At 43.0% G+C, this 110,089-nt stretch overlaps 5 protein-coding genes across 7 annotated transcripts; 1 reads left to right on the plus strand and 4 right to left on the minus strand.

Annotated features, from left to right (window-relative positions):
• Positions 1-2,650: 2,650 nt before the first annotated feature.
• Positions 2,651-32,707, plus strand: LOC130294269 (phospholipase A2 inhibitor and Ly6/PLAUR domain-containing protein-like). The gene is made up of 8 exons (XM_056543881.1): positions 2,651-2,696; positions 3,328-3,454; positions 6,796-6,904; positions 8,673-8,757; positions 15,549-15,665; positions 25,550-25,696; positions 27,567-27,707; positions 29,445-32,707. Exons 1-8 carry the CDS (start codon positions 2,651-2,653, stop codon positions 29,636-29,638), a joined length of 966 nt encoding a protein of 321 aa, XP_056399856.1. The 3' UTR covers positions 29,639-32,707.
• A 306-nt stretch (positions 32,708-33,013) lies between these two features.
• LOC130293622 (phospholipase A2 inhibitor gamma subunit B-like) lies at positions 33,014-42,434 on the minus strand. Of its 2 annotated transcripts, none has more exons than XM_056542517.1 (5): positions 42,083-42,434; positions 36,836-36,952; positions 35,935-36,072; positions 35,057-35,197; positions 33,014-34,184 (listed from the first exon to the last, which is right to left on the minus strand). In XM_056542517.1, the coding sequence occupies exons 1-5, from the start codon at positions 42,138-42,140 to the stop codon at positions 33,985-33,987; spliced, it is 654 nt and encodes a 217-aa protein (XP_056398492.1). In that variant the 5' UTR covers positions 42,141-42,434; the 3' UTR covers positions 33,014-33,984. The 2 variants fall into 2 exon arrangements, with proteins under 2 accessions (XP_056398492.1, XP_056398495.1); XM_056542520.1 differs by lacking the exon at positions 42,083-42,434 and adding an exon at positions 37,804-38,178.
• Positions 42,435-45,899: 3,465 nt separating this feature from the next.
• Positions 45,900-54,957, minus strand: LOC130294078 (phospholipase A2 inhibitor gamma subunit B-like). 2 transcript variants are annotated; one of them, XM_056543491.1, is made up of 5 exons: positions 54,881-54,957; positions 50,679-50,795; positions 49,022-49,171; positions 48,783-48,923; positions 45,900-47,026 (listed from the first exon to the last, which is right to left on the minus strand). In XM_056543491.1, exons 1-5 carry the CDS (start codon positions 54,930-54,932, stop codon positions 46,830-46,832), a joined length of 657 nt encoding a protein of 218 aa, XP_056399466.1. In that variant the 5' UTR covers positions 54,933-54,957; the 3' UTR covers positions 45,900-46,829. The 2 variants fall into 2 exon arrangements, with proteins under 2 accessions (XP_056399466.1, XP_056399467.1); XM_056543492.1 differs by lacking the exon at positions 54,881-54,957 and adding an exon at positions 54,089-54,174.
• Positions 54,958-61,370: 6,413 nt separating this feature from the next.
• Positions 61,371-83,917, minus strand: LOC130294270 (uncharacterized). Its single transcript, XM_056543882.1, has 6 exons — positions 83,828-83,917; positions 82,664-82,792; positions 80,381-80,527; positions 78,852-78,992; positions 62,250-62,375; positions 61,371-61,525 (listed from the first exon to the last, which is right to left on the minus strand). Exons 1-6 carry the CDS (start codon positions 83,877-83,879, stop codon positions 61,371-61,373), a joined length of 750 nt encoding a protein of 249 aa, XP_056399857.1. The 5' UTR covers positions 83,880-83,917.
• An 8,062-nt stretch (positions 83,918-91,979) lies between these two features.
• On the minus strand, positions 91,980-97,186 carry LOC130294271 (phospholipase A2 inhibitor and Ly6/PLAUR domain-containing protein-like). The gene is made up of 5 exons (XM_056543883.1): positions 97,135-97,186; positions 95,878-95,994; positions 94,698-94,847; positions 93,296-93,436; positions 91,980-92,176 (listed from the first exon to the last, which is right to left on the minus strand). The coding sequence occupies exons 1-5, from the start codon at positions 97,184-97,186 to the stop codon at positions 91,980-91,982; spliced, it is 657 nt and encodes a 218-aa protein (XP_056399858.1).
• Between the last annotated feature and the right edge of the window lie 12,903 nt (positions 97,187-110,089).

Below are 110,089 nucleotides of genomic sequence, written 5' to 3' on the forward strand. Positions count from 1 at the left end.
GTGTGTGCAGTGTTATAGGTCCCTATGGGACCTATAACACTGCAAAAAAAAAGTAAAAAAAAAGTGTTAATAAAGGTCATTTAACCCCTTCCCTAATAAAAGTTTGAATCACCCCCCTTTTCCCATAAAAAAAATAAAACAGTGTAAAAAAAATAAAAATAAACATATGTGGTATTGCCGCGTGCGTAAATGTCCGAACTATAAAAATATATCATTAATTAGGCCGTACGGTAAATGGCGTACGCGCAAAAAAATTCCAAAGTCCAAAAAAGCGTATTTTGGTCACTTTTTATACCATTAAAAAATGAATAAAAAGTGATCAAAAAGTCCGATCAAAACAAAAATCATACCGATAAAAACGTCAGATCACGGCGCAAAAAATGAGTCCTCATACTGCCCTGTACGAGGAAAAATAAAAAAGTTATAGGGGTCAGAAGATTACATTTTTAAACGTATAAATTTTCCTGCATGTAGTTATGATTTTTTCCAGAAGTGCGACAAAATCAAACCTATATAAGTAGGGTATCATTTTAACCGTATGGACCTACAGAATAATGATAAGGTGTAATTTTTACCGAAATATGCACTGCATAGAAACGGAAGCCCCCAAAAGTTACAAAATGGCATTTTTTTTTTCGATTTTGTCGCACAATGATTTTTTTTCCCGTTTCGCCGTGCATTTTTGGGTAAAATGACTAATGTCACTGCAAAGTAGAATTGGCGATGCAAAAAATAAGCCATAATATGGATTTTTAGGTGGAAAATTGAAAGGGTTATGATTTTTAAAAGGTAAGGAGAAAAAAACGAAAGTGCAAAAACGGAAAAACCCTGAGTCCTTAAGGGGTTAATAACTCTATTGAAAATCCTCATCTCACTGAGTGATCAAGTTACAGATGCCCTTAAAAATCTATGTAAAGAAAAGGGAGAGGAGGAGTTAGTTGCAGTGTGTCAGAGTGTATCAGAGACAGAAACACCACTATAGAGATGGGTGAGGGTCCTAGAGCTGGGACCTGTCTCTATCAGGCATATCCTTAGGATGGAAATACCCTTTTAACCTGTTGGGGACGAAGGGCGTATGCATACGCCCTTGCGTCCTGGTACTTAAGGACGAAGGGCGTATCCATACGCCCGTGGGAATTTCGGTCCCCGCCGCGCGCCGGGCGGGGACCGGGCCGGGGTGACTGCTGATATCTATCACCAGGCACCCCGTGCAAATGCCCAGGGGGGTCATTAGACCCCCCATGTCGGCGATCGGCGCAAATCGCAAGTGAATTCACTCTTGCGATTTGCGCCAATTCTGGGTCATTACGGGTCTATGGTGACCCGGTGACCCGGAATAGAAGGGGGATCGCGGGAAAATTTACCACTAACGTAAAGTAGAATATGTCACGAAAAAACTATCTCGGAATCAAATTTATAAGTAAAAGCATCAGAGTTATTAATGCTTAAAGTGACAGTGGTCAGATTTGCAAAAAATGCTCCCGTCCTTAGGGTCATAATGGGCTCTGTCCCCAAGGGGTTAAACATGCTGCATTTTGTAGCAACTGGAGGCCTCCTGGTTGGGAAACACTTCATCAGTGCTTTGCCTTGAACTACATCGAATCTCATAACTGGGTCAAGGGTAAAAAATGTGGCCAAGAGCCATGTCTGAATAGAGGTAAAGAACTCCAGCCTCCTCCTGTACGCCAAAAACATCTCGCATTTTATCTAGCATTAAGATTAAATTTAAGGAAAAGGGCCTCTTGCCGTGTTGGGGGAATATTTGCAAATATATATATACCGTATTTTTCGTCCTATAGGACGCACCGGCGTATAAGACGCACCCAACTTTTAGGGGCAAAATCTAAAAAAATAAAGATTTTGAACCCAATAGTGGTCTTCAACCTGCGAACCTCCAGATGTTGCAAAACTACAACTCCCAGCATGCCCGGACAGCCGTTGGCTGTCCGGGCATGCTGGAAGTTGTAGTTTTGCAACATCGGGAGGTCCGCAGATTGAAGACCACTGTATAGGAGGTAATACTCACGTGTCCCCGCCGCTCCGGACCCGTCACCGCTGCCCTGAATGTCGCTCCATCGCTGTCGCCGTGTCCCCGTCGCTCCGGAACATCTCTGCTGCCGGCCGGGTATCCTCGCTCTCCGTCGCCGCCATCACGTCGTTAAGCACGCAGACGCACGTACGCAATGACGAGGAAGGAGAGCGCCGGCCATACAGGGGATCCCTGAACGGAGAAGACACCGAGGAGGCAGGTAAGGTCCCTCCCGGTGTCCTGTAACCACTAACCCGGCTATTCAGTCGGGCTGTTCGGGACCGCCGCGGTGAAATCGCGGCGGTCCCGAACAGCCTGACTGAACAGCCGGGTTAGTGTCACTTTCCCTTCAGACGCGGCGGTCAGCTTTGATCGCTGCATCTGAAGGGTTAATAGAGGGCATCACCGCGATCGGTGATGTCCTGTATTAGCCGCGGGTCCCGGCCGTTGATGGCCGCAGGGACCGCCGCGATAGGGGTGTATTCGCCGTATAAGACGCACCGAGTTTTTCCCCCCAGTTTTGGGGAAGAAAAAGTGCGTCTTATACGGCGAAAAATACGGTATATATATATATATATATATATATATATATATATATATATATATATGCCCATAATCAGGATGACAAGTCATGGGCTAATTTACAACCCTGTTTTCCTGATGACAGGTCTGTTTTAAAGGGGTACTCCACTTCTGCAGGAAAAGTGACCAATTGGTGGGGGTTCTACTGTGAAAAACCGGCGCAAGTCCCTCAAAAAAAAAAAAAATCTGACATTTAGAATGTGTGCTTGAGCTAACTTAAAAAAAAATTTTGGTACGGTAGTATTACTTTAGCACTATATGGCGATATTATGTGAAGGCTGTATAGCAGTGGTCTTCAACCTGCGGACCTCCAGATGTTGCAAAACTACATCTCCCAGCATGCCCGGACAGCCAACGGCTGTCCGGGCATGCTGGGAGTTGTAGTTTTGCAACATCTGGAGGTTGGTTGGTTGAAGACCACTGCTGTATAGTGTTATTTGGGTAGTGTCAGGTAGTAATAGCTCAGCACTTAATGGCAGTATATACACTCCACTACTTTAAAACCTATCCCCAGGGTATTGCAGGGGTCCGACCTCTCCAAAATGGGGCCCCCGCCTCTCCCTGTGCTGGAGGGGCAAGCTGTGCATAACTAGCTTGCCCCCTGACTGGTGAGCAGTTAAGGGGTTAAGAAATATACAGGCAAGGTTTTTAGCCCCCTCCCCCGCCTGTAAAAACTTGTTGGTAACTATAGTGGTATGTCCCATGGGTGGGGGGAAGGAGTGCACCAATCAGGGGTTTAATAGTTTCCCGGGCTTTCAGGAGCCCTCCCCTGGGTATTTATAGCTGTGGTGCCTCCCTTCCCCCCTCAATCTGCCCAGGACCCGGAGTTTTGGCTGCTGGTTGGTGAGTGTCTGCCCCTTATTTATGGCCCGGATGGAGCAGGAGGGTGGGGGCTGGCATGCTCCCTTATGGCTGAGCTGCCTCCCCTCCTGTTGCACCTGAGGCGGGTTCGGGAGGCTGGCGGACCTCTCACCCTCTCACAGTCCCGCTCTCCTTTCCCACTATGGTCCCTGTGAGCACTGTCCCGCCCGTTCCTTTTGCTCTCTTCCCTGCCCGGGGCCAAAGCCCTCTCCCCTGCCTGTGCCTGTATCCCTCTCCCGGGCGTGCTCCTTATGAGCATGCTCTGCTGTTTTTCCTTGTCCCCCCCCCCCTATCCCCCTCCTTGTCCCCCCCCCCCTGTCCTCCTTCTTGTCCCCCTCCCTGTCCCCCTCCTTGTCCGTTCCGTCTCCTTTTCCTTTTTGCGGTCCCCTCCGTCTCCCCCCTCCTGTTCCCCTCCGTCTCCTCCCCCCCCCCTGTTCCCCTCCGTCCGCCCCCCCCTCCCCCTGTTCCCCCCTGGCTCTGGAGGCAGCGGCCCCTGGGGGGCTGCTGCTGTTTTAACCCCCTATGCGCAAATGGACGCTTATTAACGTCCATTTGCGCGCCTTCAGATATAATGCGCGCTCACAAGGTGAGCGCGCATTATATCCGTGGGGTCCCGGTTGCTCTTAGCAACCAGGACCCATGCTACGCCGGACATCGCCGATCGGGTAGATGTCCGGCTTTACATCTTTAGACGCGGCGATCAAAGTTCATCACCGCTTCTGAAGGTGTCATTCCAAGCATCCCGGCTGCTCAGTCGGGCTGACCGGGACCATCGCGATCTAATCGCGATGTCCCGATCAGCTGGGACGCAGCAGGAGGGTCACTTACCTGCCTCCTGCGCGTCCGCTCGTTGATTGATTGCTCCAAGCCTGACATTCAGGCTTGAGCAATCAATCGTTGATAGCACCGATCATTGCCATGTTAATACATGGCAAGTGATCAGTGTTAGGAGCAGTGTGTGCAGGGTTAGGGATCCTATGGAGCTATAACATTGCAAAAAAAAAAAGTTAAGTCAATAAAGGTCATTTAACCCTTCAATAATAAAAGTTTGGTTTGCCCCCTTTTCCCCATCCAAAAAAAATAAAAAATTATAAAAAAAATTATATAAAAAAATTAAATAAAATAAAAAAAATAATAAATAAAAGTGTGTATGTCTGTATGTTTGTGTGTATGTGTGTATATATATGTATAACTGAACAAACAAACAAAAAAATTCTGTATTGCAGACATGCACGTATGTGGTATCTCCGCATGCGTGCATGTCTGGGGTATAACAATATGTCGTCGTTTGAAGTGTTCCGTCTATGGCGTACACGCAAATATAAATAAATGAATAAATAAAATAAAATAAATTTAAATTAAAAGAAGTAAATAAATATAAAATTTCACTATACACGTGAAATACATAATAAATAATATTGGTATAATTTAATACACATATGACAGTTCTGTTTAGCATATTCGATCAATTTTTCTACCGTATATATGAATAAACGGCGTTCAAAAAAAATATCTGAAAAAACGGCAAGGGTACTGCGGACTACTTCGGATTACGGTGCAAACTATTTGAGCTCTCATATCGTCCCCTCTCATTTACCCAGCTCCTCACCCCGCCCACACTGGCACCTCCCCTCTTACCCCCCCTGCCCACTGCGTCCGCCCCCCCCATCACCTCTCCGCCCCGTGTTCCAAACCCCCCCCCCTGCTGCCGCTGCTGTCCTTCTTCCTCCTGCCTCTCCAATGCCCCCCGTGGAGGGGTAGTGAGTGTGGTGGCGGAGTGCCCACGACCCGGCGGTCTCCAGCGTGCCTTGTCCCACTCCTGCGGCGGTGGTGAAGTGGTTCTTCCAGCTGTTGGCTTCTCCATCTTCTGGAATTGGTGAGTGTTCTGATGCGGGGCTTGGCCCCTTCCCCGGTTAGTGTGCTTATGGCTGCGTTCTGTGCAGTGTTCGTCCTTTTGTTTCTGTGTGTACTGGTTGGTCACTGGTTGGGAGTTGGGGAGGAAATGTGTTGGTTGGATTTCCTGGAGAGGAAATGTGTTGGTTGGATTTCCTGGAGAGGAAATGTGTTGGGTGTGTTCGGGGGGCTGAGGTGGCCCCAGGTGTTGGCTATCCAGTATCTCTTGGGTGGGGGTCGGAGCCCAGTGTAGGGCTAACTGGTCTCCTCCGTGTCGGTAAGAAGACAGTGAAAGCGGGGACAACCCGGGGTAGACCTCCACACAGGACGGTGTGGCAGCACCTCTCGGGTTGGCAAGAAGCCAATCGGTGTCTTTGTTACAGTTAAATTGTTATTTATATAAGTAATTTTATAAATAAAGCTGTGGCCGATCCCCACCCACGAAAAAGTTGAATTGTTGTTGTGTCAGTTATTATTTAATTAATTATTGTAATAAGGGGGAGGGGTAGTTATAGCCTGCTAGGAGCTAATTGGGTCTCAACAGTCATGGAGCAGCATGTCGGCACGCACTGGAGAGGTAGGGCCTCCTCAGTAGCAATACTGGGGATAAGTTTTAAAGTAGCACAGTGCCCCTTTAAGTGCCGTACCTAAGTATACTACCATAAAGTGCTCAGCTATTACTACCTCATGCTGACCAAATAATAATATACAGCCCTCAGATAATACCGTCATATAGTGCTACTAACGTTATATAGTAATACTACCGTACCAAATGAAGAAGAAAAAAAGTTTGCTCTACACACATTCTTAATCAGAGTTCTTTCTTCTTATGTACTTGAGCCATTTATTTATTTTTTAATATTAGACCCCCTCCCAGTTGTGCACATTTTGGTGGTATGATATATAGACGACATTTTTTGAAGATATTGTACTGATAACCGTCCTATTATTTGCAATGTCCTCCGCCACCCCTTCCTGATCGCTAAGACAAAGCTCAAAGCTGTCTGGGCATGCTGGGAGTTGTGGTTTTGCAAAAGCTGGAAACTTTAAAGCCCAACCACCCCCCACCCCCATCCCCCCCCCCTTGTCCCTATAAGATCTGCAATTCTGCTCATGTCTATCAGCGCAGTTACATGATACAAAGCATCAGGTTTATTTTTGGAAATGCCGACATGCCTCCGAGGACTCCCACCCCCACCTGTGCCCGCCGCCATCTTCCTGACAATTCTATGTTATAACTCTGTATATATATATTCCTATTCACCCCGTGTGTTGTTGTAACTCCATCCCCCTGCTGGCTCTCCGGTCCCTATGGGATATTCCAGGACTTCCCCGGATCATATCTGAGACCTCATCTCGCCGGTGAGTATTATGTGTAGAAGGGATTTCCTATTTATAACCTGCTGCGTTCTTCATGCTTTGTGTTAAAGGGGAACTCCAACTTTATTTGCCTCTAATGCATTGTTTCCTAACCGGAGAGACCAGATTGGACCCAGCAAACATGCCGCGGAGGTCCTGATCAGCCCCACCAAAAAAACGGCAAGTGCATTTTAACCATTTCAGGTGCCATGGTCAACTTTGATAGCAGTCACTGATGCCTGAAATTTCTGTATGTCAACTGGAACTAACAGGATATGAAGCTCATACACCCTGACCTTGACCAGGGCGTACATGTATGCCCTGTGCCCTCTAAGGGTTCACTTTTTGTAAATATTATGTTGATGATTTTTAAATAAAAGACTGACACCCGACATTCCCAACAATCATCTGTTTGCCACACCCTATGCTCCAGCAAACACAGAAAAACAGAGCTGGAAGCAGACAGCGCCATACATTGAGTAGTGGCTATGTTGGGTTACTGCAGCTCAGTGCTCATTCATTCATTGAAAGCCCAACATACAGTCAATACAAAATGTTCACAGCCAGAGGTGTAACTATAGGGAGTGCAGAGGGTTGCATCTAGGCCCAGGAGCCTGCGGTGGCCCTGTAATAGTTTTTGCATTGGGGCCCAAAAACTTCAAGCTACTGAACAGTACAGAGCTGTCTGCTTCTGGTCCTGTTCACTGTATATGTCAGGGGTTGCCCACTTGTTCATCATAAGAGCCACATTTGATAGACTTCATATATAGCAGTAGGTCCCCATATAGCAGAAGGCCCCCATACTACTTCCATATAGTAGTATACCCCACCCCATATAGCCCCCCATACTGCAGTAGGCCCCCTATAGCAGTAGGCCACCACTCCTATTTAGCAGTAGGCTATCACCCCATACAGCCCACATTTAGCAGAATGCCCCCTATATAGCAGTATGCCCCCTATAATACAGTAGCCCCCCTATACTTCCTCCATATAGCAGTAGGCCCCCATATGACAGAAGGCCCCCATACTGCCCCTCATATAGCAGGAGACCCCATACTGCTCCCATATAGCATTAGGCTCCACCTCATATAGCTTCCATATAGCAGTATGCCCCTATATAGCAGTAGGACCCTATACTGCCTCCATGTAGCAGTAGGCCCCCATATAGCAGAAGGACCCCTATACTGCCCCCCCTCCATATAGCAGTAGGTCCAACCCTAAACAGTCCCCATCTCATACAGCCCCTATATAGCAGTAGGCCCCCATACAGCAGAAGGCCCCCGATACAGTCCTCATATAGCAGTAGGCCCACACATCCAAACAGCAGTAGGTCCCACTCCATACAGCCCCCATATAGCAGTGGGCCCCCACCAAAAGTAATCAGTTACCATCACCAATCTCGACTCCACGGACTGTTCAGTGGCGTTGCGTCCTCCACTTCCCCAACTCAGTGACAGGGTGGCTGCGATGTCTCTAGAGCGTCTCGAAGCAACCTCTACTTTCATAAAGTGACGGAGGCCGACGGATGCCGCCAAAGAGCCGCATGCGGCACGCTTACCACAGTTTAGCCGCCACCGGTATATGTAAACCAATCTACATAGGTCATTCAGAAGTCTGGAAAAGCTGGATGAAAGACATACTGCAACATTCTACTACCAACATACCGAGGGTCACCCAGAAACAGATATACCTAAAAATCACATGAAAATGACTCGAGATTTATTTGTTTATTGTTTTTGCTGGGGCTCTTTAAATTCTGTAAAAAAAAAAATTCTTTTAATTTTTTTTAGGTAGGTAGGGACCCTTTAAAGGATTTAATTGGATTCTGGGTAGGGCAGGTTTTGGCTTCATAGTCTTAAAGTTCTTACATCTTTATGTGTCCCGATTGTTCGAAGATCCTCCCTCCCTTCCTGGTAACATTACTCAGTCCTCCTCTTCTGTCCCACAGGCTGCACTGCACCGCAGCTTCCGAAGACTCAACATGGGCTCCCTGATCCTGACCACCTACCTCCTGTCCACCCTCGTGTCTGCGGGTAAGGGCACACTTATGGGATCTTTTAAATATATAGAATTTTTTTTTTTTTTTTTGGGAATGTGTGCAAAATCTATTATCATCGCTATTATCGTCACCACCTGCATCATCGTCACCACCTGCATCATCATCACCACCTGCATCATCGTCACCACCTGCATCATCGTCACCACCTGCATCATCGTCACTTATGATAAATATTGATACTTTGTACACGATTTGTTTATACAGTTGAATCTCCCATTGTATCACTTATGATCATTGAGTATATAATGTGTATCTCTTTGGGTGCCTCCCCTCCCTCTGTATACATTGTATCTCCCGTCGCCGGATATATTTTTAGATCTGCTGTGTGCTCAGAATTCCCGTCCGCCTTCGCCGCTGTTGTTGCTGCAGATGCTCGGTGCAGTGATCCCCGTAGATCTGCAGTATTCTGCAAAACCCAGACTGCACCAAGTGGCCGAGCAGGAAAGGGGTGTGAGCTGTATTGTGCAATATTAATTCTATGGTGATGAATTCATTTCGGAATTTGTGGGATATAAATGTTTTATGGTCAGAAGATTGCAGATGTAGCAGAACTGAGTATAGTTAATAAATCTTCTACGCATTTTTATCCCAACTAGGGTTGCAAAACTACAACTCCCAGCATGCCCGGACAGCCGAAGGCTGTCCGGGCATGCTGGGAGTTGTAGTTTTGCACTAGCCTAGAACAGTGTTCTATGCTATCTTAGCTCTGCTACATCAAATGTCAATAATTAAAGGGATACATGCATCAAGCTATTGTATTACGTTCTAGCCCTTATCTTAAGTCTTATTGAAATGATCAGGTTTATCTATCCAGAATCGGATTTAAAATCAAATTCCAAGGCACAAAGTTGCAGCTACCTATGACTAACTATAGGCCACACCTATGCTATGATTAAATACACACATTCTCCTAGTGGACACTAGCGGTATTGCATGCAGTAGACGTCATTCTGCTTCACTGCATCAATATATAGTTACAAAAAAACTGACTGATATAGATAATCAAAGGTAGTTTAGTTTATTTTTTATTTTTTTTAAGCCATAGCACCATTCAAAAGCCAACACTATGCTGCTACTTATACTACTACTACTGCTACTAATAATAATAAAATGTGCGCTGCAGGGAAAAAGTTCTCTGACAGATCACACCCAATCATTGGGATTCCTACCATATAAAAAAAAGTGTGACACTCACCTATGAATAATAATAATATTAATAATAATAATAAGGATGATGATTATTATTATTCATGTGCAATACTACATTTCACCTGAAATGGCGCTGCAGGGGAATTGTTCTCTGACAGATCACACCCAGTCATTGGGATTCCTACCATATAAAAAAAAGTATGACTCTCACCTATGAATGATAATAATAATAATAATATTAATAATAATAATTATTATTATTTTTCATGTGCAATACTACATTTCACCTGAAATGGCGCTGCAGGGGAATTGTTCTCTGAAAGATCACACCCAATCATTGGGATTCCTACCATCCAAGAAATGTATGATCCATCTATGAATAATAATAATAAAAAATTATATTCATAATAATAAAACAAACAAAGTATGATCCTTCTATGTATGATAATAATAATAATAATAATAATATAATATGTGTAATACTTCATTTCACCTGTGATGGCGCTGCAGAGGAATTGTTCTCTCTTAGATCTAATCATTGGGATTCCTTTCATCCAAACAATGTATTATCTACCTATGTATAATAATAATAATTATAATAATAATAAAAAAACATGTGCAATACTACATTTCACCTGAAATGGCGCTGCAGAGGAACTGTTTTCTGACAGATCACAGCCAGTCATTGGGATTCCTACCATCCAAACAATGTATGATCCATCTATGAATAATAATAATTATAATAATAATAATCATAATAATACAAAGTATGATCCTCCTATGTATGATGATAATAATATTAATATGTGTAATACTTCCTTTCACCTGTGATGGCGCTGCAGAGAAATTGTTCTCTCTTAGATCTAATCATTGGGATTCCTATCATCCAAACAATGTATTATCTACCTATGTATGATGATAATAATAATAATAAAACACGTACAATACTTCATTTCACCTGTGATGGCGCTGCAGAGGAACTGTTTTCTGACAGATCGCAGCCAGTCATTGGGATTCCTACCGTATAAACAATGTATGACCCACCTAACTTTTGGGTCTCTTTGAGTGTTGTGGATGAGATCAGTGATATCTTCTGCTCATCAATCCCCCCCATTGTCATCACTGGACATTGACCCCCTTATTCTGTTCTCATTTGATATGACATCTGCTTGAATTTTGAGGGAATTAATAAATTACAGTCTATTGTTCTGGTCCTGGCCCTGCAGATGTGTGGCCATGAGAATATATAAACAATGATGCTAATGTATGCAGATCTGTGGTACATTTAACCCATTGGGGCTGTGCATCACTGTTTTTTTTGGGCACTGATTGGGTTAATATACAATGCAGACAATCTTAGATATACTTGTAAGATTTAAATGGTCAAAATCTCCCCTTGTGCCCCCACTTAGTAATTAGGTTCCCCTTATTTTTTTACATAATGTAGTCCCTCTTGTGCCCCCAAATTTTGTAGTAGTTAAAATTCCCTGGTGCCCCCACATAGTAGTTAGGTCCCTTAGTGATCCATATATACGGTAGTAATAAAGTCCCCCTTCATGGTTTCACAGATTTGTTAGGGCCCTTGTGGACCCATAGAGCAGTAAGGTCCCCATGGTGGCCTCACATGGTAATCAGGTCCTTTGGTGGCCTTGCATGGTAGTTAGGTCCTTTTGGTGGCCTCAGATAGTAGTCACATAGTAGTTAGGTCCATTGGTGGTCTTGCATAGTAGTTAGGTCCTTTGATGACCTCACATAGTAGTTAGGTCCTTTGGTGGTCTTGCATAGTAGTTAGGTTCCTTTGGTGGCCTTGCATAGTAATCAGGTCCTTTGGTGGCCTTGCATAGTAGTTAGGTCTTTTGGTGGCCTCACATAGTAGTTAGGTCCTTTGGTGGTCTTGCATAGCAGCTAGGTTCCTTTGGTGGCCTTGCATAGTAATCAGGTCCTTTGGTGGCCTCGCATAGTAGTTAGTTCTTTTGGTGGCCTCACATAATAGTTAGGTCCTTTGGTGGTCTTGCATAGTAGTTAGGTTCCTTGGTGGCCTCACATAGTAATCAGGTCCTTTGGTGGCCTTGCATAGTAGTTAGGTCCTTTGGTAGCCTCACATAGTAGTTAGGTCCTTTGGTGGCCTCGCATAGTAGTTAGGTCCTTTGGTGGCCTCGCACAGTAATTAGGTCCTTTGGTGGCCCCGCACAGTAGTTAGGTCCTTTGGTTGCCTCGCATAGTAGTTAGGTCCTTTGGTGGCCTCACATAGTAGTTAGGTCCTTTGGTGGCCTCGCATAGTAGTTAGGTCCTTTGGAGGCCTCACACATTAGTTAGGTCCTTTGGCGGCCTCGCACAGTAGTTAGGTCCTTTGGTGGCCTTGCATAGTAGTTAGGTCCTTTGGTGGCCTCGCACAGTAGTTAGGTCCTTTGGTGGCCTCGCATAGTAGTTAGGTCCTTTGGTGGCCTCGCACAGTAGTTAGGTCCTTTGTTGGCCTCGCACAGTAGTTAGGTCCTTTGGTGGCCTTGCATAGTAGTTAGGTCCTTTGGTGGCCTCGCACAGTAGTTAGGTCCTTTGGTGGCCTCGCACAGTAGTTAGGTCCTTTGGTGGCCTCGCATAGTAGTTAGGTTCCTTGGTGGCCTCACATAGTAGTTAGGTTCCTTGGTGGCCTCGCATAGTAATCAGGTCCTTTGGTGGCCTCACGTAGTAGTTAGGTCATTTGGTGGCCTCACATAGTAGTTAGGTCCCCTTGGTGGCCTCACGTAGTAGTTGGGTCATTTGGTGGCCTCACGTAGTAGTTGGGTCATTTGGTGGCCTCACATAGTAGTTAGGTTCCTTGGTGGCCTCGCATAGTAGTTAGGTTCCTTGGTGGCCTCGCATAGTAATCAGGTCCTCTGGTGGCCTCACATAGTAGCTAGGTGCCCTTGGTGGCCTCACATAGTAGTTAGGTCCCTTGATGACCCTTATAGCAGTAGTAAGGTCCCCCTGCTGGCCTCACATAGTAGTTAAAAAATAAATTTTCTGGAGCAAATAGTGGTTGCCTGACACTCCTCTGTGGGTGAGCAAAGAAGCACGCCAGGCTGTGGCACTTGAGCAGTTTGGCACCACCTCATTGACACTTGGCTGAGAAATAAACATCCATCCAACAGTGTCTGCAGCTCTTAGAAGCAAATACAGCTAAAAGATTTCCTATAAGCTTCCCTTATGCTCTTGCATAGTAGGTTGGCTACTTCTTTGGCCCCCACATAGTAGTTAGGGCTCCTTTTCCCTTTTGCCTCCTTCTTATATTAGTTATATCCCACTAGTGCTTCATCATAGTAGTTAGGCCTCCCGGGTGTTCCCGTATAGTAGATAGATCCTCGTGTCCCCCCCCCCCCCCCCCCCCCCAAAGTAGTTAAAGGGATACTCCGGTGAAAACCTTTTTTCTTTTAAATCAACTGGTGCCAGAAAGTTAAACAGATTTGTAAATTACTTCTATTAAAAAAAATCTTAATCCTTCCTGTACTTATTAGCTGCTGAATACTACAGAGGAAATTCTTTTCTTTTTGGAATTCTCTCTGATGACATCACGAGCACAGTGCTCTTTGCTGACGTCATTATAATAATATTAACTCTTTATTTATTGTTGTCCTTAGTGGGATTTGAACCCGAGGCCCCAGCACTGCAAGGCAGCAGTGCTAACCACTGAGCCACCATGCTGCCCTTAGCATACATCTGCTATGCACGGTTGCTAAAATGGACAGAGATGTCAGCAGAGAGCACTGTGCTCGTGATGTCATCAGTGTTCCAAAAAGAAAGGAATTTCCTCTGTAGCATTCAGCAGCTAATAAGTACTGGAAGGATTACGATTTTTTAATAGAAGTCATTTACAAATATGTTTAACTTTCTGGCACCAGTTGATTTAAAAGAAAAAAGGTTTTCACCGGAGTACCCCTTTAAGTCCCCCTGGTGCTCTTTAATAGTATTTAGGTAGTTAGGTCCTCCTTGTGCCCACACATAGTATTTAGGTAGTATTTGTGGCCCCACATATTAGTCAGGTCCCCCTTGTACCCCCTGCCTAGTAGTTAGTCCCTCTTGTGCTGCTGCATGGTAGTTAGGTCCCCCCTGGTGTCCCCACATAGTAGGTAGGCAGCATTCCTGGCCATCGCAGCACTGTGGCCCTTATGGTGTCACTCAGTTGCCATGGTGGTCAGCCCCAGCTATGGTTACCAGACAATGCAGATGCCAGATGGCCACAGTCGCCCATGATTGGAGTTGGGTGCCATCACCAGCATTTCTGTATACCCCCTGTGTAGACTCTGACTTCTGCCTGTTTCCCGGCCTCCACCTTTGGATTCTGATTTGGAGTAGAAGAGTCCCTCCCGTTCTGACCCGGCTTGGTTTCCGGTATTGTTTTTAGATACTGACTTTGTTCTGATGCTGCGCTCTTGTTCTCACGCCAGGCTGGTTCCTGAGTTATGACCCAAATGAGTAAGGGACAAAACAATTGTTAAAAGTTTACTGATACTGCCAAAGGGCAGAACAATGTTACCCACTCTACCCACACACTATAAAGAATAAATAACACTTAACTTTTGATAAATTGAGCCTGTGCGCTAAAAACCCAACATTGCCCTATATTGGGTAATAATAAGCTATTTGTTGCCAACGGGCACTCACTAACTATGCAGACCACAATAAAGCTTAAAGGGGGGGTAAGATGTCTGATCGTGGGGGGATCCCGCCACTGGGGACCCCCGCGATCTCCATGCTGTACCCGTTGTTTGTTTAAAGCGTCGGGTTCAGTGCCGAAGGCTCATGACATCAAGGCCGCTCCCCGCTTGTGATGTCATGGCCACTTCCCCTCAATGCAAGTCTATGGGAGGGGGCATGACGGAAGTCACGCCCCCTCCCATAGACTTGCATTGAGGGGGCATGGCGGGGCATGACCTTGACGTCGCAAGCCTCTTTCCCGCATCGCCAGTCATCCGGCATGGTGCAAAGTTTGCTCCATGCACCGGATGTCTGGGGTGCCGCAGCCGAGATTGCAGGTGTCCCCAGCCGCGAGACCCCCGCGATCAGACAGCTTATCCCCTATCCTTTGGATAGGGGATAAAATGTCTAGGGGCAGAGTACCCCTTTAAGTGCACCTGCAATATGCACTCAGGAACTAATAACAGGATCTTAAATGACAAATAAAACATTTGAAATAGCCTCTTGCCCCCAACATGTTTCACCACATCAAGTGGTGTCCTCAGAGGCAATAGGGCAACTCACTCTCCCGCTTGGAATGGAAGGCCTCAAAGACTTATAATAGGCAGCAAAATGAAGGTTGCTGTGAGCTGGGGAGTGAAGTGCGTCTCCCTGCTCGATCTCCTGATTAGTGTTGGCAGAAGGATCCTTGCTCAGCTAGTTTTTCAGTTCTTGCTAGTAGATTCTCCATCTTGGAGCTGGGAACAGGATACTGGAAGAAAGAAACCCTCACAATGTGAACTGTAATGTCTATGAGGTATTACAATTATACAATCTATACTAGGGAATAGCTAGAGGGTCCGAAGGAGATACTAAGACATTAGGTAGGTGGGAGCCTTATGACAGATTATACATTGGGCCCAAGAGCTTTAAGTTACATAAAATCTTCATCCTTGTGTTTTACAGGTCATTCCCTGACTTGTTTTGTCTGTAGACAGGAAGGAGAACTCTCGTGCAGCGGAGAAGAAAGAGCTTGTCCTAAGGACTATGTGTGTGCGTCCACCGCCACCATCACTATTATGGGTACGTTGCTTCTCCTCTTTGTTTCTTGTAAAAATTATGTCCGTACAAATAGTCAAATTGTAGAAGAAATTTACTTGTAAACACATTCCATAAAAAAGTTTAGTCACTTATTTTCCATTGCTGTCACGTACCAACAACCCATAAAGAGAAGACGTCGGCCGTCACACTCTCCGGCACCACACTCAGAGCACATAGAGCCTGGTCAGCGGATCAGATACTGGGTGCTCAACTTCTTTGAAAAAGTAGAAATACGGAAAGTAAGATGGAGCACTCACCATTCTGTCCAAATCTTCTTAATTTCGTATAAAACTTTAAATGAAGACAATGCGGGGAGACATTACAGAAGGACGGGGATCGTGGTCAAACAACAGTTTCGCACCAGCCGATGCTTTGTGTGGAGGCCGGACGAAGCACCTGCTGTTGCGAAAGTCACACTCACAGAATGATGAGTCCGCCATCTTACTTTTCTTTTTTGATTATGAATTCTCCTGTACTGATCCTGAGTTAGGCTGGGTTCACACTACGTTTTCTCCCATACGGGAGCGCATACGGCAGGGGGAGCTAAAACCTCGCGCTCCCGTATGCCTTCGTATGGGCTCCCGTATGTAATTCATTTCAATGAGCCGGCCGGAGTGAAACGTTCGGTCGGCTCATTTTTGCGCCGTATGCGCTTTTACAACCGGACCTAAAACTGTGGTCAACCACGGTTTGAGGTCCGGTCGTAAAAGCGCATACGGCGCAAAAATGAGCCGACCGGACCGAACGTTTCACTCCGGTCGGCTCATTGAAATGAATGACATACGGGAGCGCATACGAAGGCATACGGGAGCGCGAGGTTTTAGCTCCCCCCTGCCGTATGCGCTCCCGTATGGGAGAAAACGTAGTGTGAACCCACCCTTATATGCTGAATTGTACTCCAGAGCTGCACTTACTATTCTGCTGGTGGGGTCACTGTGTACATACATTACATTACTTATCCTGTACTGATCCTGAGTTATATCCTGTATTATACTCCAGAGCTGTACTCACTATTCTGCTGGTGAGATCACTGTGTACATACATTACATTACTTATCCTGTACTGATCCTGAGTTATATCCTGTATTATACTCCAGAGCTGTACTCACTATTCTGCTGGTGAGGTCACTGTGTACATACATTACATTACTTATCCTGTACTGATCCTGAGTTATATCCTATATTATACTCCAGAGCTGTACTCACTATTCTGCTGGTGAGGTCACTGTGTACATACATTACATTACTTATCCTGTACTGATCCTGAGTTATATCCTGTATTATACTCCAGAGCTGTACTCACTATTCTGCTGGTGAGGTCACTGTGTACATACATTACATTACTTATCCTGTACTGATCCTGAGTTATATCCTGTATTATACTCCAGAGCTGTACTCTCTATTCTGCTGGTGAGATCACTGTGTACATACATTACATTACTTATCCTGTACTGATCCTGAGTTATATCCTGTAGATCTTTTATTAAAAAATATAAAACATTACAAAAAGAATAAACATCACCATAACAATAATACAAACAACATACACCTGTATAATATATACAAAAATGAGTCCATATTAGTCCAAAAATGTCCAACCAAGTGTCTTCTGGTCCAGCCTCATTCTCACCAAACACACCGCTATAATAACAACAACTACTAAACACTCTACAATAATAATAATACTTACAGTAATAATAATAACAATAATAACTAAAAACTGGTCCGGTTGCATTTCCCCACCCAAAATAATAAATATAATAAATATGTGTCAAACCACCAACAAACACCACAATAAGAAAAACCGAATATACAATGTTTTTTATATATAATTTTTTTTTTTTTTTTTTTTTTTTGGCCCTGAGCTGGTCCCGCATCCCATGCCCCCAGTACATGATAACAGACGTCCATGAACCAGTCCAGGATTTTTTTTTTTTTTTTTTAAATAAAAAGTCCCACACAGAATCCCCCCTCCCCCCATCTACCCACCACCCAACCTAACACTAAACCCCAACACGACACAACCCCTAGAAAAAAATACAATATATATATACATATATACACATATACATAAATGTACAAACAAAACAAATATATACAAAATAATACAAACCAAACAACAAACATCAATAAGGCTTTTCAATCACACAAACCCCTAAAGCTCAAGTTCAGTGCCTGCAAGCCCTATATCACCATATATCTACAGCACAAAACAAAAAGACTAATGTGCCAGCATCAGCCCACCACCAGGGGGAGACAACAGGCTAAGGCACTTTAAAGGCAGAGCCCCTCCACAGACGAGAGGCCCTGCCAGCACCCAGCCTCTCGTACTCCAGAGAACGCACCTTCACCAGGTCACCAAGAATGTTCCTAACCACCTCACCCACAGGGAGGATTTTACGCTGCGTCGACACTAAACACCGTGCGTTCCACGTGTAATACCTGACCACTGAGCTGACTAGGAATAAAGTGCACCGGTCCCAGCCTCCAAGGTTTCTGAATGCCCCATAGGCCCATTCCGCATAGGAGAGACTGGCCAGCCGAGGCCAACCAATGGAAGCGCCCACCCTGTTGTAAACCTCTGTGTTAAAGGGACAATGAAGCAGAAAATGCTCCATGCTTTCCAGCATGCCTCCACACTCTTCGCGGGGACATCCCCGGTCATCAGAGCTCCTGCACTTCAGATTGTCCCTCACACACAGTTTCCCATGGAAGCAGCGCCAAGTCAAGTCCCAAAACTTCAAGGGGATCCTGATAGAATTCAAAAGCTCTAATCCCACCTCCAGATCCCAACTTGGGCAGTCCTTGAGTGCCAATGGCCTCTGGAAATGAGAAGACAGGACCCTCTTGTCAAGGAATTTCCTCGACAGAGTCCTAATCTCCCACATCCCCAGACCCCACCGACGAATAACCTTCAGAACCGGGGTAGCATAAGCCGGGAGATGCCCGTGTGGTGTGCGAAGATCCTTCACTTGCCCTCCTGTCTCCCATTCCTGGAAGAAAGGCTGAAACCATCCCCTACAGGAGGATACCCACGGAGGAGCCCTCTCTGACCAGAGGTTTGCTATATTGGTCTTAAGAAAGGTATTCACTAGGAACACCACAGGGTTGACCATACACAACCCCCCTAGTCTCCTCGTACGGTACGTAACCTCCCTCTTCACTAGGTTCAGTCTATTCCCCCATAACATTTGGAAGAACACACTGTAGACCCGGGTCCAGAGAGGTTCTGGCAACATGCATACACTGCCCAGATATATCAGCAAAGGGAGCAGGAAAGTTTTCATCAGGTTAACCCTTTCCCGGAGGGTCAAAGACCAACCCTTCCACTGATCTACCTTCTGAGCGGCGATCTTAAGCCTGCTGTCCCAGTTTTGTTTGGGGTAATCCCCTTGACCAAATTCGATGCCGAGGACTTTTGCGGATTCCTGGGGCTCTGGAAGGGCGTCCGGGAGATCAAAATCAGGATCTCCCCCTCCCAGCCAGAGACTCTCACACTTATCCTGATTGATCTTTGACCCGGATGCCTCCAAGTAGCGGTCCACCTCTGACATCACCCATCTGCCCTCCTCTTGTGAGGAGACAAACACGGTGACATCATCAGCGTACGCTACCGCCCTCAGAGCCGAATCCGGCACCTCCAGGTCCATTCTCACCCCCGCCAACGGTCCACAATCAATCCCTCTAAGGAAAGGATCGATTGCAAACACGTACAGCAAAGGGCTCAAAGGACAACCCTGACGGACACCAGACCCAACCTCAAAAGAGCGGCCAATCCAACCATTCACAAGCGGGAAACTCTCTGCCCCTACATACAAGGTCTTAAGCCAATCAACAAAACCCCCTGGCAGGCCATATCTCAGAAGGACAGACCAGAGGTACTCATGGTTAACCCGATCAAACGCTTTTGCCTGATCCAAGGAAAGCAAGTACCCCTTCCAGTGGCCAGCCCTACCCTGCTCCACAGCCTCTCGGACACTGAGCACAGCACTGAATGTACTGCGGCCTGGAACAGAGCAATGCTGAGCCCCCGAAAGGAGCCGGGGTGCAAACTCCACCAGCCGATTAAACAGCACTTTTGCCAGAATCTTTCTGTCCGCATTGAGAAGCGCTATGGGACGCCAATTCTCAATGTGGGACGGGTCTTTACCCTTTGACAGGATGATCAGCGCTGACCTCCTCATTGACTTTGGCAGAGTGCCCGAGGATAGACACTCATTAAAAACCGCGGTCAAGAGGGGAACCAAAGTGTCCTTAAAGGTCTTATAGAACTCAGATGTTAAGCCATCCGGCCCGGGTGACTTCTTGAGGGCAAGCCCATCAATAGCCATCCTGACTTCCTCTTCCCGGATCATCTCTGTCAAAACGTCAAGAGAGGGGTCTACTCCTGGTTCAGGGACGGTTTCAGCCAAGAAAGCTGATACCTTATCTCGATCTAGATCCTTCCTTCCCAAGAGGTGCGAGTAGAAGGATCTGACGACCTCCAGGATCCCTGATCTGGACCTTTTCAAGGATCCCGTACTATCAATCAGTCCTGAGACTACTTTACTATTCACTGACATCTTGCAGTTTCTGTAAGGGTCGGGCGAGCGGTACTTCCCGTAATCCCTCTCAAAAACCAAAGATGCGTGCCTATCGTACTGGCACTTCATCAGCAAGGACTTCACTCTGGAGATATCATCACGACTACCTCCAGTCGAGACAAGGTTCTCAAGTTTCTTCCTCAGGCCCTGGTACAAACGGTACCTGTTTAGGCTTCTGAGGCCCGAGAGCTGGCGGAAGAATCTCGCAACCCTTTCCTTGAAGATCTCCCACCACTCTGACTTACTGCTACAAAGGCCCAGCAATGGTACCTGGCTCTGAAGAAAATCCTCAAAGGACTGTCTTATCTCCGCTTCTTCCAAGAGAGACGAATTCAGCTTCCAATAGCCTCTGCCCATCCGGGGGGTCTCTGTGACATTCAGAGAAAACAAAATTAAACAGTGATCGGAGAACTCCACCTCAACAACAGACACTGCTGAAGAGACGGCTTCCTCCTTTAAATAAAACCTGTCTATTCTAGACCTACAACTACCCCTATGATAGGTGAATTCCGCGTGGCCTGGGGTGTGCCGGATGTGGACATCCACCAGGCGAGCCTCACTCGCTATGCTATTAAGGGCGACGCTATCATAAGTCAGCTTGTCTCTGGCACCTCCCCTGTCTTGGGGCCTCGTGACAGCATTAAAGTCCCCTCCAAAGACCACCTGCTGACTTGTAAAAAGATAGGGCTTGATCCTCATAAAGAGACACTTCCGGTCCCACTTAGACTGTGGGCCGTAGATGTTAATAAGGCGAAGTTCTTGTCCCCTCATGAGGACATCTAAGATCAGGCACCTCCCCATTTCTAACTCGATAACCCGTCGGCATTCTACCGCTGCGGTAAAAAGGACCGCCACTCCGCTATACGGCTCGGCCCCAAGAGACCAGTAGGAGGGCCCATTCCTCCACTCTCTTTTAGCCTTGTAGATAGATGACATGTCTGTTAGCCTGGTCTCCTGCAAAAATAAAATATCAGCATTAATATGGGCAAAAAAATCATAGGCAGCAAATCGAGCCGTATCTGACTTAATGCTGGCGACATTAATGGACGCCAGCGTCAATGGAGAGGGTGCCGCCATCAAGGGTGATTGAGTTAAACAGCTTTCTTTTTCCCACTCCCCTTCTCACCCTCCACATCAGAAGAACTCTTCACCCTCTTTAGAGAAATAGAAGTGTCCATCTCACCAGACGTCGTTTTACTTTCCTCGTTTCCGGATTCCAGGCCAGTCCCTTCCCCCGAGGACATAACCTCCCCAGGGGAAGAGGACTCGGCGCCCCCTGGAAGCTCCTCTGCCACCTCCCCCTCATCCTCCCCTTCCGAAGAAGAGGAGGAGATGTCCCTGAGGGGTCGGAATCGATTGGAAAGGCCAACCAGAGGGGAGTCAGTTTTGCCTTCCTGTGGCACCTGGACCAGGGTGGGAGAAGATCTTAAATCTCCCTTTTTTTTCCTACTTGTACCCCGCTTTCGTGTCTCCTTCTGCCATCCCCCATCATCCTCCTCCACGCTATCTGAGGAGATGGCACCTTCCTCATTCTGGATCCTCCTGACCTCCTCATTCAGCTCGCCATCCCTCAGGGTCTCAGCAGCAAGGTTGGCCTCTGGGACAGAATGAGAGGTTGTCCCGGTAACCCGGGCTTTCCCCATCACCCTATCCCTTTGGCGTTTATCAAGACGTCTTAGTTGGGCTGGTGTCTTTTTCTTGCTGTTCCTCACTGACCCCTCAGTTCCTCCACCCCTGCTAGTCCCCCCCCCAGCAGATTCCGGCTCGTGATCTTCACCCGCTGGGGACAAGACTGCATTAGCGAAAGAACGAGGACAACGACTGAATGGGTGACCTAAGTCACCACACAGGTGACACCTAATCTCTGCACAAGATGCGGCAAGATGGCCTACACCCCCACACAAGGCACATTTCTGCACCGTACAGTTTGCACTGAAGTGTGTGGGGTCACCACATCTGTGACAGAGCTTCGGCTGACCCCGGTAGAAAATCTGGATACGATCCCTACCGAGAAAGGCAGAGGATGGAATATGGGTAACTGTATTTCCTGAACGTTTAAGTTTTACCAAAAACGTCCAGGCTCCTGACCAGATGCCAAACTCGTCCCTGTTCTTCTGTGGGACCCCCATTACCTCGCCATACCGTCCTAACCAGGTGATGATGTCAACACAAGAGAGTGATTCGTTACGGGTCAAAACGGTCACTCTCTTGATTTCGTTTTGGCGAGACAATGCCTGTATGGCAAAGTCTCGCCAGCCGGGCTCATTCTTTACCAATTCATAATTCGACCAGAAAAGCTCAAGCCCCTCCGACCGAACAAAACTGATATCGAATTCAGGAGTACCGTAGGGATGTATCAAGGCGAAGATATCAACTGCCTTGAAGCCCATCTTTAGCAAGAGCTCAACCACTTTCGTCCTTGAAGGACACATATCTTCGCCCTGCCACCGAAGACGGACTACATTCCTACGGTTACTACCTGCCCCGGCTGTTGGGAGGGACCACACAGTATCGCCCCCTCTTTCCTCTCGGAAGGCAGAGAGACCGTGTCTCTCTATCCAGAAGGACAGATCAACTGCTCTACCCTCTACATTAATCGACCTTTCCCCCTTTTTCAGAGCCTCCAGGAGACGTCGCTGCAATAAACCGTCCCTAGAGTCAGGAGATGAGGAAAGTATTCTACTTCCCCCAGCAGTGACATTGGCATAACTCCTATGGTCTGTCACCACTGGGGGGGCAACCGGACCAGACCCTGCACCTACACCACTGCCGATGACAACATCCCCACCACCCCCAATGACAACATTAGCACCAACTCCAATAACATGGTCACCACCTCCCCCAAAAACACCTTCCCCAGTAACATCAATCTCCATCCTCTCCCCAGTCATACATCCCCCAACCCCATTTACCCCATCACTCACACTGGCTGGACCAGCAACAGGTAAACCGGCAAATGATGATGGTGATGTTGATACATTTTCATTCCGTTTTGCCTCGGCATCACGGGGCACTAGAGCTGGGACAACCTCCGCTGGCCCTTTAAGGGACCGGGCAGCATGCTTACCCAGTCTAGAGGAGGTCCCAGCCCTGTTCTTATTAGTGCCCTCCGCCTCATCAGCAATTTCTCCAGTCTTATCAGGGCGCCGCTGATCAATGGGATCAGCGGCGCCAATACAAAATAAGATTTGTTCTTTTCTTTTGGGAGCGTCTGCTACATCTGTAGTCACCGCGACTACCTCAGGCACTGAATCACCCCCCCCTCCCACAGGGGAGCGAACTACAGCCCCGGAGTCTGCCTCTATGCCCACTGCTGGGCTGCCCTCACTGTCCGGCCTTGCGGCCAGTGCCTTCTCTACTCCATCCCTGCTACTACAAACAGGCATGGAGTTTTGCGCCCTTTTAGTACCTGTACTCTCCCCGCTCCTTTGCACCGAGTCCACCACAGAACACGGGCTGGGCTGGGTAATGGGGCTTGCACAATGAGCTGACCCTGCGGCCGACTCAGGGTTTACAGGGAGGGGGGTGTAGATGTAACTCACCACTTCTTGCTGCTTTGGCTTGGTCTTCTTTTTCTTACCCCCAGGTGCCTCATCTGGCAGCTCATCTCCGAACACCAGATTCTGAGGACACACTGGGGATTCCAGCATACGTATCTGGGCCATTAGCACCCCTCCCTGGTAGCTGTTGTCACTGTCCTCCCCTGAGTCGGCAGGTGATACTGCTGGCTGCTGTGCAGGGGGCCCACTGTACGGGGCCTGCTGCTGTTGCGACAGGCCACCAGGTGGATCTGGCTGTTGTTCTCCCTCTATCTCCTCCTCATCATCCACCTGGCTCTCAGGTTGCAGCCCCATCAACCTTCTCTGTTTCTTTTCATCCATATCTCTGAAACGCTCTTGATTTTTCAGCTTTTCTTTAAATGGTCCACTCATCTCCAGCAATTCCTCCTTTCTTTCCTCCAAAGCATTTATTTCAGCCATCAGACCTTTTATCTGTGCCTGGACTTCAGGCTTCTTCTTCTTTGGGGTAACCTCCAGCCTAGAACGGACATGGCGAAGTTCCTCCTGAAGCCTCCTCACAGCTTTCCTGGCGTCTTCATACTCACGGAGGTGAGTTATGACCCGGGTAGTATAGGTGGAAATAGACTCCCGGGTCCTCAACATTCCCCAGCCTTCCTCACTGAGGTCGGCTTCACCTCCGTGAGTACTCTGCCTTCCTCCAGATGACCTTGGCTTTCTGCTGGCAGCACCCAGCTTTCCCAAATTGTGATCCTCGTTTCCAGAAACCTTTCGGCCTCTTGCCTCTGTGGGGGGTGTTGGAGTGACATTGCTGCGACTCCGGGTGGATCGCCTAACCCCCAGATCTTCTGATGTACAGGCCGCTTGCTGGCCTCTCCTGCCTCCCTGCGGCCTACTCCGGGAGGCAGAAGCCTGGGCCTCGCCTCCCTCACTCATCCCTGGAAACCCACTCCCTCCCTGGGGAGGAGAAAGCAGGTCCCAGGTGGAACAGGTGGTAATTCCCTGGAGCTCAGGAGGCACAGCAGACACACACAGCTGAACTGAAGCAGAACCACACCCACAACTGATTGGCTCCCACTCCAGAGCTGTACTCACTATTCTGCTGGTGAGGTCACTGTGTACATACATTACATTACTTATCTTGTACTGATCCTGAGTTATATCCTGTATTATACCCCAGAGCTGTACTCACTATTCTGCTGGTGAGATCCCTGTGTACATACATTACATTACTTATCCTGTACTGACCCTGAGTTATATCTTGTATTATACTCCAGAGCTGTACTCACTATTCTGCTGGTGAGGTCACTGTGTACATACATTACATTACTTATCCTGTACTGATCCTGAGTTATATCCTGTATTATACTCCAGAGCTGTACTCACTATTCTGCTGGTGAGGTCACTGTGTACATACATTACATTACTTATCCTGTACTGATCCTGAGTTATATCCTGTATTATACTCCAGAGCTGTACTCACTATTCTGCTGGTGAGGTCACTGTGTACATATATTACATTACTTATCTTGTACTGATCCTGAGTTATATCCTGTATTATACCCCAGAGCTGTACTCACTATTCTGCTGGTGAGATCCCTGTGTACATACATTACATTACTTATCCTGTACTGACCCTGAGTTATATCTTGTATTATACTCCAGAGCTGTACTCACTATTCTGCTGGTGAGGTCACTGTGTACATACATTACATTACTTATCCTGTACTGATCCTGAGTTCCATCTTGTATTATACGTTTCTCAGATGGGATGCAAACAAAAACATTTACCAAGTCCTGTGAAAGAAGAAACGCATGTGGAGTAGCTGGGACCATCGCCTACCAAAGAGGACAAGTCAAAATGGCAACATCTTGTTGTTATACCGATTCCTGCTATCCTTCTACCCCCGCATGTAAGTTCTAAAAGAAAGCCCCATAATCCCTGGGGGGTATTGTATAATGGGACCTGCTGTAACTTCTAGATCTTTACAGTATTGGGGAAATCTCCTAATTCTGAGATGGTTTAGGATCTAGGTGGTGAACACCTTTGCAGGACCTTTTTGTCTAGAGAAGTGATCTCCAAATTTTGGACCCCTAGAAGTTGCGAAACTACCACTCCAAGCATGCACGGACAGCCAACGGCTGTCCGGGCATGCTAGGAGTGGTAGTTTCGCAACATCTTGAGGTCCAAAGTTTGGAGACCACTGGTGTAGGGGAACTTCTCTGTTGGCAAAGGAGTGGAGAATTGGCCCAAAGGTGTTGAGGTGAAACTATGGTGCCCCTCTCTTCTGTGTATGATGCCTACAGTGCATTCTAGAACCTGACGAATGTAAAGCCCAATGTAACAGCACACCAAGTGGTCATTCACAGTATTGCAAGTCTTATATTAATTACTGCTACTAAAAAAGTATGAAAGTTCTTAAACAGTACCTGTCTTAGTGCCAAAAAAAGTGATATGTTACTCAGTACCTAATCCTGATAATGTACATATACCTGTAATTTTTATGGGTCTATGACCTATATTTCCCTAACAAATAGCATTTCTATCTTGCTCACTTGCTTTGTCTTCTTGCCTTGTGGAGGGGGCGTGTCCATCTCTCTCCCTCATTATGGATGACTCATCTGCTCTGAGTCTGGGAGCAGCCTGGCAGTCTGCAAATCACTGCACAGTAGTTTGTATGCCTATATTTTTTTATCTGTTCCTAGTAAAGCTGGATCCTAATCAACATAGCTTTCACTATGTGTGTCATTCAGCTGTCACAGACTCCTGAATGTCTGATCAGCTTTGTCATTTAGGAGTCAGAGAACTCTTCGGCTGTTCAAGCATGCTGGGAGTTGTAGTTTTGCAAGAGCTGGAGCTGCAGTGTTTGTAAAACACTGTGTTAGAGCAGTGTTGTCTTTAGCTGTTGCAAAACTACAACTCCCAGCATGACCACACATCCTTTGCCTGTAGTTTTGCAAGAGCCGGAGGCTACACAGCGGGAAAATACACAGCTCTGAAAGAGTTTTACAAAGATCGTACCCCCAGCTGTTGTAAAACTACAACTCCCATCAGCTTAAGGCTGTAGTGGTGCAATGGTAATACCTATACTGGATACCAACTCACTTTACGGACGGTATCCAGTATGCTGCAAAATACAGAGTAGTCTGTCTGCATAAAGATAGATGACCCCTAGTGGCGGCTATTTTCATTTTTTTTTTTTAGTAAAATTGACTTTTTTTTTTTTTAAATAAAGGTATATTTAAAAAAGTAATCTTATCAGTAGTACTACAAAATATAAAAAGTTTTTTATAATGACAGTGCCACAAATTAAAGGAGTACTCAACAAATGTTTTCAAATTTACTTGAGCCAGAATATTATACAGATTTGTAAATTACTTCTATATTAAAATCTTAACCCTTCCAGTACTTATCTGCTGCTGTATGCTCCACAGGAAGTTGTGTAGTTCTTTCCAGTCTGACAACAGTGCTCTCTGCTGCCACCTCTGTCCATGTCAGGAACTGTCCAGAGCAGGACAAGTTTGCTATGATGATTCGCTCCTACTCTGGACAGTTTCTGGCATGGACAGAGGTGGCAGCAGAGAGCACTGTGGTCAGACTGAAAGGAAATTCAAAAAGAAAAGAACTTCCTCTGCAGTATACAGCAGCTTATAAGTACTGGAAGGGTTAAGATTTTTATAAATATTTGTAACTTTCTGGCCCCAGTTGATTTGACAACATTTTTTTCCCCACCGGAGTACCTAGCTATAGGGCTGTGATTATGTTGCTGTCTCCATTTCCAGTACCCATGGATGAACATCGCAGAAACGGACTGACGTGTTCCAGCTGCACGGCCCACGATTCAGCATGGTGTTATGGGAAAGAAAAAATTGACTGCACCGGAACTGAAAACAAGTGTATTTTCATGAGTCACGTGTACACAGGTAAGTTATGATCAATAGGCAATGCAGACTGTTCTTCTCATATGTGCAAAATGTTGCGTATTTATTTCCATTTCATGCCTGTAGTTACCATCATACCAATCATTCTATCGGGATATCAGGATTTTTCTATGAATAACAGTGTTAGGAACCACCCGTATGATTTTTAATCGAAGAAGTTCCTTTTTCAATATTGCCCTGTGGCCATCTGGTTAGAAAGCATTACATATGGTAGTATAACTACTATATATCCTGATCCCACAAAGATAGCAGTATACAGATAGAGCTGGAGGAGGGGTGTATAACTACTATATATCCTGATCCCACAAAGATAGCAGTATACAGATAGAGCTGTAGGGGAGGTGTATAACTACTATATATCCTGATCCCACAGATATAGCAGTATACAGATAGAGCTGTAGGGGAGGTGTATAACTACTATATATCCTGATCCCGCAGAGATAGCAGCAGTATACAGGTAGAGCTGGAGATGAGGTGTATAACTACTATATATCCTGATCCCATAGAGATAGCAGCAGTATACAGATAGAGCTGGAGGGGAGGTGTATAACTACTATATATCCTGATCCCACAGAGATAGCAGTATACAGATAGAGCTGTATAACTACTATATATCCTGATCCCATAGATATAGCAGCAGTATACAGATAGAGCTGGAGGAGGGGTGTATAACTACTATATATCCTGATCCCACAGAGATAGCAGTATACAGATAGAGCTGTAGGGGAGGTGTATAACTACTATATATCCTGATCCCACAGAGATAGCAGTATACAGATAGAGCTGTATAACTACTATATATCCTGATCCCACAGAGATAGCAGCAGTATACAGGTAGAGCTGGAGATGAGGTGTATAACTACTATATATCCTGATCCCATAGAGATAGCAGCAGTTTACAGATAGAGCTGGAGGGGAGGTGTATAACTACTATATATCCTGATACCATAGAGATAGCAGCAGTTTACAGATAGAGCTGGAGGGGAGGTGTATAACTACTATATATCCTGATCCCATAGAGATAGCAGCAGTTTACAGATAGAGCTGGAGTGGAGGTGTATAACTACTATATATCCTGATCCCATAGAGATAGCAGCAGTTTACAGATAGAGCTGGAGGGGAGGTGTATAACTACTATATATCCTGATCCCACAGAAATAGCAGCAGTATACAGATAGAGCTGGAGGAGAGGTGTATAACTACTATATATCCTGATCTCATAGAGATAGCAGCAGTATACAGATAGAGCTGGAGGGGAGGTGTATAACTACTATAAATTCTGATCTCATAGAGATAGCAGCAGTATACAGATAGAGTTGGAAGGGAAGTGTATAATTACTATATATCCTGATCTCATACATATATCAGCAGCTGTATAAAGGAGAGGTGTTTGTAAGACTTATGATCACATGATCAGTTTCCAGTAATGAAACACATGGATGCAGCTGTGCTGGAATAAAACAGATGGTGCTGTAGGAGTAGTGATGGTGAAGTGGGCCAGTCCATCCAGTTATAGCATACTTTGTTGATACAGAAGAAGGCAAAAATATCCAGTGTGAAAAAAATCAGCTATTTGTTTTGCAGCCTTATATAAAAAATCTTACCCTGCTTACACAAGTGCACCATGGTGTGACTTCCCTTATAAATGTGGCCTAACTTGTTTTTATGTTTTTACTATGTTATTACACATGTGGGATATAACACATTTGTGTCTCGCAGGAGCGAAGTACAGCAAAAATGCCTTCCGGGGGTGCGGAACTAAAGACATCTGTGACCTCGGAAGCCAAAGTCATAACTACGGGTCCGTCAACCTCCAAACAGACATCCGGTGCACGAACCACGGCCCCGCCATTTACTCCAGTTTCTTCGTTCTGCTGGCCGCCGTTGCAATCTCATCCAGGCTTGTCTTGTAGGCGGCTCCTCGTGGGCGGGGCTCTAGGAGTAACACTTACACTGTGCCGCTGTTATCTGAGCGCATTCGACTTCGGCAGGTCGGGGCAGTGGGAGCACAACACTTACTGGCAGTATTATTATTATCATTTGTATTGTTTTTTGTTTTTTAACCTCAAGCACTTTACTGTGTGTGTGCATTGATATGAATATGCTGTGCATGAGACCGTATACATGTCTGCTATCACCCCACTGGGCCCTCAGCCTCCGATATTTGTTAATACCGTGAGTATCATATTGGCCTATGTGCATGCAATTTAAAGATATAGCACATCAAGTACTACACTCACCTACTTAGATACAGTTCAGAAGTTTTGTTATCCATATAACCTTACCCTGTGACCTGTATGGCAAAACAGGTAACTTATATTCAATACTAACCCTGTACTACAGCAAGGGTTAACACTCATACTTACCCTATGCCCCATAACTCTATAGTTATAGTAGGGTTGGCCTTAAAGGGGTATTCCAGCTTTATCATCTTATCCCCAATCCAAAGGATAGGGGATAAGATGTATAAAGCTGGAGCTGTAGTTTTGCCACAACTAGGGGCATATTGGTTGTGAAACACTGTCCTATACTTACCAAAAATCCTATCCTGTCCTATACTACATCATCTATATCCTATATTGTAAACCCTACATTTCATATACAGCTAATATACAGCAAAAAACAAACAAAAAAGCAACAACAACCTAATCTTAAAGAAAGGATACAGTCAGGGATGCCCTGAAACAGGTAGTCCAGGTTAAAAAATAACATGGTTGCTTTTTTCTAGAAACAGCACCACACCTGTCCTCTGGTGGTTGTGATTGGTATTGCACCAAAATCTTTGGTCAACAGACCTTTAAATTGTTACCCACCTCAAAAGACACCATATGCTTTATTGTATTGATTATTAAAGCAAATGCTTGACTATTATAATGACTATTCATTAGAGCCTTGCGATCCCTGATGATGCAGTTGGTACTGTAAAAACATGTCAGATAGGCATCTTTAAAGTGCTTTTGATACAGTCTGAGGAGTGTTTACAAATAGCGCACTACAGATGCTGATTGACTGTGTATTGGAAGAGTCTATCCATCACATACACTGCCGTACTGGCCTTTAGAAATGTTTTTGAAAAGCATTTGTTTTAATAACTGATACAATAAGGCATATCATGTTTTTAGGGGTTGGGTCACAATTTAAAGGGGAAGTTAAGAAACATAAAAATGCCCCAAAGCTACCACAATACCTGTTCTGTGTCCCCTGTAGTTATCCTTGTGATTTTTCCAGCTCCTGTGGCCCCTGTTGTCTCCTGAATATTCTTTTTCCTTGCTTGCAGCCCAGACTACAACTCCCAGCAGTCATTGCATCTCTGTGTAACGGCTGCTAGGCAATTGCTTTTACTATCTGTGTGCATGCTGTGTTGTTGTAAACACAGTTAGCAACACACACTGTACAGGTCTTTTCTTTCAAACTATCCTTTCCCTCAGCAATAAATCATGCTATGCTCTGAATGGCAGCAGTCAGTAATAAGATCTACAGCAGGTATAGAGCAGCGTTATGTGCTGAGTTGTGTCTGAGAGTCTTCACAGCAGACACTGGGCTTCTCTGCCAGCAAGATCCTCACACAGGGAGGGGAGGGGGAGGGGAGGTGTGGTTGTGAAGCCAGAGCCCTAGACAAAACAGAAATCACATGGTGTTTGTCTTCCAGGAGGGTGGGGGCCAGCCTCAGTGAGCGGTTTGCACAAAGACAAGGTGGATCTGATTATGACGTCTTTCTCTCACTCCCTGCATGTAAGTGACAGCTGAAAGAGGGAAACTGCTCTATATAGATAATGAATGATATTTAGACAAATAAATAGGTTGGTGAGAGGGAAAGGATCAGCTATGGATTTAGTTCTCCGGAGTCCCCTTTAAGGGGGTCTGTTGATGTAAGGGTATGGTATATTAATGTAGTTTTACCCTGGATTTGGGCATTTTGTTTGTATTTGGTTGGTATTGCATTTTAGTTCCACAGAACTAAAAAGGACGACGTTGCAGACAGGTGTGGCAGTGGTTTTTGGAGAAAAAAGCTAAATTGTTACCCACTCCTAAAAACACTATATGCTTCATTGTATTAACTATTAAAACAAGTGGTTGACTATTATAATGACTAATAATGATTAAAATCATTAGAGCCTCACGATCCCTGTTGATGCAGTTGGTCCTGTGAAACATGTCGGGGAGGCTTCTTTAAAGTGTTTTTAGTTCAGTCTGAGAAGTGTTTATAAATAACTCACTGCAGATGCTGATTGGCTGTGTAGAGAGGTTCTAAACATTACATACAGGACTGGTCGTTTTAGATATCTTTTGGAAAACCATTTATTTTTATATACAACATAATAAAGCATACCGTGTTTTTAAGGTTTAGGCAGGTGTGGTGGTGTTTTTGGAAAACAAAAAAAGTAATAGTTTTTCTTGGAACCTATGACAACCCATTTTATCCAAACTCTAATCCTAAATTCCATGCTTTTGGCGAACCATTTCACATGATATTTTCCCCTTTTTGACACGCTTTGTGCCTTTTTCGCAAATTCCGCATTTGCTGCTGACAGTTCGAGATGATGTGAATTTTTATTATGTGTTTAGGGGACATTTTTATACTTAAAATAAGAAGTTTTCATCGTAGTCATTATTGGGGGGGAGGGGGAGGTATGAGACAAGAACGACTCCACTTTGGGCGACCCTCAATTCAAATGGCAAATTACAGAAAGTGGAGTTATTTAGACCCAGAATTTTTTGATGGGAAGTTTTTGGCTTCCATCCACCACTTCTATGGATTCCGGCCGCTTCAAAGACTACAACTGATGACTTCATTGGATCATTGATGGGGGGGGGTCCCCAAGCTTCTGTTGTCCCGAGTGTATGCTGTCCTACAGTATTAGGCTCCATCTCACAATGGTCGTTCATCTTTGCTTGTATTAAGCTGCCAAATAACTTCATCCTATGACTTGTCTATGATGTTTAGCACATACATTCTCTTATTAAAAGCCTAAAAATCTAAATTATGTTGCAGTGAGTTATCCTCGTGAAAGGGACAGGACGGTGGAGAAGTTGTACTGTAACGTAAATGCCAAGGGTATACCATTTTTTGTCGTCCGATCACGAAAAACCATGGGAAAGCCAAGGGTACTCTGATTTTTTGTCTTCCATTCATGGAAAGCCATGGTTCCAAAACAGGGCTGAATTGGCCCAAAAATATACTAGAGCAGTGGTCTATAAACTATGGACCTCCACACAGTTTAGAGACCACTGTACTAGGGGATCGGCCTCTCAGGCTCTGACACAATAATGGGCCGCCAGAAGTCAACTCCATTTGGAGGGTTTATTTACACAGATAAGTCACAAATAACCCATGAGATCTTATCGATGACCTTAAAAAATTCTCCTCTGGTGGTCTCAGATATCCAAGACATCTCCAAAAGTTCTGGTAGAGGAGACAAGGACTGGGTCACCATTAGAGATAAGCCAAATGTACAAAAGTTTGGTTCAGCCAATTCCTCGAACTCTGGCAAAAAGTTCAATTTGGACTTCATTAGTACTGTCCGAACCTGTACTTCACCAATAGTCCAAAAACATGTGTTTAAGGGGTACTCCGGTGGAAAACATTTTTTTTTCTCTTCAAATCAACTGGTGCCAAATAGTTAAACTTAATTTGTAAATTACTTCTATAAAAAAATCTTAAAGGAGTACTCTGCCCCTAGACATATTATCCCCTAGCCAAAGAAATATAATGAGTGAACAAAGCATCGGGGGAGGTGTATAACTACTATATATCCTGATCCCATAGAGATAGCAGCGGTATACAAATAGAGCTGGGAGGGGAGGTGTAAAACTACTATATACCCTGATTGCATAGATATAGCAGCAGCGGTATACAGATAGAGCTGAAGGGGAGGCGTATAACTACTATATACCCTGAACCCATAGAGATAGCAGCAGTATACAGATAGAGCTGGAGGGAAGGTGTATAACTACTATACATCCAAATCTCATATAGATAGAGCTGGAGGGGGAGGTGTATGATTACTATATATCCTGATCCCATAGAGACAGCAGCAGTATACAGATTGAGCTGGAATCATGCCCATCAACAGAATGGTCTGAACACTGGGGGCACCGGGGGTACCCCTTTAATGACATGGGAAATGTATGGCATTTGCATCTACAATAGAGGGTGATCTTATATTATTATTATTATATATTAGAATATTTCATATATTCTCTGGCCTTACTTTTACTTTATACATTTTTGAATCCTAATTCAGGTTCATTTTTGTGACTAAAAATTGAAACATTTGACTACAGCAAGTGCAACGGTAATAGGAGCGATGAGCCTGTGTTGTAGACCCGACGTTCCACTTAATACACACGAATACTTGAACTTCATTTTTAGGATTCCAAATTCGATCCACTGGGTGCCGAGAGAGCAGATACTTTTAGTGGCGCATCCACGAACCGCTACGGATCTCCTAATGGGAGCTGAAAAACAACCCCCAAAAAACTGCAGTAAATACTTAAAGTCTAATAAGGCATAATCAATCTTCTATGTATCTATACCATACTAAATAAAATGTAAAGGGGTACTCTAATGTAAAAAGGGGTACTCCGTCCCTAGGCATCTTATCCCCAATCTAAAGGATAGAGGATAAGATGTCTGATCGCGGGAATTCTGCCGCTGGGACCCCCCTGCAATCTTGTCTGCGGCACCCCAGACATCCGTATGATCGGCGATGAGGGGTGGAGGCTCGTGATGTCACGGTCACGCCCGCTCGTGACATGACAGCCACGCCTCCTCAAAGCATGTCTGACTGCGGGGGTCCTGCCGTCAGATGCCCCCTCCCATAGACTTGCATAGTGGGGGCGGGGCGTGACTCACATGGGGGCGGAGTCATGAGATAACGATACTCCGGCCCCGTGGTCGTCACCCGACAGATTCTGAGCTGGCAGCGCAGCGTGCAGCTCCCAGAGGTGGGTGCTTAATGCAAGATTGCAGGGGTCCCTTGCGGTCAGACATCTTATCCCCTATCCTTTGGATAGGGGATAAGATGTCTTAGGGCCGGAGTACCCCTTTAAATACCAGCTGCCTTAAAACCTACAGACAGGAGAAGACAAAATAGTGGGATAATTCCTGCTGTTTATAACAATAACAGACCATCGATTTCAATATAAACGGTGTAATACTTCATGTCTCCTCAGGGAGTGCTGCAGGAAAACTACAATCGTTTAGATAAAAAGTTTGGACAAAGAAAAAATAAACGTGGGAAAATAAAGGTAAATGTTATATAACATTTACCTATATTTTTCCATATTTTCTTATATATTTTTATTTTTTATTTATTTATTCCATTTACCATAATATTCGCTGGTTTGGAGCAGACAGGCATCCTCATCTCCAGTACAGTCTATGGTATGCTTGGAGTAACACCACTTTGAGCGAACAGATAAGCACGTCTGGCAGGTCAGCCCATTTGGCTGGAAGTTTTTATCGGGTACTTAAAGAAAAAATCAAGAAATAAATAAAAGCAAACAAATAAATAAAAAAAATTAAAAATAAACTAATAAAAATAAACTAACAAATAAATAAAAATAAACACATAAGTAAAAATAAACAAATAAATAAATAAAAATTAACAAATAAAAATGAACATGATTAAATAAATAAATAAAAATAAACTAATAAATAAAAACAAAACAAATAAAAATAAACAAACAAAAAAAAGAATAAATAAATAAAAATAAACTAACTAATAAATAAAAACAAATAAAAATGAACATGAACAAATAAATAAATAAAAATAAACTAACAAATAAATAAAAATAGACAACTAAATAAAAATAAATACAGGTAAAAATAAATAAATAAAAATTATTTAATAAATTAAAATAAACTAATAAATAAATCATTAAACAAATAAATAAATAAAAATTAACACATAAGTAAAAATAAATAAATAAATAAAAATAAACAAACAAATAAAAATGAACAAATAAATAAATAAAAATAAACTAATAAATAAATAGATAGATAAAAAAAAATGTAAATAAATTATATAAATACCTGTTGGTGAAAAATGATTTCGGAGCATTCCGTTATTATCAGATACATTGTAAAACAATAAATAAACACCAGAGGATACTATATTACATAGAGATAATACATATGACAGGGAGGGAGCGTAGAATGTAGTAGGGATGATAGGGACGATATAGGGAGGTAAGTGGTACTTACACATAGGGGGCGGTGGAGTGCAGTTATCAGTGTAACAACAGGTGGTGCTCCTCCGGATTCTACCATTAGAGGCGCTGATGCTGCCGGGGGAGTCGCAGTGATCTCTGGGGGCGCAGGACATGACGAATATCGCCCCATCTATAATAAAGGGTGCGAGAATAAACACATAAATAAAACTCTAATGGTACAAATAGCCTGTAAAAGAGAAAAAAGAAGAGGCCGGAGGGAGGTGCCTCGAGTGATACCGTATTGGTAAGTAACATAAAAGATCGGGGGTCGGTTAAGACACACCCCTAGGTAGTGGCTGCTCACCTGAGAGCAAGTGAAAACTTGCGTGTCAACCCACAGTGGGGTTACCAGAAGTTGCAGAGATGGTAGGACTGCTGCCAAGCCGGAGGTCACAGGGGAGGAAAGACAACCAATCCTGATGAAACTTTGGCATATAGAACAACAAGACCCCAATAGGCGCTGCAGATTCCCAAAAAGTAAACCAAACCGGAGATGTAGTGATAGTACAAAACACTGGGAGGTTTATTGTAATAAAAAACAATAAAATACAGATTACGCGTTTCGGGGGAGCCACCCCCTTCTTCAGATCAGAGTATCTGATCTGAAGAAGGGGGTGGCTCCCCCGAAACGCGTAATCTGTATTTTATTGTTTTTTATTACATTAAACCTCCCAGTGTTTTGCACTATCACTACATCTCTGGTTTGGTTTACTTCGTGGGAATCTGCAGCGCCTATTGGGGTCTTGTTGTTCTATATGCTAATGGTACAAATAGAATTTTAGAACTACAGTGAAGACTGACACAGAGATAGAAGAGTAAAAGTGATGGGAATGAATCTAATTTGTTAGTCAAGTTCCCTCGACACTTTAATTATGAATACGAAAAACTCCTACGTGTATTGGTCAGGGTATACGAGGAGGCGCAGACGTGATTTTCGGGGCAGACCATGCTGGAGGCGTTGCAGAATTTGGCGTGTGAAGTCGTACACACTTTGCAAGACAGAGCGTCACCTGTGAAGACACACGGAACGTCTCGGTGACACTTGATACTTTTTGCGATACATTGCAAAACAATAAATAAACACCTGCTTATTTAATATACCGGTGCTTCGCAACCAGTGTGCCTCCAGCTGTTGCAAAACTATAACTCCCAGCATGCCCGGACAGCCGAAGGCTGTCCGGGCATGCTGGGAGTTGTAGTTTTGCAACAGCTGAGGGCACACTGGATAGGAAACACTGTAATTTACATTTTAGAAAATGTCTACACAATAGCATAAAACACATCTCACACTGCATTAATTGTTTACATTTAAAACACTGGAGAAAAAAAAAGGAGAAAAGTATATACTTTAACGGGTGCAAAATAATGGATATTCTACTCTATTTCCCATAGACTTTTTTTACTCTATAAAAGAAAAAAAAAAAGAAAAAAGAAAAAAAAAAGGAAAAAAAGACATTGCAATGCACACTTTTTTTTTTTTTTTTGCTGTATACATTAAAGGAGTACTCCGATGGTAACCTATTAGGGGGGGAAATGAAGCATAAATCAAAGTTATATAACATTGTAATATACTCACTAGAGATGAGCGAACTTACAGTAAATTCGATTCGTCACGAACTTCTCGGCTCGGCAGTTGATGACTTTTCCTGCATAAATTAGTTCAGCTTTCCGGTGCTCCGGTGGGCTGGAAAAGGTGGATACAGTCCTAGGAGACTCTTTCCTAGGAATGTATCCACCTTTTCCAGCCCACCGGAGCACCTGAAGGCTGAACTAATTTACGCCGGAAAAGTCATCAACTGCTGAGCCGAGAAGTTCGTGACGAATCGAATTTACTGTAAGTTCGCTCATCTCTAATACTCACGTTGTCCATGTCGGCTTCTTCCCGGACTTCTCCTCGCTTTTCCATCTGGCCGGAAGCTGGGTCCTCTGATGACGCTCGACCGCGTCTTCCTTACGATCCGGCGCCATCTTCGCCCGGTGACTCATCGCTCCCATGAGTCACTGCGGGCTGTGCCGGCCTCCCCGCCCGGAGTCGGCTACTCCCCCAAAGTTAATTTATTCTGCGCAGGCGCAGTACTCCTATCGCTGCCTACGTTAGCCCTACGCTATTTGCGTAGTGCTGCGCCTGTGCAGTACTACGTTAACCGCGCGCGAGGCTCGTACCCTGAGAGCTGACAGGGAACAGAGCCGCGCTCGGCATTCTTGTGACACCGCTAGTGCAGTGTTTCCCAACCAGGGTGCCTCCAGCTGTTGCGAAATTACAACTCCCAGCATGCCCGGACAGCCTTCGGCTGTCCGGGCATGCTGGGAGTTGTAGTTTTGCAACAGCTGGGGGCACCCTGGTTGGGAAACACTGCGCTAGTGGGCACATGGAAGGAGGAGGAAGGAGGGAAGGAGCTGTGGGCGTCACTTTATTATAATTTATTATAATTTCCTAGGGGAGGGGGAGAGCAGCAGCTCACAGGAAGCTGGTGCAGGGAGTCATGGGAAATGTAGTCTTTATGACATGGCTGCTTACTGCTACAGGTGGCAATTACAAGAGAACGGCTCGGCCAAATTTGACAAATGAGGTATCGTTGGAAAGGTCTTTGAAAGATCAGATGAGGTCAACTTTTTTTTTTTTTTAAGTACCAGCGCTCCGGAGTACTCCTTTAACGTTGCCAAATACATTTTTGTATACAGCTAAATCTCATATTTATCTGATCATTTTATTTATTTGTTTATTTTAATTTATTAATAATTTATCAGTGCATTTATTTATTTATCCATCCCTCATACCTGAACTGATGAAGATTGACAAAACAATGATAATATCTATTCCGCCCCTTGATCTTTGACACATTGCAGTAAGTAATTCTGCCAGCAGGTGGCGATCATTAACAATACAGAAGAGAAATCCCTGCGGCTGCTGCTCCTCCTGTTATGGAACCTCATCACACTGGAGGGATACAGATCCTTCTAGGAACCAACAATCTCTGCGGGTGTATGTATATAGCCTGTATATAATATATTTTAGGGATCGACCGATATCGTTTTTTTTAGGGCCAATACAGATACCGATAATCGGTGGAGGTTAGGGCCGATAGCCGATAACTTATACCGATATTCTGGTATAAGTTATCGGCTATTTATCCCCCCGCGACACCGCTGCAGATCATTGATTTAAAGCGGGCGCTTTAAATCAATGCACTGCAGTGTCTTTTGCGGTGCCATAGGCCGCCGCCGCCGCCACCACCACCCCCCGCTTCTCTCCCCCTACCTGTCAGGGTGGTCCGGGCCATCCATCCTTCCTGTAGTGTCCGGCGGCATTCCGGGTGGAGGGTGAACCGGTCCGGGCTGTCCTTCTTCTCCGGGGGTCCTCTTCTCCACTCCGGGCAGGCTCCGGCCTAGTAACGCAGCATAGACGCCGCTGCGCAGTGACGCCCCTATATAGTATATATCTTGTATACAGTGTCAGGGCGTGCTGTAACATCACGTATATAGCCTGTATATATCATGTATATAGTATATAGCCTGTATATTTCATGTATATAGTATATAGCCTGTATATATCATGTATATAGTATATAGCCTGTATATATCATGTATATAGCCTGTATATTTCATGTATATAGTATATAGCCTGTATATATCATGTATATAGAGTGTGTGTGTGTGTGTGTGTATATATATATATATATATATATATATATATATCCCCTATATAGTATATATCTTGTATACAGTGTCAGGGTGTGCTGTCACATCATGTATATAGTATATAGCCTGTATATATATATATATCCCCTATATAGTATATATCTTGTATACAGTGTCAGGGTGTGCTGTCACATCATGTATATAGTATATAGCCTGTATATATCATGTGTATATAGTATATAGCCTGTATATATCCCCTATATAGTATATATCTTGTATACAGTGTCGGGGCGTGCTGTCACATCATGTATATAGTATATAGCCTGTATATATCTTGTATACAGTGTCAGGGCGTGCTGTCACATCATGTATATAGCCTGTATATATCTTGTATACAGTGTCGGGGCATGCTGTCACATCATGTATATAGTATATAGCCTGTATATATATATCCCCTATATAGTATATATCTTGTATACAGTGTCAGGGCGTGCTGTCACATCATGTCTATAGTATATAGCCTGTATATATCCCCTATATAGTATATATCTTGTATACAGTGTCAGGGCGTGCTGTCACATCATGTCTATAGTATATAGCCTGTATATATATCCCCTATATAGTATATATCTTGTATACAGTGTCAGGGCGTGCTGTCACATCATGTATATAGTATATAGCCTGTATATAACTTGTATACAGTGTCGGGGCGTGCTGTCACATCATGTATATAGTATATAGCCTGTGTATATATATCCCCTATATAGTATATATCTTGTATACAGTGTCAGGGCGTGCTGTCACATCATGTATATAGTATATAGCCTGTATATATATATCCCCTATATAGTATATATCTTGTATACAGTGTCAGGGCGTGCTGTCACATCATGTATATAGTATATAGCCTGTGTATATATATCCCCTATATAGTATATATCTTGTATACAGTGTCAGGGCGTGCTGTCACATCATGTATATAGTATATAGCCTGTATATATATCCCCTATATAGTATATATCTTGTATACAGTGTCAGGGCGTGCTGTCACATCATGTATATAGTATATAGCCTGTGTATATATATCCCCTATATAGTATATATCTTGTATACAGTGTCGGGGCGTGCTGTCACATCATGTATATAGTATATAGCCTGTGTATATATCCCCTATATAGTATATATCTTGTATACAGTGTCGGGGCGTGCTGTCACATCATGTATATAGTATATAGCCTGTATATATATATCCCCTATATAGTATATATCTTGTATACAGTGTCGGGGCGTGCTGTCACATCATGTATATAGTATATAACCTGTATATATCCCCTATATAGTATATATCTTGTATACAGTGTCGGGGCGTGCTGTCACATCATGTGACTCCTATCAAGAGACGGAAACATCTGTTCAGATCATATTTCCCCCCCGGATTGTTATGAAGTCCAGGACATCAGGGGCCGGAGGGCGAGGTCCGGAGGAATCCACAGATACAATCACAGCACTACAACACCCATCATGTCATGGCCCCCTGCAGCACTGCTACATTGAGAAAAAAAAGTGTTTCCCAACTAGTGAACCTCGGCTGTCCGGGCATGCTGAGAGTTGTAGTTTTTCAATAACACGAGAGCCAAAGTGGTACAGATCATTGGTTTACAGCAGTGTTTCCCAACTAGGGTGCCTCCAGCTGTTGCAAAACTTCAACTGCCAGCATGCTTTCACAAAGCCACAGGTTGGAGATCATTGCTTTATAGCAGTGTTTCCCAACCTGTCGCCCTCCAGCTGTTGCAAAACAACAACTACCAGCATGCCTGGACAGCTGTTAGCCTGCTGAGAGTTGTAGCTTTGCAACAGCTGGAGGCACATTGGTGGGAATCTAAAAATATTTCTACTTCTTGTTGGGTCCTTCTTTAAAGGGGCACTCCGGTGGAAAACATTTTCCTCAAATCAACTGGTGCCAGAAAGTTAAACAGATTTTTACATTTACTTCTATCAAAAACATTAATCCTTCCAGTACTTATAAGCTGCTGTATGCTCCACAGAAAGTTGTGTAGTTCTTTCCAGTCTGACCCCAGTGCTCTCTGCTGCCACCTCTGTCCATGTCAGGAACTGTCCAGAGCAGGAGAGGTTTGCTATAGGTATTTGCTTCTACTCTGGACAATTCCTGACATGGACAGAGGTGTCAGCAGAGAGCACTGGGGTCAGACTAGAAAGAACTGCACAACTTCCTGTGGAGCAGAAAGCAGCTGATAAGTCCTGGAAGGGTTAAGATTTTTAAGTAGAAGTAACTTACAAATCTGTTTAACTTTCTGGAACCAGTTGATTTGGGGAAAAAAAAAAAAAAAAAGTTTTTCCACCAGAGTACCCCTTTAAGGAATCCTATAAACAAGACACTACAGATTGTCTTAAAGGGACAGTACCGTATGTCCGACCGTAGTGCTGGTGACTGGATACACAGCGCGTTAGTTACACATCAGATGGACGTGAAGAAGACTTACCGGGAGTCACCAGAGCCCATAGGACCCATAAAAGTCCATGGAGAAGTTCCGTCCCCATCCTTAGAATCCAGAGCGAAAACAAGGAGGACAGAAAGTCCTGGGAATGTTCATGTGAGCGGAGCGGGGCTCGGGTGGGGTGGAACGACCGGAACGTCACATTTGGCAGAGGATCTCACAATAAACAATGAGGTCAGAGCTAAAGGAGTTTTAAAGGGCTTCTTCTCTGTAGATACATCACAAGGACCTGATGGGACCCGGTGATCGGCTCTAATCTGCAGGGACTACAGTGTTTCCCCACAGCGCCACCACAGGAGAAATCAAGCATTGCATAGTTCTCTTTATTGTGTAATGCCAGGTCCTCCAGGGCAAGAGACGCTCTTTGCCCCCCCCCCCTACTTGCTTTACTGTGTAAGGGTACGTTCACACGTGCGGATTACCTGCGGAATTTCTGCAGCGTATTTACTGCAGAAAATCCGCAGGGGATTTTGCTACCAGTGACTTCAATGGGTCAGCATAGAATCCGCAATAGAGGCAGATTTGCGGATTTTCCTTCGGACCCATTGAAGTCAATGGTAGCAAAATCTGCTGTGGATTTTCTGCAGTAAATACGCTGCAGAGATTCCGCAAGTAATCCGCCCGTGTGAACATACCCTTACACAGTGTTTTCCTACCAGGGTGCCACTAGCTTTTGCAAAACTACAACTCCCAGCATGCCCGGACAGCCGTTGGCTGTCCGGGCATGCTGGGAGATGTAGTTTTGAAACAACATGAGAGCCACAGGCTAGAGATCATTGGTTTACAGCAGTGTTTCCAGACTAGGGTGCCTCCAGCTGTTGCGAAACTACAACTCCCAGCAGGCCAACGACTGTCCGGGCATGCTGGGAGTTGTTGTTTGCAACAGCTGGAGTGCGACAGGTTGGGAAACACTGCTGTAAAGCAATGATCTCCAAACTGTGGCTTTGTGAAGGCATGCTGGGAGTTGTAGTTTTGCAACAGCCAGAGGTACACTGATTGGGAAACACTGCTGAGGATAATCTGAAAATATTCCTACTACTTGTTGGGGTTCTTATTTAAAGGGGTACTCCAGTGGAAAACGTTTTTTTTAAAAAACAGATTTGTACATGACTTCTATTTAAAAATCTTAATCCTTCCAGTACTTATCAGCTGCTGTATGATCCACAGGAAGTTCTTTTCTTTTTGTATTTTCTTTGTGCCTGGCCACAGTGCTCTCTGCTGACACCTCTGTCCATTTTAGGAACTGTCTGGAGCAGGAAAGGTTTGCTATGTTGATTTGCTCCTACTCTGGACAGTTCAAAAAGAAAAGAACTTCCTGTGGAGCATACAGCAGCTATTAATTACTGGAAGGGTTAAGATTTTTACATAGAAGTAATTTACAAATCTGTTTAACTTTCTGGCACCAGTTGATAGACAAAAAAAATGTTTTCCAGTGGCCGTACCCCTTTAAGCTTTTCATCTTCAATGTCAGCAGCAGTAATTCAATGCTTAGACCTGGGCTGCTTTTATGCTGTAACCTCAGCCATCTATAGTGGTGAACAGTAAATCACCCCCAAGCATAGTACCATCCAGTTCTGTCCAGTGCACTTTCGATGATACTATACAATAACATAGCAGAAAGGAGAAGGTGGTGCCTTGAGACTTGCCAGACAAGTAAGGTAAAGGAAGCCTTGTGTGGGTACTGCTGAAAAAAATGGCTTTATAACCACCTTCTGATATGTAGGGAATGAGAAATGGCACTATTTACTATTATAATTTGTTAGTATTATAAATATTATTATTTCTTCATAATAAATATTGACATTTAGTTTAGTTATTTATTTTTATTTTCACTCTCTTTGGTTTTATTTGCACATTGTATCATTGTATATATATACAAAGTCTGTGAAGTTCTGTTTTGTAACATTAAAATTTATTGAGTGGATAAAAACAAAGTAAACAAAGTAAAAATTCCTTTCAAGGATAAAGAATGAGAAACACGGACTCCAGGGAGTAAAGAGGGAAGAGAGGATTGTGACGTCGTTCCTTGCAGCTGAATCTTGATAAAAGGAGGACAAACCGCGGTGGGGGGAGAGAATCCTTATGGGTGCAGAATGGGGCGTTGTAGCCCTTGTTTAAATTGGAAGGGAGTTTTTATCCACTTTATAGGACAAAATACAGTGTTCCCTGAACATATGATGGTAATCTGTTCCAAACGGACCATCGTTTGTTGAAACCATCGCATATTGAGGGATCTGTGTAATGTAAAGTATAGGACAGTGGTCTACAACCTGCGGACCTCCAGATGTTGCAAAACTACAACACCCAGCATGCCCGGACAGCCGTTGGCTGTCCGGGCATGCTGGGTGTTGTAGTTTTGCAACATCTGGAGGTCCGTAGGTTGAAGACCACTGTTAGAGGAAGTTGTACTCACCTGTCCCCGCGCTCCGGATCGTCACCGCTGCCGTGGAGGTCGCCGTCCATCGCTGTCGTCGCGTCCCCGAGGTGTCCCCGACGCTCCGACAAAGCCTCTACTTCCCCGGCATCCGCGCGCTCCGTCCCCCGCCATCACGTCACTACGCACGCCGCTCCTATTGGATGACGGGACGGCGTGCGCAGCGACGTGATGACGATGATGGAGAGCACCGACGATGCAGGGGATCCTGAAGAGGACGCGCCGGAGCCCCGAGGACAGGTAAGTGATCGTCAGCGGACCACACGGGGCACCGTAAACGGCTATCCGGGGGCAGCTGAAGCAGTCTGCGCTGCCAGATAGTCGTTTATGCGATGGCCCCGACATACAAATGCATCGTATGTTGATGCTGCCTCTGAGAGACCATCGTATGTTGAAATTATCGTAGGTCGAGGGGTCACTGTAAGATCAATTCTCACTATCTGTAAAGGGGTACTCTGGTGGAAAACAATTTTTTTCAAATCAACTAGTGCCAGGAAGTTAAACAGATTTGTAAATGACTTCTTTTAAAAAAAAAATCTTAATCTTAATTTCAGTATTTATCAGCTGCTGTATGCTCCACATGAAGTTGTGTAGTTCTTTCCAGTCTGACCACAAGTGCTCTCTGCTGACACCTCTGTCCATATCAGGAACTGTACAGAGCAGGAGAGGTTTGCTATGTGGATTTTCTCCTGCTCTGGACAGTTCCTGACATGAACAGAGGTGTCAGCAGAGAGCACTGTGGTCAGAGAGAAAAGAACTACACAACTTCCTCTGGAGCATACAGCAGCTGATAAGTACAGGAAGGATTAAGATTTTTATATAGAAGTAATTTACAAATCTGTATAACTTTCTGGAGCCAGTTGATATAAAAAAAAAAATTCCCCCTCCGGAGTACCCCTTTTAGCCATCTCAGGCCATTCTCACATTACAGTCACATAACATAATGTTTATTGAGTCAGGTAGTGTGGGGGTACTGGAGAGCAGGAAGTCAATGTGAGAATTACTGGGATGACCCAATGGTGGTGCTCCTCTGAGGAATGGAGGTACAGAGGTCCAATGGTGGTGCTCCTATGAGGAATGGAGGTACAGAGGTCCAATGGTGGTGCTCCTCTGAGGAATGGAGGTACAGAGGTCCAATGGTGGTGCTCCTATGAGGAATGGAGGTATAGAGGTCCAATGGTGGTGCTCCTATGAGGAATGGAGGTATAGAGGTAAAGAGGTCCAATGGTGGTGCTCCTATGAGGAATGGAGGTATAGAGGTAAAGAGGTCCAATGGTGGTGCTCCTATGAGGAATGGAGGTACAGAGGTCCAATGGTGGTGCTCCTATGAAGAATGGAGGTATAGAGGTCCAATGGTGGTGCTCCTATGAGGAATGGAGGTATAGAGGTCCAATGGTGGTGCTCCTATGAAGAATGGAGGTATAGAGGTCCAATGGTGGTGCTCCTATGAGGAATGGAGGTATAGAGGTCCAATGGTGGTGCTCCTATGAGGAATGGAGGTATAGAGGTCCAATGGTGGTGCTCCTATGAAGAATAGAGGTATAGAGGTCCAATGGTGGTGCTCCTATGAAGGATGGAGGTATAGAGGTCTAATGGTGGTGCTCCTATGAGGGATGGAGGTATAGAGGACCAATGGTTGTGCTCCTATGAAGAATAGAGGTATAGAGGTCCAATGGTGGTGCTCCTATGAGGGATGGAGGTATAGAGGTCTAATGGTGGTGCTCCTATGAGGGATGGAGGTATAGAGGTCTAATGGTGGTGCTCCTATGAGGGATGGAGGTATAGAGGTCTAATGGTGGTGCTCCTATGAGGAATGGAGGTATAGAAGTCCAACAGTGGTGCTCCTGTGAGGGATGGAGGTATAGAGGTTTAATGGTGGTGCTCTAATGAGAAATAGAGGTATAGAGCTAACACCCGAAGTAACCGCACTATATAGCGCCGTATTCTGCCTTTTTTTTCCTCTCCTCTCTAAGAGGAATGGAGGTATAGAGGTCTATTGGTGGTACTCCTATGACGGATGGAGGTATAGAGGTCTCTTGGTGGTACTCCTATGAGGGATGGAGGTATAGAGGTCCAGTGGTGGTGCTCCTATGCAGCATGCTAATGGCGAGGTCTACTGGTGGTGCCCCTGAGAGGAATCATTATGAAGAGGTCCATTCCAGTGCTAGGGATAATATCTTTGGGGTTGTTATAATGGTACTTCAAATAAGTTACTATTTACTCTGAATGCAAATAGTAAAAAAACACAATACAAAAAGACCATAATAAACAAAAATTTTCCATCTGTTGTTCAAGAAATCAATAAATCCCATAAGACACATAAATGAATCCTACAAGGATATATAAGACATAATGACAGTGAAGACCACCACATCCTCCGGTACAAGAAATCTGAACCTCAACGCTTATGCCATCAGTGACCAATGTCTGGTTACCAATATTGCAAATGGTCGGAGTGGCACAACCGCGAAGGACCGAGTCTCGAGACAGTGTACCTGTTAATGACAAGAAAGACCAAGAATGAGTTAACTGGAGCCAACACTTGACATCCTTGGGTCACCACTGTATCCTACTTCTATATGAGATCGGATTCAACATAGTTTGCCCTTCATTCACAGACAAGTCTATGGTATTATCTGGTAATTAATGTGTACCAAGGTTTTGAAGGTCAAGTCATGACTAGATAAACTTAAAGGGTTATTCCAAGAATTTATTTTATTGGACTTTGCCACGGAGGCTGTAAAGTTAATGTAGTTCTTAATATAGTGCCTGTACCTGTGTGTGATCGATGGCCTTGCAATTCTTATGTGATCTTTGCCCCGATGTAAATTTTTAACAGCATAAAAAATGAGTGTCGTCTCGGTTTTTCTCAGGTTGCAGTGAGACCCAAGACATTACATCTTTAGTCAGGTGCGCAAAGGGAGCCTATCTGTGCTTTAATGGGTGGAGCGATCACTGGGTGTGAGGTAGATCATTCTCCACAGGGCTGCAGGGAATTGTAGTTTCATAAACTGCTGCAAAGGGTGGAGTGGCTGATGTGTGGGAGGGAGAAAAAGTGACCTCACACTTACAAACGAGGGATCCTGGGACTTGTAGTTGAAGGGAGGGAACTTCAACAGGAAATAGCCATTTCCCAGAAAGCAGCAGCATTATGGTGGACTCACAAGTACTAAAATTACCGCATGGTGGAGAACCCCTTTAAGCTGCCCTGGACCATAGGGCAGGGACATCATCAAACTGGGCAACATTAATGGTCTGCATGGGACAGAAAAAAAGACCTGGTGGTGTTCCCAAATTCCCAACAAATCAATAATATCTAGTGCCTAGAGACTATCTTAAAGGGGTACTCCGGTGGAAAACTTTTTTATTTATTAATTTTTAATTGGTACTAGAAAGTTAAACATTCATAAAAATTACTTCCATTAAAAAATATGAATCCTTCCAGAACTTATTAGCTGCTGAATACTACAGCGGAAATTCTTTTTGGAACACAGAGCTCTCTGCTGACATCACGAGCACAGTGCTCTCTGCTGACACCTCTTTCCATTTTAGGAACTGTCCAGAGCAGCATATGTTTTCTATGGGCATTTTCTCCTACTCTGGACAGTTCTTAAAATGGACAGAGATGTCAGCAGAGAGCACTGTGGTCATGATGTCAGAGCTATGTGTTCCAAAAACAAAAGAATTTCCTCTGTAGTATTCAGCAGCTAATAAGTACTGGAAGGATTAAGATTTTTTTTAAATAGAAGTAATTTACAAATCTGATTAACTTTATGGCACCAGTTGATTTAAAAATAAAAATAATTTTTTTTTCCCACCGGAGTACCCCCTTAAGGACCCAAGTGGAGAGAGGAGGCCACCACGTTCCTATTGAATTCAATGTACATTAGACAATAGATGTTATATTGTGTTGTTCTCATTGAGGTTCACCGGTAGAGATGAGTGAACTTACAGTAAATTCGATTCAACACGAACTTCTCGGCTCGGCAGTTGATGACTTATCCTGCATAAATGAATTCAGCTTTCAGGTGCTCCCGTGGGCTGGAAAAGGTGGATACAGTCCTAGGAGACTCTTTCTTAGGACTGTATCCACCTTTTCCAGCCCACCGGAGCACCTGAAAGCTGAACTAACTTATGCAGGCAAAAGTCAGCAACTGCTGAGCCGAGAGGTTCGTGACGAATCGAATTTACTGTAAGTTCGCTCATCTCTATTCCCCAGCATAGAATGAATTCATGGTAGTCATCTTGTACCTGACATTTTTGAATACTGTAGAATACACATGGTCTCGTCCCCAGTACATCCCATGGTCCTCCCAGTGTCACACCAGTCTACACCATCTGCAGTACAGGTTGGACAGGTCAGGCCATTCGGTGTAGTGTTGTCTGGCGGCACTGTAAGGAAAGACCATAAAAATACCATAAATGATGTTGCGTATTCCTACCCCCCTATAGGGATATAAGTAAATGAAGGTGTTCTGGACGTCACTCACATACGGGTGGAGGCGGCGTACAGTTATCTGTGTTACAACATGAAAAGCCCTTTTTAGACTGACTGTTGTGGGTGCTGAAACTCCCAGGGCCCTGACATTGGTCTTCAGGGACACAGGATCGCCCGGAAAATTCGTTTTTCTTTATTCCGTCTATGAGGGATGTAAAAAAGGGTAAATGGGTTACTGAATATACTGATAAGTCAATGTTTCCCAACCAGGGTGCTTCCAGCTGTTGCAAAACTACAACTCCCAGCATGCCCGGACAGCCGTTGGCTGTCCGGGCATGCTGGGAGTTGTAGTTTTGCAACAGCTGGAGGCACACTGGTTGGGATACACGGGCCTATGGTGTCTGCTATACACTGCACACACAAAAGACAAAATATCATCCACTACTGTGTCTCCATACAAAGCTGCAGCAGCATGGAGGGCATTATAGAGCAGTACCAAGCTAAGTTGTAAATGAAGCCCTGGCATTTTGGAAGTTGTAGTTTTGCAACAGCTGGAGGCACACTGGTTGGAAAACACTGGTCTCTGGTGTCTGCTATACATTGCACACACAAAAGACAAAATATCATCCACTACTAGTGTCTCTATACCAAGCTGCAGCAGCATGAAGGGCATTATAGAGCAGTACTAAGCTAAGTTATAAATGAAGCCCAGGCATTTTGGAAGTTGTAGTTTTGCAACAGCTGGAGGCACACTGGTTGGAAAACACTGGTCTCTGGTGTCTGCAATATATTGCACACACAAAAGACAAGAGATCCTCCACTGTTGTGTCTCCATACGAACCCTAAGAAACTGCAGCAGCATGGAGGACATTATAGAGCAGTACTAAGCTAAGTTGTGAATAAAGCCAGCTGTTGCTAAACTAAAACTCCCAGCATGCCTGGACAGCTGGGAGTTGTAGTTTTGCAACAGCTGGAGGCACACTGGTTGGGATACACTGGCCTATGGTGTCTGCTATACACTGCACACACAAAAGACAAAATATCATCCACTATTGTGTCTCTATACAAAGCTGCAGCAGCATGGAGGGCACATTTTGCACGAAATTTGCTTGAAAATCATGCAGAATTAACGCGCAATTTCGCACGGATTTTCCGCACGGAATATAGGACCAAACTGTTTATTATTATTATTATTTTTTTTTTTTTGCTGGACTACAACCACCAATTGGAATTTCCCTTTTTATTTATTTTATTTTATTTTTTTTAAATCAATTGGTGCCAGAAAGTTAAACAGACTTGTAAATTACTTCTATTAAAAAATCTTAATCCTTCCAGTACTTTGTAGCGACAGTATACTACAGAGAAAATGCTTTTCCTTTTTTGGATTTCTCTTCTGTCACGGGCACAGTGCTCTCTGCTGACCTCTGCTGTCCATTTTAGGAACTGTCCAGAGCAGCATATGTTTGCTATGGGGATTTTCTCCTGCTCTGGACAGTTCCTAAAATGGACAGCAGAGGTCAGCAGAGCGCACTTTGCCCGTGACATCAGATAAGAAAAGCATTTCCTCTGTCATATACAGCCCCTAAAAAGTACTGGAAGGATTAAGATTTTTTTTTAATAGAAGTAATTTACACCTCTGTTTAACTTTCTGGGACCAGTTGATTTAAAAAAAATAAAATAAAAATAAAGTTTTCCATGACCCAACCTACCTTCCATATTGACTGTACGTGAGGAGCCGCAGACTCTCCCGGGAGGGCAGGTGACATTGTTTCCAGTGCAGAACGTCGCATTCTGAGCCAGGCAGACAGTGCAGGAGAGCGAAGAGCCTGAGCAAGAGATAAAGCACAAGTGTAGGGTCTAGAGATGCTGACGTTACTGTTTCCTATAATTCCAATGGCTTCCCCGCTCTTTTCTTCAAACTTTCAACAACTGTCAGCATGCCCAAACAGCTGGAGGCACACTGTTTGGGAAACACTGTTCTAGACAGACAGAAAAGAAATTAAAAAAAGAAAAGAACTTCCTGTGGAGCACACAGCAGCTGATAAGTACTGGAAGGATTAAGATTTTTTAATAGAAGTAATTTGCAAATCTGTTTATCTTTCTGGCACCAGTTGATTAGAGAAAAAATTGTTTTCCACCGGAGTACCCCTTTAAGCCATTTACACAGGAGCTGAGATCTAGGCTGCTGTATGCCGGATCTTTCCACTGAAGTTCTTTTGATGCCACATTTCATTTGATTTTGTTGACTCTCAGTGTTTTCCAAAGGGTGTTTCTCCAGCTGTTGCAAAACTACAACTCCCAGCATACCCGGACAGCCGTTGGCTGTCCGGGCATGCTGGGGGTTGTAGTTTTGCAACAGCTGGAGGCACTCTGGTTGGGAAACACTGCTCTAGAATCTGTTAAACAGATCTGTAAATTATTTTTTATTAGAAAATCTTAATTCTTCCAGTAGTTATCAGCTGCTGTATACTACAGAGGAAGTTGAGTTATTCTTTTCTGTCTGACCACAGTGCTCTCTGCTGACACCTCTGTCCATGTCAGGAACTGTCCAGAGCAGGAACAAACCCCCCATAGCAATCCTCTTCTGCTCTGGACAGTTCCGGACATGGACAGAGGGGTCAGCAGAGAGCACTGTGGTCAGACAGAAAATAAATTCAAAAAGAAAAGAACTTCCTGTGGAGCATACAGCAGCTGATAAGTACTGGAAGGATTAAGATTTTTTAACTGGCACCAGTTGATTAGAAATTTTTTTTTTCCACCGGAGTACCCCTTTAAGCCATTTACACAGGAACCCAGGAAGCTGAGATCTAGGCTGCTGTATGCCGGATCTTTCCACTGAAGTTCTTTTGATACCACATATCATTTGATTTTGTTGACTCTCTAGAGCAGTGTTTTCCAGTGTTTCTCCAGCTGTAGCAAAACTACAACTCCCAGCATGCCCGGACAGCCGTTGGCTGTCCGGGCATGCTGGGAGTTGTAGTTTTGCAACAGCTGGAGGCACCCTGGTTGGGAAACACTGCTCTAGACAGAGGAAGTTCTAATGAGGTGGTCTCAACCCCAGGGCACTATATTGGGGAATGATCTAGACCAGAGGAACGCTTCAATGAAGACCCTTGCCACAAACCCAGATTCGATTTAATAAAACGGGGCCCTAGTGTAAAAGAGGATTATAGGTGCCATTGTGGTGTCCCGGTACAGGACCTATCCTGTACAACCTTAAGTCCCCTCAGGTAGAGTCCCTTAGGTCCATAGGGCTCTCCTGCAGGGCTACTCCCTTGTTGTCTCATGTCACTGCAATGTATATTCATTATGCGTATCTATTGTTCATATGTATAAAGTTGAACAGTTTGTATAAAATGTATAGTACCTTCCTTGGTCATGTGACCTACTGTCATGTGATATACCCAGAGTTCCATGGGCACAGGAACCACAGGCAATAGCAACCAATGGGCTTTAGTCCAGCCCCCTAGTATATAAGGGGCTGCAGTCCCTCACTTAGGTCTCTTTTTCCTGCTTCTCATCCTGTACACTAAGGGAGCATCAATTCCTGCACAATTGCATCTAGGCGAAAGCCTAAGGACCAGCAGCCACTTCTAAAACGTGAGTTACAATTCTCTCTACAAATCCAGTGACTACTACTCAGCTGAGGAATATATTAGTAGCACAGTGGCCTGCCTAAATATCTCAATAACTACAAGTCCAAGCAAGCCTGCGAGGTATCCTGTGTCCCGGTTGCCTCTGTGGAAACTGCATAATTGTAAAGACTGTTCCCTGAATATTCCAAGTAAAAGTTCCAGTTAATGCAAAAACCCTTGCCGTGGACAATCCTTAATTGCATGCCGTTTCTGGGCTGGTTGTCGGTGGTTATTATATCGAAACAACCGCATCCTGGCGTCACGAACACTAAGGGGTTAACAACATCTTGCCCCCCCAGGGTTAATACCACCAGACCCTGCTACATACTGCAACACCCTGTAGTCACCACACCATACTACCCCCCAAAGTAATTTATAAGTCCAAGGCGGTCTAGGTGGTGTGGTGTCCCGGTACCGTATTACATACAGTACCTAGTGTAGAGGTCCCCAAAGTCAGAGTAACTACGCTCAGGTAGGGTTCCTCAGGTGGGACAGCCCCTGGTCGCCTCTCTTAGAGTCTAATTCTCTAATGTTAATACGTGTATATATTTAATAATAATATATTTTATAATAATGTATAGTACTTACCTTGTTTGGCGTCGCAGGACCTTCAGTCATGTGACCATGTTAATAACCTCTTTGGTATGTTGGAGGACCTTTGGAGGTCCTTGGGTCACGTGTTACCCACAAGCCTTTGTAATGGTGATTGACATCAGTACGGACCAATTAGCACTAGTCCAGCCCCTGTCCATATAAGGGAGCTGAAGCCAATGATCGATCTCTTGGGTTGCTGCTCTTGTAGATGCCGGACTACCAGGATGGATCTGCACAACTTTCAAAGACACGCTAGGCCAGAAAACTTACCGGCCTCAGCTGAACCAAAACTGTGAGTTATAAACTGCTCCCGCTAAAGCTAGCGTGACTACTGGACCGCAACTAAATCCCCTAAATCCAGTGGAACAGCGCATAATACTTAAAGACTCTAAATGCTAAAGTCCCAACCATTGTCAATCTCCAAGGAAAGCCGTTGTTATGCATAGAGACTGTTCTGTTATTGAAGCTTGCAGAAAATCTTCAGTAAAAGTTAATCCTGTTTCAGAAAACTCTCTGGTTGTGGACAATCTATTATTATCTACCTCCCTATCGCCCTTGGGAAGGGTGGCGGTAGGACAAGCATTACCGAGGAGCCCTCACCCTGGTGTCACGAATTGCAAGGGTTAACAAACACCCTTTAAATACTGCACAGCTTCACTCCCCATACCCTACATCCCCCCAGGCTATCACAGTGGCAAACCACTGTAGAGATTGGTGAGGGTCCTAGAGGTGGGACCTGTCTCTATTAGGCATATCCTTAGTATGGAAATAGCCCTTTAACCCTACTGCTTCTGGTGGTCTGGGGCACTAAAGGGGTCAATGAATAATGTGCATTTACCCTGTTTGCCCCCCTCCCCTATGACCATCTTCCATTTTACCTTTGCACTCACCTTGCCCCCAAAAAAGAGAGAGAACCCACAGGAACCCGATCAATTTCATGTCGTCTGCTCTTAGTCACGGGAGACGTGCTGGACTTCTCTTCTTTATACAGCTGCTGCACCCTCCAGTATGTTGTATTGTAACCACAATGTTGCAGCTCACAGCAGAATCCTAATACTGACGTAACATCCCACCCATAGGGTCAATGACCCAACGGACCTTTCATATTGACTGTACGTGAGGAGCCGCAGACTCTCCCGGGAGGGCAGGTGACATTGTTTCCAGTGCAGAACGTTGCATTCTGAGCCAGGCAGACAGTGCAGGAGAGCGAAGAGCCTGAGCAAGAGATAAAACACAAGTGTAGGGTCTAGAGATGCTGACGGTACTGTTTCCTATAATTCCAATGGCTTCCCCACTCTTTTCTTGAACAAAACACAATAAAGAGCGCCCCCTTGTGTGAAGCCTTCTCACGCAACACAGGTGAGGGTTCCGTCTAAGGCTGCATTCACACCACGTTTTTACAATACAGTTCCCGTATCCGGTTTTTGATGAAAAACGGATTCCTCAAAACCGGACTAAACTGTATCAAAACGTGTGTACAAATTTCAACCCGTATACAGTTTGAAAAATGATGTCCGGTTGCATCCGTTTTTAAAGAAAAAAGCGTATACGTTTTTAACTTTTCACTCCATTTTGAATAAAGTTTCACTTGTTTGATTGAAATTCCAAGAAAAAATAAACTGTGCAAAGTAAAAAACCATATGGTGAAAACCGTATGGAACCGTACGCACATCTGCACTCACCTCGCGCCCCCCAAAAAAGAGAAAGAACCCACAGGAAGCCGATCAATTTCATGGCGTCTGCTCTCAGTCTCGGGAGTTTGAGCGCAGTCTTGTTGTTTTCCCCAGGTTGGTAAACATTAGCCAGTCTTGTCATTGGTTATATATTCATCAGTGGTGTAAATGGGATTATAGGCAAATAAAATATGAACTTTAAAACTTTGAACAATCTGGTTGTGTTGGTTTTTGTTTCACTGACTCCGAAAAACTGAGTTTGTTACTTAGGGTATATACAGTATATGTCACATTTTATCCTTTGGTGCATTGGCTTAAAGGGGTACTCCACTGGAAAAAAAAATGTTTTAAATCAACTGGTGCTATAAAGTTAAACAGATTTGTAAATTACTTCTATTTAAAAATCTTAATCCTTCCAGTACTTATCAGCTGCTGTATGCTCCACAGGAAGTTCTTTTCTTTTTAAAATTTCCTTTCTGTCTGACCACAATGCTCTCTGCTGACACCTCTGTCCATTTTAGAAACTGTCCAGAGCAGGAGAGGATTGTTATGGGGATTTTCTCCTGCTCTGGACACTTCATGACATGGACAGAGATGTCAGCAGAGAGCACTGTGGTCAGACAGAAAGGAAATTCAAAAAGAAAAGAACTTCCTCTGTAGTATACAGCAGCTGATAAGTACTGGAAGGATTAAGATTTTTAAATAGAGGTAATTTACAAATCTGTTTTACCTTTCAGGCACCAGTATTTTGGAGATCACTTTAGTTTTAAACTACTTTCCTTCATGTGATAGGCTATGTGATCTGTAACATATTTGTAAATCACTTCACTTACCAAAAATAACCCATAAATCAGCTCTTATATATTTTGCCCACTAGGTGTCTCCCTTCCTTGTAATCTCCTGTCAACTGCTTCTTGTTAGGAACAGTCAACCTCTAGCAGAAGAGAAACCAGGGTGAAACACAGGGGGTAAAAATACTTGTGTTCTCACTATGTACACAGTGAGGCCTCCTGAATGTTATCCCCTTTTTTCCTCTTTCTTTAGTAATCATCCTTATCAGCAGATAACTGCTTAGACCAGGGCTGCTTTTGTAACCAGGTCCTTGCTTTCCTGTTTATTTCCTTTCTGCTCACATTGCACCTTGCACATACACTGCATCCAGAACCCTCTTTTCCCTCCACATGCCACTTACAGTAGTGAACTGTGAAACTCATCCACAAGCACAGTGCCAACCTATTCAGTGTTTAGTGCCTCCTCTTCAGCACTATGTCTTGGCAAAGCAGGGAGGAGTAGGATCTGTGCTCTGATTAGCTAGACAAGTAGAGGAGGAAGTAACTATGTATTCCTTCATGTGATAGACTATGTGATGTTTAACATATTTGTAAATAACTTCACTTACCAAAAATAACCCATTATCCCATAAATCAACTCTAACATATTTTGGCCACTAGGTGTGTCCCTTCCTTGTAATCTCCTGTCAACTGCTTCTTGTTAGGACCAGTCAACCTCTAGCAGAAGAGAAACCAGGGTGAAACACAGGGGGTAAAAATACTTGTGTTCTCACTATGTACACAGTGAAGCCTCCTGAATGTTATCCCCTTTTTCCTCTTTCTTTAGTAATCATCCTTATCAGCAGACAACTGCTTAGACCAGGGCTGCTTTTGTAACCCGTTCCTTGTTTTCCTATTTATTTCCTTTCTGCTCACATTGCACCTTGCAAATACACTGCATCCAGAACCCTCTTTTCTCTCCACATGCCACTTACAGTAGTGAACTGTGTAACTCATCCACAAGCACAGTACCAGCCGGTTCAGGGTTTAGTGCCTCCTCTCAAGCATTATGTCTTGGCAAAGCAGAGAGGAGTAGGTGCTGTACTCTGATTAGCTAGACAAGTAAGAGAGGAAGTAACTATGTGTGTACCACCAGTAAACAGTACAGCTCTGGCCCTGCTCCCTGAAATGGAGAGAATGATCCACCCAGTGAGACCTCACACGCTAGAGAACATACATAGTTTTATTGGAGATTTCTTTACATTGAACGATTCATCAGAATAACACAGATCAGAGCTGTAAGAATAAATCCAGGAGCGAGGCCGCCGCTGGCTACACCGTTGATGGGGCACATGAAGCGGTGCTCGGCTGTAACCCCGAATGCTTTTGCAGTGTAATGCTGGATGTCACATAGGGAGGGGGTCCCGCAGCCTTGGTAGACTGAAGCCTCTCCTGGTTAAAAAAAAAAAAAAAAAAGAGTCATGTGACACAAAGATGGTACAAATGGCAATTCAAATAGTGGTCTCCAAACTGCGGGCCAGTGGTTGACCGGGCATGCTGGGAGATGTTGTTTTTTTTCCCAGCTGGAGGTCCACAGTTCAGAGACCACCAATCTAAACTTACCACCAGAGACTTTTATAGTACAATGCATTGCAAAAATATTCAACCCCCTAAAAAGTTCAATTTGGTCTGCAATGAACATGCTGGCTAAAATATCATTGTGGCCACCCAGAGGAGTATAAACTGGGACTAGGACTTCTACATTGATGTCATTGGTGGTGCCAGTGGTGCCCCATGTACCTCTACCAGATGCCGACAAGCTTGGTGGTAATATGGCGGGATCCTCCTAGTGTACTGTGGAGAGGGAAGTTGGGATGTCCTTGGTGTTTGTGGGTGCAGATAAACCAGACACAGGGAAACAAATAGACAACGCAACACAATTTTACTTATAGTAACTTCAGCCCTTTCATGACATCGCACCCCGATGCAAGTCTATGGGAGGGGGCGGATGTGACATCATGAGGGGCGGGGCTATGACATCACGAGCTCCCGGTGCCTGCTCCAGCATTCGGAACAGTTTGCTCCAAACGCTGAGCAGAGGAGTACCCCTTTAAACCTTTCCCCTCACCCATCTTTGGACTTAATCCGCTGGTCTGTTGCTAGGGACTCATGCCTAACAACTATAGTCTTCAGTGAGGTTGTCAAGGAAAATGTCCCTGGCAACCAGATCAGTCACAGATCTTAGGCTCAATTTAGATCAGGCTCCTAGGACAGAGAAGGAGCAAAGATTGGAATAAGACATCTTGGCCTAGAGGTGATATATGGGGAAGATGGGGGGACATGTTTTCTCCTCACGTTCTTACCTGATATAGTCTGAGAGTAGGCGACGCAGCGAGACTCCTGTCCGGTACACGTCATATTCCCTGTTGTCTGACAGATCGTGGACTGGGAGGAGGAGCAGGAGCCACAATGGACATTACTGGAGGCAGAAGTGTCCTGTGTCACTGTATAGTCACATAGAATAGAATATATCTGTATTACATTTTATAATCTTTATTATTATTGACAAATATTATATCTTATTTTAGTTGATAAATTGTCCAGCAGATTTTAGGAAAGGAAAATGTATTGACTTTAGGAACTCACCTCAGCCCCCCAAACACACAAGTAGCATAAATAATACAAGTAGGAATATTTTCATCACCTTACAACCATATTGCCACTGGTACGGACTAAATCCTGTATCTCTAGAGCAATATTACCAATAATACCAGTATACAAGGAGGAATATTATCATCACACATATTACCATCATACTGTTACTGACCAAATCCTGTATACTGAGACCAATATTACCAATAATACCAGTATACAAGGAGGAACATCATCACCATACACATTACCATCATACTGTTACTGACCAAATCCTATATACTGAGACCAATATTACCAATAATACCAGTATACAAGGAGGAATATTATCACCATACACATTACCATCATACTGTTACTGACCAAATCCTATATACTGAGACCAATATTACCAATAATACCAGTATACAAGGAGGAATATTATCCCCATACACATTACCATCATACTGTTACTGACCAAATCCTGTATACTGGGACCAATATTCCCAATAATACCAGTATACAAGGAGGAATAAACACAATATCTCATATCTATCTATCTATCTATCTATCTATCTCATATCTATCTATCTATCTATCTATCTATCTATCTATCTATCTATCTCATATCTATCTATCTATCTATCTCATATCTATCTATCTATCTCATATCTATCTATCTCATATCTATCTCATATCTATCTATCTCATATCTATCTATCTCATATCCATCTATCTATCTCATATCTATCTATCTCATATCTATCTATCTATCTCATATCCATCTATCTATCTCATATCTATCTATCTCATATCTATCATATATCTATCTATCTCATATCTATCTATCTCATATCTATCATATATCTATCTATCTCATATCTATCTATCTCATATCTATCTATCTCATATCTATCTATCTATCTATCTCATATCTATCTCATATCTATTTATCTATCTGTCTAGCTATCTTTTACTTACATCAGTAAACATTATTCAATAGACTGGAGTCCACAATTCCTTTTTTATTATTTTGTTCTCCTCTTAAAATAAAACATGACATAATTATTTATACAGTGATCCCTCAACTTACAATGACCTAAACATACAATAGTTTCAACATACAATGGTCTTTTCTGGACCATTGTAACTTGAAACCAGACTCAACATACATTGCTCCGGACAATCCAGATCTGTGAAAGGTGTCAATGGCCGGAAGAACCGACCAATCAGAATGGGCATTCACTGGTAAAACACCTGTATTACTGAAGTGCATGCACTGACTGGTGTCTGGTAGCGCCCCCCTAGAGTACAGGGAGGTATTACATGTTCTGTACTCTTTACCTGTATTACTGAAGTGCATGCACTGACTGGTGTCTGGTAGCGCCCCCCTAGAGTACAGGGAGGTATTACATGTTCTGTACTCTTTACCTGTATTACTGAAGTGTATGCACTGACTGGTGTCTGGTAGCGCCGCCTACAGTACAGGGAGGTATTACATGTTCTGTACTATTTACCTGTATTACTGAAGTGTATGCACTGACTGGTGTCTGGTAGCGCCCCCTACAGTACAGGGAGGTATTACATGTTCTGTACTCTTTACCTGTATTACTGAAGTGTATGTACTGACTGGTGTCTGGTAGTGCCCCCTACAGTACAGGGAGGTATTACATGTTCTGTACTCTTTACCTGTACCAGGGTTAGCTGCTCCTTTGGACACCAGGTGAGGGTGGCTCCATTTTACATTTTTAGGACATTGCGTGTTCTGTACAGGACCCTGAAGAAGCTCCTGTCCTCTACAAAGACCAGTGTTTCCCAACCAGGGTGCCTCCAGCTGTTGCAAAACTACAACTCCCAGCATGCCCGGACAGCCTTTGGCTGTCCGGGCATGCTGGGAGTTGTAGTTTTGCAACAGCTGGAGGCACCCTAGTTGGGAAACACTGACATAGACAGAGATTTACAGCTCCCAGCAGATCTTTCTTACTTTTATATGTAAGGATTTGCTTTATCTATATTAGTTATCTACTTATTTTTGTTTAATCCTGACTTTTTCCTATTTTCAGATGACATTTTGTTGACTTCAGAACCAATTACCAGGTTTCCATAGAGTTCTGGTCTCAACATACAATGGTTTCAACATACAATGGTCGTCCCAGAACCAATTAATATTGTAACTTGAGGGACCTCTGTACTATTATTGTTACAGGGGCCAAAGGAACAACACAAAAGCTGTAAAGTATTGGCGAGCAAAAAGTGTTAACACAGCGCCATCTGCTGGTAGATAACGGAACAGCAAACGCTACATTATCTAGTACTTGAAGTATTAACCGTGACAGCCTGTTATTTTAATACAAAGACAGAACGCTTATAAGTAATTTACTCATTATTTTAAATTTAAAAAACATTTTTTTTTTATTGCTGTCAAAATATAGTTTTTTATTCAAATCCTACAAACCATGCAGACCCAATAGCTGTCGCTGCTGAGGGTTTGTTAAACAATATGCAGTCTATAGAATTCTCTGTGAGCTAAACAACCTGGGTGATACATGTATCAAAATACATTATAGCAAAGATAACACAATTATTAAGGTATTTAGCGTACTGAGATATTCACCTAGACTGACACACTGTAACATACCCTCAGCTCAGTTTTCTACCTCTGGATGTTGCCACTCGCTGACAGCATGCAGGGACTGAAAAACCAACCGTGTCCCCATCACTAGTGATGAGCGGCGGGGGCCATATTCGAATTCGCGATATTTCGCGAATATATTGACGAATATTCAACCTATGTTCGCAAAATTGGTATATTCTCTATGTTCATTCTCTTTTTTTTTATGCAAAAATTTGTAATGAAATTTGCATAATACGCATGCGCGATTATATATTTTGCCTAAAAGAAGGGAGGGATCAGTGTCCTCTTACTGGAAGTGCCGATATTCGTGAATATTCGCATATTTGCAAAAAACAAACAAAAAAAAAGGAATATTTGTCATTACGAATATATATCACTATATTCTAAATATTCGTCAAATCGCGAAGTGCCGATATTCGTGGCAAAAATTAGCATTTTGAATATTCGCACTCAACACTACCCCTCACTCACACTGCGGCAGAACCGGGGCACATCTGTCGGTGGAGCAGCATCCTATGCCCATAGTCATCTTGACATTAGAAGAGGAGAGGCCTCCAACCTTATCGCACTTGTCTTTTGGTGCGCAGGCTCTGATGATGTCATAGGTTATTTTTCCATCTGGGAAGAGTAAAGGGGAAAAACACCTTGTTAGATCCTTCATGATGAATCATTGATTAGCTGTACAAGTGCTCTTCTGCTTTTAATGGACTCTGTGTAACCTTCCTGTTCATTGTATTTCATACAAGCCATGACATTTTCACCTTACACCCCGCTATATGGAATTGAAACACAACCAATAGCCAAGCTGTAAAAAATCCCTCTCGGTAGAGTTAAAGCAGAACTCAGGGATATTAAATGTATCCCCTATCCTAAGGATAAATTTTAGATCACGATGGGTCCGACCACGAGGAATATTATTCCCATACTTATTACCATCATACTGTTACTGACCAAATCCTGTATACTGAGACCAATATTACCAATAATACCAGTACAAAAGGAGGAATATTATCCCAATACTTATTACCATCATACTGTCACTGACCAAATTCTGTATACTGAGACCAATATTACCAGTATACAAGGAGGAATATTATCACCTTACATATTACCATCATACTGATACTGACCAAATCCTATATACTGAGACCAATATTACCAATAATACCAGTACACAAGGAGGAATATTATCACCATCTTGCCCTGCACGATTATTCCCTTCCTACTGGTGGGCATCACAAGATAGAGTAACAAAGAAACTTATGGTCTACGCCCTACTCCTGGACACCAAGGATGCCTCCGTACGTTCCGCGTTGTTCAGTTTGTCTGTGTCAGGACTTACTGTGAGATTTTTTCCGGTATGCGGTGGCGCAGAGCTCAGAGGAAGAACATTGCACGGTTGAATCACTAGTACAGTTCAGCTCACACGCGTTCAGAGACACACAGGATGTGCACATAAGAGCGTGTCCTAGGAGACAAAAAACAAAAAAACATTCATTGAGTTCAAAGGATCTAAGGATCTGGCGTTTTCACCCCATACGATGGCGCTACAGAGGTTGAGGCTATCATATAGTTACAGAGTCACCCGGGCTCCATAGATTTGCATTGCTCCGGTTCTCTTTAGCCATAATGGTTGTCTAAAGCTGGGCTTCGGTCATGTGATTGCTTTAGGGCCCCAAACACACTGCGGGCTCAATAAATGTCTATATCCATGGCCCCAGTTGACAAGTAGTGTTGAGCGGCATAGGCCATATTCGAATACGCGATATTTCGCGAATATATGGACGAATATTCATTATATTTTCGCTAAATTCGCATATTCGTAATATTTCGCGATTTATTTTCGCATACGAAAAATTCACGTATGCGAAAATTCGCATATGCTAAAATTAGCATATGCGAAAATTAGTATATATATATATATAAAAAATCGCATATGCGAAAATATGCATATGTGAATTTTCGTATATGCGAAAGTTCGCATATGCTGATTTTCGCATATGCGAAAATTCGCCCGGCGGTCTCACACAGTAGTATTAGAGCCTTCTTTACACACACAAGCTGAAAGCAGAGAGGGATGATCACTGTGATGTGTACTGTGAAGAAAAAAAAAACGAATATTCGTAATTGCGAATATATAGTGATATATTCGGGAATGTTCGCGAATTCGTGAATATGCGATATTTGCGAATAAAATTTGCATTGCGAATATTCGCGAGCAACACTATTGACAAGTTTATCATGAAAGGTCCTGAATCTCCTGGACCATTTTCCATTATGGAGGGTTGACTTAAAGGGGTACTCCGGTGGAAAACCTTTTTTTTTTTTTTTTTTTTTTTTTTAAACAACTGGTGCCAGAAAGTTAAACAGATTTGTAAATTACTTCTAGTAAAAAATCTTAATCCTTCCAGTACTTATCAGCTACTGTATGCTGTAGAGGAAGTTGTGTGGTTCTTTCCAGTCTGACCACAGTGCTCTCTGCTGACACCTCTGTCCATATTAGGAACTGTCCAGAGCAGGAGAGGTTTGCTATGGGGATTTGCTCCAGCTCTGGACAGTTTCTGACTTGAACAGAGGTGTCAGCAGAGAGCACTGGGGTCAGACTGGAAAGAACTACGCAACTTCCTGTGGAGCATACAGCAGCTGATAAGTACTGGAAGGATTAAGATTTTTTAATAGAAGTAATTTACAAATCTGTTTAACTTTCTGGCACCAGTTGATTAGAATACATTTTTTTTCCCACCGGAGTACCCCTTTAAGCCATTTATACAGGAGTCCAGGAAGCTGAGATCTCGGCTGCTGTATGCCGAGTCTTTCCACTGAAGTTCTTTTGATACCACATATCAATTGATTTTGTTGACTGTCTAGAGCTGTGTTTCTCCAGCTGTTGCAAAACTACAACTCCCAGCATGCCCGGACAGCCGTCGGCTGTCCGGGCATGCTGGGAGTTGTAGTTTTGCAACAGCTGGAGGCACACTGTTTGGGAAACCCTGCTCTAGAGGAAGTTCTAATGACTAGTGATGAGCAGCAGGGGCCATATTCGAATTCACGATATTTTGCGAATATATGGACGAATATTCATCCTATGTTCGCGAAATTCGCATATTCGCTATGTTTGTTTGTTTTGTCATGCGAAAATTCGTAATGAAATTCACATAGTGCGCGTGCGCAATTATATCTTTCACCTAAAAGAAGGGAGGAATCAGTGTCCTGTTTGGAAGTGCCGATATTTGCAAAAATTCTCATAAAAATTCTCAAAAAAAAAAAAGAAACGAATATTCGTCATTACAAATATATATCACGATATGCCGATATTCGCGGTGGAAAATTCGCATATGGAATAATAAAAATTTTAAAAAAGTTTTCCACCGGAGGGGTACTCCCGTGGAAATTATTATTATTTTTTTTTTAAATCAACTGGTGCCAGAATGTTAAACAGATTTGTAAATTATTTCTATTAAAAAATCTTAATCCTTCCAGTACTTATTAGCGGCTGTATACTACAGAGGGAATGCTTTTCTTTTTAGATTTCTCTGATGTCACGACCACAGTGCTCTCTGCTGACCTCTGCTGTCCATTTTAGGAACTGTCCAGAGCAGCATATGTTTGCTATGGGGATTTTCTCCTGCTCTGGACAGTTCCTAAAATGGACAGCAGAGGTCAGCAGAGAGCACTGTGGTCGTGACATCAGAGAAATCTAAAAAGAAAAGCATTTCCTCTGTAGTATACAGCCGCTAATAAGTATTGGAAGGATTAAGATTTTTTAATAGAAGTAATTTACAAATCTGTTTAACATTCTGGCACCAGTTGATAAAAAAAATAATAATAATAATAAATAAATAAATAAAAAAGTTTTCCACCGGAGTACTCCCGTGGAATTGTTTTATTTATTTATTTTTTTTTTTTTTTAATGAACTGGTGCCAGAAAGTTAGACAGATTTGTAAATTACTTCTATTAAAAATTTTTCCTCCTTCCAGTACTTAATAGCGGCTGTATACTACAGAGGAAATGCTTTTCTTTTTGGATTTCTCTCCTGTCACGAGCACAGTGACCTCTGCTGTCCATTTTAGGAACTGTCCAGAGCAGCATATGTTTGCTATGGGGATTTTCTCCTGCTCTGGACAGTTCCTAAAATGGACAGCAGAGGTCACTGTGCTCGTGACAGGAGAGAAATCCAAAAAGAAAAGCATTTCCTCTGCAATATACAGCCGCTAATAAGTACTGGAAGAATTAAGATTTTTTTTTATAGAAGTAATTTACAAATGTGTATAACTTTCTGGCACCAGTTGATAAAAAAAAAAAAAATTTAAAAAGTTTTCCACCGGAGTACCCCTTTAAATTAACTTATAATCCATGGAAGTCAATAGTGGTCCACCAAGTCAACGTGAAGCCATCAGCTCTACGTAATACAGAGGAATCATCTCCCTCTTCTATGATTTGGGCTCAAACAGGGGTTGTGTACAATATGGCAGCAGTTTCGTAAAAGATAATGGAAACGTACCTGTTACTATGAGAGGCGCCAGAAGACAAAGTAATCTCTGCACAACCTTCATCCTGGAAGGACCCGGCAATCCGCGCTGAGACTTGTGGTGAGTCGGCTGTATTTATGTCTCTGGGGCGTGGAGGAAGATCTCCAGGACAAACAAGAAAACAGACTGAAATAAAAACATTTAGGAGGATAATGTAACCCGGTGTTTACAGAATATTCAGTCATGTGACACATGTAGCAGAGCTGATTTTGTTGTGTTGTAGGTCGGTGGTGGTATCACAAGGAGATTTATAGGATTTTCCATATAAACATTCCAGTTCCTGAAAATCCTGAAGATCCGTTTCCGGCAGCTCCCTTTGTGATGGCCCCAGATGTGCCCAATGGGAGATAAGTCCTGAGATGCCGCAGTCCATGGTGGGACATTTACACCACTCAGGCTGCTCACTAGTGTTGAGCGGCATAGGCCATATCCGAATTTGCGATATTTCACAAATATTTGGTCACATGTAGTCTCCTAGCCAATAGATTCAGGAACCAGTTCCAGGTCCAACTATCTTTTTCTGGGTAAAGAGTGGGACCTAAAACAATTCAAAATTAGGCAAGGCTTGGCCTTTGCCAAAGCCACTCATACTTTAGCTAGTATTAGTCATTACCACATGTACCCAAAAGTAACAGTCTGTAAAGGGGTACTCCACCCCTAGACATCTTATCCCCTATCCAAATGATAGAAGATAAAATATCTTGGCTATGGCATCCCAGTCCCAGACATCCACTGCATGGAGCGAACTTCGCTCCGTGCCAGATGACTGGCGATGTGGAGAGGCTCGTGATGTCACAGTTATGCCCCGTTCGTGATGTCACGGCCATGCCCCCTCAATGCATGTCTATGGGAGGGGGCGTAGCGGCCGTCACGCCCTCTCCCATAGACTTGCATTGAGGGGGCGTAGCCGTGACATTGTGCGGCCGTGACGTCACGAGCCTCCTGCGCTGCACCCGATGCTCTAAACGAATGCCAGGTACAGCAGGGAGATCACGGGGTCCCCAGTGGTGGGACCCCCACAATCAGACTTCTTATCCTCTATCTTTTGGATAGGGGATAAGATGTCTAGAGGCGGAGTACCCCTCTTTTATATATAAACTGGCTTCAGAAAGGTAAACAGATTTGTAAATTACTTCTATTAAAAAATCTTAATCCTTCCAATAATTATCAGCTGCTGAAGTTGAGTTGTTCTTTTCTGTCTGGCAACAGTGCTCTCTGCTGACACCTCTGCTTGTCTCGGGAACTGCACAGAGTAGAAGAGGTTTTTTTTATGGGGATTTGCCTCTACTCTGGACAGTTCCCGAGACAGGTGTCATCAGAGAGCACTTAGACAGAAAAGAACAACTCAACTTCAGCAGCTCATAAGTACTGGAAGGATTAAGACTTTATTTTTCTGGATAACCCCTTTAATGCTATGTTGACATGAGCTTGGCCTAAACGTGCTACCATGTCCATCCTGTGATCTCCATAATTTCATAACTTTTCCATCTTGTGTTGTCATTTCGATGTTGCGGAGCCCATATTGTCCCCATCAATGTAGCATTTCTACCCACAAGTCTTATGTGCTCCGGGAATTTGCTTCTCAGGTGTATGTGAGACCCTAAAAACAGAACAATGGTAAAGTCTCAAGGTTCACATTAAGGTGATGATTTTGGATCACAGATCCTGTATTTCCTGTGGTCCCGGTGTTTTTTTGTTCTGGTTTCGCAGTTTGGTTTGTGCTTCCGTGTTCTGGCGCAGATGGAAACGTGGCCTGTAATTTGTGGTTGGGTTGATGATCTCGTGGTGGCCTTGTCTGTTGTTCTTTCATCTTGATTCAGACTTTTTTTAAGATCTGTCTGATAGAATTGTCCAGGGATCATGTGACCATTTTTTCCAGCGTCCCAATTTCTTAATCTTAGAGATTCTTAAAGGGGTACTCTGGAGGAAAACAATTTTTTTTTATTAATCAACTGGTGCCAAAAAGTTAAACAGATTTGTAAATTACTTCTATAAAAAAAAATCTTAATCCTTCCAGTACTTATCAGCTGCTGTAAACTCCACAGGAAGTTGTGTAGTTCTTTCCACAGTGCTCTCTGCTGACACCTCTGTCCGTGTCAGGAACTGTCCAGAGCAGGAGAGGTTTGTTATTGGGATTTGTTCCTTCTCTGGACAGTTCCTGACACGGACAGAGGAGTCAGCAGAGAGCATTGTGACCAGATTGAAAAGAACTACACAACTTCCTCTGGAGCATACAGCAGCTGATAAGTACTGGAAGGATTAAGATTTTTAAATAGAAGTACATTTACAAATCTTTTTAACTTTTTGGCACCAGTTGATTGTTAAAAACTGTTTTCCACTGGAGTACCCCTTTAAGCCTCCAAGTGGAGAGCATTTTCCAGAAAGGCTAGAGCTAAACAAGGACCTAAAGTGGAGTCCTTTATTGCATGTTACACCATGGTTAACCATCTGTGAAGATTCTCGTGTGAACTTCAGAACTGCAGAGCTAGAAATCCTTAAATTCATGCGCATATAGTACATCTACAGAAGTCATTTTCGCGTACACGTGCTAGCACACTTCAGTTTTCCCAACATTCAGCTAAGCCGCCATAAAAGTGCTATTTCAAGGGACAGTGACCAAATCTGCAGTGAATGAAGAACGGGACGATCCAGCAGTTAAAGGGGTACTCCGCTGCTCAGCGTTTGGAACAAACTGTTCCGAACGCTGGAGCCTGCACCGGGAGCTTGTGATGTCATAGCCCCGCCCTCTCATGACGTCACACCCCCCCACCCCCTTAATGCAAGCCTATGGGAGGGGGTGTGACATCCAACTTTATTGAACATGGCGTAAAACAGGTATCAGATGCGTTTCTGGCACATGCGCGCCCATCAGTGACATTTATAGACTAATATATATATATATATATATATATATATATATATATATTCCCTTTATGTAACAGTATTATGTATACACAGTATGACACTTTTGTATAGGCACTGTATAACAGAATTATGTATACACAGTATGACACTATTATATAGGCACTGTATGACAGTATTATGTATACACAGTATGACACTATTATATAGGCACTGTATGACAGTATTATGTATACATAGTATGACACTATTATATAGGCACTGTATGACAGTATTATGTATACACAGTATGACACTATTATATAGGCACTGTATAACAGAATTATGTATACACAGTATGACACTATTATATAGGCACTGTATAACAGTATTATGTATACACAGTATGACACTATTATATAGGCACTGTATAACAGTTATGTATACACAGTATGACACTATTACATAGGCACTGTATGACAGTATTATGTATAAACAGTATGACACTATTACATAGGCACTGTATGACAGTATTATGTATACACAGTATGACACTATTATATAGGCACTGTATGCCAGTATTATGTATACACAGTATGACACTATTACATAGGCACTGTATGACAGTATTATGTATACACAGTATGACACTTTTATATAGGCACTGTATGACAGTATTATGTATACACAGTATGACACTATTACATAGGCACTGTATAACAGTTATGTATACACAGTATGACACTATTACATAGGCACTGTATGACAGTATTATGTATAAACAGTATGACACTATTACATAGGCACTGTATGACAGTATTATGTATACACAGTATGACACTATTATATAGGCACTGTATGACAGTATTATGTATACACAGTATGACACTTTTATATAGGCACTGTATGACAGTATTATGTATACACAGTATGACACTATTACATAGGCACTGTATGACAGTATTATGTATACATAGTATGACACTTTTATATAGGCATTGTTTGACAGTATTATGTATACACAGTATGACACTATTACATAGGCATTGTATGACAGTATTATGTATACACAGTATGACACTATTATATAGGCACTGTATGACAGTATTATGTATACACAGTATGACACTATTATATAGGCACTGTATGACAGTATTATGTATACACAGTATGACACTATTACATAGGCACTGTATGACAGTATTATGTATACACAGTATGACACTATTACATAGGCACTGTATGACAGTATTATGTATACACAGTATGACACTATTACATAGGCACTGTATGACAGTATTATGTATACACAGTATGACACTATTACATAGGCACTGTATGACAGTATTATGTATACACAGTATGACACTTTTATATAGGCACTGTATGACAGTATTATGTATACACAGTATGACACTATTACATAGGCACTGTATGACAGTATTATGTATACATAGTATGACACTTTTATATAGGCATTGTATGACAGTATTATGTATACACAGTATGACACTATTACATAGACATTGTATGACAGTATTATGTATACACAGTATGACACTATTATATAGGCACTGTATGACAGTATTATGTATACACAGTATGACACTATTATATAGGCACTGTATGACAGTATTATGTATATACAGTGTGACACTATTATATAGGCACTGTATGACAGTATTATGTATACACAGTATGACACTATTACATAGGCACTGTATGACAGTATTATGTATACACAGTATGACACTATTACATAGGCACTGTATGACAGTATTATGTATACACAGTATGACACTATTACATAGGCACTGTATGACAGTATTATGTATACACAATAGGACACTTTTATATAGGCACTGTATGACAGTATTATGTATATACAGTATGACAGTTTTATATAGGCACTGTAAGACATTATTATGTATACACTGCATGGCAATGTTATATAGGCACTGTATGACAGTATTATTCATAAACTGCATGGCACTGTTTGGCGTGAAGTGTAAGGATAGTGCTAAATGAAAGAATCCGGTTTTGAGAAATAATGTAGAAGGAGGATATAGGCAGAGGAGAGTAGTATTATTAAATGTGATATTGATAGGTCTGTCTAAGAAGATTTGTTCTAGATCAGTGGTTCTCAACCTTTTGTGCCTGAGTTCCCCTTGACAGCCCATTCCCAAAAAATTGTACCCCCATATTAGAGACATTTTGTAATGATTATAATATAATTCATATGCTTTACTTTCCTCTATAACAGGCCCCCTGTTCCTCTCCCTATCTCCCCAGTCCCCCGATTTACAGGTGACGTCTTCTCTAACCAGAGTTGTTTACTTTACTTTTCTTCTCTATCTGGCCTAGACCGCCGTGAAGATTTCTCCCATACAAGACTTTTTAGGCTCCTTTCTGCAGTACAATACCCACCTATTTACAAACTCCCCATGTTTATTGTCACACACAGTATTGGACCCGCATTGTGTCCCCATAAGGTTTTTAGGCCCCTCTGTGCCCCCAAATATAGCTGTAGGCCCCCAAAATGCCCCCATATACAGTTGTAGGCCACCATACTGTCTCGCTTTGGTGCTCCACTGCTCCTCTGGTCTGGGGACCTATTGTTATGGCTCATAGCAGTAGGAACCCGGTCTGCAGGGGCAGTGGAGCTGATGGCATTTCCTGCCCACAGCAGCGCAGTGCCCGCGCTTCCCCTTTGCTGTCCTCCCGCTCCTCGGTGCAGTGACGGCAGCCTACCATTTCTTTCAAAGTGGTCCGGACCAGTAACCAGTAGCTGTGGCTGCCATTATTGATTTTTTTTCAAGTACCCCCTAGAGAACTGCTAAGTACCCCTTGGGGTACTTGTACCCCAGGTTGAGAACCACTAGTATAGGGAGAACTGGTGCAGCACAAGAGAAGTCCTGAAGATGGGATTTGGAGGTTCAAATTATGGAGGATGTAACCTTAGATCATTGGCAGAACGCCGATACGGTTACCACCAAGAGGCTGGACCACTGGCCCAACCAGTATTTCTGCCTGAAGTTGGTGCCAATATTTAATCTTTACAACAATAATAATTACCGGTGAATTTACCGTAACTCTTCCTCATTCCTAGTGGTGGAAAAAAAAGACCTGGCATTGCTTTCCATGTAATCCTCACCAAGGGCAGATTGATCGTGGTTACAGGCGGTACAACCACGACCAGGCCTGAAGGGGAAGGGGGCACCTAGGGATTTGCTGCACATGCATCCTACCTCTCCTAGCTTCTACTGCATCCTCAGGACGCACACACAGTTGGAAAGTACATAGCAATGGACAGAGAGTTAGCAGCCCCCAGTTTGGTCACCGCAGAGGCAGCGCAAGACCACTATACCATGGTGCCTGAACCGGGAGCAAAGAGAGGGGAATCTGGACACAATTATTATTTTCATAGGTCCTAACTAATAACACATAGGGGGATTGACTACTATATGAGTGTACAGTATTGGGCCCTACCATGTTAAAGGGGCACTCCAGTGGCAAACTTTTTATTTTATTTTTTAAATCAACTGGTGCCAGAAAGTTAAACAGATTTGTAAATTACTTCTATTAAAAAAATCCTAATCCTTCCAGTACTTATTAGCAGCAGAATACTACAGAGAAAATTGTTTTCTTTTTGGAATACAGAGCTCTCTGATGACATCACAAGCACAGAGCTCTCTGCTGACATCACAAGCACAGTGCTCTCTGCTGACACCTCTGTCCATTTCAGGAACTGTCCAGAGTAGGGGAAAATCCCCATGATAAACATATGCTGCTCTGGACAGTTCCTAAAATGGATAGAGGTGTCAGCAGAGAGCACTGTGCTCATGATGTCAGCAGAGAGCTCTGTGTTCCAAAAAGAAAATAATTTCCTCTGTAGTATTCAGCAGTTAATAAGTACTGGAAGGATTATTTTTTTTTTAAATAGAAGTAATTTACAAATCTGTTTAACTTTCTGGCACCAATTGACCAATCTACTAAACTTTCTACTATATAGGGCACAGATGGATAAAGGGCCTATTTACCATGTGGGAGCACAGAGGGGGCCTAACTACTGTATAGGGGCAAAGTGTGGGGACTACTATATGGGGGCACAGAAAAGACCTAACTACTATATGGGGGTACAGAGGGAGCCCAACTACTATATAGGGACACAGAGCCTAACTACTATATGGGGGTACAGAGGGAGCCTAACTACTATGGGGGCACAGTATGTTGTACCACAGGCTTGTGACACTGAGAGAACAACCATCTAATCCTAAGACATCTAATCCTAGACATCTTATCTCCTATCCAAAGGATAGGAGATAAGATTTCTGATCGCGGGGGTCTCGCCGCTGGGGACCCCGCGATCTCCCTGCTGCACCCGGTGTTCGTTTAGAGCGTCAGGTGCAGCGCTGGGAGCTTGTAACTACACGGCCACGCCCTGCTCTGGACATCACGGCCATGCCCCCTCAATGCAAGTCTATGGGAAGGGGCATGACAGCCATCACGCCCCCTCCCATAGACTTGCATTGAGGGGGTGTGGCCGTGACATCACGAGTCTCCATCCCACAATGCCAGTCATCGGGCACAGAGCGAAGTTTGCTCCACGCACCAAATGTCTGGGGTGCCAAAGTTGAGATCGCGGGGGTCCCCCACAATCAGACATCTTATCTCCTATCCTTTGGATAGGGCATAAGATGTCTAGGGGCAGAGTACCCCTTTAACATTAATTCCAAACATTACTATTTAAACGGCAACTAATCTCTAAGACAAATTGGTTAAAAGTCCCTTTTCCCATCCTGGGACTTTGAATAGAGGTGGTTTTATATTATGTGTACATTTTCCATATGTTTTATGTTTTTCTTGTAGGACGTATGGTATAGGACAATGTAGTCTATCGTAAGGATGTCTGCGATCATCTTGATAAGATTTAGTATACTATGTAGCTCTGTGTCACCTTCATTGTTATTTGCACAGGACTTTTCTTAGTTACTATGATGCGATCAAACCTTCTTTGATATGTACTGTTACACCACATGCAGACGCGGTTATACCGATCTTGGTGTAGCCATAAAGGCAACAAAACCCCATAATAACAGCCTGGACAGGATTTACCTAGGGGGAAACCTGGATTCACAGGATGTATAAGAGTCATCCTGTGATTTGTGATGTATTTTAATGGTAAAACACTATATCAACAAGAGAATGAGGACAAACAATTACCCCTGAGGAAGCTATGGCATACAGCGAAACATGTCAGGATTCTGTTCCCCCACTGGGCTTATCATGGATGCTGGGAGGCAGTAACATCTAAACTAAACTTTGGTACTGTATTATTAACTTCACTTATGATTTCATGCCATTAGATTTTGGGATCTTTTCGGTTATCGCCGTTTCCTTTTCATTCGTTATTGTCTGTAGTATAGTGCATCTTGTACTGTCCAGCAGGTGTTTTTCATATGATCCTTTCATGGTGCATGGAAGCATCTAGGTTTTAATTTAAAGGGGTATTCCAGCTTTATACATCTTATCCCCTATCCAAAGTGCCACAGGCACTGCCTCCGTGACGGGGATGTCACGGCCACTCCCCCTAGTGATGTCAAGCCACGCCCTCTTCATTCATGTCTATGGGAGGGGCGTGGCAGCTGCCACGCCCCCTCCCATAGACATGAATGAAGGGGGTGTGGCGTAACATCACTAGGGGGCGTTTCCGTGACCTCACATCCCTGTCTCAGAGGCAGTGCCCGGCACAGAATTCCAGGGGCTGCACCGAGATCCCCATTGGCGGGACCCCCGCGATCATACATCTTATCCCCTGTCCTTTGGATAGAGGATAAGATGTATAAATCCGGAATACCCCATTTAAAGGTTTTTCAATGTAATATCATGTTGGTATTTTTTTCTTGCATTAAAATAATCTTTATTGAACACAAAGATAAACAGACAAAATGTTAAAGAAAAGACATTGGGAAATAAATAGATATAATCAGCAATGACTAAACCGCAAAACATGGATATATTGTATTGTATTTCATGTTGGCATTTTTTATTATTTGCTTTATGAACTTTATTAAAGGTGAAGTGGATCTTAAATATTTCATTCATTTTCTCAGTTGTGTCTTATATAACTTGTTTGTGGTTTTGTATAATCACACGTAACAGAACATACATTGTCTTATTGAGTACTAGATCAGTACCTGGTGCTGCCCGGTCTTCCTACCTAAACCTAGACCTACCTAATTATACTGATACCCATCCTTACCTTGGGGGGATATCACTGGGTACTGGAGAGCAATGTCCTCCCTGCACTTCTCACTTCTGCCTTGCATACTGCATGCCACCCAGCTTCCCCAGTCTCCTGAAGCCCCAGTAGCGATAAGCTGCTTGTCCTCCCTGCACTCCCCACTGCAGCACTTTCATGCCTTCTCCCTGCTCCTGTACTGATGTCTTCTCTCCCCCCTCTCTCATACTGCTATAAATCTTCTCCCCCCCCCCTGTCCACCCTGTCCCCTCTCCCTGCCCCCACACTAACTATTTTCTGCAACTACCTGCCGGCCAGTTAAATCATACTTTACCATGATATTGGTCAGGATGTTTAAAAGTGCTGGTTAATCTTTTCAGCCCAAGAGTAACAGGTGATGAACCATAAAGCTCATAGACTTGTATGGGCTCCGCTGTTACTCCTGTGCCACAGAGATTGTCGGTAGAGTTGAGCAAACTTACAGTGAATTGGCTCGTAGCGAACCTCGCAGCTCGGCTGTTGATTACTTTAGTCTGCATAAATTAGTTCAGCTTTCCAAGGGCTCCAGTTGCCTGGAAAAGGTGGATACAGACCTAGGAAACAAAAACCCGTCATCCCGGACTTTTCCAGGCAACCAGAGCCCTTGGAAAGCTGAACTAATTTACGCAGACTAAAGTAATCAACAGCCGAGCTGCGAGGTTCGCTACGAGCCAATTCACTGTAAGTTTGCTCAACTCTACCGACAATCTCTGTGGCACAGGAGTAACAGCGGAGCCCATACAAGTCTATGAGATTTATGGTCCATCACCTGTTACTCTCGGTCTGAAAAGATTAACCGGGACTTTTAAACATCCTGACCAATATCATGGTAAAGTATGATTTAACTGGCCGGCAGGTAGTTGAAGAATAGTTAATGTTATTTGTCGGTATACGGACATTCCTAAACTCCACTGTATTCTTATTTGACATATAAGAAAGATGTGTTCCCAAGTTCAACCGAAATATCTCCAGACCTTCTGAAAATATGCTGGAAGACGCATACATATATATGTAGACGCATACAAGTATATATATATATATACAAATAAATCCACTTTTTTGTATTTTGTAACTACTTTTGGAGTGCTGCGTTGCTTTTTGTCTATATGAGGAAACCCTGAAACTATATATTTTTGTATTTGTAGTGCTGCTTCACATTCTATATATATATATATATATATATATATATATATATATATATCTACAGAAATGAAGGTGACCGCAGCACACTGAGATATCCAAGAAAAGTGGTTTATTCCATGAACAGAAAGTGCTTGCACTTTCTGTTCATGGAATAAACCACTTTTCTTGGATATCTCAGTGTGCTGCGGTCACCTTCATTCCTGGATATGCTCTTTTGGGATCGGGGCCCCATAGACCTACTTGCACCTACTACTGTGTACCTGGATGTGCTGCCTTCTGCTCTAAATATATATATATATGTAGCTAAAAGGGGCAGATATTCTCCTTAGGGAGAAGCACTGCTTCCGGTGTAGAACGGAGATTCAAAAAGGCCATTAGCACTCCGCGGGCTTTCTGGATAAGGAATCATATATATATATATATATATATATATATATATATATATATATTTACATTGTATGATTCATCATGATAACACTTAATACCCCTATAAGAACAATTCCATGAGTGATGCCCCCGCTCAGAACACTGTGGGTGCCGCAGGTGAAGCTGTGCTCGACTGTATACCCCTTCAGTATTGCCGTGTAATGCTGGATGTCACATAGAGAGGGGGTCCCGCAGCCTCGATAGACCGAATCAGCACCTGGATGAAACAAAAAGCCTGAGACACAAAGACTCTACAAATAATGAACTAAACTCCCCCAAAATATTCTTTAGAAGCCCCCCCCCCCATAGACTGTCGTAGTATAGTGTACTGCAGAAGTATTAAGCCCTATACAGTCCAATTGCGATAAAAATAGGGAATGACGCATCTTTTACTGCATATTTCCTAGATGTCATGTAACAAGTAAAGGACATATGTAAATAATTGACGCATAAAACATATGATGAGAGATATAAGACATATATAAGTTTGGGTAATATTAGACATTGTAGTAGGTTTTTTCATCCTAACCACGGGACTGTTTTCATACTATTATATATATATATATATATATATATATATATTTATGTACACACATATGTTATAATTTTATTTGTTTTATACTATTTTCTTTTTGGTCATACTGTTGTAATGGCCTTGTTTATTGTATTGTAAAAATTCTTGAAAAATTCTATAAAAACCACTTGAACCTAACCACAGGACAAGATTTAAAGGGGATTTCCAGGAAAAAAACGTAAAAAAAAAAAAAAAAAAAAAATATATATATATTGGCAACAGAAAGTTAACCAGATTTGTAAATCACTTCTAATAAAAAAATCTTAATCCTTCCAATAATTATCAGCTGCTGAAGTTGAGTTGTTCTTTTCTGTCTAACAACAGTGCTCTCTGCTGACATCTCTGCTTGTCTCGGGAACTGCACAGAGTAGAAGAGGTTTGCTATGGGGATTTGCTTCTAAACTGGACAGTTCCCGAGACAGGTGTCATCAGAGAGCACTAAGACAGAAAAGAACAACTCAACTTCAGCAGCTCGTAAGTACTGAAAGGATTAAGATTTTTTAATAGAAGAAATTTACAAATCTGTCTAACTCTCTGGAGCCAGTATATATATATATATATATATATATATATATATATATATACATATATATATATATATATATATATATATATATATATAAAAGATTTTCTCTGGATAACCCCTTTAATGGTGTCTTCAATCTTTTTAATTAATGGGGTATAATTGAGGTCGTATAATATGAATTATTAAGATATAAGTATTATTATATAGAAGAAATATGAAGTCATGTATACACTGTGACAGAACTGCATGCATTTTATGGTAATACCCCCACCACAGAGGGAGCCAGTTTATTAAAGTGTTCCTCTGATGAAGGTCCCGGCTAAGATAAGATGTCTGATTGTGGGGGGTCCTGCCGCTGGGGACCCTGTGATCTCCCGCAGCACCCGGCGTTCTAAACAAAAGCTGGGTTCCTGCGGCAGTGGTCGTGACGTTCTGGCCACGCCCCTCGTTATGTTACACCACACCCCCTCCATTCATGTCTATGGGAGGGGGCGTGTCTTCAGAAACGCCCCCCCTCCCATAGACATGAATGGAGGGGGTGTGGTGTGACATCACGAGGTCAAGATCACTGCCTCTGTCTCTAAGCGTTCTGTACAAAATGTGGAGTACCCCTTTAAATTTTGCAGCAACGTGCTCTGAGACTATTACAATCCGGAGACTTGTATGGAACTTCCGGCAAATATGTCACCTGATCGCAATAGTCCCAGAGCAAGTTGCTGCAAAATGTACCCACCTATCCTGCAGCCAGGGCCGTCATTGGAGGTACGCCTTAAAGGAGTACTCCGGTGAGTTTTTTTTTAACCCTCTGTGCCCGGGCTGCCAACCGCCACAAAACAAACTTTAACTCACCTTCCTACGTTCCCCCGTTGCGCTGATATCGATGTCCCATTCTCCGGTCCCCAACTTCTTCCGCTTCCTGTAAGTCGAAGAGTCACGTGGCGTTCAGCGTATCATTGGACGCAGCAGTGTCCCCCTGCGGCCGGTGATACGCTGAGTGTCACGTGACTCTTCGACTTACAGGAAGCGGAAGAAGTCGGGGACCGGAGAACGGGACATCGATATCAGCGCAATGGGGCAACGTAGGAAGGTGAGTACAGAGGGTTAAAAAAAAAATGCACAGGAGTACTCCTTTAACACCTGATGTGGTGAATATGGCGATTATTATTATTAAGTCGTTTTTCCTTCTTCTATCCCGCCAGTTTTCACTCAATCCAGCCTGACAGTCTGTTTCTAGGGACTCATGCCTAGTAGCAACCAGAGTGTTTTTTGCTCTTTTTAGTGGGGTTGTCAGGCAAAAAGTCCTTAGAAACCAACTTAGATCAGTTGGAGACTTTGTTCCCCAAACTAGAGATGAGCAAACTTACAGTAAATTCGATTCGTCACGAACTTCTCGGCTCGGCAGTTGATGACTTATCCTGCGTAAATTAGTTCAGCTTTCAGGTGCTCCGGTGGGCTGGAGACTCTTTCCTAGGACTGTATCCACCTTTTCCAGACCACCGGAGCACCTGAAAGCTGAACTAATTTACGCAGGATAAGTCATCAACTGCCGAGCCGAGAAGTTCGTGACGAATCAAATTTACTGTAAGTTCGCTCATCTCTTCCCCGAACATCTCAGGGTTCTTACCTGTACCGCTCATTGAGTAGGTGACGCAGCGAGTCTCCTGTCCGGTACACGTCATATTCCCTATTGTCTGACAGATCGTAGACTGGGAGGAGGAGCAGGTGCTACATTGGACGTCATTGTAGGCAGAAGTGTCCTGTGTCACTGTATAGTCATATAGAATAATATAGAATAAGAAACATTATCTATTTATCTATCTATCTCATATCTATCTATCTATCTCCTATCTATCTATCTCATATCTATCTATATATCTATCTCATATCTATCTATCTCATATCTATCTATCTATCTATCTATCTCATATCTATCTATCTCATATGTATCTATCTCATATCTATCTATCTATCTATCTATGTATCTATCTATGTCATATCTATCTATCTATCTATCTATGTATCTATCTATCTCATATCTATCTATCTCATATCTATCTATCTATCTCATATCTATCTATCTCATATCTATCTATATATCTATCTCATATCTATCTATCTCATATCTATCTATCTATCTATCTATCTCATATCTATCTATCTCATATGTATCTATCTCATATCTATCTATCTATCTATCTATGTATCTATCTATGTCATATCTATCTATCTATCTATCTATCTATGTATCTATCTATCTCATATCTATCTATCTCATATCTATCTATCTATCTCATATCTCTCTATCTCAAATCTATCTATCTATCAAAAAGATATAACCGCAGCACATGCTGCGGTTATATCTTTTATCTTGAAGTTGGAGTCCTTAAAGGGGTATTCCAGGAAAAACCTTTTTTTATATATATCATATATATAACTGGCTCCAGAAAGTTAAACAGATTTGTAAATTACTTCTATTAAAAAATCTTAATCCTTCCAATAGTTATTAGCTTCTGAAGTTTTCTGTCTAACTGCTCAATGATGATGTCACGTCCCGGGAGCTGTGCATGATGGGAAAATATCCCCATAGGAGCTGCACAGCTCCTGGGACGTGAGTCATCAGAGAGCAGTTAGACAGAAAACAGCAAATCAACTTCCAAAGCTAATAACTATTGGAAGGATTAAGATTTTTTAATAGAAGTAATTTATAAATCTGTTTAACTTTCCGGAGCCAGTTGATATATAAAAAAAAGTTTTGGCCTGGAATACCCCTTTAACCAAGTCTCCTATGGCTGCGTGCACCTAAAGTTACTTCTGCTTTTCTGCATTCTATCTATCTATCTATCTATCTATCTATCTCATATCTATCTATCTATCTATCTCATATCTATCTATCTCATATCTATCTATCTCATATCTATCTCATATCTATCTATCTATCTCATATCTATCTATCTATCTATCTTATATCTATCTCATATCTATCTCATATCTATCTATCTATCTATCTTATATCTATCTATCTCATATCTATCTATCTATCTATCTCATATCTATCTATCTCATATCTATCTATCTATCTATCTCATATCTATCTATCTCATATCTATTTATCTCCCCGTCATATCTATCTATCTCCCCGTCCCCATCACTCACGCTGCGGCAGATTCGGGGCACATCTGTCGGTGGAGCAGCATCCTATGCCCATAGTCATCCTGACATTATAAGAGGAGAGTCCTCCGACCTTATCGCACTTGTCTTTTGGTGCGCAGGCTCTGATGATGTCATAGGTTACTTTGCCATCTATAAAGAGTAAAGGGGAAAAACCGCCTTGGTGATTACTGATTAGCTGTACAAATGCTCTTCTGCTTTTAATGGACTCTGTGTAACCTTCCTGTTCATTGTATTTCATACAAGCCATGACATTTTCATCTTACACCCCGCTATACGGAATTCAAACACAACCAATAGCCAAGCTGTGAAAATCCCTCTCGGTAGAGTTAAAGGGGTACTCTACTGGAAACATCTTATCCCCTAACCTTGGATATCTATTAAGAGAAAAGAAGAATAACACACCTTGTTAGATGATATTATAGGTAACTCTATCTATTTTGGGAAAAAAGGGTAAAACCTTGTAAGGGTCTGCATAATGAATGCATTAGTAAGTCTAAAGAGTCCACCCAAGAGACCACCCTAGAAACCAACCTAAAGAGACCACCCCGAAGAGTCCACCCAAGAGACCACCCTGGAAACCAACCTAAAGAGACCACCCTGAAGAGTCCACCCAAGAGACCACCCTGGAAACCAACCTAAAGAGACCACCCTGAAGAGTCCACCCAAGAGACCACCCTGGAAACCAACCTAAAGAGACCACCCTGAAGAGTCCACCCAAGAGACCACCCTGGAAATCAACCTAAAGATACCACCCTGGAAACCAACTTAAAAAGACCCCCCTAAAGAGTCCACCTTAGAGACCCCCGTAAAGAGATCACCTTAAGCTGCCCATATACATAGGAGTCTATTGGTTGTAGTGCAGCTGTAGACTGTCTCCTGTTGGGTATTGTGAGTTAAACCTGTCTAATATACTGTATTGCTTTCACATGTTCTTATACAGAGGTATTAAAAGGGTACTCTACTGCCCCAGTGTTCAGAACATTTCGTATCTTGCCCCCTGTAGGTCATGTGACCCACTTCTCATACACATTTACAATATCCACCAGTAGTGGCAGTACAGGGAAAGTTAACCATTGCATTGCTTAAAGGGGTACTCCACTGCCCAAGCCTTTGTAAAACATTTAGTTTTGAGCGCTGGGTGCTGGCTGCGGGGCCTACACGGCTACGCCTCTCATGACATTACGCCACACCCCCTCAATGCAAGTCTATGGGAGGGGGTGTGGCAACCGATATGCCCCCTCCCATAGACTTGAATTGATGGGGCGTGGCGTGACAAAATGTTCTGAACACTGGGGCAGTGGAGTACCCCTTTAAGTCATGTAATGCAATGGTTATTGTAAATGTGTAGAAGTGGGTCACATGACCTACAGGGTGCAAGATACCTACATGGGATTCTACCTACAGGAAAAAGCGAGCTACAGGGAGCCCTACCTAGAAGGTGAAAGCTAAGAGCTTGTTCACATTGCCGTCATGCTCCGGTATATGGAGCTCAGTCGGCCAGGCTGATGGAATGACGGGAATTTAGTGGAGAACAAAGAGTCAGGCATCCGGCCAAACATTAGTCGATAATAATCACCTATCTGTAGCACAACCGACTGCACCACCACTCTGCACAGACTTATTTTAAGATTTTACATAAATAATAATATATGGACACCACATATTCTGACCTTATTGGCCACGGCTTGTCCCATCATCTAGGTCCCCATCGTCCATGTCCCCATCGTCCATGTCCCCATCGTATAGGTCCCCATTGTCTATGTCCCCATCGTCTAGGTCCCCATTGTCTATGTCCCCATCATCTAGGTCCCCATCGTCTAGGTCCCCATTGTCTAGGTCCCCACCGTCCATGTCCCCATCGTCTATTTCCCCATCGTCTAGGTCCCCATTGTCTAGGTCCCCATCGTCCATGTCCCCATCGTCTAGATCCCCATCATCTATGTTCCTATCATCTAGGTCACCAGCGTCTAGGTCCCCGTCGTCTATGTCCCCATCGTCTAGGTCCCCATCATTTAGGTCCCCATCATCTATGTCCCCATCGTCTAGGTCCCCATTGTCTAGGTCCCCATCATCTATGTCCCCATCGTCTTGGTCCCCATCATCTAGGTCCCATCGACTAGGTCCCCATCGTCTATGTCACAATCGTCTATGTCCCCATCGTCTATGTCCCCATCGTCTATGTCCCCATCATCTAGGTCCCCATCATTTAGGTCCCCATCATCTAGGTCCCATCGTCTAGGTCCCATCGTCTAGGTCAATGCTTACTCTGGGAGGTGGTTTTCCGGTATGTGGTGGCGCAGACTTCAGAGGGAGAACATTGGACCGCTGAAGAATTCGTACACGTTGGGGTCACCTCATTCAGACACACACAAGATGTGCAGGTAAGAGCGCGTGCTACAAGACAAAAACATTCATCGGATTCATTGTTAGACCCCAGGAGCTGAGGATCTGGTGTTGGCATTAGGGGTAACTAATTTTTTTTAATTTTTTTGGGCTCCAATTCATTAGAACCATCTGTCATCTTCCATTTGGTCTAAACTTAAAGTATCGCAGGTCTTCGTGGTTTCAGTATTTTTGTTATTCATTAAAGGGGTACTCCGGTGGAAAACTATTTTTTTTTTTTTTTTTTTATGAACTGGTGACAGAAAGTTAAACAGCTTTGTAAATTACTTCTTTGAAAAATCTCAATCCTTTCAGTACTTATTAGCAGCTCAATGCTACAGAGGAAATTACTTTCTTTTTGAATTTCTTTTTGGTGTTGTCCACAGTGCTCTTTGCTGACACCTTTGTCTGTGTCAGGAACTGTCCAGAGCAGCATAGGTTTGCTATGAGAATTTTCTCCTGCTCTGGACAATTCCTGATACGGGCATCAGGTGTCAGCAGAGAGCACTGTGGACAAGACAAAAAAGAAATTCAAAAAGAAAAAAATTTCCTCTGTAGCATATAGCTGCTAATAAGTACTGGAAGGGTAAAGATTTTTTAATAGAAGTTAATAATTTACAAATCTGTTTTAATTTCGGGCACCAGTTGATTTAAAAAAATGTTTTCCACCAGATTACCCCCATTAAAAACATGGCAAAAAGAAAGACCCAACAACCATTAGGGCCCAAGAATTGTCTATTTCTTTAGATACTGAGGATAAAAGAAGAACCGAGAAGAGTATCTAGATGAGGTTGGACACAATATATCGATGATGTTGATCATGAAAGGTTCCGGAATCTCTTTGACCAGCCTCACTTATGGAGGAATCATTGTAGGGTTGACTTGGGAATACTGGGGAAATTAACCCATAATCCATGTCAATCAATGGTGGTCCATCAAGTGACGCTATCAGCTCTTTGTGATAGAGAGAAATTACACATTATATCGGTACAAACAGGGGTTGTGTACAATATGGCAGAAGTTTCGTAAAAGATAATGGAAACGTACCTGTTACTATGAGAGGCGCCAGAAGACAAAGTAATCTCTGCACAACCTTCATCCTGGAAGGATCCGGCAATCCGCGCTGAGACTTGTGGTGAGTCGGCTGTATTTATGTCTCTGGGGCGTGGAGGAAGATCTCCAGGACAAACAAGAAAACAGACTGAAATAAAAACATTTAGGAGGATAACGTAACCCGGCAGCAAAGGAGAGATCGCAGATGTAGCAGAGCCGATTTTGTAACACTGGTTACACAGTTGAGGGTAGACCACAATGCACCGGTACAGGCAAAATGTATCAGCCGAGAGCTGTTTAGCACACAGAGGATCAGGGACGGTGACCAAGGTGCCCCCAGTTGTTGCACAACTACAACTCCAAGCATGCTGGGGGTTGTAGTTGCGCAACAGCTGGAGGCACATTGGTTGGGAAAGACTGGTTTGTACCGACGATGGGCAAAACCTCTAAACAGCTATTCTTTTTTTCTGAAATACATTCCCAGTCAGTTTCCAAAATGCGGGGCGGAGGTTCGTGATGTCACGGTCACACCCCGCTCGTGACATCACGACCACGCCCCTCGATGCAAGTCTATGGGAGGGGGCGTGGTCGTGATGTCACAAGTGGGACGTGACTGTGATGTTTTGAGCCTCTGCCGCTGCACCCGATAATCTAAACGAACGCCGGGTGCAACAGGGAGATTGTGGGGGTCCCACCACTTTGGATAGGGGATAAGATGTCTAGGGGCGGAGTACCCCTTTAAGGCACCTAAAACTCTTAACCATTCCTTTGAAGTGACGCAATGGGGGCGGGCCCTATTAAGTGGCGGGCCACCCGAGGCACAACCGGGGCTGTTCTGGCTCACAGAAGAGGAGGGGGAGGGAACCATAATACTTCCGTATACCCTGAAGGGTTTGTCTTTACCTATATAATCCTAACCAGTACGATATAGCCTTATATACAGTACCATAGGGTCTCCTTATAACAATAACCCTAACGGCCCCTAAAATTTTGCTAGAAACAGCATGATGGTTTAGGGTGGAGGTTCACTTTAAGAAGGATGTTTTAGATTTTTTTTCGTAATCCCTCAGAATTTTGTGTGGTCCCCAGTGTTTTCTTTGTGGTTTCGTGGTACGGACGCTCACTGCTTCTGTATTTTGGCGCAGAAGCAAACTCGCTGTATAATTTGTGGTCGGATTGATGATCACGCGGCGGCCGTGTCTGTTGTTCTTTCATCTTACATCAGACTTTACAGTAGGATCTGTAGGATAGAATTGTCGCAGAGACAGGGAATTTTTTCCAAGACCTAATTTTTTTTTACATTTTTTCATTAATTTTTTATTTTTATTTGACTGAAGCTTCTGTTATTTTATAGAATATTTCAGCCAGGAGACATAATGCACAGATACAGACACAGCATCACCTATATTCATAGATGTGAATATATATATATATATATATATATATATATATATATATATGTCTGTTCATGAATGGAATCGATGTGCACATAATGGCGGTCTGTCGCACTGTAGTGCCCATAGTTGCATCTGTATGGAATGTCCACAAGAGCTTACATTGGTCTACTGTCTATGGCAGTCTGTCCAACCAGGGTGCCAGGGTGCCTCCAGCTGTTGCAAAAATACAATTCACAGCATGCCAAAGGCCCAATAGGGTAGGACCCGACCCCACACTGAAGTAGCATCGGAGCACTGAAATGGGGCAGTATATGTCCTGGGAGAGAGAACATATTTTAACTACGGTATGTGGGGGCACAGAGGGGCCAACAACTATATATGGGACAGTATTGGGGGCTTAAAACTATATATGGGGGCAGTATAGGGGCCTACAACTATGTATGGGGTCAGTATAGGGGTCTACAACTATATATGGGGGCAGTATAGGGGCCTACAACTATATATGGGGTCAGTATAGGGGCCTACAACTATATATGGGAACAGTATAGGGGCCTACAACTATATATGGGGGCAGTATAGGGGCCTACAACTATATATGGGGCAGTATAGGGGCCTACAACTATATATGGGGCAGTATAGGGGCCTACAACTATATATGGGGCAGTATAGGGGCCTACAACTATATATGGGGACAGTATAGGGGCATACAACTATATATGGGGACAGTATAGGGGCATACAACTATATATGGGGACAGTATAGGGGTCTACAACTATGTATGGGGTCAGTATAGGGGCCTACAACTATATATGGGGCAGTATAGGGGCCTACAACTATATATGGGGACAGTATAGGGGCATACAACTATATATGGGGACAGTATAGGGGCATACAACTATATATGGGGTCAGTATAGGGGTCTACAACTATGTATGGGGTCAGTATAGGGGCCTACAACTATATATGGGGCAGTATAGGGGCCTACAACTATATATGGGGGCAGTATAGGGGCCTACAACTATATATGGGGGCAGTATAGGGGCCTACAACTATATATGGGGGCAGTATAGGGGCCTACAACTATATATGGGGTCAGTATAGGGGCCTACAACTATATATGGGGTCAGTATAGGGGCCTACAACTATATATGGGGGCAGTATAGGGGCCTACAACTATATATGGGGTCAGTATAGGGGCCTACAACTATATATGGGGGCAGTATAGGGGCCTACAACTATATATGGGGGCAGTATAGGGGCCTACAACTATATATGGGGCAGTATAGGGGCCTACAACTATATATTGGGCAGTATAGGGGCCTACAACTATATATGGGGCAGTATAGGGACCTACAGCTATATATGGGGGCAGTATAGGGGCCTACAACTATATATGGGGACAGTATTGGGACCTACAGCTATATATGGGGGCAGTATAGGGGCCTACAACTAGATATGGGGGCAGTATAGGGGCCTACAACTATATATGGGGACAGTATAGGGGCCTACAACTATATATGGGGGCAGTATAGGGGCCTACAACTATATATGGGGACAGTATAGGGGCCTACAACTATATATGGGGGCAGTATAGGGGCCTACAACTATATATGGGGGCAGTATAGGGGCCTACAACTATATATGGGGACAGTATAGGGGCCTACAACAATATATGGGGCAGTATAGGGGCCTACAACTATATATGGGGACAGTATAGGGGCCTACAACTATATATGGGGGCAGTATAGGGGCCTACAACTATATATGGGGGCAGTATAGGGGCCTACAACTATATATGGAAGAAGTATAGGGGCCTACAACTATATATGGGGACAGTATAGGGGCCTACAACTATATATGGGGACAGTATAGGGGCATACAACTATATATGGGGACAGTATAGGGGCCTACAACTATATATGGGGGCAGTATAGGGGCCTACAACTATATATGGGGACAGTATAGGGGCCTACAACTATATATGGGGACAGTATAGGGGCATACAACTATATATGGGGACAGTATAGGGGCCTACAACTATATATGGGGACAGTATAGGGGCCTACAACTATATATGGGGGCAGTATAGGGGCCTACAACTATATATGGGGACAGTATAGGGGCCTACAACTATATATAGGGACAGTATAGGGGCCTACAACTATATATGGGGACAGTATAGGGGCATACAACTATATATGGGGACAGTATAGGGGCCTACAACTATATATGGGGACAGTATAGGGGCCTACAACTATATATGGGGACAGTATAGGGGCATACAACTATATATGGGGGCAGTATAGGGGCCTACAACTATATATGGGGACAGTATAGGGGCCTACAACTATATATGGGGACAGTATAGGGGCCTACAACTATATATGGGGGCAGTATAGGGGCCTACAACTATATATGGGGGCAGTATAGGGGCCTACAACTATATATGGGGGCAGTATAGGGGCCTACAACTATATATGGGGACAGTATAGGGGCCTACAACTATATATGGGGGCAGTATAGGGGCCTACAACTATATATGGGGGCAGTATAGGGGCCTACAACTATATATGGGGCAGTATAGGGGCCTACAACTATATATGGGCCAGTATAGGGGCCTACAACTATATATGGGGCAGTATAGGGACCTACAGCTATATATGGGGGCAGTATAGGGGCCTACAACTATATATGGGGACAGTATAGGGGCATACAACTATATATGGGGGCAGTATAGGGGCTTACAACTATATATGGGGACAGTATAGGGGCCTACAACTATATATGGGGACAGTATAGGGGCCTACAACTATATATGGGGACAGTATAGGGGCCTACAACTATATATGGGGGCAGTATAGGGGCCTACAACTATATATGGGGACAGTATAGGGGCCTACAACTATATATGGGGACAGTATAGGGGCCTACAACTATATATGGGGGCAGTATAGGGGCCTACAACTATATATGGGGACAGTATAGGGGCATACAACTATATATGGGGACAGTATATGGGCATACAACTATATATGGGGACAGTATAGGGGCCTACAACTATATATGGGGACAGTATAGGGGCCTACAACTATATATGGGGGCAGTATAGGGGCCTACAACTATATATGGGGACAGTATAGGGGCCTACAACTATATATGGGGACAGTATAGGGGCCTACAACTATATATGGGGGCAGTATAGGGGCCTACAACTATATATGGGGACAGTATAGGGGCATACAACTATATATGGGGACAGTATATGGGCATACAACTATATATGGGGACAGTATAGGGGCCTACAACTTTAAACATCAACTAATGGGGTCAGTAATGGAGGTAGCAGGTGAAAAGCAGAGTCTAACTTGGCTACAACGAGTACAATAATCCTGTTAGACATTATGTCCTCCATCTTTATTTTTGTTCCCTTAAGCTTTGACTTGTTTATGGGGGGGGGGGGGACTCGGCAGCTGCAAATGAAATCTGTCCAGGTAAAATTTCCATAGTCTGAACATATCCTTATGCAGCTCAAACAGGTGGGTGGCGAATACAAGATTGCGGGGTTCCCCAGCGGCAGGACCCCCGCGGTGAGACATAGGGGATAAGATGTCTCAGGGCCGGAGTACCCCTTTAAGCAAAAATCTCAATAGGGTCGCTGGAGCTGTAAGACGCTGCTGTGTGTCCGTCCTATATAAATGTTCTCATAAAGTTAGATTCAGGTAAAGGTTCAACAATAATAGAAAGTAACCAGTCCGATTCATATATATATATTTTATTTATTCCTTTAATTTCTTTATTCTTTTGTCTTAAAAATGTTAAAAGGATTTTATTATGACACAGATTTTTCTTTGTGTTTGTCGTGCACTTTGCTTTTTAACATGAAAGTCAATAGTGATAGAAATGTGGTAGAACAGGTTTTCTTTGGCAATATGATGTATTTTTGGGTCTGTGGCATTTTTTCTGTAATTTGTCACCTTAAAAAAAAAACTCTAAACATACACTGAATGGGCCCTTTGTTAGAGCCTGCGGCCCGTTCATGATTAGAGCTCTACTGTATGGAGATGGGACCCATGATCCTGGAGGGCAACATAAAATCCAGTGATCAAAGTGACTTTCAGTGAGGCCTGGTCATTGGGGCTCTATAGAGAAACATGTCCTGGTCAGATGGATCCAGATCTCTATAGAGAAACATGGCCTGGTCAGATGGATCCAGATCTCTATAGAGAAACATGGCCTGGTCAGATGGATCCAGATCTCTATAGAGAAACATGTCCTGGTCAGATGGATCCAGATCTCTATAGAGAAACATGGCCTGGTCAGATGGATCCAGATCTCTATAGAGAAACATGTCCTGGTCAGATGGATCCAGATCTCTATAGAGAAACATGGCCTGGTCAGATGGATCCAGATCTCTATAGAGAAACATGGCCTGGTCAGATGGATCCAGATCTCTATAGAGAAACATGTCCTGGTGAGATGGATCCAGATCTCTATAGAGAAACATGGTCTGGTCAGATGGATCCAGATCTCTATAGAGAAACATGTCCTGGTCAGATGGATCCAGATCTCTATAGAGAAACATGGCCTGGTCAGATGGATCCAGATCTCTATAGAGAAACATGGCCTGGTCAGATGGATCCAGATCTCTATAGAGAAACATGTCCTGGTGAGATGGATCCAGATCTCTATAGAGAAACATGGTCTGGTCAGATGGATCCAGATCTCTATAGAGAAACATGGCCTGGTCAGATGGATCCAGATCTCTATAGAGAAACATATCCTGGTCAGATGGATTCAGATCTCTATATAGAAACATGGCCTGGTCAGATGGATCCAGATCTCTATAGAGAAACATGGCCTGGTCAGATGGATCCAGATCTCTATAGAGAAACATGGCCTGGTCAGATGGATCCAGATCTCTATAGAGAAACATGGCCTGGTCAGATGAATCCAGATCTCTATAGAGAAACATGGCCTGGTCACATGGTTCCAGATCTCTTTAGAGAAACATAGCCTGGTCAGATGGATCCAGATCTCTATAGAGAAACATGACCTGGTCAGATGGATCCAGATCTCTATAGAGAAACATGGCCTGGTCAGATGGATCCAGATCTCTATAGAGAAACATGGCCTGGTCAGATGGATCCAGATCTATATAGAGAAACATGGCCTGGTCAGATGGATCCAGATCTCTATAGAGAAACATGGCCTGGTCAGATGGATCCAGATCTCTATAGAGAAACATGGCCTGGTCAGATGGATCCAGATCTCTATAGAGAAACATGACCTGGTCAGATGGATCCAGATCTCTGTAGAGAAACATGGCCTGGTCAGATGGATCCAGATCTCTATAGAGAAACATGTCCTGGTCAGATGGATCCAGATCTCTATAGAGAAACATGTCCTGGTGAGATGGATCCAGATCTCTATAGAGAAACATGGCCTGGTCAGATGAATCCAGATCTCTATAGAGAAACATGACCTGGTCACATGGTTCCAGATGTCTATAGAGAAACATGGCCTGGTCAGATGGATCCAGATCTCTATAGAGAAAAATGACCTGATCAGATGGATCCAGATCTCTATAGAGAAACATGGCCTGGTCACATGGTTCCAGATCTCTTTAGAGAAACATAGCCTGGTCAGATGGATCCAGATCTCTATAGAGAAACATGGCCTGGTCAGATGGATCCAGATCTCTATAGAGAAAAATGACCTGATCAGATGGATCCAGATCTCTATAGAGAAACATGGCCTGGTCAGATGGATCCAGATCTCTTTAGAGAAATATGTCCTGGTCAGATGGATCCAGATCTCTGTAGAGATACATGTCCTGGTCAGATGGATCCAGATCTCTATAGAGAAACATGACCTGATCAGATGGATCCAGATCTCTTTAGAGAAACATAGCCTGGTCAGATGGATCTAGATCTTTGTGGAGAAACATGACCTGGTCAGATGGATCCAGATCTCTGTAGAGAAACATGGCCTGGTGAGAGAGATCCAGATCTCTATAGGGAAACATGGCCTGGTCAGATGGATCCAGATCTCTATAGAGAAACATGGCCTGGTCAGATGGATCCAGATCTCTATAGAGAAACACGGCCTGGTCAGATGGATCCAGATCTCTGTAGAGATACATGACCTGGTTAGATGGATCTCTGTGGCACCATGCTGATAGTGGGGGCAGAATTTGGCAGAAGCAGCATGAATCGATGACTTTTTCTGTCAGAGGTAAAGAACGTATAATGGTGGGGGGAATGTTTTCTTGGCTCATCCTAGTCCTCTGATACTGTGGATGGATGTTCGGACAGTAGTGGTTACTAAGGACTGTGGCCAATCATGTAAATGCTTCATGCCAGCTGTTTCCTCTATAGCAGAAGCACAATGCACCATGCCATGAGAGTCAATAAGTCATGAATTGGCCCCAGGGAGACGACACCAAATTTTCCTGGATACCCCAGCATTCATAGGCCACAGCTCATAATTCTATAGACATCCTGGAGACGAGGTAGGTGATCTAGAGCAGGACAGGACCTCAAGCTACTGTAATGTATAGAACTGAATAAAACGATCTTGTCTTCGGCCAATATCCCAGCAAAATGAATTTATTACCAAGTGGAATCTTTTCCACTTTAAATTGAGGTGTTACTGAAGGCGAAAGGACATCCAATGGGCTACTAGATGGAGAGGCTGTAATAAAGTGGGAATGTTTTTAAAAAACTACAAAAAAAAAAAGTGAAGGAGGCCTAAAAGATAATCTTCATTAGGATGAGCATCATCAGTGATGATAAGTAGAACGTTCCCTGGAGGCCGACGCATCCACTGCTACAGAAAGTTTTCACAACCGTGTTCAGGCTACCAAAGGCCCCGTTCACATTGCCCAGTATATTACAGACACTAGGAGTGGCGCAGCCGCGTATGGTGTTTGTCACTGAAGCAGTTCCTGAAGATAAAAAACAAACATTCTGTAAATATATATTTTAAAGTTACGTTTTTTAAACTTATACTACAATATTATGTTGATGATAATGTATAGTGGTTAGCGCTAAGTTTTTATGACACAGAACTCCAAATTTCTTATTTTCCCATAGCATCAAATAACAAAATTCTTATTGTCTGCATCCACCTCTAGGGGGAGCTCACTGCATATTAATTTAATAGAGTTTCCATTAAAGGAATACTTAGGTGGAAAACATATTTTTAACCCCTTATGGACCAAGCCCATTTTCACCTTAAGGACCAGGCCAATTTTATTTTTGCATTTTTGTTTTTTCCTCCTCGCCTTCTAAAATCCATAACTCTTTTATATTTCCATCTACAGAGCCATATAAGGGCTTGTTTTTTGCGTGACCAATTGTACTTTGTAATGAAACCTCTAATTTTACCATAAAATGTACCGTGAACACAAATAAATATATTTTTTAGGGAGGAAATTTAACTGAAAAACCCAAATTTTGCCCATATTGGAGGGTTTCGTTTTCACACTGTACAATCTACGGTAAAAATGAAGTGTGTTCTTTATTCTGTGGGTCAATACCATTAAAATGATACCATTGGCTAGATATTTTAATATTTTTGTACCGCTTAAAAAAAAATCGAAAACATTTTGTACAAAATCAGTCATCTAAAATTTCCCCCTTTTTTGTCCACCTATAACTTTTTCATTTTTCTGTATATTAGGCGGTATGAGGGCTTATTTTTTGCGCGGTCATCTGTACTTTTTTCCAATAAAATGTGACAAAAAAGCAGCATTTTGGGATTTTTAAATTTTTTACGTTTATGTTGTTCACCGTACAGGATCATTAACATTATATTTTGATAGTTCGGACATTACGCAATACCAAATATGTTTATTTTAAAAAAATTACGCTTTTTGGGGGAAAAAATAGGAAAAATGAACAATTTTATAAATCTGTTTAACTTTCTGGCACCAGTTGATTTAAAAAAAATAAAAATGTTTTCCACCGGAGTACCCCTTTATCTCTATAGCAGTGTGAAGGAATGCAGTAGATTTGGAACTCTGTGTTAGATCGGGATAAGGCTTAGACTGGAATATTCTTACCTGATAAGTATGTTGCCATGCGGCCACACAAAGTCTCTGCGCCATTACACTGTAAGGTGGCGTCGGTGTAGCAGTAGTCTGTAGTGTCGGAGGCGCAGGTGCGGCATGTCAGTCCATTCACTGTAGCATTGTCGGCTGGCACTGAATGGGAGGAGATAGGAAGATTACATGGTAGGAATTACTGATACTTGTAGAGTTAACATGGTAGAGTTAAAAAATCATCAAAACTCATCTATGTACTGTAGTAGTGACTGGGATGTCGCGCCAGAGATTGTGGTGGTCCACAGCAGCGGGACCCTCGCGCTCGAACATTTTAAAGGGGTACTCTGGTGGAAAACTTTTTATTTTTATTTTTTTTCAACTGGTGCCAGAAAGTTAAACAGATTTGTAAATTACGTCTATTAAAAAATCTTAATTCTTCTAGTACTTATTAGCTGATGAATACTACGGAGGAAATTCTTTTCCTTTTGGAACACAGAGCTCTCTGCTGACATCATGACCACAGTGCTCTCTGCTGCCATCTCTGTCCATTTCAGGAAATGTCCAGAGCAGCATATGTTTTCTATGGGGATTTTCTCCTACTCTGGACAGTTCTTAAAATGGACAGAGGTGTCAGCAGAGAGCACTGTGGCCATGATGTAAGCACAGAGCTCTGTGTTCCAAAAAGAAATGTTTTTCCTCTGTAGTTTTCAGCAGCTAATAAGTACTGGAAGGATTAAGATTTTTTTTTATAGAAGTTTAACAAACCTGTTTAACTTTCTGGCACCAGTTGATAAAAAAAAAAAAATTATAATAATTTCCCACCGGAGTACCCCTTTAACCCCTTTCCTTTTAATAGGGGATAAGATTTTTTTTGGCGGAGTATCCCAAAATTCATTCTACCTGCAGCCAACACTAGAGGGAGCTTACTGCACCTTGCTTTATCATTGAGTTTTATATATACCTCCTGAGCTCCCCCTAGTGGTCACTACAGGTAGACCAAATTTTATCATGTAACAAGTCTTTGCAGGGCCTTTGGAGCTCTGTATTAGGAAAAAGTAACACACCCCTAAGAACATGGTATGAATTACATTGTAGGAATTACTGATAGTTTTAGAGTTAACATAGTAGAGTTAAAAAATCATCAAAACTCATCTATGTACAGTAGTAGTAGAAATACATGTTCATCTGGCCTAGACCATTCCCGTTACAGTGCCCAAGAGTTCATAGTGTGGGACCACCCGATGAGAACTTCCCAACCAGTGTGCTTCAAGCTGTGGCAAAACTACAACTCCCAGCATGCCCGGACAGCCAAAGGCTGTCCGGGCATGCTGGGAGTTGTAGTTTTGCCACAGCTGGAGGCACACAGTTTGGAGACCGTTGCTTTAGACTGTTGCACTATACAGCAGGTGTCGAGACTTACACGTCGCGATCGTAGCGTTGCAGCTGTCGGTGTCGCAACAGGAAGTTACGATCTTGACTTTTCCATATTGAAACGTCAGACTCCCTGTAATGTTGCACTGGTTTGCGGCGGCGCATCCCCGGGACAAAGACAAGGATTGGTTTGTAGAGCCTGGAAAAAAAATGATAGAATTCACATTTCCAACCTTTCTGAATTATAATTTGCTTGTTCACCAACATCAGAAACAGCCAAGTGCATTAACCCCTTAACGACATCGGACGTAAATGTAACGTTCCAGCTGCCGCACCAGGATGTACATTTACATCCTGAACGGCGCAGGACATTTGCATATTCATCACGGGGCGGGCAGGGCATTGAATATTAAGGAGGCAGGCGAGCTCAGCGAGCTGGCTTCCCGCCTCCGTTGTTCACAGTAGCACAATAGCAATAGATAAGGAAATGGGCAAATGTTCCCCAATTAAAGTAAGTGACCTCTATAACACAGTATATTGGGTTTAGTACTGGTGAACAGGCTGTGAATCTCCATTTCTTAATATCTCATTGCTTTAAGGTCCAACACACTGTGCTGATTTATTGCATCATGGATCTGGCAGTCGGTGCGCTCTGTTTTTCTGCTTGGAGCTGACGTCACGCCACCTCCCCCTCCATTCATGTCTATGGGAAGGGGCGTGCCGGCTAGTACGTAGTCATCATAGACATGAATGAAGAGGGTGTGGTTATAGTCGTTAGTCATCTGACACGGAGCGGGATTCGCTTTGTGCACAGATGACTGGGGTTCGCCAGAGATCGTGTGGTCCCCAGCGGCGGGATTCTTGTGATCGGACATCTTAACCCCTTTCCTTTGGATAGGGGATAAGATGTTTTTTTGGCAGAGTACCCCTTTAAATTACAAATTTCATTCTACCTGCAGCCAACACTAGAGGGAGCTTACTGCATCTTGCTTTATTATTGAGTTTTATATATACAGAACCTCCTGAGCTCCCCCTAGTGGTCACTACAGGTAGACCAAATTTTATCATGTAACAAGTCTTTGCAGTGCATTTGGAGCTCTGTATTAGGAAAAAGTAACACATTTTCCTTTTGTACTGTTCCCCATTTTTTTCCCCAAAAGACTGTACATATTTTATGATGTGCAGATATCTCTATGGAGCCAGCCATGCAGAATAAACATGGTACTTACCCACAGTGGTCACAGACAGGGAGGTTACACAGGAGTATCCGGCGGAGCAGGTTACTGGGCTTCCTGTGCAGTAGGCTCCAGTTAAATCCAAACATGTAAAGCAGGACAGCGACAAACCTGGAAGACACAGACACAACAATGGATTAGCCCATAGATGTTCCTCATAGGGGACTAACCTTGGATGCGTTCACACTGAGTAATTCAAGAGGAATTTACTCGAGCTTTGTCATTGACTTCAATGTATTTTACTCTGCGCTGTTCCCAGTGCATAAATTCCGCTTGTGGAATACACTAGCAGAATTTGATTGAAGTCAATGGAAAAAAAAAAAATTCTGCTTAAAATCGTTTCCGCGTGGTATTCGCCCGGAATTTGCGCGGAAATTCCGCCCGAAAATAAAAATAAGAAGGGAAATTCCAATTGATTGTTGTAGTCCTGCAGAAAAAAAAAAGTTTCCTCCTATATTCCGTGTTAATTCCGGGCAATTTTCTCGCAAATTTCTCGCAAAAAAAAAAAAAGGAAATTGAGTGGCGGAATTTTTATATCTACTGTATACATGTTATTCTCAAATAATGTAATTACTTAACTATAAGAGAAAATCTGGTGTATCACATTGTTGAAATATAGTATAATATAACATTAAATAATAAAATGTAGTGTAATTTAACAAAATTTAAGGTGTAATATAATAATTAAATAAAACACAAATATATATATATATATATATATATATATATATATACTGTATATATGTCATTCTCAAATAATGCAATTACTTAACTATAAGAGAAAATCTAGAGTAATATATTGTGGAAATATAGCATAATATAACATTAAATAATAAAATGTAGTTTAATGAAATTTGAAACAGTGTAAAAAACATGATAAAAACGATGTAATTACATAACAATAGGAGAAAATCTAGTGTTATTTAATGAGGAACTGTAGTATAATCTAGCATAACATTAATATTTTTATATTATTAGAATAGTGTCATATAATTCACAAGACATAAGGTAAAATAAACTGACATAATGTTATAATAATAATGATACTAATATTACTACTACTTATACTTGTTGTTGTTGTTGTTATTATTATTATTGTTATTGTTATTATTATTATTATGGTTATTATTGTTATTATTATTGTTCTTATTACTACTACATAATGTCAGTTTATATCACATTTTGTGCTATGAATAATATGACACTATTCTAATAATATAAAAACATAACAAAAAAGAAATAATCTCTCACCTGGAGTAGTAAGAGCAGAGACGATGAGCAGGTAACGCAGCAGGTCGGCCATGATGTGGACTCTCTCAAGTTCAGTAGACAAGTCATCTTTCTGGCTTTTCTCCTTATTTATGTCATAGTTCTGCTGAAAAAAATGCTGGAGGGAGTGTGTTAAGGGAGAAATCTTCAGGGGGGGTCATAAGGCACCTGTAATGTATCAATATTCTAGAGTTGTTTGTTCAAGACACAGCAACACCCATGTGACTCGCGTGTATAACAACCAGCGCACGGTTTCCATGAATGGAAAGAGGTGACTATATCAGAGGCCATTGTTTTGTGTTACAGGCATGTATCATGTATCCTCGGGTATTGTATACTTTGTGTTATGTGTCGCTAGTTTGTTTCTGTTTCCATGTACACTGTATCATGGACTAGGTTATACCTAATAAACATAACACAAGAAATTGATAAAAATGTTTAATAATGCAAAAATATTATTATTTAAGTGTCAAAGGCACATAAACTGTATCATACAACTCTTCGCATGGTGGACACTTGGAATAGCATCTACTTTCTATTGACCAGTGTCTACACAATAGGAAACCATTGGGCCCTCAGAGGCTCCTCACTCTGCTGGATCACCAAGGAATGCATAGACTCCTATGAGGTCAACTAGATTACCAAACTATGGATGGTCTCTTAGGAGGTCAACTAGAATACCAATCAATGGATGGTCTTTTATGAGGTCCACTAGAATACCAAACAATGGATGGTCTTTTATGAGGTCCACTAGAATACCAAACAATTGATGGTCTTTTATGAGGTCCACTAGAATACCAAACAATGGATGGTCTTTTATGAGGTCCACTAGAATATCAAACAATGGATGGTATTTATTTAGGTCAACTGGATGAATAAACAATGACCATGTGGGACAGCACCTATTCATTAGGAACCCATTGGACCCTCAAAGGCTCAACACTCTGCTGGATCACCAAGGAATGCATGGTCTCCTATGAGTTCAACTAGATTACCAAACAATGTATGGTCTATTATGAGGTCAAGTGGATAACCAATAGATGGTCTCTTATGAGTAGTGTTGAGCGGCATAGGCCATATTCGAATTCGCGAATATTCGCGAATATATGGACGAATATTCGTCATATTCGCGAATATTCGCATATTCGTAATATTCTCGTTTATTTTCGCATATGCGAATATTCGCGTGTGCGAAAATTAACATATACGAAAATTTGCATATACAAAAATTTACATAAGCGAAATTTCGCATATGCGAAAATTAGCATATGCGAAAATTTGCACACCAGTCTCACACAGTAGTATTAGAGCCTTCTTACACCACATAAGCTGGAAGCAGAGAGGGATGATCACTGTGATGTGTACTGTGAAGAAAAAAAACAAAACAAATATTCGTAATTACGAATATATAGCGCTACATTTGCGAATATTCGCGAATTCGCGAATGTGCGATATTCGCGAATAAAATTCGAATTGCGAATATTCGCGAGCAACACTACTTATGAGGTCAACTGGATAACTAAACAATGACCATGTGGGACAGCACCTACTCATTAGGAAACCATTGGACCCTCAGAGGCTCCTCACTCTGCTGGATCGCCAAACAATGGATGGTGTCCTATGAGGTCAACTAGATTACCAGACAATGGATGGTCTGTTATAAGATCAACTGGACAAGCAATAGATGGTCTCTTATGAGGTCAACTGGATAACCAAGAAATCAATGTATTCCCAACATAAAAAGTTATCCCCTATACCCAGGATAAGAGGTTACAGTCTGACTGCTGGGACCCCCACCAATTAGGGGCAATATACAGTAGTCCCCGCACATTAGGGGCAGTATACAGTAGTCCCCCCCCCCCACATTAGGGGCAGTATACAATAAGCCCCCACATTAGGTGCAGTATAGTTCCCCCACATTAGGTGCAGTATAGTTCCCCACATTAGGGACAGTATAGTTCCCCACATTAGGGGCAGTATAGTTCTCCACATTAGGGGCAGTATACAGTAGTCTCCCCCCCCCCCCACACATTAGGGGCAGTATACAGTAGTCCCCCCCACATTAGGGACAGTATACAGTAGTCCCCCCCCCCACATTAGGGACAGTATACAGTAGTCCCCCCCCCCACATTAGGGGCAGTATACAGTAGTCCCCCCCCACATTAGGTGCAGTATACAGTAGCCCCCCCCCCCTAACATTAGGGGCAGTATACAGTAGTCCCCCCCCCCCACATTAGGTGCAGTATACAGTAGTTCCCCCACATTAGGTGTAGTACACAGTAGTCCCCCCACATTAGGTGTAGTATAGTCCCCCACATTAGGTGCAGTATAAAGTAGTCCCCCACATTAGGTGCAGCATAGTTCCCCCACATTAGATGCAGCATAGTTCCTCCACATTAGGTGCAGTACAGTTCCCCCACATTAGGTGCAGTATAGTTCCCCCACATTAGGTGCAGTATAAAGTAGTCCCCCACATTAGGTGCAATATTAAGTAGTTCCCCACATTAGGTGCAGTATGTTCCCCCACAGACATACAGCCTTCAGCCATATACAGTGTATGGCTGGAGGCTGTATGCCTGTTTAATGCCCCACTTGAGTATTCCGACCACCGCTCCATGGTCGGAACACTGCAGATGACAGCAGGTCACTTACCATACCCGCACGTCCTCCTCACTGCTTCGCTCCACTGTACTGTTGCTATGGGCGCACGCACGGGATGTCAGTGACGTCCCTGCGTGCGCTTCCTCCCAGCGACCCCTGCGTTTTTAAAGTTAACGCGGGGCCACTATGAGGTAAACGGGGCATCCTTGTGTCCTGATAAGATTGTTCGGGACACAGGGATGTTCCGAATGTGACGGGGGCCCCCTGCGGGCACGGGGCCTGGAGCTGGTCACTGTTTTAAAGTGGCCACGGCTGGGCTGTGGTAACTTTAAAACAGTTGCCCAGCCCTACTGACCAGCCGGCAGGGTGCCCCCTGGGGGATGGGGGTCCTCGGCAATTGTCTGGTTTGCCCCGCCCTAATGCCGACCCTGGGTGGGTCCCATACCAGGGTAGGTTGACTTAAAGCAAACTGACTCTTCCCCTAAGTAAGACAGCCAAAAATTTGGGTCAGGGCTGGTGCAAGGATTTTTGCCACCCTAGGCAAAAGCTAATTTTTCCACCCCCTTGACCCCGCCCATTGGCACGTCCTTTGACACCTTCCACCTTACTACTGGGGTGACACACTGTAACAAGCCCCCTCCTCATATCATTAGCTTACTTCTGGTGACACACTGTAACAAACCTCCTCCTCTGCTGCTGGCTAAGCGCGTAGTTCGGACACTCGATGTCTAACTTTCTTGCGGCAGGCAGAGCGGCGCCCCCCATCAAGAGGGAGCTCTAAGCGGCTGCCTATATTGCCTATAGGCCGAGCCGGCCCTGGACTTAGTAGAAAGACCCTAAACCAATTACCTAAATTTGTGAGCCCTGATAGGGATGACTGTGTTGGGGAACAGGTTGACTCTACACAAAGAACTTTCACTTAAAGGACAAGTCTCATGATCAAAACGTATCCCCTATCCTTAGGATAGGGGATAAGTTTTAGATTGCGGGGGGTTTGAGCGCTGGGGCTCCCTGTGATCTCCTGTTTGGAGTCTCAGTGCGCTAGCACAGGAGCACGTCATGACCCCTGCCAAAAATGGAGGGTGCCACGCATATAGCTCTATGGGAAAGCTGAAGATTGCTGAACGTCTCTCCCATAGAACTATATGGAGGGGGCGTGGCAGCCTCCGCTTTGGGGGGGGGGGTTTGACTCCCTCCTGTGCTAGTGTACCGGGGCTCTGTTCAGGAGATCGCGGGGGGCCCCAGCACTCGGACCCCCCGCGGTCTAAAACTTATCCTGCGGATAGGGGATACGTTTTTGTCCATGAGACTTGTCCTTTAATAGCATCATCCTCATCCTCATCATCAGAGGAATAGTTGACCAGTTGCCCATAGCAACCAATCAGATCGCTTCTTTCATTTCTCAGAGGCCTTTTCTAAAATAAAAGCAGCGATCTGATTGGTTGCTTTGGGCAACTGGTCAATTTTTCCTCTGCAAAGTTTTGGTAAATTTCCCTCATTGTATTTTCTTTTTTTTCGAATACCAAAAAGCCCCTTTAATATAGGTCAAGGGGAGAGATCTGGTGATACTGATCTGTCTGGAGAGGTTTAGACCTTAGATCAGTGGTCTCAAACTGTGGCCCTCCAAATGACTGCCAGGGCCTAAATAGCTCTAGTGGTCCCAACTAGTGATGAGCAACAGGGGCCATGTTCAAATTCGCCATATTTCGCAAATACATTGACGGTTATTCGTCCTATGTTCCCGAAATTTGCGTATTCGCTATGCTCCCTCACTTTTTTTTTGAGAGAAAAAACGAAAATTTGCATGGAAAATTTGCATTCAAATTTGCTTAAAAATTTGCTTGTGAAAAAACAAACAAACAAAAAAAACTAATATTCTTCAGTACGAATATATAGAACTATAATGTAAATATTTGCGATAAAAATTTGCATTACGAATATTCGTTCTCAACACCAGTCTCAACCAGAACCCCCCCCCCCTTAAATAAAGAGGCTAGACACCAAATAAAGTCAGATTTGGCACTACTTGCCCATCCAGTTGCAAAACTCCAACTTCCAGCATGCCCGGACAGCCGTTGGCTGTCCGGGTATGCTGGGAGTTGGAGTTTTGCAACATCTATGGGGCCAGATGTATATGACTCCTCCACCATCTCTCTGCTACCAATAACACAGCAAAACCCACAACGGTCATGTGATTCCTCATAGGTGGGGAGGTCCTATGTGTGTCTGCAGAAAAACGTGCCGCCATGTCATCTCTACTGTATTTTCACAACCCCTATTTAAATTCACTGTAACAAAAACAGAAAAATAAATCTCCCTGGTCTACTGAACCCAACAATGTCATCTTATCTGCAGATCTGTGACTACTGGATTGTTATTAATGCAAATATATGTGAGAAAGAGCGAAAGGAAATGGAATGTGGACAACACAGTTATTATAGAAGTTATATTCTTGTATATAGGAGGCAGTATTATAGTAGTTATATTCTTGTATATAGGAGGCAGTATTATAGTAGTTATATTCTTGTATATAGGAGGCCGTATTATAGTAGTTATATTCTTGTATATAGGAGCAGTATTATAGTAGTTATATTCTTGTATATAGGGAGCAGTATTATAGTAGTTATATTCTTGTATATAGGAGCAGTGTTATAGTAGTTATATTCTTGTATATAGGAGCAGTATTATAGTAGTTATATTCTTGTATATAGGAGCAGTATTATAGTAGTTATATTCTTGTATATAGGAGCAGTATTATAGTAGTTATATTCCTGTATATAGGAGCAGTATTATAGTAGTTATATTCTTGTATATAGGAGGCAGTATTATAGTAGTTATATTCTTGTATATAGGAGGCAGTATTATAGTAGTTATATTCTTGTATATAGGAGCAGTATTATAGTAGTTATATACTTGTATATAGGAGCAGTATTATAGTAGTTATATTCTTGTATATAGGAGCAGTACTATAGTAGTTATACTCTTGTATATAGGAGGCAGTATTATAGTAGTTATATTCTTGTATATAGGGGCAGTATTATAGTAGTTATATTCTTGTATATAGGAGCAGTATTATAGTAGTTATACTCTTGTATATAGGAGGCAGTATTATAGTAGTTATATAATTGTATATAGGAGCAGTATTATAGTAGTTATATTCTTGTATATAGGCGCAGTATTATAGTAGTTATATTCTTGTATATAGGAGCAGTATTATAGTAGTTATATTCTTGTATATAGGAGCAGTATTATAGTAGTTATATTCTTGTATATAGGAACAGTATTATAGTAGTTATATTCTTGTAAATAGGAGCAGTATTATAGTAGTTATATTCTTGTATATAGGAGGCAGTATTATAGTAGTTATATTCTTGTATATAGGAGGCAGTATTATAGTAGTTATATTCTTGTATATAGGAGCAGTATTATAGTAGTTATATTCTTGTATATAGGAGGCAGTATTATAGTAGTTATATTCTTGTATATAGGAGGCAGTATTATAGTAGTTATATTCTTGTATTTAGGAGCAGTATTATAGTAGTTATATTCTTGTATATAGGAGGCAGTATTATAGTAGTTATATTCTTGTATATAGGATGCAGTATTATAGTAGTTATATTCTTGTATATAGGAGGCAGTATTATAGTAGTTATATTCTTGTATATAGGAGGCAGTATTATAGTAGTTATATTCTTGTATATAGGATGCAGTATTATAGTAGTTATATTCTTGTATATAGGAAGAGTATTATAATAGTTATATTCTTGTATATAGGAGGCAGTATTATAGTAGTTATATTCTTGTATATAGGGGGCAATATTATAGTAGTTATATTCTTGTATATAGGAGGCAGTATTATAGTAGTTATATTCTTGTATAAAGGGGCAGTATTATAGTAGTTATATTCTTGTATATAGGAGCAGTATTATAGTAGTTATATTCTTGTATATAGAAGGCAGTATTATAGTAGATATATTCTTGTATATAGGAGGCAGTATTATAGTAGTTATATTCTTGTATATAGGAGCAGTATTATAGTAGTTATATTCTTGTATATAGGAGCAGTGTTATAGTAGTTATATTCTTGTATATAGGAGCAGTATTATAGTAGTTATATTCTTGTATATAGGAGACAGTATTATAGTAGTTATATTCTTGTATATAGGAGCAGTATTATAGTAGTTATATTCTTGTATATAGGGGCAGTATTATAGTAGTTATATTCTTGTATATAGGGGCAGTATTATAGTAGTTATATTCTTGTATATAGGAGTAGTGTTGCTCGCGAATATTCGCAATTCGAATATTATTCGCGAATATCGCATATTCGCGAATTCGCGAATTTCGCGAATATAGCGCTATATATTCGTAATTACGAATATTCGTTTTTTTTTTTTTTTCTTCACAGTACACATCACAGTGATCATCCCTCTCTGCTTCCAGCTTATGTGGTGTAAAGAAGGCTGTAATACTACTGTGTAAGACTGACGTGCTGAAATTCGCATATGCGAAAATTAGCACATGCTAATTTTCGCATATGCTAATTTTCGCATATGCGAATGTTCGCATGTGTTAATTTTGTATATGCAACTTTTCACATATGTTAATTTTCGCATACGCGAATATTCGCATATGCGAAAATAAAACGAGGGTATAACGAATATGCGAATATTCGCGAATACATGACGAATATTCGTCCATATATTCGCGAATATTCGCGAATTCGAATATGGCTTATGCCGCTCAACACTATATAGGAGCAGTATTATAGTAGTTATATTCTTGTATATAGGGGCAGTATTGTAATAAATAATATATTTTCCTAATGATATTCTTATTATATGATTGCATTTAGTGTTTGCTTCCGAACATGAATGACAATTACGGTAACTCAATACCAAGGGATCAAGGACATAGCAGGCAGTCTGATAATATAATTTATCATGGTGATAACATTAGAATACAGTGTAAATTATAATAAAATTCTTATCTAGTGAGTCCTGAGTATTTAACCTGATATAGGACTTTTCTTTGCTATCACTCTTTCCACCCATAAAACCTGTTTTTCTGGTTTAAACTCATTACCCCTTTGCTGTATAGATTGTCAGGATTCCGTGATGGGTGTCACCTCGGAAAATAAATGTGATGTACACAAAATGTGTGAACTACCTGTGTTTATGTTCATCCACCACCAAGGAAACATCACAAGGGCTTCAATATTACGATTATTATTACATTATTTGTTACCTTTTCTTATAATCTTAGGATATTATACAGTGTATCCTAACTACTATGCCTCTAGATCAGTGGTCTCCTGCCTGAGGACCTCCAGATGTTGCAAAACTACAACTCCCAGCATGCCCGGACAGCCGTTGGCTGTCCGGGCATGCTGGGAGTTGTAGTTTTGCAACATCTGGAGGTCCGCAGGCTGCAGACCACTGCTCTAGATTTTGCAATACTACAACTCCCAGCATGCCCTGACAGCTAACGGCTGACAGTTATAGTTTTTGCAATAAGCACCATTCCCAACCACATTTACTTAACACATCTCTATCTCCTGGGATTTGTAGTCCTCCGCTGGTTGAACAGATTACACAACACACAAACCTCTGCTGATATGTAATCTAAGGCTTTTTAGAGAGCAGTAAAACTAATGTATAAATCCTACTCGGAGACTAAGCACGAAAAGACAGAATTAGGTGTGTCCATGTGTGAACATAAATTTACACCTTATATTCATCAGAGCTGTACTCACTATTCTGCTGGTGAGGTCAGTGTACATACATTACATTACTTATCCTGTACTGATCCTGAGTAATATCCTGCATTATACTCCAGAGCTGTACTCACTATTCTGCTGGTGAGGTCACTGTGTACATACATTACATTACTTATCCTGTACTGATCCTGAGTTATATCGTGTATTATACTCCAGAGCTGTACTCACTATTCTGCTGGTGAGGTCACAGTGTACATACATTACATTACTTATCCTGTACTGTTCCTGAGTTATATCCTGTATTATACTCCAGAGCTGTACTCACTATTCTGCTGGTGAGGTCACTGTGTACATACATTACATTACTTATCCTGTACTGATCCTGAGTTATATCCTGTATTATACTCCAGAGCTGTACTCACTATTCTGCTGGTGAGATCACTGTGTACATACATTACATTACTTATCCTGTACTGATCCTGAGTTATATCCTGTATTATACCCCAGAGCTGTACTCACTATTCTGCTGGTGAGGTCACTGTGTACATACATTACATTACTTATCCTGTACTGATCCTGAGTTATATCCTGTATTATACCCCAGAGCGGCACTCACTATTCTGCTGGTGAGGTCACTGTGTATATACATTACATTACTTATCCTATACTGATCCTGAGTGATATCCTGTATTATACTCCAGAGCTGTACTCACTATTCTGCTGGTGAGGTCACTGTGTATATACATTACATTACTTATCCTATACTGATCCTGAGTGATATCCTGTATTATACCCCAGAGCTGTACTCACTATTCTGCTGGTGAGATCACTGTGTACATACATTACATTACTTATCCTGTACTGATCCTGAGTTATATCCTGTATTATACTCCAGATCTGTACTCACTATTCTGCTGGTGAGGTCACTGTGTACATACATTACATTACTTATCCTGTACTGATCCTGAGTTATATCCTGTATTATACTCCAGAGCTGTACTCACTATTCTGCGGGTGAGATCACTGTGTACATACATTACATTACTTATCCTGTACTGATCCTGAGTTATATCCTGTATTATACTCCAGAGCTGTACTCACTATTCTGCTGGTGAGGTCACTGTGTACATACATTACATTACTTATCCTGTACTGATCCTGAGTTATATCCTGTATTATACTCCAGAGTAGTGTTGAGCACGAATATTCGAATAGCGCATTTCTTCCCTGAATATCGTCACTTCGCGATTTCGCGAATATTTAGATTATCACGACTTTTATTGGTTATGACGAATATTTGTTGTTTTTTTATTTCTGTTTTTTTCACAGTACACATCATAATGATTATCATCCCTCCCTGCTTCCATCTTGTGGTCCAAAGAAGGCGAATATGCGAATTTCATGCGAAAATGATGTGAATATTTGCACTTCCAGAGGACACCAATCCCTCCCTTCTCTTAGCTTGTGGGCCAATTAGAATGATGCAAATACAGTTGTCAGAGGTTATCAACAACATCCCTAGCAACCAATAGGAAAGTAGTTAGTTGAAAGGTATAATCACGCATGCGCATTTTGCAAATTCTATTATGAATTTCGCATGGGAAAAAAAAATGAACGAATATGCGTAATTCTCGAATATAGGACAACTATTCGTCGAAATATTTGCGAAATATTGTGAGTTCGAATATGGCCTATGCTGGTTAACACTAATTGAGATTGGGTTGGTAGGATCAGCTCGTAATAGGGTGTTAGAAAAGTGACCATCTCTGTCCTCCACACTCCACATGTCCTTGTCCCTGGTCAGTCCCTTAACTTAAATGGCTAAGAATTAGACCCCACCAATATGATATGGATGGTTTATCCTACCGATTCTTAAAGGGGTACTCTGCTGCTCAGCATTTGGAACAAAATGTTCCGAACACTTAGAGCCGGCGACAGGAGCTCTTGACGTCCAAGCTTCGCCACCTCATGGCGTCACGCCCCCTCAATGAAAGTCTATGGAAGGGGGCGTGATAGCCATCACGCCCCCTCCCATTGACTTGCAATGAGGGGCGGTGCATGACATCATGAGAGGGCGGGGCTATGACGTCACGCGCTCCCGGCGCTGTTTCAAACGCTTTTTTGTTCCAAAGGCTGAGCAGTGGAGTAGCCCTTTAAGGCTCATATGAAGATCTCCAATTATTAGCCCCCTCTGCAGTACGGTAATTTCCACCATCGTCCTCTGTCATGCAGCACTTACAATAAACCATCACAGCTCCCAATAGCAGCATTATTCTTCTGGTGCGCCCCAGAGCTGACAGCATGGACATATATACTGCCCCCAGTATACAGCCGTGTTCTGTCTAAAGATGTAGCTCAGCCCCCCCCCCCCCCCCCCTCGTTCTCCTGCCCCCGTGTGCCGCAGGCTGGATGCCTCCCTGTCCTCGTAGTGGAGGGGTCTTACCTTAATGGGGCAAACTACCTACAGGAAGGCCCTACCTAAAGGGGGTCCTACATTCAGAGGGGCCAACTACCTACAGTTGGGCCCTACACACAGGGGACAAACTACCTACAGGAGGGTCCTACACACAAGGGACAAACTGCCTACAGTAGGGTCCTACACACAGGGGACAAACTACCTACAGTAGGGTCCTACACACAAGGGACAAACTGCCTACAGTAGGGTTCTACACAAATGGGACAAACTACCTACAGGAGGGTCCTACACACAGGGGACAAACTACCTACTGGAGGGTCCTACCTAAAAATGGGTCCTACACACAGGGGACAAACTACCTACAGTAGGGTCCTACACACAGGGGACAAACTACCTACAGTAGGGTCCTACACAAATGGGACAAACTACCTACAGGAGGGTCCTACACACAGGTGACAAACTACCTACAGTAGGGTCCTACACACAGGGGACAAACTACCTACTGGAGGGTCCTACCTAAAAATGGGTTCCACACACAGGGGACAAACTACTTACAGTAGGGTCCTACACACAGGGGACAAACTACCTACAGTAGGGTCCTACACAAATGGGACAAACTACCTACAGTAGGGTCCTACACACAGGGGACAAACTAGCTACTGGAGGGTGCTACCTAAAAATGGGTTCCACACACAGGGGACAAACTACCTTCAGTAGGGTCCTACACACAGGGGACAAACTACCTACAGTAGGGTCCTACACAAATGGGACAAACTACCTACAGTAGGGTCCTACACACAGGGGACAAACAACCTACTGGAGGTTCCTACCTAAAAATGGGTCCTACACACAGGGGACAAACTACCTACAGTAGGGTCCTACACACAGGTGACAAACTACCTACAGTAGGGTCCTACACACAGGTGACAAACTACCTACAGTAGGGTCCTACACACAGGTGACAAACTACCTACTGGAGGGTCCTACGTAAAGGGGGGTCCTACACACAGGGGACAAACTACCTACTGGAGGGTCCTACCTAAAAAGGGGTTCTACATACAGGGGGAAAACTACCTACAGGAGGGTCCTACCAAAAGGAGGGGTCCTACCTACAAAGAGGGGTCCTATATACATGGGGCAATACTACCTACAGGAGGGTCCTACACAAAGAGGGTAAACTACGTAAAGGGGACTTCTACCTACAGGGGAAAATTACCTAAAATGGAGTCCTACCTACAGGGGCATACTGGCTACAGGAATGTCCTACCTACGGGCGGCAAACTACCGACAGGGGGGTCCTACCTACAGGACGGTGTTACTTACAGGTGATCTTAACTGTAGGAAGCAAACTGCTTACAAGAAGGTCCTACCTACCAGAGGTTTCTACCTAAAGGGGGTGGGGTCTTACCTACCTACAGGAGGACCTACATACAGGGTTCAAACTAATTACAAGGGGCAAACTACACAGGGCATTTGGGTGGGGAACACTGACTCCAAGGTGTGTCCCAAACTGCAAAATGTTGTAAACACAGATCTACAGACTGCTTAGTATATTCTTTATATGATTTATTACTTATTAATAACATTGTACCATGGACAAGAAGAGAACGCACCGACACAGATGTTCCACTATCTTTTCCATTACAGACATTTTTGGCGGTTCCGGCTCCTGCAGACTTGCCCTTTGCATTAGGCTAGGTTCACATTGCCGTTCGCTTGCGACCAGTTAAAGGGGTGCTCCGCTGCTCAGCATTTGCTCAGCCGGAGCTTGTGACGTCATAGTTCTACATACAGCCGTCACGCCCACTCCCATAGACTTGCATTGAGGGGGGCGGGGCTATGATGGCACGAGCTCCTGGCGCCAGCTCCGCTGAGCAGCGGAGTACCCCTTTAAAGGGGTACTCTGGTGGAAACCTTTTTTTTTTAAATCGACTGGTGCCAGAAAGTTAAACAGATTTGTAAATTACTTCTATAAAAAAAATCTTAATCCTTCCATTACCTATTAGCTGCTGAATACTACAGAGGAAATTCTTTTCTTTTTGGAACACAGAGCTCTCACGAGCACAGTGCTCTCTGAATCTCTCTGAATCACGAGCACAGTGCTCTCTGCTGACATCTCTGTCCATTTTAAGAACTGTCCAGAGTAGGAGAAAATCCCCATAGAAAACATATGCTGCTCTGGACAGTTCCTAAAATGGACA

The sequence above is a fragment of the Hyla sarda genome, chromosome 10, assembly GCF_029499605.1.
Source record: "Hyla sarda isolate aHylSar1 chromosome 10, aHylSar1.hap1, whole genome shotgun sequence".
Classification (NCBI taxonomy): Eukaryota; Metazoa; Chordata; class Amphibia; order Anura; family Hylidae; genus Hyla; species Hyla sarda.

Bases quoted from the DNA above. Each gene is read 5' to 3' on its own strand.
- LOC130294269 (XM_056543881.1), top strand. From the start codon at position 2,651: ATGACAAGTCATGGGCTAATTTACAACCCTGTTTTCCTGATGACAG. The intron at 6,905-8,672 runs GCAAGTGCATTT...TCTGTCCCACAG, and splicing joins TCAGCCCCACCAAAAAAACG to GCTGCACTGCACCGCAGCTT. The intron at 25,697-27,566 runs GTAAGTTCTAAA...CTCCATTTCCAG, and splicing joins CTATCCTTCTACCCCCGCAT to TACCCATGGATGAACATCGC.
- LOC130294270 (XM_056543882.1), bottom strand. From the start codon at position 83,879: ATGAAGGTTGTGCAGAGATTACTTTGTCTTCTGGCGCCTCTCATAGTA. The intron at 80,528-82,663 runs GTAAGCATTGAC...TACTCTTTATAG, and splicing joins CCGGAAAACCACCTCCCAGA to ATGGCAAAGTAACCTATGAC. The intron at 61,526-62,249 runs GTAAGTCCTGAC...TACTCTTCCCAG, and splicing joins ATACCGGAAAAAATCTCACA to ATGGAAAAATAACCTATGAC.
- LOC130294078 (XM_056543491.1), bottom strand. From the start codon at position 54,932: ATGAAATTGATCGGCTTCCTGTGGGTTCTTTCTCTTTTTTGGGGGGCG. The intron at 49,172-50,678 runs GTAGGTTGGGTC...CATCCCTCATAG, and splicing joins ACGTACAGTCAATATGGAAG to ACGGAATAAAGAAAAACGAA. The intron at 48,924-49,021 runs GTGAGTGACGTC...CTTTCCTTACAG, and splicing joins TACGCCGCCTCCACCCGTAT to TGCCGCCAGACAACACTACA.
- LOC130293622 (XM_056542517.1), bottom strand. From the start codon at position 42,140: ATGGGGACGGAACTTCTCCATGGACTTTTATGGGTCCTATGGGCTCTG. The intron at 36,073-36,835 runs GTAGGAGTTTTT...CCTTTATTATAG, and splicing joins GTATACCCTGACCAATACAC to ATGGGGCGATATTCGTCATG. The intron at 35,198-35,934 runs GTAAGTACCACT...TTTTTCTTTAAG, and splicing joins CACTCCACCGCCCCCTATGT to TACCCGATAAAAACTTCCAG.
- LOC130294271 (XM_056543883.1), bottom strand. From the start codon at position 97,186: ATGGCCGACCTGCTGCGTTACCTGCTCATCGTCTCTGCTCTTACTACT. The intron at 95,995-97,134 runs GTGAGAGATTAT...TGTGTCTTCCAG, and splicing joins CTCTGCTCTTACTACTCCAG to GTTTGTCGCTGTCCTGCTTT. The intron at 94,848-95,877 runs GTAAGTACCATG...TTTTTTTTCCAG, and splicing joins CCTGTCTGTGACCACTGTGG to GCTCTACAAACCAATCCTTG.